At 37.5% G+C, this 121896-nt stretch overlaps 6 protein-coding genes across 15 annotated transcripts in view; 3 read left to right on the top strand and 3 right to left on the bottom strand.

The window, feature by feature from the left end:
• The first annotated feature begins 1149 nt into the window (after positions 1-1149).
• Positions 1150-21522, top strand: fbxl5 (F-box and leucine-rich repeat protein 5). 2 transcript variants are annotated; one of them, XM_051661420.1, is made up of 11 exons: positions 1150-1265; positions 4489-4704; positions 7517-7612; positions 7778-7973; positions 10971-11147; positions 11247-11372; positions 11459-11607; positions 11694-11776; positions 14108-14836; positions 16832-16980; positions 18460-21522. In XM_051661420.1, the coding sequence occupies exons 1-11, from the start codon at positions 1182-1184 to the stop codon at positions 18534-18536; spliced, it is 2082 nt and encodes a 693-aa protein (XP_051517380.1). In that variant the 5' UTR covers positions 1150-1181; the 3' UTR covers positions 18537-21522. The 2 variants fall into 2 exon arrangements, with proteins under 2 accessions (XP_051517380.1, XP_051517379.1); XM_051661419.1 differs by having other exon boundaries at positions 10968-11147.
• Positions 21523-23300: 1778 nt separating this feature from the next.
• ftr92 (finTRIM family, member 92) lies at positions 23301-30640 on the bottom strand. The gene is made up of 6 exons (XM_051661428.1): positions 30020-30640; positions 28673-28756; positions 26523-26756; positions 25690-25849; positions 24941-25000; positions 23301-24300 (listed from the first exon to the last, which is right to left on the bottom strand). Exons 1-6 carry the CDS (start codon positions 30506-30508, stop codon positions 23600-23602), a joined length of 1728 nt encoding a protein of 575 aa, XP_051517388.1. The 5' UTR covers positions 30509-30640; the 3' UTR covers positions 23301-23599.
• Positions 30641-30851: 211 nt separating this feature from the next.
• Positions 30852-58979, top strand: abcg2a (ATP-binding cassette, sub-family G (WHITE), member 2a). Of its 6 annotated transcripts, none has more exons than XM_051661425.1 (16): positions 30852-33753; positions 35475-35669; positions 42662-42721; positions 42826-42940; positions 43568-43720; positions 45205-45362; positions 45570-45721; positions 49894-49995; positions 50109-50356; positions 51370-51452; positions 51599-51688; positions 53828-53952; positions 54484-54638; positions 54869-54958; positions 55211-55275; positions 58385-58979. In XM_051661425.1, exons 2-16 carry the CDS (start codon positions 35485-35487, stop codon positions 58536-58538), a joined length of 1935 nt encoding a protein of 644 aa, XP_051517385.1. In that variant the 5' UTR covers positions 30852-33753; positions 35475-35484; the 3' UTR covers positions 58539-58979. The 6 variants fall into 6 exon arrangements, with proteins under 6 accessions (XP_051517385.1, XP_051517386.1, XP_051517383.1 ...); XM_051661426.1 differs by lacking the exon at positions 30852-33753 and adding an exon at positions 34997-35031; XM_051661423.1 differs by lacking the exon at positions 30852-33753 and adding an exon at positions 34997-35031 and having other exon boundaries at positions 35447-35669.
• Positions 58980-59112: 133 nt separating this feature from the next.
• On the bottom strand, positions 59113-79908 carry mcoln3b (mucolipin TRP cation channel 3b). 3 transcript variants are annotated; one of them, XM_051661429.1, is made up of 15 exons: positions 79761-79901; positions 79611-79661; positions 77004-77206; positions 74928-75095; positions 74570-74723; positions 74416-74494; positions 74248-74344; positions 72954-73053; positions 69647-69759; positions 68040-68189; positions 67808-67909; positions 65692-65814; positions 63203-63409; positions 60751-60881; positions 59113-59295 (listed from the first exon to the last, which is right to left on the bottom strand). In XM_051661429.1, exons 2-15 carry the CDS (start codon positions 79657-79659, stop codon positions 59262-59264), a joined length of 1710 nt encoding a protein of 569 aa, XP_051517389.1. In that variant the 5' UTR covers positions 79660-79661; positions 79761-79901; the 3' UTR covers positions 59113-59261. The 3 variants fall into 3 exon arrangements, with proteins under 3 accessions (XP_051517389.1, XP_051517390.1, XP_051517391.1); XM_051661430.1 differs by lacking the exon at positions 67808-67909; XM_051661431.1 differs by lacking the exons at positions 77004-77206; positions 79611-79661 and having other exon boundaries at positions 79761-79908.
• Positions 79909-80063: 155 nt separating this feature from the next.
• On the top strand, positions 80064-109598 carry dnai3 (dynein axonemal intermediate chain 3). The gene is made up of 23 exons (XM_051661418.1): positions 80064-80134; positions 83037-83090; positions 83300-83353; positions 86830-87014; positions 89380-89484; positions 89555-89701; positions 90026-90225; positions 90314-90430; positions 90640-90830; positions 91883-92007; positions 92190-92279; positions 92803-92883; positions 94974-95081; positions 95278-95351; positions 95447-95606; positions 95711-95795; positions 99525-99658; positions 100108-100171; positions 101967-102097; positions 103794-103998; positions 106050-106141; positions 106274-106390; positions 109201-109598. The coding sequence occupies exons 2-23, from the start codon at positions 83039-83041 to the stop codon at positions 109339-109341; spliced, it is 2658 nt and encodes an 885-aa protein (XP_051517378.1). The 5' UTR covers positions 80064-80134; positions 83037-83038; the 3' UTR covers positions 109342-109598.
• A 2430-nt stretch (positions 109599-112028) lies between these two features.
• The window catches only part of syde2 (synapse defective 1, Rho GTPase, homolog 2 (C. elegans)), a 47210-nt gene continuing 37342 nt past the window's right edge, over positions 112029-121896 (bottom strand). For both annotated transcript variants that reach the window (XM_051661415.1, XM_051661416.1), the window contains exons 5-7: positions 117783-117964; positions 117267-117498; positions 112029-116092 (exon numbers count right to left, since the gene is read on the bottom strand). In XM_051661415.1, coding sequence (XP_051517375.1) covers positions 115419-116092; positions 117267-117498; positions 117783-117964 — 1088 coding nt within the window. In that variant the 3' untranslated portion in view covers positions 112029-115418. The remainder of the gene's footprint in view (positions 116093-117266; positions 117499-117782; positions 117965-121896) is intronic.

Raw genomic sequence — 121896 nt, 5'->3', positions numbered from 1 at the left:
ATGCTCCCTTCAGAGTGCCCACATCAAGAGCTCTGTCCTTCATAGTGAGTAGGGCATAGGGATGATCACTTTCGATTAGTATTCGCCCCATGGTTTCTCCTCCTTGTACATGTCGCTGCGCACGTAGACGTGATGACGTCTTTTAGGTTGCCAGATCCATTTTGGCTCCAGTTAAATTACTTGTTTGACGGCTAAAAACATTTGAGTGTCGCTGTGTGCACGGTACACTGCAGGAAATATTACATTATATTCCCCATAGATGTATTTGATAAGCTGAAGGACAGGAATGATGTGTATTCTAGTAATAAAATAATAAATAATAATATTTTTTTGTTTGTTTTGTGCACTGTTGAGTTTTTGTATTTTATTTTTGTAGATGTTTTTATTTTGTGTGCTGTTGAGGAGCGTTATTATTTTATTTTATACAAAATTATTATTATTTTTTTTTAATTAATGTAGATGTTTTTATTTTGTGTGCTTTTGAGTAGGTTTTTTATTTATTTTATTTAATTTATTTTATGTTAGTAAATGTTTTTGTTTTCTATTCTGTTGAGGAGAATTTTATTTTGTTTTATTCAATTTAATTTTTTAAAAGTTAATTTTATATTCGTTTTTTTGTTCCCTGTTGAGGAGTGTTTTATTTTATTTTTGTAGATGTTTTTGTTTTGTGTGCTATTGAGGAACGTTATTATTTTACTTTATGCTATATAATAATAAATAAATAATAAATAATGATAATTAAAAATGTTGAACTTGTTTTTATTTTATTTTAACGTATTTTATAAATTTTTTGACAGGTGTTTTTTTTTTTTTTTTTTTTTGGAGGTGTTTTATTTTGTGCTGTTGAACTTGTTTTTATTTTATTTTAACTTTTTTTTTTCAGGTGTTTTTGTTTTGTGCACTGTTGAGGAGTTTTTATTATTATTAATATTATTTTATTTTTGTAGTTGTTTTTGTTTTGAGCGAAGTTGACGAGTTTTTTATTATTATTATTATTATTATTATTATTATTATTTTATTTTTGTAGTTGTTTTTGTTTTGAGTGCAGTTGACGAGTTTTTTTATTTTTATTATTATTATTATTTTATTTTTGTAGGCGTTTTTGTTTTGAGCGCAGTTGATGAGGGTTTTTGTACTGAGGATCTGGCGCCCGATGTGTTGTGGGAGCTGATGGAGGCGCGATGGCTCCGTTTCCCGATGAGGTGGATGTTTTTACCGGGCCGCACTGGCGCATGAAGCAGCTGGTGGGGCTCTACAGCGAAAAGGTTCGTGTCTCATCACTTATATGTGTAAATGTACCCCCCTGACGGGGTTTCTGAGGAGTAATTTGGTGTGTTTTATTTTGGGGGAGAGCTAATGTTAGCCACACGGCTAATAGACAGAGACTGGAGCGTAATGTCAATGTCTGAGAATGATCTGATCTCAGATCAGCACTGACACTTTATTGCAGCTTTATGTAATAGAACATAAACCTTTAAACCCATTCTAATCTGCGTGAACGAATGGATGGGGATTATGAGAGTTTAAGATGACTATCTGATCTCAGATCTGTTCTAAAAACAGACTGCATGCTTAATGTTTACTTAATATAATATAAACCCATTCTGATCCGATCCAATAAATAGAGACGACGAGTTTATTATAAATGTCTGTTCTCAGATCTGTACACTTTATTTTCTGTTTGTATTAAATGTAAACACTAAAACTCATGTAAGTTTTTAATATTGATGTCTGATATCTAATCTGTGTAAAAGTAATAAAATAAAGCCTTTTTAACAGTTTATTTATTATTATTTGTATTTAATATAAACAAGTTCTGATACATTTGAAGTGATATAAATATACCAGATCACCAATCACTGCCAACCATGTTAAAATAATATTATACATTATACATTTTGAATCTATGTACTGATTATCATTGTCCCATGTCTGTCAAACATGTTGAGTGACCCAAACATCATCTCCAGCCTGAAACTGAACTTTTGAGTGGATGTTAGGAGTGAATGTACTTCACTATAGAAAGCTATAGGATGCTCCCTTGCTCCCTATTTAGTGAATGACCTCCATTGTGCTGTCTGTCTGCACTGGTCTCAGAACAGTTCGAAATACACCTTATTTTTTTCCCTTTTTCTCCCCAATTTGGAATGCCCAATTCCCAATGCACTCTTAAGTCCTCGTGGTGGCGTAGTGACTCGCCTCAATCCGGGTGGTGGAGGACGAATCTCAGTTGCCTCCACGTCTGAGACGGTCAATCCGCGCATCTTATCACATGGCTTGTTGAGCGCGTTACTGCGGAGACGTAGTGCGTGTGGAGACTTCACGCTATTCTCCGTGGCATCCACGCACAACTCACCACACGCCCCACTGAGAGCGAGAACCACATTATAGCGACCACAAAGAGGTTACCCCATGTGACTCTACCCTCCCTAGCAACCTGGCCAGTTGGTTGCTTAGGAGACCAGGCTGGAGTCACTCAGTGTGGTAGTCAGCATCTTTACTCGCTGAGCTACCCAGGCCCCCACAGATGTGTTAATGTTGAAAGTTATTCAAAAGAACTAACATGTTTTTTGCTAACTTCAATTTTTGAGGGAATAATGCCCCAAAATCCACGTATGTGGACATCATCAGTGTGCTGATGCACGAAAAATGTATGCATTTTTTAAAAGCAGCATATCGAACGAAACTAGAGACGCTACTCTTCTGACCCAAACAGGTTTGAATGAAAAATTAAAGAGGTTTCTTACCAGAGGCACTGTTGTTGGCTCTGTGCCCGTAAAAGCACTTCAAGGAAATCAACGTAATCTTCAGTGCGCCAAACGTTTAATCCTTAAATGACAGTCTAGAGTCTTGTGAACAGTATTCAGTCTGTTTAAATTAATTTAAATTATGCATTGTGTATAGCGAAACCAAAATACAACGTCCACGCATGTGGACGGGGGGTTGCACGAGGTTAAAACTTTCTCGTGTCCCACTTTAATATGCAGTCAAATATAAGTAAGCCATTTGTTGGCTGATTCCACTGAATCATGTACATGGGGGCGAGTGTTGAATAAACCTGTTTGAAAGTAGTCATTGTGTTGGCTTGACAAAGCCAACATACTGTTATTCTTCAGACATGATTTAGGGTTTTTCCAGAATTTGTTAAGGTGACCTTTCAAGCTACAACCACCAAGCTTGTTACAGACCTTCAGACTGTTCTGGAATTGTTTGCTGTGTCTTTTCTAACTGATCAGATTTAAAATTTTTGTGTAAAAATCGTAAATTGTAGAGACTGTTGTGTGTGAAAATCCCAGGAGATCAGCAAATACAGAAATACTCAAACCAGCCCGTCTGGCACCAACAATCATGCCACGGTCCAAATCACTGAGATCACATTTTTTCCCCATTCTGATGGTTGATGTGAACATTAACTGAAGCTCCTGACCTGTATCTGCATGATTTTACACACTGCATTGTTGCACTGATTAGTTGGTGCCAGATGGGCTGGTTTGAGTATTTCTGGGATTTTCACACACAACAGTCTCTAGAATTTACTCCTAATGGTGCCAAAAACAAAAAACATCCAGTGAGCGGCAGTTCTGCAGATGGAAACACCTTGTTTATGAGAGAGGTCAACAGAGAATGGCCAGACTGGTCTGAACTGATAAAGTCTACGGTAACTCAGATAACCGCTCTGTACAATTGTGGTGAGAAGAATATCATCTCTGAATGCTGTTCTGAGATGCGGGTTGGCACTGTTTTGGCGGCACAAGGGTGACCTATACAATATTAGGCAGGTGGTTTTAATGTTGTGGCTGATTGGTGAATATTGACGGGACGTTAAAATGGGCCAAGACTCTTCAAACACATTTTTAAATGTAAACAAATTAGAGATAGACCTATATACTGGTTTTACCGATTAATCTGTGCCGATAGTTGCTTTTTGTAACTTTTTTTTATCGGCAAAAATATATGCCAATAGTTTTGTTTTTTTCCTTCTCTGTGGCTGGTGCTGGAGGATTTTGGCTTGATCGTAGTTAAAAGTCGTGGTTAAGCACCAAATCGTAATTTTTTTGGTTACTAATGGGATTTTGGGCTCTTGAGGTTTTTTTTGGATTCTTGTAGCCTCAATGTCTGTGCCTGTCATAGTATCTTGAAATCGATTAAAAAAAAAAAACAATTGGCCGATTAATTGGTTATCGGCCTTTTCCACCACCTTAGTTATCGGTATCGGCAAAATCCACTATCGATTGACCTCTACAACAAACCCAGGCCTTTGTTCTGCTTTAAGTTGCTCTCTCTCTCTCTTTCTCTCTCTCTCTCTCTCTCTCTCTCTCTCTCTCTCTCTCTCTCTCTCTGTCTGTCCATCTTTCTATCTTGGCTATTTCTTTCTAATCAATCTCTCTTTTCTGCCTTTCTTTCTTAGAAATGACACACTACTATTCAAATGTCCTGAATTATTATTGTACCCTATTTAATGAACCGTTTTTGTGTTTCCACTGACAGCTGTCGAACACCAACTTCTCCAACGACAGAGATTTCCGCTCGTTTCTGCAGTCGCTGCTCGCGACATTCAAGGAGTTCAAGATGCACGAGCAGATTGAGAACGAATGCATCATCGCACTGCTGCAGCAGCGCAGTCACATGGTGTACCACGTGCACGCCGACAACAAGCTCTCCGAGATGCTGTCACTCTTCGAGAAGGGACTCTGCAGTGTTAAGGTGCGTGATGAAATGAAATTCAACTTCAGACGTAGTTATAACGGAAATAACACGCTAAGAAAACACACAAACGCTTCAAGCTACACAAGCTCAATTTCATGCATCCTTGCATTAGGAAATGAGTCCAAACACAATTCATAAAGGAATGCATGTTCACGTCGAGTAAGCTTCTGTCTGTAAAGTGAGGTGATGTTTAGTTCAGAGTCACATTGCGGTGATCCAGACCGGAGCACTGGTAATTACTGAAGCTTTCATGGACTTTCTGTGGTCAGACCAAACGACTATTAGTCCTGATGTGACGCAGATCTAGTTGATGTCACTGCTGGTCGCTGATGTCTGACATAGTCTGTTTCTAAAGGCCTCATATCCCATGATAAACTGGATTTTTCTGTTGAAATATAGTTTGATGTACAGTGTGACATACTGTAACTTTCCAAACCCAAAACACTTCCAGTCCACCCAGACCATTTATTGAAACCAAACTACAAAAACTAATCGGTCAGATATAATTTTTATTAACAAATGACCGCTAGAGGTAGACCAGTATATTGGTTTTACCAATTAATCGGTGCCAATAGTTGTTTCTTGAAACTATTAGTTATCTGCAAAAACCCCTAACGATAGTTGCTGATTGTTTGTTTTTTTATTCCTCATCGATAAACCTCATCTTGTGAAATATATTTATACTTAATCTGTATGTGTAAAACTCTTCATCTGGTGAATATATAGGCTATAAAATCTTCATTTGGTAATTACTAACATATAGAGCATTGTTACGGAGCCAAGTCCCCAGTGTATTTCGTGCTTGTTTATAGTTAAAAGTCCAGTGTTTTTCACCAAATCTAAATTTTTCTGGTTATTATTGGGACTTTGGTTGCACACTAAACTGCTTTTGGGATTTTATTAATTTGTATCCTCAGTGTCTGTGCCAGTCATCGTAAGGAAAGACTAAGAAATGTTTCATCATTCTATAAATTGATAAAAAAAAACAACTATCGGCCGATTAATCGGTTATCGGCCTGTTCTACCACCTTGGTTATCGTATCGGCAGAATCCACTATCGGTCGACCTCTAATGACTGCTCTCATTTACACACCAACACCTATTTAGGATGAGCTATGCTGGTAACTGGTTCGCCAATCAAAACACATGTAATTTAAAAGTCAATTTAAAAAATGGCATGTTTACTGTAATTCTAAGGTCCAGAGAGAGGGTGAAAAGTAATCATGAAAAACTAAATTTTATGACTGTTTTATCTGCAAGAAAAAACATTATAAGTGCTCATCATACTGTAGGTTCTCTTCATGGGACAAAATATAATAATAAGGTATTTAAAGTGTACTTCAACTGTGCTCTTTTGAAGCACTGTATGTACCAATTCAGTTCAGTAGAAATTAAACTGAAAATGTTTTATCGTCAATAAACATATTGACCTGCCATTCCAAACATTGCAATTTTGGGAATTTTCCTCTTGATTATGCATCAAGGAATGGGAAAATCCTGCCCAAACATTGCACTGTAAACACTAATTTGTTGACTTTACTCAATTGAAATGAGTAATGGCATCTCCAAAATGTAAGTAATTAAAGTAATTATGTAAAGTAATGAACTTCACTTCACTTGGCTTTCTTCACACATTAGCCGCTTTTCCACTATCGGGTCAGTGTGAGCCAGGGCTGTCAACTGGCCAGCCGGGGCCAATAGCCTCAGACCTCGAGCTGCGAGACCGAAATTGATCTGCGTGCCCACCATTATGCCAATAGCCCCGCAGCGTTGCCCTAAAACATGTCACCCTGGTGCCAACCCATTTTACAAGCAAGAGGGAAGCTCAAGCTGAGGTAACATGTTATCTAGAATATCGAGTTCGTATCGTTTGTAAATATTAGCTAGCTAGCAAGATAAGTTAGCGTTGACATCTCACCGACTGTAACTGCCATGGTGTCCCGATTGGTCTCTCCACTAACAGCGGGACTATGTCCCAGCACACTGTCCATGATCTCGAACCATGGAAAGTTATTTCTTTGGGCACCACTTTGTCCATTGACTTGTACTATACCGTTGTGCGCTGGATACACATCCTAGTTCAGTGAAACTCTGCCTTTGACATTGACCCCGCCTTACTCACTAGTTGTCCTTCTTTGGCCCAAGGATAATCGGTGAGCCAAAGGCCAGTGGGAACGCAACTGGCCCTGGCACGCCCTAATTTGGCCCAGTAGTGGAAATGTGGCTATTCACTTTGAAGCGCACAGCACATGCAGACTACATATATATTTAGTTAAATCACAGCCTTTTGCAGTTTAATTATCACACTAAGACATATTGAGATTTTAATTCGATAAATTGTGCTTTCATTACATAATCTTAAATGTGTCAAATTCCTTCTTGTTTTATAGTAAATTCCATTTTTCAATGGATTGCGCAATTCCATACGTGTTTTCCGCATCGCGAAAATCACAAGGTCCAATTTTTTTTTTTAAACAGCCAATGGGCTTTAATTACGTTACAGCTATTAACCATGGGTTAAATAATGTTGCAGGTGATATTAGAGGTAGGGACATTGTCATTCTAGAGAGCCTTTGATTGGACAAAAATCTTGTAGTGCAGGGTGAGTCATCAATATTTTTGGCCCATTTTTGCAAAAGAGAAAGACTGTCAATTTTACTATATGATCAAATTGTTTAATGTTTTTACATATTATTGATACATGTTTTCCATTAGAATAATGAGCGCTGATGAATCATGTACAACAGGAGAATGTTAATAGTGTGAATTGAATTTTAATTTCATGTTCTCTCCCTCTTTGTGATGTCAGAGCGAGTATGAGCAGCTGAATTATGCGCAACAGCTGAAGGAGCGTTTAGAGGCGTTCACTCAGGATTTCCTTCCTCACATGAAGGAGGAAGAAGAGGTGAAAAGAACTTTTAAATGACATTGACATGAAAATGAAAGTTGACAGAATTGCAATGAAATGACAGAATTTTAATTTTGGGTGTGAACAAACACTTTCAGTTCTGAATAAATCAGGATATTCCTTTAAAACTCTGTAATGAATTGGTATTGTATTTGTTTTAAGGTTTATCAGCCGATGTTGATGGAGTATTTCACATATGAGGAGCTGAAAGACATTAAGAGGCAGGTAATACAGCAGCACTGCTGTAATCAGTCCTGGAGCTCTGCAGCTGATGTGTTGAAGGGATTGAACCTGTGGAGTCAAGCTGAGGAGCTGCACAAGGCCTTCAAATACTCCGACCACGAGAAGACTGAAGACGGTGAGACCACTAGAGTCAGAGCGTTCAGTGTTTTACTGGAGTTTCCTTTAAAACACAACATGAAACATCATTCACAACATATTTTAATTCCGTTATGTGAGATATTTCTGATTGAAACAATATTGAGTGGGAAATAATTTAAGGCGGGACTTGATTTTATCAATCAGGATTTGATTAGAGATGCAGATGATATTAGTGATTTTGTATTTATCGGTATCCTGCAAGATTGGATATTTATGTTTATATTAGGTAGAGCTGAAGCATGATGCTTCACTCTATAGAATTCAGTGCATTGGGAAACATTGACGTAAGTCATGTGAGAGGGCCTTTATTCTGAAACTCATAATGAGTACAGTCATCGAGTCATATTTAGAGAGTCTTCTTTGACTTTAAACACTCAGTACGGGCCATAAAGAACATTTTCTAAAGCTTAAATTAGTCTAAATAGAGGTCGACTGATATGAGTTTTTAATGGCCGTTGCCGATATCCAGAGAGCAGGGTGGCTGATAGGCCGATATAATGCTGATATATCACTCAATTCACTTTTGATTAGCATTATATTTATTAACTTTGTAAAAATAAAAATACGATTTTGTGTGGTTTAGTTGGTAGATTCAGTTTCTTCTGTTTCTTCGTCTTCCCATTTTAGTAATTGTTTCCACATAAAAAATTGTAATACATTAGGAAGAAGGAAGTAACAACAGTGAACACCGTATGTGTGCATTAGCAATCACATTTCTCACAAAAAGACCAAGTGAAACTAATTGTACATACAGTGCTCAGTGAGTATGACATTTGCATATAGTGCACGTGAAGCGCTTTTACTTTGAAGTTGCTCTCACATGCTAGTGCATATCCAGTGAAACCAGCAATCTACTGATCGCTTCCAGTTTACTCGGTCCACATCGCCTGCCTGGAGTGTCACGGACTGACCGTCATGCAACATTCATGAGTCAAAGGGAGTTTCTATAGAGACCGTTATAATATGCACTTCAGGGGAAGATATATGAGCGCTCCACAGGAAGAAATAACCGATAACCGATACTGATAAAAAAAAAAAAGAAAAATTATTGGCCTATTTATTGGCCTCTGCGATATATCGGTCGACCACTAGTCTACAATACATTGAATAGAAAATTCAATCTTCAATATTCAAGAATTGGAACTGTATTACATATGTACAAAGTAGAGGTAGACCGATATATCGTAATACCGATTAATCTGTGCCGTTAGTTGCTTTTTTGAATATTGGTTATCTACAAAAATCTGTGCCGATAGTTGAATTTTTAAAAATGTTTTCTAATCCTCTTATCGGCCTATTTATTGGCCACTGCGATATATCGGCCGACCACTAGTTTAAAATACGTTGAATAGGCAATTCAATATTCAAAGAATGGAACTGCACTACATAAGTACAAAGTAGAGGTAGACCGATATATCGGTTTTACCAATTAATCTGTGCCGATAGTCGCCTTTAATCCTCCTAAAGGCCTATTTATTGACCTCTGCTATATTGATCGACCACTAATCTAAAATACAATGAATAGAAAATTAAGTCTTCAGTATTCAAGAATTGGAACTGTACATATACAGAAAGTAGAGGTAGACCGATATATCTGTAATACCGATTAATCTGTGCTGATAGTTGCTTTTTTGAGTTATCGGTTATCTGCAAAAATCGATGCCGATAGTTGCCTTTTTGATTTTTCTCTATTACTCTTATCGGCCTGTACTACATATGTACAAAGTAGTGGTAGACCGATATATCGGTTTTACCAATTAATCTGTGCCGATAGTCACTTTTTGGAAATATCGGTTATCTGCAAAAATCTATGCCGATAGTTGCCTTTTTTTATTCCTCCGTGTTCCTCTGTGGTTGGTGCTGGAGGATTCTACAGTTAAAACGGCTTGGTTGTACAGTATAACAGCAACCTCTATAGGAAATAAAAGCAATCACTGATGCCTTTTTGGGGATTTGCTGTATCTAAATCCATAATCATTGACAATATTCATCCATATTTTTATCCTCACTTCAGTGCATATTTTGTTATTTTGATTAGATAATCAAGTGTTCTAAATTGAAGCGAAAGCATGCAAAGAAAACTGCGACTATATCGAAATGTTCTCTGTCAACGCAAACACTGTGTCTCTAACTTCATATCTTGTGAATAATAATATATTCATCTGGTGAAATATATATACAAAACCCTTCCATCTGGTGAATGTATATATCTAGGCTATAAAAGCTTAATTTGGTAAATGCCTATTTAACTATAGGGCATTATAACGGAGATAAGTCGCTGTCATTTCAAAATAAGAGTCCCCAGAGTACTTCAGGCTTGTTTATAGATAAAACCTGCATTATGCACCAAATCTGAATTTTTATCTGGTTATTATTAGGATTTCAGTTAAACGGTAAACTACATCTGGGATTTTTGTAGCCTCTATGTCTCTTTTTAACATTCTATAAATCAATTAAAAACATTATCGGCCGATTAATCGGTTATCAACCTTTTCCACCATCTTAGTTATCGGTTTTGGCAAAATCCACTATTGGTCGACCTCTTCTACAAAGTCTAAAATATGAGTTAAAACCAGAATTTTATTAGTGGTATTTTCTAAAGCATCACTATTACTTTTGTTCATATACCTCAAATCATACAGCTTTTTGAGGAGTGGTGTGTTATCGCTATTCTGAGTGATCAAACTTTTGATTTTTACAGTAAAACAAGCTAAAAATTTATAGACTTGCACTGAAGGAGAGACTTTAGCAGATGTTGCAGTTTCACGTTTTCACAGAATTTCTCAACATCCTGAAAGTGTTGTCGTATGACGCAAAACTGAAGTTTCCCCTGTGACAGGCCGTAGAGAGCATGACTTTTGACACATCCTCGTGTCCTGGCTCAACACGTCTAAGTTTCACTTTGACATCCAGCTGTCCAGTGTGTCCTTCATGTGTCTAACGTGTACGTGTTCCTGCTGTCTCTTCTCAGCAGAGCAGGACGGCGACCGCGTGTCCATCTCTGCGCTGCCTCAGGAGGTGCTGTTGAGGGTTTTTTGGTATCTGAGTCCAGTGGATCTGTGTCGATGTTGGCAGGTGTGCAGTATCTGGGCGCAGGTGGCCAAGACGGGCTCACTTTGGAGACATCTGTATCCTGTACGCTGGGCCAGATGTGAGCTAACGCTTTCTCTGTACCAGTTTAAAATCAGTTCTGTGAATAGGTATCATTATATATCCAGAATTGGTCTTTTTGTGCATCTTTGTTGTCTAGGTGACTATTACTGTGGTCCTCCGGGTGAGCTGGACCAGGAGCCGGATGAGGAATGGGTGAAGAGTCTCCAGAACGAAGGACGTGCCTATCAGGAGTGGGACGAAGATGCAGATGTGGACGAATCAGGTGAGGCTCCACTCCTCAACATTAAACTACATTTCCCATGATCCCCTGCGCTGTAGCTCATTAATTTGCTTGTGTTGTGTGTTCAGAGGAAGCATCAGAGGATTCTCCAGCCATCAGTGCGGTCCAAAGAGAAAAGAAACTGCTCAATGGAATAATCCAGAACCTTCTACCCACCGTTGGCCCGTCCGTGCGCTCTCTCAGCCTGGCATACAGCTCGGCCGTCTCCAGTAAGATGGTGCGTATTTGTCCTGCAAACTGAATATTTGTGTGCTGCAGTGTATGAGTGAAGGATGATAAAATTAACTGATTTTTTTCTCTCAGGTGCGACAGATCCTCAGTTTCTGCCCGAATCTGACTCACCTGGACCTCACGCAGACTGACGTCTGTGACTCCGCCTTTGACAGGTAAGCTCCTCCCCTCCTTGCATAGAATGATGAGGATGTTACAGTGTGTGTGCATTTGAAATAGCAGCTTGTAGGGCTGCACACTTAAATGATTATTAAACCACAAAAGGTTGCAATTTAATTAATTTGGGATGAGGACCACATTAAAAAGCTATTATCATCCACACAAACACACAAACTTAAGTCTTTCTTCAGTTTCTCGTGAAAATATTAGCTTGAGGGTTTAACCAGACTGTCTTGAATTCGTAGAAGTGAATAAGTTACAACAAAAATATATTACCATAATATAAAAATGACAATATTAGTGATATAGTGTAATTAATATAGTTTAATTTAAATTATACTGTGAAATAAATTATTATAATAATAATGTTAAATATATATTATATTTGTCAAAATAATACTTGCCTTAGTTACTTGCTTATTATTTAGTTTGTGGGCCCTTAATCTTACATTTATTTCCTTGCGTTTTATAATTGTTTCGCGATAAATTTACCATTTAATTAAATAAAAATGTAGTCTGCATTTGGAATGGGGAGCTTAAACTGTTATTATCTACACGTGCAAAAACTCAAAGATCTGGACAAAGTGGAAAAATTAAGGCTTGAGGGTTTAACTTGACTGCCTTGAAATGTGTAGAATATATATATATATATACTATATACAGTATAATTTATTATAACTATATATATATATATGAATAAATTCATTTATATACTGTGTGTGTGTGTATATATATTTACACTGATGACCAAAAGTTTGGAATAATGTACAGATTTTGCTGTTTCGGAAGGAAATTGGTTCTTTAATTCACCAAAGTGGCATTCAACTGATCATAAAGTATAGTCAGGACATTACTGATGTAAAAAACAGCACCATCACTATTTGAGAAAAGTCATTTTTGATCAAATCTAGACAGCAGCCATCACTCCAACACCTTATCCTTGAGTAATCATGATAAATTGCTAATTTGGTACTAGAAAATCACTTGCCTTTATATCAAACACAGCTGAAAACTATTTGGTTAAATGAAGCTTTAAGCTGAAGTCTTTGTGTTTGTTTTTGAGTTGCCACAGTATGCAATAGACTGGCATGTCTTAAGGTCAATATTACGTCAAAAATGTCAAAGAAACAGCTTTCTCTAGAAACTCGTCAGTCAATCATTGTTTTGAGGAATGAAGGCTATACAATGCTTGAAATTGCCAAAAATCTGAAGATTTTATACAAAGGTGTACACTACAGTCTTCAAAGACAAAGGACAACTGGCTCTAACAAGGACAGAAAGAGATGTGGAAGACCAGATGTACAACTAAACAAGAGGATAAGTACATCAGAGTCTCTAGTTTGAGAAATAGACGCCTCACATGTCCTCAGCTGACAGCTTCATTGAATTCTACCCGCTCAACACCAGTTTCATGTACAACAGTAAAGAGAAGACTCAGGGGTGCAGGCCTCATGGGAAGAATTGCAAAGAAAAAGCCACTTTTGAAACAGAAACAAAAAGAAAAGGTTAGAGTGGGCAAAGTAACACAGACATTGGACAACAGATAATTGGAAAAGAGTGTTATGGATCTTAACCCCATTGAGCTTTTGTGGGATCAGCTAGACTGTAAGGTGTGTGAGAAGTGCCCGACAAGACAGTCACATCTATGGCAAGTGCTACAGGAAGTGTGGGGTGAAATGTCACCTGAGTATCTGGACAAACTGACAGCTAGAATGCCAAGATCTGCAAAGCTGTCATTGCTGCACGTGGAGGATTTTTTAATGAGAACTCTTTGAAGTAGTTTAAGAAGTTCTGAATTATTTTTGCGAATTGTAATAGTAATTTTTCACGTTATTAATGTCCTGACTATACATTGTGATCAGTTGAATTCCACTTTGGTGAATTAAAGTACCAATTTCTTCCCATAAGAGCAAAATCTGTACATTATTCCAAACTTTTGGCCACGCGTGTGTGCGAGCGTGCGTGCATGTGTGTGGATGGTGTAGTGGGCTAAAGCACAGAACTAGTAATCATAAGGTTGCTGGTTCGATCCCCACAGCCATCACTAGTGTCCTTGAGCAAGGTATTTAACTCCAGGTTGCTCCGGGGGGATTGTCCCTGTAATGAGTACACTGTCGCTTTGGATAAAAGCATCTGCCAAATGCATAAATATACAGTAAAAAAAAAAATTATATATATATATTGATATCTAAACAACAGCAATAATAGATCTTAAATATACATTATATTTGTCATTTGACCAAATCATGCAGAAACTTGTTGATTGTTTAGTTTGCAACCACTGCTTGTCGATTTAATTTCAGTGTTTTTTGCTTCTGTTTTTCTAGTTGGGCGGAGTTTGGGATGTGTCGTTCTCTTGAGCACCTCGATCTGTCAGGCTGTGACAAAACCACCGACCGCACGCTGAAGTTACTGTCACTTGGTTTGGGCGATTTAACGGAATCCACATATTCTAAGAACAGCTCCGATCACAGATCCAGGCTGCTGAAATCCCTGCCCTCTCCAATCAAACTACAGAATGAGCATTCTCTTCCACCAATGGGACGCAGCTGCCAGGATCTTATTTTCAAGCGAAGGCCAGGTGGGCGTGGCTCAGGCTGTGGTCCCGCCCACGTGTGGGTTCTCGATCCCATTGAACTCGCCGACATTGAAGATGCAGCCGATTGGAGCAAGCGAGGGGGTGTGTCTGCTCAGGAAAGTGGGCGGGGTGTTTTTTTTGAGCTGCAGGAAGGTGGCGGATCTTGCTGCTGTAGGAGAAGCCGGAGGCGGGGCTTACGGACTGGTATTAGCTCCGCCCACTGGCAGTATGGCTCGATAGGAGATGCGCGCTGTGGTCACTCCACCTGCTGTACGTCGGATAAGGCGCTCTGGACTGTAAGAGAGGCGCAGTGTGACCTCCAGGCCACAGGGGGCAGTGTAGATTTTCGGACTAAATGCTCATTTGAGGGCAGCTCTTGCCCCGGGCATTACAACAGGACTGACCAATCAGGAGCCTGTAGGGCACTCAAGTTCCTCAGCCTGTCAGGATGCTATCAGGTCACGGATCTCGGCCTGAGGTACAGAACAAACACTCATTTTCTTATGTTAGCTTGTGTAGTAGGAACTACGTGATTTTGTGAGCATTTCTCAGTTTCTCAGTCAAACTTATTTAGGCCATTTTGAGATAATCGGCATCGGCTGATAATGTTTGTATGAGACTATATCACATAAATCACCATTATATTAGTTGTCTGCAGCCTACTCTGTTTATTGGCATCAGCCATTGAGAAATCTGTCTTGGTTGACGTTTACACTCATTTTTACCTCTCATATTTATTCCTCCCTGTAAGTCCCATTATTGTCATGTTTGATTCACCCAAACAATTTTTCCCGCCAAAAATCTTCACACTGAGTGCAGTACTGAAAGTTTGTGTACCTATTTATAAAATACACTCGTTCACGTTGTTCCATGATAACGCTTCACATGCTCCAATTCACAATGCAACCAATCTTTTAAATGTAATAGATATTTTTTAGTTTTGTTCGTTTGTCAATGCTATGACTTAAAGGTGCAGTCAGTAATTTTCACTCAGTCGTCTTTGACTTACACTGACACCTAGTGGCCTGGATGCTGTATCGTTGAAATGCAATAGTTTTCAGTTACCAATCCCATTGTAGAAATTCACTAATCACAATCAGACATAATGAAATGTAATCATTAGTGAAAGTGTCCAATACTGAGATTGAGTGAGTAGTATTTGGCTGGTCATGTGACTCTCACATGGCCGCCCCCCATGAGGGGACCCTCTCCATTTAGATTAAAACTGCTTTTATAAGGTTACTGATATGACTAGTCTTCATTTCATCTACCTATTTTTCAAAATTACAATTTATTTAGTGGTAAAACTTTTGTGGTAGAAATTGATAAAAAGGAATCGTTGAGTGCACCTTTAAGATGTTGTTTGTAAAAGGTGATATCTTACTGATCCATGAGGGTTTGTGGCATCAGAACTATTGAAAAAAATCTTTACAAAATGTTAGATCATCGCAGTATGAATATTCAGACTCTGTGTGAAAGGGATTCATAGGGATGTTATTTTTTTATTTTAAGATCTCGTTTTGCTGAAAATTCAACCTTGATTTGAATAGGATTTCAGTCACTCAAACTGAAGTTGCCAAACTAAGATTTAGTGAAGATAACACTAGGGCTGGGTATTGATACAGATTTCCAGATTCGATTCTATTCCGATTCACAAGCTTTCGATTCCGATTCGATGTTGATTCATATGGGTATATTTTAGTTAGAATGTCCCTTTTTGCAGACATATGAAAACAATGATCTCCCAGCTAATGCTGATAATTATACAGGGGAACTTCTAACTAGGTACATTATGAAAATATAAATTTTACAAATAATATTTTACTAGTTTTTCATCATTTTGGTCACATTTTAGTTTTTAAAAAATGAACAAATCCATGTATTTAATAAATATGATAATATACTTTTTTACGTTAATTATTTAATTGCATAATTTGTACTATTTAATGGTATTAACATTTGATTGGTTGAACGTGTGCTCAAAACCGGTACTGTCTCTTTAAGAAAACCAGCATTTCTGTAAACGGCGTCTGTAAATGAGCGCATGTTAACGAGAGACTCGATTGGCTTTATCTCATCTGTGCGATGCCTGATTTGAATGAAATGTTTATTTTTGTTGTTGTTTTTGATCAACAACTTACTGTAAATAACAGAAAGGTTATTAAAAGAGACATTATCCCATTTCTTGGGATTTAAAAATCAATATCGAGATTGTTCAAATGAAGATCGCGATGCATCGGGAAATCGATATTTTTATCCACCCCTAGTTTACATAGAATTACAGAGTTTCCTGGTTGTAATGTAGTTGGTGAAATTGGACTGTTTTACTTGCCGATTGTTATATTGAAATCACACACATACACTGTAGTTTCCCGTAATACACATAACTAACAATGTGGACAGACAATGCATAAAAAGTAGTTGTGTGAGTTTATATGCATAAGATAAATGACTACATTGATGTGTATTGCAGGTGTCTGTCTCGTCGTGGAGGGCTCCCCCTGCTGGAACATCTGAATCTGTCGGGCTGTCTGCTCATCACAGGGGCGGGGCTTAACGAGCTGGTGTCTGTTTGCCCCGCCCTCAACATCGAGCACTTTTACTACTGCGATAATATTAATGGTAACGCGCAAAATTGCGAAAATGTATTCATAAATAAGCAACAAGCCTTATTTTATGATAACACACTCCAACGTTTGTAGGATTGCTTAATTAATAAATAACACTAACAGACACAGGATTAACCCTTTAATTTTTATTTTTATTTTTTATATTTCCTGTTTCAGTGGCATATCCAAAATTAAAAGCTTATAACTTGACAAAAAGTGTTCGGTATCATTATAAATATTTTTTTTTTTTTAATGATATAGATTATTATACATTCTGAGACTTTCAGCCTAAGAAACTGCTGAAAAATCACAAAAATAAATTGAGCCAAACATTTGCTTTTTTTTTTTCTTATTTGACATGATGATATATCTCTGGGTGTAAATAAGGTGGCTCAGAAAAACAAATTTTGTGTTGATTCAACAAAGCAATCAAAAGTTATAGCATTAAAAAATAATTTATCCTAATGTATAAAAACGCCTCCATGTGTCTAAAAGCCAATTCAAACAAATAAAACAATAATTGTACATAAGAACTAATTACACATGCAAACACAACAATGACTAAAGGTTTGTATAGCATGCAGACATGATTTTAGTAATGAGATTTCACAGAATGAGTTTCATTCTGTGTCATTTGAGTCATCATTGAGTCTGTGTCATGTATTTGGCGCCATCTCCTGGTGGTCATATGTAACATTGTGCTTCATGTGGATTATCTAATGATCTATGCATCTGATTATCTTGTGTGTGGGCTCATTTGAAAGATAATTGCCTCCTCTAAGTAATAGTATGTGATATTTTATGTTCTATTCATTTTGTGTGAACTTGTAAGCAAAAATGTGGCATGTAAGCAACACCAGCATACTGGTAATTGTCAAAGACATACGTATACTTAGCTATTACTCACTATATTTTTTTCTGTGAGTAACAAATTGCAATAATATTTACGGTGCAGTTTTTTGTTTTATAAATTATTAAAATGGAACACTTCTAATTTGTCTGCAGATTTCAAAGCACTTGGTCATAATACCTACATGCATTGGAAAGTAGAGCTTCTGAGCTTTCAAACGATATCTATTTTGTGTTGGTCAAGACTGTAATTATTCATATTTTGATGATAATTGTTTTCTTCTCGCGGGCCCATCTGAGCTTAAAGGGTTAATCTTTGAATGTTGTGTGCTGTATATTACGTTATATGAATTTAATATGTGTTATATGTAACGTGTTGAACTGAAATGTCAAACCCAATTCAGTATGATGGCACATTGGTAAGTGTGGGCTCAGAGGATGTTGTTTTCATTCTGATATCTGTCTTATTTTATTAGCTTCTTTGAGCATGGACTTCAGAATTAAAAAAACATCTAGTTCAAATAAGTGTAACATCAGCTTTCTTCATTTGCACCTTAATTTCAGCTCATGAATCAAGAGGTTTGTTCATTCATTTAACTGTCCTTTATTTGTAACTTTATTCTCTCTCTCTCTCTCTCTGCAGGTCCTCATGCTGACACGGCCAGTGGATGTCAGAACCTACAGTGTGGCTTCAGAGTGTGTTGTCGATCTGGAGAGTGATGCCCTTTCCTCTTTATTTATCTCTATTTACTCTCCGTTCTCTCTCTGTCTGTCATAATGTGCACTTTAATCGAGAGGTCTGTTCAGGACGCTCTCTGATGCAACATTGTTTCCATAAAATTACAAACACTTCAAATAAAGCAAGAGAAATTCAGCTTTGTAAATGCACCACCTCCATTTCTGCCAGGTATTATTGTGAAGGAACAATACTTGTATGTATATTTGTAAATAATTCAGTTGCCTACAGGATGTCTGTTCATTCTCCTCTCATTTTTTGGAAATGCGAAGAGAGATGCTCTTAATCAAAGTTTCAGCGTGAAACCCGTCAAGAAGAATATGTCCAGGACATATTTCACCCTAGAATAAAAATAAAGAAATATTAAATGATATTGTGCATAAAGAAGATGCAGCCCGTTTTTAAAGGAATATTCCAGGTTCAATACAAGTTAATCTCAATCGACAGCATTTGCGTCATAATGTTGATTACCACAAAAAATAATTTTCGACTCATCGCTCCTTTAAAAAAAGCACAAATGTGTGTTCCAGTGAGTCACTAACAATGGAAGTCAATGGGGTCAATCTGTAAACATTAAAATACTCACTGTTTCAATAGTATAGACACAAGACGTAAACAATATGTGTGTTAATATGATTTTACTGTGGTGAAATCACTCACTAACCACATCTGTTTAAAGTCCAATTTTACAACTACGTTGACATGACAACGTAATGTCAACAAACCCTAAAATGACTATAAAAATGATGATTTAAACAACTTTACACAAGTTCTACAGAAGAATGAATGTAAGTGCTTTTATAAAATTATACACTTCACATTTCTGCCTTTAAACACTTTAAAAATTGGCCCCCATTGACTTCCATTGTAAGTGCCTCACTGGAACACAGATTTGTGATTTTTTTTTACATTTATTTTATTTTTAAAAGAAATAAAGAGACGAGTCGAAATAATTTTTTGTGATAATCAACATTGCCACAAATGCTGTCGATTGAGCTTAACTTTTATTAAACCCGTTCAAGATTTTTTGCATTGTGATGTCATTTTTATTTTTTATTTTTATCCCCTTTTCTCCCAATTCCCACTACTTAGTAGCTCCTCGTGGTGGCACGGTTACTCACCTCAATCCGGGTGGCGGAGGACAAGTCTCAGTTGCCTCCGCTTCTGAGACCATCAAGCCGCACATCTTATCACATGACTCGTTGTGCATGACACCGCGGAGACTCACAGCATGTGGAGGCTCATGCTACTCTCCGCGATCCACGCACAACTCACCACGCGCCCCATTGAGAGCGAGAACCACTAATCGTGACCATGAGGAGGTTACCCCATGTGACTCTACCCTCCCTAGCAACCAGGCCAATTTGGTTGCTTAGGAGACCTGGCTGGAGTCACTCAGCACACCCTGGATTCAAACTCATGACTCCAGGGGTGATAGTCAGCGTCAATACTCGCTGAGATACCCAGGCCCCATATTGTGATGTTATTTTGATGACAATTAAGCACTTGAAGTGTCATTCAAATTGCTGCAATGCGAAAACAGCAATGATATATTATTTAATACCGATAGTATTTGTTGTACTGGTTTTACATTTATGTGGATTTAAATGAAAGAATCATTGCACAGCTGTAATACACTACAAAATAACTTTATTATAGTAATGAGATTCTAATAAGAATCATTTGAAAATAATGTGAATTACAAATAAACCCCCTCGAATGTGTAAAACATCCGAATGCATTACAGTAATGAGAATTGGGGGGGAAATGTGCTTAATTGTCATGAAAATAATGTTACAATCTTTTATTGGTCTTTAAATAGGCATAACTTTCTTTGTGCTAAATGTTATATTTTTTCTTTGATTTTGATTTAAAATAAGACCCGGACATTCACCCTTTGAGTGCTTTAAGATGTTAAGAATCTCTTGTGAGGTGTTTTCTTTTTTTTCTTTCTTTAACCTGCAGAGTATTTTTCCCAGGCGTGTTTAGAGGTGGGAGTGGGTTATAAACTCCACAAGCATCTCACTATCAAGCTCCATCGTGACTGAATTGTTGCTTTGGGTTTGATGTTAATATCACCCGCTTTGCTTCCCCATGAGGACTAGTACTTACTTTAGATAAGTTAATAGGCTCTTAAGTTCATGAGCTTGTGAAGTTGTAACCGATGATTTGTCAGATAATGCAGTGTTTTGGAGAACTAATAACCAGAAACTGAATTAATCATGTTCATCTAGAGGTTTTACCTGACACTGAAATGACTGCATAGTTGCCAGATAATTAGTTACAGTTTTCCTCGCTAGCTTGAATGAACAAGAAGACATCAGTGATTAAAGGAATATTCCGGCTTCAGTACAAGTTGAGCTCAGTTAACAGCATTTGTGGCGTAAAATTGATCACCACCAAAAATTACCTTGATTCGCCCGTTTATTTTTTAAAAGGCTGTTACAATAGAAGTAAATGGGGCCAGTCCGTAAACATTAAATTACTTACTGTTTTAAAAGTTTAGCCACAAGACATGAACAACATAAGTGTTTACATGTCATAGCAATGAAGTTGTCAAATTGGATGTAACTTTACATTGATAAGGTTAGTAAGCGATTTTCAGACACTAAATGTATAATGTTTACGTTTACAGATTCATTTCCATTGTAAGTGCCTCACTGTAATGCATTTTTTGTGGCAGTCAACATTATGCCACAAAAGCAGTCGATTAAGCCTAACTTGTGTTGAACCCGGAATATTCCTTTAAACATCTGGCAACCAGGTCGGAGTGCGATTTGCTTTTGTTTGTCTTTTTGCACTGAATTCAAGTAAAACTCTGATTGGTTAAAAAAAGAGGTTGTTTGTGAACCTCAGTTAGTCCTGGATATATTTAACTCTTGAATTCTCCACACATTCTTCTGAGTTTTTAGATGCTGCATGATGTCTCTTGAGTTCAGTAGCTGACGATTAAAAAGCATCTTAAAATAACATTTACATGTGTCAAACTTTTTATTTTATTTACACTAATAAAAACTCAGATCTGAAAAAAACTATTGAATCATCACCCCATCATTTTATAATTCTGATTCATATGATTGTTATACGTTTATTTGTTCTTATGGCCAGGTCACGGCAGGCCGGAACTACCGGAATTACGAGTTTCTGAAGTTGTTCTAGTACAAAAACGTTCATGTCTTCGTCTTCTTACCTCATCAGGTATATTTTGCAAGGAAATATAGAGGTGAATTAATGTAGTGATTAAATATGTTGCTGTCATCCAGGGTTGTAGCTAATGGGGTGAAAGGTGGTAACGATTCTAGGGGCCCACAAGTCCAGGGGGGCCCCTCAAATTCTAAACGAAAACATTTTAATAGGAAAGGGGCCCAGAATACCTTGCTACAGCCCTGCTGTCATTAACAACAAAGCCGCCCGCACATGGATCCATTTTTCTGTTTTGAACATTGCCATAGAAACTAATAATTTCTGAGTGATACGGTGCAATCCACTCAAAATAGAATCTTTGATTTTGTAATTGCAGTAGCTTTGTCCCAAATGACACACTATACACTATGCACTTACAAAATGTACTATGAGTAGTGACACTGACTACCACCGCTGGAGTCGCGAGTTCGAATCCAGGGCGTGCTGAGTGACTCCAGCCAGGTCTCCTAAGCAACCAAATTGGCCCAGTTGCTAGGGAGGGTAGAGTCACATGGGGTAACCTCCTCGTGGTCACTAGAATGTGGTTCTCGCTCTCGGTGGGGCGCGTGGTGAATTTTGCGTGGATGCCGCGGAGAATAGCGTGAAGATTCGATACCCGCTACATCTCCACGGTAATGTGCTCAACAAGCCACGTGATAAGATGCGTGGATTGACGGGCTCAGACGTGAAGGCAACAGAGATTCGTCCTCCACCACCCAGATTGAGGCGAGTCACTACGCCACCACGAGGAATTAGAGCACATTGGGAATTGGACATTCCAAATTGAAAAAAAAAAAAAAAAGTGTAGTATCGTCCCAAATAAGTTTTTTTACTACACAGAAGCATTCGCTGTTTAACAGTTGATGGAAATGACGTTTCAAACGCACGTGATGTGTTGCCGCTAGCTTTAGCATTAGCCGACCTCAGTTCAACACTTGTATATTAAACAACGTACATATTCACACAGCTTGGGGTGATGGTGAAGCGTTCAACTCACATTTGTAACGTGCTGTCTATATGGAAGTTTTGCTAGCTGCTACATTATTTACAATTGTTTTGTCAGACCAGCAGCATAGCCAGGTAACTCCGCCCCTTTCCTCTATCTACGGCAAGCCATGTACGTTGAGTGCATGAAGTGTCCAACAATCCACACCCCGTTTTGATGGTTGAAAATGTATATCATCCGGGTACTTAAAGTACACTTCTTTTTGCTGCATTTTCAGTGTAAACTTGCTACTCGCGCTACAAAATGGCGTAGAATAGGGCAGAAGTGTGTGGTTTGGGACACACCTAGTAATCCTGGCATGACGTGAACGCGTAGTCTCATATGTGAAACTAAAGCATTTTTGTAAGTTGCTCTGGATAATTGTCTGTGAAATGTTTAACTTTTCGGTGTTAAAATATAATGCTTATGATGCAGAAACAATTAACTACAAGTAAGCTATAAGACGTTTAATGTCTTCAAACTGTAAACACGACGTCTCAGTGGGGCTATAAAAATCACTCTGTTTTGAGCGACCTATCCAGCCTGACATTGGATCAACGGGGACAGTGTTTGAAAAAGCTGTTTGAAAACAATGTTTATTTGGTGACGCTAGTGGCGCAGAAATTACAGAGTTCAGCTTTAAAACAAATGTAAATGAACATTTCTTCAAGCAGCTTAGTCATTGCCAAACATACCTTAAAAATAGATTCCCTAAAGTGTCACGTTAGCAGAAAAACTATTTACAGAGAACACATTTCCTGTTCTTTTATGGTTTAACTTTGGTTCAGTGCAGTTCTGACTTTTGATTGTAATTCTTCACCATCTTCAACTGTGAATCCTGTATTTTCCATGTTAGCCCTCCAAATGCCGTCATTTTCCCTATATTTTACGTTGTTTGCCTCTTGCCGCTGTTATTATTTTACTATCGTTTGGAGTAAAACAGATTTTTGTGACATTCTTGGTTTTCTGTGAATGTATTCGTCGTGTCTGTAAATGTAATTTCGATCTCTGTAGATATAAACGTCTCTCGGTTGCTTGTGTCGAGGCTTCTTTGTCCGGACCACAAAATTTCGCTGTCGAGCCCTGAAAGAGTCCGAATCCTGGATAAAGAGGTTGGGTGAACCTGGTCTGAGCTCTGTGCAGGAGGATCATGGAGTCGGAGACGCTGTAGAAGGACAGAAGTCCTGCTCTGTAGTCCAGATACACCCCGATCCGGTGGGACAAGGGTACAGCGATCTCAGTCTCCAAGTTATCGTGCACTAGTGCGTATCTGAATATGGAACAGTCCAAACTCCACGAGTGTCTGTTGAATCCAAACCCACTGGCATCGTCTTGCCCAGTTCTGTTGATGTCTTTGTAGGTGACTGCAATGTCGACACCATACTGACCGCTCCAAGTAGCCTCCCAGTAGTGGCGTCCAGTCAAACCCTCCTTGCTCAGCACCTGGGCCCACCATTCAAAACGGTCCGGATGTTCTGGGTATGGCTGAGGCTCATCACTGCAGGCCACTGCTTGGTTCTGCTCAGATAAGCAGAGGTTCCTGTGGGCCGTGTTTGGATCTAGACTCAACGGTACAAGAACTAATGGGAGAAAAGAAACAAGGTGATTCTGGAGTTCACTGATTACTTTATAAAATAAGCTTAACTCATTAAGTGGTCTCACCCAGATATCACATGTCCATCTCCAAGATTTCTAAGAGTGATTCAACTGGAAAGCATCTCATTCTAATTTTTGTGTACACACATCTGATAAACATCTTAAAAAGAGCAGATTTATGTACTCTCTAAATCATAAATGTCTCAAAGACATTACCTCTTAGATGTTCCTTGTGCCCCAACAGTTGGACATTGAAACGACCAAGGGGGACACCCCCAAGTCAGACGAAGATAGAACCTATTGCCCACCCTAAAGGTCAAAATGTCCCCCCAAAGATCACATCCTAGTACCAGCCCTGCTGATTACTATGTGAAACTGAATGTGAACCAAGAAAGAATTATCGAAAACCCAAGGTTGGGAATGGCTTGTGGTTTGATAACTGCATTTACATAAAAGTTCTTGCAAGGCTTTCCAAGGCAACTTAAAAGATTTGTTGTTAGCTAAAAACTAAGTACTAAGGCTAAACATCCAAATTATTTTTGTTGCAGTGGGTTCCCTTATTGTAGCTTTGGCTTTAATTGTAAAGTTTTGATGTGTTTCAATTCAAAAGATGGAATGACTCACATTGGAGGAAGTCCTCCCTCATCTTGGGTTCGGAGGGCAGTAAGATCTTCTCAGTTTTCACTAGACAAACAGAGGTGCAAGAGAGTAGGGTCAGTTGAATATGGCACACATGGAATATGCAGACCTTTTCCTCATTTGCTGTGTTGATTGTGCGGGAAAAAATATTCAGAATTCTTGGGGAATTCTTGACTTAATGGAGCTGAGAATATTGATAGCTGATAAACATTTGTTCAAAATACTCTGGAAATGACGGTCTTTAAATTTTGTGGGTGCAGATTCTGTACGGATGTAGTTATATCCTTGTTTCAGACACTTACAGTCCATCAACCAATTATCTGATGCATGATGTACATTAAGATGACGAGCTGATGAAGTCCACCAGTTTCAATATGGCTGCTATGCAACATTTTATTAGCTCACCAGGGAACAGAGATCGCAAAGGTACGTCCTTGTTAGATGGAAAAAAAAATTCCACAAGTTCTTCACATATTTTCACTACTTTCTTTTGTGTTATTTGTACAATCTTTCACAGCATAGGTGGGTCTAAAGGGGGCTGGGGGCATTGCCTATCTAGAGTTTCCTTGTGCCCCCCAGAAACTTCTGATGCCCCACAGCCCGGTCAGATTGCAAAGCCAGCTTTTTGTGCTCTTTAGTTTGGCGAGGACATCAGTGTGGTTTCCAGTGAGTAAAATTGGTTTGCCATCCATCATTTATGTAGACCAAATTAGTTCATCCGTCATAAATTTTACCTGCAGAGCATATCCTGCTTATCTCCAGTGTCCAAATGCCCTCTGTTTGTGCAGTTAGTGATAAGAGAGATTTGATGACTTCTCCAAAAGAGAACTGCGGATTAGCGGTCAGGATGGGGAAGTCTTCAGACTGAGAATTGGGCCAGCGAGACTGGACTTCCTGAAATCAAGAGAAGAATTGAGGAGCTACTTCTTTACAAAGATGATCATGACATCACTACAGATTAGTACAGCCAGATCTCATGAAAATTGCGTGACAACATGGGAACATTTTTGCAAAATGATATTACGTGGTTCCTTGCACATATCGATGCAAGTCCAAGGTACTACTCTAAACCTTAAATCTAAACCCCATAAAGTCATAAAACGCAAATGTGAGATGAAAAACGCAATTCACGTCATTTTGTGGTGCTTCTATGGCACTTTTGGCTACGTTTGGACTTGTGTGCTCTTCAGGACTCGTACCCCTTTACATCGCAAGTGCAATGCTCTGTCAGCAACCGTGCAATTTGATTGCACTTAAACAAGCTTGTAAATGTAGTTGGTTATGTAACACAAATGTTAAATGAGTCATGCACTACAGTAAATGTAGCATTGTGTGGCAAAAAGTACATGTTTATGAACTGACATTCTGCTGTTTTACTTGTGATTTGTGTGAAAGGGAATACAAGTCATTGTTGTAGCGCCTCTAGTGTTCATTTCACCAGGAAACTGCTGTGATACGTACAACGAGCCACTTTAAAATTGTGCAAAAATGTAAGTATAGTAACGTGATTCTTTTGATTTCCTCAAACTAGGTCTTTGTATGTCTTCCGCTCTGTCAGTACTGTTACCTGAAGGAAATGGATGTGATCGTCAGTGTGTGAAAGTTGCTCTTGCTCGGACTGTTTCCTCTTTAGCTTCGAGATCTCCTGTTCCAGACCTTCCATGTGTCCGTGGATTCGGTCCATCTCATTGGTCATCTGAGTTTGGATCAGCTCAATCATCTCTGTGTGGCTCCTCCGTATAAAGCTGAGAAGTTCGGTAAAGATCCTGTCACCTTCTTCCTCTGTCGCCTGACTCAGGTCCTGCACACATATAGGCAGATATACCAGGGCTAAATTGTTTAAAACATACTATGCAAACACATACAAAATTGGGTCCTAACCAGTGTTATGATCGCCAGACAAGTTGTTTTAAGGGGATGGAAGTCGGCTGGAGTGCCCCCATTTCAGGAGTGGTGCACAGAGATGGGGAGGGTGGCGGCTTCCGAAGAAGGGTCATCTAGAAGACTGGGGAATTTGGAGTTGTTTGTTGGGAATTATTTGGCGTTCTTGGAGGGCTCTCGGGGAGGGGCAGTGGAGAGAGGGGTATAGTTATTAATGTGTGTGATTATTATATATATATTTATTGTGTGTGTGTGTGTGTGTGTGTGTGTATACTAATGGGTGACCACAGGAATATTTGTTGAGGGTCAGGGTGGGGTTGGGGATTGGGAGGGGGAGAGGTAATAGTGGGGGTTAATGTTGATTCTGTGTATATAAGGTTTGCTTTTCTTTGTTTAATGTATGAATCAATAAAAAAAATGTTAATCAAAAAAAAAAAAAAAAAAAAAAAACACAATATGCATGTGTTGTTCTGGTTCTTTTTTGGCTTACAGGTGAATTGTGGAATTTCTGTACCACTACCGACACTAAACTGAATTGCCCAAATTTCAGTTGTTTCTAAATGTGTTACTTTACTACTCCTACCTAGGATTGCCAATTGTCCCATATTAGCCGGGATTTGGGACATCCAGTGATTTGTCCGAAATAATTAATTTCCCATATTTAAGTGGCATATTTTGCCCAATACGTCTATTGTCCCGTATTTAAGCTGGGTATTTTGTCAGAAATTAATATTGTCCCATTTTCAAATGGCACTGTTTAGCCAAAATTAATATTTTCATGTGCCATATTTAGGCTGAAATGAAGACTTTCACGTATTAAGGGGTGTATTTTGCCCAAAATAAATATTGTCCCGTATTAAGCAGTGTATTTTCATCTAAATAAATATTGTTCTGTGTTTAAACAGCGTATTTTGGCCCCCCAAAAAATATTGTCCCGTATTTAAGCGGTGTCCTTTGGATGAAATGAATATCATCCCATATTTAAACAATGTATTGTTCACCTAAGTAAAAACTGTCCCGTATTTAAGTGGCATATTTTGGCCAAAATGAATATTGGCCTCTATTTAAGCAGCATGTGGCTGAAATGAAAACTGTCTCATATTTAAGCATCATAATTTGGCTCAAATAAATATTGTCCCGTATTTAAGCAACATATTTTGGTCAACTTAAATATTGTCCAGTATTTAAGCAGTGTATTTTGGCCTGAATAAATATTGTCCCGTATTTAAGCGCCGTATTTTGGCTGACTTAAATATTGTCTCGTATTTAAGTGCCGTACTTAAGCCTAAATGAATATTGTCCCATATTTAAGCAACTTATTTTGGCTGACTTAAATATTGTTTTGTATTTAAGCAGTGTATTTTGGCTGAAATGAATATTTTCCATATTTAAGCAACATACTTAAATGTTGTCTCGTATTTAAGTGCCATATTTTAGCCTAAATGAATATTGTCCCATATTTAAGCTGCATATTTTGGCCAAAATAAATATTGTCCCGTATAAGTGTCAAAATGCCCGTATGGAAGTGACAAAGTGCTCAAACATCCCATATTTGTGTGGTGAAATGTTGGCAACCCTCCTCATACCACCACGAACACAGTCTTCCTTTCAGGTATTTTAATTAACAGTAAGTCCCACCCCAAACTCACACCATTGGTTGAGCCAGCAACAAAAAGAGCAATGTTTTGAAAAGTGTTTACACACTTTTCAGCCAGTCAACTAACCAATGAATTGCTTATAGTTGACTCTGAACATTAAAATGGTATAGGACAAAGTATTTTAACATAAGATTGAAGCTTAAATATGAAGTAATTTTATTTTAAGCCATAAACTTACCCGGAGGACATTTGCAACATTCTTCATTTCCTTCAACTCATTCTCTCGAGCCGTAAGCTTCTGTTTGGACTTTTCCAGCTGCCTCTGAAGTTGATTGGACAAAATCAGTCAAGATCTTTGACTTCACAGTACTTTTATACACTCAGCATAAATATGGTGACTGTAGACAACTGTTGTGGTATCTTAAGGGGTGTTCAGACTGACAGCAATTAACCAGAAGTGAATCATTTTCAATGAGAGTTGTCGATTGGATACTGTCGGCAATGCAACAGAGTTGAGCAGAGTTTATGAACTTTGCTGATTCAGCCGTTAGGGAAGAATGCCTACTCACGAGCAACAGTGCAGAAACTCGCCGACCTCCACAGATTTAATCGCCACCAGTGTAAATGCACATTTAGTCATGTTTTGTAGATGTGGAACTAGGGTTGTGGAACTTTTAAACAAAAAATGACCAGAACGGAATGACTTTCATGACGTTCGGTTCCGTTATTGGTTCTCGAACTTGCATTCTTCTGCCGATGCAGACTGGACACCGGACTTCGCGAACAAATGACTCAAGAGCCGGGTTCGTTTTAATCTATGAAGCGTACAGTATGACTAGCGTAGTCTGATTCCTGAACAAATGAAGGTCGGTTCTTTTGAATCTACGCCGCAAAACATCAAAACAAAAATGGCGCTTCCTAACGAACAAATGACCGAAAAACCAAAAGTAATTCATTTCGTCATGTCCGACTCGAAATGAACCAAGAATTAGAGTATTTACCGTATAGTTGTTGAAATTACAATACATAGTCAAAGATACATTTTAGAAAATTAATGAATGAAAACATATTTATTAAACATTCAGTGTAAACACCATTTGCAAGATTCCGTTCTGTTAAAATATTTAATGATCTCATCATTTGGTAACACTGCTGAGGGCAGGAAATCCAAGAGGAATTGCACTTCTTCTTTCCAAATGTTTCTTCAAAGAATCATTACTGAAACCGAATCAGAATTGGAACTGGAATTGTTAAATTCCTTTGTGGAATCTGATGTGTAAAGTGATTTAGGTGTGTCTTAGTTTAACTTGTTGTGGCTTGTGACCGTTTCTTCACCTTTAACTAGGCAAATAATTGTAAATTTCTCTATGTGTTTGTACTGTCATTGTCCACGTCTTCGTTCTGGAGGGTTTTTGAAGACCTTTTGAACAAACTTCAACAGGCTATTCTTAAAAATATTCACCAATTCGATTAACTGACTTTCTTTCAAACCTGTTAGAAACTTATTTTGGTGTGATATCATAAGGTTTATAAAACATGCATCAACCAAACCCCAAGCCACGCCCTTGCCCCGTCCCAACCTCACCTGTTTCTCTTCTCGCCCTATGGCAACCGAGACTACATCGTGACCTTTGTGGTCGTCCAGCATGCAGAGGTAACAAATACACTGCTGGTCAGTGCGGCATAAAACCTCCAGAAGTTTCTCATGTTTGGAGCACATCTTCCCCTGCAGATGTCCCGTGACTTCCACTAGACAGTGTGTCTTCCCTGCGTTCAGGTCATTGTGTATCCTGAGGTGAGTATCGCAGTAAGAGGCCAAACACACCAGACATGATTTAATGGCTTTCCCTCTATTCACAGTGCAGGAGTCACACTCCACATCTCCAGTTTCAGCTTGGACATCCACAGAGGTGTCTCTCTGAAGTCTCGTCCTCTCCAGACTCTCTGCAACCGATGCAATGGATTCATCCTGATCTGTCCCAGATGTGGAAGTCTGTTGACACTGAGGGCAGCTGTTTTCCTGCAGGTCCTGTAGGCAAACAGAGCATATGCGTGGGTCCTGCTGGTCTTCCATTTCCGTGGAGGAAAGTGTAAAAGGGACTCAGAGAAACAGAAGTACTTTAGTTTCGTTTCTACTGATTTCCTCATGCATCTGTGAGGGCAGGGCTCTGTTATGACACTCGAACAGTGTGTTTATGTGTGTGTGTGTGCGCGCGCGTGCGTGTGTGGGCAGGCCACAGATATAAAGAGACAACATTGAGTCATGCTCTATTGGGAAAAAGCAGAGAGACATGCGGTTGCTTGCCAGTGAGGGACTTACAATGGAAGTGAATGGGGCCAGTCAATTAATGCTAAAATACACATCCTTTCGAAAGTATATTCAAAAGATGTAAACATTATACATGTTAACATGATTTTAGTGTGATAAAATCACTCACTTACCTCGTATGTGTATAGTTATATCCAATACAGGGATTATGGGTTTCGTTGCCATGACAACAAAGTTGTAATATTGGCGATAGCTTCCACAGATGAGGTTATTATAACACTAAAATAATGTTAACGTACATAATGTTTACATCTTGTGGCTGTACTGTTGAAGCCATGTTTATTTTAATGTTTACTGACTGGCCCCATTCACTTCCACTGTAATGTTTTTTTTTATTTTATTTTTTTTTATAAAAACCTTTTAATCACTATGGACCCGCCGGCAGGGGGGGGCGCGCTATATCGCGAGAAAAGTTTCCGCTTAAAACATTAAAATATCCATATACTGTACATAAGTCAGACTTATGAGGTATAATTTGAAAATGTAGAATCTAAACTTTTCAGCGATAACCATCACTTCTGCATTTATGTTACATAAAATAACAAAATAAGACCTCAAAACATTCGCGTTGAAAATTAGCGCCCCCAAGAGGAAACGGGGTAGAAATATTTATATGAAATAAAAATCCCTCACTTAGCACCTAAATGGACAAGTCATTTATCATATAAAAGCTCTCATTCTCAGAAATGTGACTATATAGTTTATTTTGTTGCCCTAATACCACAGTTCAAAAGATTTTCAAAAGAATCACAAAGTGAAATATTATTTCTGTAAGTCATCAAATACAAATGTCTCTTTTATGCTCCAATAAATGCTGCTGTAAATTTATATCTGCTTTTCCTTAGGAAGTTCTCTTAAAAAAAAAAAAAAAAAAAAAAAGAGAAATTTTTTGCTTGGCTGAATACTCCAATGTTATATCTTAGATGTCCAGAACAAAATATGCCATCCAGAAGGAAAAGCATGCTAAACAAATCATCAGAAAATATGTTTTCGACTATTCATGAAAAAATCTCAGCTTTCTAATGACACCTAGATTGAGCTTTTAGTCCACTCAGAGGCCGAGATATTCAGTGAAACAACAAGGGTGGTGCTTTAACTGAAAATTAGACTGAATGTCTATGGACGAGCACATCTGTGAGGGCCAAAATGCATTAGAGCACCACCTACATTTAGATCTGTATATTGTGATGGAACGTGATAGAGAATAAACTCTCTCTTCTAGTGCTTACTGCCACCTAGTGGAATAAAATGAGACTTTTCAAAGTGATGTAGAGTCAACAGAACCAGAATATGTTTACAAAGTTAGGAAAACAAAAAAAAGATTTGATTATCATAATATTATAAACACAAATAATATTATTTATGAATAATTGGAGTCTTGGTTCTCAAAAATGAGAAAGTTTTTGCAATTATTCCACAATAGGTGTGAATGGTGAGCTTTTAAATTTGAGTGTGAAACCAATCAGAATCAAGCATTTAACAGATGTGTGGTATAAGGGGTTAATATTACCAGTATAACCAGTTAGTAAAAGGAATCCAAATGTTCTTAGTAAACTCATGCCTGACTGGTGTCAGTAAAGTCTGTTCCTCAGGGCATCCATTATTGTGTCTTTGCAAACAAGGTTACCTAACCACCTAACCTAAATCATTTGTTGTTTTGTAACAGTTTTTCATAAGTTTTTGTGTGTGTGTGGGTGTGTGTGTTTGATAAGGTTTATATACAGTAAGTGGGCAGAGTCCAGATGCTGGTACGTTTGTCAAACAGCAGGTTGTGTAACTTGTCAAGAGGGACAATAAAATACGGGATGAAGAGCCATTATATTGGCTGTTTCATAATTTAATAGACAGACAGTCCTATTCTAAACTCGTGTCTTTATAAAGGCTGGGATACGTATATACTGTATTATACACTGATGAGCCAAAACATTATGACCAGCTGCCTAATATGCTGTTGGTCCTCCTCGTGCAGCCAATAAAGCACTGACCTGTGGAGGCATGGACTCTAAAAGACCCCTGAAGGTGTCTTGTGGTATCTGGCATCAAGATGTTAGCAGCAAATCCTTCACGTCCTGTAAGTTGTGAGGTGGAGCTGCCATGGATCGGACTTGTTGGTCCAGCACATCTCACAGATGCTCAATCAGATTGAGATCTGAGTCATTTGGAGGCCAGGGCAACACCTTGAACTCTCCATCATGTTCCTCAAACCATTCCCGAACAATGTGTGCAGTGTGGTAGGGCGCATTATCCTGCTGAAAGAGGCCACTGCCATCAGGGAATACCATTGCCATGAAGGGGTGTACCTGGTCTGCAATGGTGTTTAGGTAGGTGGCACGTGTCAAATTGACATCCACATGAATGGACGGAGCCAGGGTTTCCCAGCAGAACATTGCCCAGAGCATCACACTCCCTCCACCAGCTTGTCGTCTTCCCACAGTGCATCCTGGTGCCATCACTTCCCCAGATGTAAAAGAAAACGGGACTCATCAGACCAGGCGACCTTCCACTGCTCCAAGGTCCAGTTCAGAAGCTCGCGTGCCCATTGTAGGCACTTTTGACGGTGGACAGGGTGCGACGCACTGTGTGTCGTGACACATTCCTCCCGTAACAATCATTAACATTTTCTGTGACTTTTGCCACAGTTGACCTTCTGTCGGTTGTGACCAGACAGGATAGCCTTCCTTGCCCTTGTGAATCGATGAGCCTTGGGCACCCAACTCCCTGTCGCCGGTTTGTGGTTTGTCCCTCCTCGGACCACTGTTGGTAGGTACTCACCACTCCTGACCGGGAGCACAGTTTCAGAGATGCTCTTACCCAGTCATCTGGCCATAACAATTTGGCCCTTGTCAAAGTCGCTCGGGTCTTTACTCCTGCCTATTTCTCCTGCATTCAACACGTTGACAACGAGAAGGGATTGTTCACTTATCATCTAATCTACCCAGACCTTGACATGTGACCTTCTTAGGAGATGATCAACATTATTTGCTTCACCTGTGAGTGGTCATAATGTTTTGGCTCATCGATGTATATTTACAGCAGATATACATATGCAAGTTATCTTAATGCTGGTCTTTTCATATATTAAAAGCACGTATATGCATATGTAGGTCATATATCTACAGTATAGCAGAAATAACTGATATTAAAGCCGGGTCTTAATATATTTAACGTACAAATTTATATATGGGCTATATAAGAACTGATAGTTACATATTCAGTGCAGATATGCAAGTTATCTGCTTATCTTCTAATATATTAAAGCACATATACACATATGTAGACTATATAAACGCTAATTCTGATGTTTAAATAGATATGTGGATGTCTAGGATTTCTAAAGCAAACGTAACTGATATTTAAAGCCTGGTCCATTGTCATAAGGGCAATAAAAAAATAATGCAGAATATGGTTATTATTAAGTGAAATATTTTATAGCACACACCAGTGTATGACGTAATGCCGAATGAGTCTGTAAGACTGAAATTAAGGTTATTGATCATCATTGGTGAATTGCTCCAACACCTGAAATATGATGAATTTTGATAAACACTAGAGGAAAATACCTGATAAAACTTCAAATACGTGGCCAGAATGTACTGACTGTTTTAGTGGAAGAAAGATATTTTTGACATTTACCATAGGATATCTTATTTATTATTTACTTGGCTATTGTATATAGGCCTGTACAGTATACAACATTATTGTATGTATATAAATCTGCAAAAAAGTACATTTGGTCTGTGTATAAGACTTTGAAAACCCCATGCCTATAATAGCTTTGTATTTAATGCAGATATGTAGGTCACGTGTTGATCTTCTTATATATTAAAGCAGATATATGTATGTGTAGGCTATGTATGAACACACAACTTATATATTTAAGTTGATGTGCTTATCTAGGATGTCTAAAGCAGAAATAACTAATAAAGACTGATCTTTATAAAGCAAATATGTGGACTATATAAGCACTGCATCTTATACTGTATATTTAATGCATATATGTCACTCTTGGAGGCTGATCTTCATATGTTTACAGCAGATATGCAGCATTACAAGGCAATAAAGCAAAAGTCATTACTAAAAATGCTGATCTTCATATATTTAATGCATATATGTGCATAAGCAGCTATAATGCTGGTATATTTAAAGCGGTTATGCATATGTAAAGCAGAAGTCAATCCGGTGAGTGTGACGTGCCTCGTGTTTTTATGAAACCTCATAACTACAAACACACACACACACCCCCATCATAAAACACACTGCTGCATCAGGTGAGTTTAAATGCCGCTTGACGCCAATCGCGCGTGAAATAATCGATATTCCTCCGATTTCACGACAGAGACAGAATCGGTTTGTTCTACTTTACCTTGATTTGTTCATTTTCCGTTGTGAAATCCTGCCAGCAGGCACTTTCTGATGGGATGTTTAACTTGTTTTGCATAATTATTTGTTTAGAAATAAACTAGAATTATTAGAAGTGACACTTAATCATTTTTCGGGGCTAATAAGAAGCAGCAAAACAGCTGTTTTGTCTTTATCTAGATTCAGTCTTAATTGATCAAGAAGATCCTCAAATGAAATCAGACTGGAACTCTAGATGTTTAACTCTGTTTTGAGTCATTTATGTTCTTGGCAGATCAACTTTTAAATGATCCTATTTTTAACTATATCAATGAATGCGATCAGACATCTCATTGGTGGTGATGGTCTCCAGGTGCGCAATAATGGCAGACACGGCCGTTCAAATGACCAGGTTTGAAGATAGGAGGAACACCGTGCCCACCAACTTCTCATCGTCCCGTAAAGGATCTACCGTGAGCTTCCACAAGATCCACTACAGTGTGAAGATGAAGAGTGGATTCCTCTGCAAGAGGAAAGTCACGCGTAAAGATATTCTCATCGACCTCAAGTGAGTCTTTTCACATCCATTCATTTCTCCATTCAGAAACTTTCTCGAAAGTCTCTCTTATCTTTCTTACCACCTACAGAAAAAGTACTATGGTGATTTTAGTGATGTGTCAGATGGAATACCTTAAAAATATTAACTTTGCATACGTGTACAAAAAGGCGGCACCATGGTTCAGTGTCGATATTTTAAAATATATCACGGTCCTGAATGATTACCATATTTATGTTTCTCTAATATGATACTTTGAAAGAATACAGTGGTATTACCATCATTAGTGTTCAAGAACTTTTTACCAGTGGCAGATTTAGGGATGGGTGACATGGGCAGCTGCCCAGGGTGGCATCTTGCGGGGGGGCGGCATGGGGTGCTTTCTAAAAACACTTTTCCGCTCAAACAAATCCAAAATGATGTCTATTTCTTTGTTCGTTGTTCCACACAAGTCATACACTCAGCACCTCACATTTCTTCTTCACAATGACTCTTTATGGGGCCATAATTAATGTATTCTACATAAATAATATATTAGAAATAAGCATAACCCTATTATGTACTTAATAGTAATTAAATTAATTGAAAGACAGTAACTGTAATCTGATTACAAGAATTTAAAATGTAATGCATTAGACTTTTTTTGACTAAAAAGTAATTGGATTACAGTAACTAATTACTTGGTAATTGGATTACACCCAACACGGGTGATCAAACATAGTTTAAATTTATAAAAGTGCTTTGGCGGTAATATAGTTGTATTTTGGTATACCACTTAACTGAATGATTACCATATTCATATATCTCTAAAATGATAATATGAAAGAATACCATGGCATTACCATCATAAATGGGAATAACTTAAACTAGATAGGTAAGGTTTGTCAAGACAAGCTTTGATGTTGGCTAAGACCACGTCTGAAATTTAAACTAGTTTTAAAAGTTTGAAGTTTGGTGGATATACAGACATTACAGTAAGACAAACTGCCAGCTACATAGATTGTCAGATAAACCATTAGATGGATGGATAGAAAGAGAGAGGGCAATCTAAAAGCAGATTAATGGTCGTGTGTGTGTTTACTTTTGAATTTGTGACATTTGGAGTTTGAATTAATGAGCATTCCGTTGGCCCATTTGAACATTCCGTCAATGTAAATTTTATTGGATTTTTCCCATTTTGATCGTCCGCTCAGCGAAAACCGTCAATCCAATATGTTAGAAAATAGACAGCACACTATTCCAGAATAGTCTGAAGGTCCGTACCAAGTTTGGTGGATGTAGCTTGAAAGCTCTTGGAGGAGTTAGTGTTAGAATTGTTGGTCTTGGTTTAGTGATTTAGAAAAAAGCCTAAACAAAGTTTGTAGAATAACAGTTTGCTGGCTTCGTCAGACCAACATAATAATGGGCAAAAAAAAAGTACTTTATGGGTGCCATGGTTCAGTAAGGGTATTTTGGTATAGCCCTATACCACGGAACCATTTAGTGACCATAATCATATCACATAGCATCACAGAATATTGTGTTTTCCCAAGGATACTACAATAGTGTCCAAAACGACATCTGTGGTGTCACCATGATTTTTCAATGCCCTATGCTGAATGTTTCTTCGTTCACTTCAGGAATGTCTTTCTTACTGAAATGTTCAAGGGTACCTTTAAATAATTCAGTTTACATTGCTGTACGTCAGGTAACCAGCAGGACAATACCATATCTCAAGTTTCGCCTCGGATTTCTTCTTATGTTTCCCACTGAAGAACACATTTAATGTACATTTTAGTTTGTAAGACTGCTTTTAATTTTAAATAAAAAATAATACATACTCAATTTATGTGTGTCTACAAAACTAAGTTAAAGCATTTAAGTAGAAGCCTTTAGATGAAAAGGTTTTTTAAACATAAATTCAGTCAAGCGTGTCCAAACGTTTGAGTGGTACTGTATGTGTGGACATGATGGGATGCTAATGTGTGTGTGATTGGGGAAACCACAAGGGAGGGTTTTTGTGAATTGAAGGAAGGAAGTTTGGAGATGTTTATACAAACTCCAGCGGTGACAGAGCGCCCTGCCTAAAAAAAAAAAAAAAAAAAATTACATTTGTCCTCAAAAACATTCATTTTTGTATGTGCTTTGCTAGGAACGGCATTACATAGACAAATAACAGTCTAATGCATTGTTTTACTTATACAATCATACAAACCCTTGTATCTATACACGTCTAGAGCACACATACACACTGTGTTATGTGTTATGCATGTACACACAAACGCATGCTTTCATAACCTGATTGCGGTTATGTATTCACACCCTGCTGTGTTAAGGTCATTGTCCAACATGAAAGTTACTTGGAAACAATAGTGCTGAAGTTTTCACATGGTGTGAGATGTGCGCATTTGAGAGAGAGCGGAACACACATGTGGAGGTGACATGCCACAAGGCATTTGAGGATACGGCCGCAGGATGAATGCGCTGACTTTAATTTGAGTGTTTGATTAAAGAGTTTGTTCTGGCCAACTGGGAAGTTTTGTTAAATGTCCTTGACTTTTGCCCTACAGTTAGATAAGAGTCTGGTTTGCTGACTCTCTCTAATAGACTCAGTCATGAAATATCACATTATGGTTCATGTAACAATGAGATCACATAACAGGACAATCATAGGTCAATCTTTAATAAATCTATCAGTCAGATCACTGGTCCTTCTCTTTAAACATCCAAACTGATTGGGCAAATCTTACAAAGAAATGTCCACCCCAAAATCAAAAGATAAAAAAAAATGAGAAATTATCATTGTATATTATATTTTACTTAAAGGTGCTATATGTAATATTTTGACTGTACTAAATCCTAAAATGACCATAATATGTCATTAGGAATTAGGAAACATTCTAAGTTGAAATACTGGCTTCTCCGATAACAATGCTACAGCCAGTATATTCTACTTTGAAGTTTCTATTCCGGGCAGAATTTCTGTTTATGTTTTGGCCTGTGTGATCCTGCCCACTGCCCACTCACCAATAGTATTTCAGCATCGCCGGGTTGCCAGATTTGGACAAGTTTGCAGGCAAACAACACTGTGTGCTGCAGCCATGTAAGCCAGCAAACGAACTGGATCAGAGATAACAGATTCCACCAGACCTAAAAAGCCTCACCATCCGTCTAAAAACCACCATGACCAGAGGTGTAGTAAAACAAGGATAAATACTGGAGATGCCTTTGGAAGGTGGAGACAGCTTAAAGCCCAGAAATCCTTTAAAACGGATGCTGAGTTGGCTAATTTGCATGTCAACATTCTGGCAACCCGCATGAGCTTCGAGTCTGGGACGGGGCAGACAACTCTCCAATATTTTTAATTTGGACCGCAGTACCCATTTCAAACGCTTGTTGTCAATCTTACATATAGCACCTTTAAACACCCTATGAAATGACTTGGCTAGTGCAGTTTCCTGTCTGTGTTGACATATTTTCCTTTGAAACAGGAAGTTTGGGTGGAGCATATCGAAGGACGCACCTCGATTTAGCTACGTCACAGCCATGAATGATGATTTGCAACATGCTAGTCTGTATTGGGGGGAGGGGCACACTCATTCTAGAGTATTTAATTGGACAACAGTCTGTGTAGTGCAAGATGAGTCATCAATATTTTAGGTAAATATTTCCGGAAGGGAAAGGCTTTTTAAGCACGTTTTAATGTAAAATTTTTAGTGCATATATCTGCCAAAAGTTACATTTGTCAACATTTAGAAGTACACTAGCATATAGATGATCTCAAAGCTAATCGACATGGATTAAAATCTATTAAAATTAAGCATATTTTAGATTTTGTTTTAGTTTAAACTTTTTATTTATAATTTTTATTTTTTGTTTTTCATTTAAATTCTCATTACTGTAATTGAGAAAAAAAAAACCTCTTTCTCATTACTGTAATACAATAATGACAACCATCCTGTTCAGACACAATGATTTTCTTTAATTAAAATCAGTATACATGAAGTGCAGTACCAGTACTACCATGATGTTTACTTACAATTGTAGTTGCAATGTTTTTTTTGCATGTATTGTTTGGTAGACATTTTTTTGCATTGCAGTAAGTTACTATTATTTATTCTTGGGCATTTCAAAAAGTACTAATATTCCATATCTCAATTAAAACAAGGTCAAAAACTACATGTTTAACAAATATGAAAATTTTTGTTTAAAATAGTTTGAGTTCTAGAAGTAAAGCATGTCACACTGCTGACCCTGCTTGTTGTGTTAATGTCATGTCAATGACCCTGATACTTATCTATAGTGTTTAAGTGTATGCGGATATGCCTCACGTGTGTCATTAGCATGTGTATTTGAGCCTGGTGGTCGTTGAAACTACTAGAAAACAGCTAAAGCATAATCATAAAACGATATGAGATATTATGAGAGGAGGCCAGCACACAAACACATGCCGAGTATGACGGCTTTCCATGAGAGAGAAAATGTGATTGGAGTTTGGAGTCGGTTCATGCGAGATTGTTTGTTGTGAGTAATCATTAACTTTTGTGTGTCTACCTGTGTGTTTTTAGGTGGGAAGAGATACAGAGAGAGAGAGAGAGTATTTGATTTTTGACTCTTGTATAATTGTACAATAAGATTAATTTCCTCTTCCAAGATTATGAAATTATTATATCTCGTAATCTGTATTAAATAGAAACATCGGCCTCAAGTTTTTACTAATGGCGCTCATCAGGGTATTCCATTACCAGGAGTGTGAGATAAAAGGAGGGGATGGGGGCACAATATAAAACTGATCAACTGTGCTCATTAATATTACTTAGGTGACACAACATTCAGCCAGTTAGACTCTGATTTGCTGAAAGGCAGGTAAATAGGCGCTAGTCATAGTAGGATGACCGTTAAGGGGGTCGCACATGGACGTGGACAACACAACATGTTCTAAAATTCTAAATAGTTGTTTTCTATGAGTGTATGAATACTGCTGCCACTGCTCGGTGTCTGTCGGCGGCGCCCAGCAATGACTCCGGAGGCTGCTCAAATTTCTGCAGTGCCACGGAGCTCAACTTGCATAGTTCTCCATTAAATTCGACCCAAATCATTATCAAAGTATAAAGATTATTTACTCTAGCCATCACTGGATGATATATTGTCTATATGTATCTTTCATATTCACCTTATGCTGCAGAGAAACTAGCACGCAGCCATCTTGAACATTTTGTCTTGGAACTTCCGGTCAGTGGTTCCTATATAGACATCTATGGTGTTGATGTCAAAGTAAAATTAGCTAGCGAAGTGGATTTACAGGATATAGAGATGTCAAAAGTCATCATGGGTATTTTAAAGTGTTCAGGGGATGTCATAACAACTAGAAACAACGGGGAGATTTCAAAACAAGAGTACTTCATTAATAAATCCACAAGATCCTACCTTCACACTGTGGACGGACTGATATGCCTCTCTGCTCATGAAACTCCAAGAGACAACACAAAGTTATTAAAAAAAACATCTCTTACCATCTTCCCTTGCCATTTAGCCATCATGTTATAGTTAAGGTGAGTAGATGTTTTTGAGTGTTAAACTAGGACGAGGGAAGGGGTGCTACTATATATACACACACATACATGTGAAAGTGCATGTTTTATTTTATATTCCATATACAACAATTTTAATCACATTTAAGCCTCTTAAAAATGTGGGGTGACAAATTAATTTTAAAAAGTACAATTGTAATCTTGTACCTTCTGTCACTTGAACCGCATTGACGTGTTCTGTGTTTGATACCTTTGCCGTGTCCTACCCGTGACACGCCGTGGTGCTTCTTGTCCTGTGTACGACCGTCATTAACCTCTTGCATGTTTGTTCACTCCTCTTGTCAGTGCTAGCGTTTGGCAGAGGCTTCTACTTGATCTTGAAGTTGCCGTTTTACATGGTTGGCTAAAATTGTCATTGCAGTCCATCAAAATGAAACACATCATAATATAATTATATTTGATATAATATAACAATAAAATATATTATAATTTCCTAAAGTGGGTAGGTTAACGTACTTTAACCAGCAGTAGTGGAGCGTTGTTTCGCAGCACTTCTCATGTCTCCTTAGAGTGAATCGCTTGTGCTGTAGCATTCCTTATTTTTTGTTGAAAATGCTTTGGATAAAAATGTTTGCATATGTAAATTCAGGATGTGTGTTTGTGTCTTATGTTGGTGGATAGCTGACATGACATACCTTGCAGTGTGATGTGCTATACTCCTTTTTACATCTAAAACTATTTTGAGCAACATTGGTCTAATTCTTGTGTAATTATTTTGGATGCATTTTGTATGACCATATACACTTCCAGTGCAAAGGTTTGACACACTTTATTGAAATTTAATGAAACCTTTTGATCTCAATACTTTTGCGTAAGGCAACAGCAATATGATAAAAGTAAATAAATATTTCGGCTGTAGGCTCTTAATATGTAGCAATATATCAACTTTAGGCGCATTCATATAAAATAATTGTTGTGCTGTTAGTCAATTACATTTGCGATTAATCACAAAATTTTTATAGTTAATCGCGATTAATCACAGATTTTGAAAGCTGAAATTTGACCATATATACTTTTCCTCTCAAAATGAACTTATTTCCTTAAGGCTAATTTATACTTACTGGGTGTACAGGCTTCGCTTAGTTCGCCTACAAATGATGACGAAATGCAGTGAAGCTTTAGTTCGTCCAGGAGAAAAAAAGTTTGGCTTCTTCCAAAGTATAAACCAGGCATAAGGGAAGAAAACAAAACAATATGTAACAATATAATGTTTTATTAACATTTTCCAAACAAAGCCTTAAACAGTATAAAGATAGAAATGCCCTAAAATATCACCTATTCAAGAAACATGACATTTTTCTTCATGCATATCACCACCTACTGGGCAGGGTGTTTGTTTTATAATTGTCAACATCCTGTGTGTGTTTGGCTGTATCTTGTGTCTTTATGGTGATATTGTTCATAAAATATTTTTTAATTGTATTTTCTCTCTAGCGGTCTCATGAAACCAGGACTGAACGCAATATTAGGAGCGACCGGGAGTGGAAAATCATCGTAAGAGCTCTTTAACGATCTCTCTTTCTCTTGAATCTATTCTCTGTATGTGCAACAATGCTGTAATGTTCGTATATTGTTGTTTGTGTTTTAATTGTGTTCAGTTTCCTGGATGTTCTGGCAGCCCGCAAGGATCCCGCGGGTCTTTCCGGGGAAGTTCTGATAGACGGAGCACCACAACCCCCAAACTTTAAATGTCTGTCTGGATATGTAGTACAGGTACAAACACTCTTACTTTAGATGTAGCTTGGGTCCCTCCTTTAATGTAAGTCTATGGGAATTTTTTTAGCCTGTTTTAACATCTGCCAGGCAAAAATTGTAAGTCTGATTGTTTAGAAAAGTAATATCACACCTCTTCTCAACAAGCCGCATGATTTGACGTATCATTCATGTCTGGAGCACAAACATCAAAGTTTAATACAGTTTAAGTCATGTTTCAAACTTGGCATAAGCATTTTAAAGGGGAAGTTCACTGTAATACTGATGTGTTTCTGTCAGCAGAACTCGTATCATGACTAAGGTAATTGTGTGATTGCTTACTAAGATTAATGCAATCTTGGTGTGTAACAGTTTGTCTGTAACTGTTGAGGATTGTGTTTTGCTTTCCTTCCATAAATATCTGTTCTGCTAAACAAGAAGAACGTGTCATCAGAAGGAGGATGGATTCCTCGAGCGATCGTTTAATTTAATCTAAAATCATGCCAGCTGTGTCATGAGACTGTTGCTGCCTTCCAGTTTACTGAAAATGTGTGTGTGTGCTTTTAAAAGTGCTTGATGTCAAGGCCTTGTTCTAGTGTTGTGTTCTCAAATTAAAAATGTGAAATGTTTGTGTGTGTTTGGCATTAGGATGATGTTGTCATGGGGACGCTGACTGTTCGAGAGAATCTGCGATTCTCAGCTGCACTGCGGCTCCCAAAATCAATCAGTCAACGCGAAAAAGATGAGAAAGTGGAGAGACTTATTCAAGAACTCGGCCTGAGCAAAGTAGCAAATTCACGGGTAAAACACACGTTTATAAATAAATTGAATTATAATTATATTTTTTAATTAAACATTTATATTAAAAACCTTAAACATTATATAATTGTATAATAATAATTCATCGTAAAATTATTTGGGGATTATTAATTATTATTAATTATATAATTGTAAATCATTTTGAAATTATACATTACTATATTAAATTACTATATTTTTTACTATATAGTAAATAATTGTAAAATAATTTTGTAATTATTTATTTTATATAATTGATAATTGAAATAATTATTAAATTACTATATTTGTTACTATATAACTATTAAATAATTTTGTAATTATTAATTTTATAGAATTGTAACTAATTTTGAAATTATACATGACTATTTTTTGTTACTATATAATAATTGTAAAATCATTTTGTAATGATTATTCATTTTATATAATTATAAATAATTAATACTAAATAATAATAATATTTTTAATAATATATAATAAATAATTGTAAAATTTCGTAATGATTAATTATAATTGTAAATTTTGAAATGATAAATTACTATAATTTTTTTTACTATATAATAACTAAAATAATTTTATAATTCATTAATTTTATATAATTGTACATTTGAAATACTATATAGTAAATAATTGTAAAATAATTTTGTAATTATTCATTATTTTATATAATTGTAAATAATTTTGAAATGACATTACTATATTTTTTAATACTATATAATAATTGTAAATAACTTTGTAATTATTCATTATTAATTTTATATAATTTTGAAATTATATATTACTGTGTTAAATTTACTATCATTTTAGTTACTATATAAAAATAATTATAAAATAATTTTGTAATTTATTTATAATAATTTATATTATTTTATGTACTTTTACAAATTATGTTTTAATTATACATCTGAATAAATTCTAAATTATAATAAAACTAACCCAAACCGTAAAATACTATTTGGCATTTTTAGAAGTGAATAAAGAAAATATTTAATGTCTCAAAAGTACAGATTAGTTAAAAAACAACAACACAAAAGTATATAATTTCTATAATATGTGTGTGTGTGTGTGTATATATACAGACTGACATAAAAGAGCATAAAACAAATGATTCACAGGTAACACACAAACACATCTAAATGCACACTCCCCATAGACTTCTATTATTTAAAAATGAAGCTAATTATCATTATTAAAGACTAACTGGAATCCTAAATTACAAATTTTGGCATTTTCAGAAGTGAATAAAGACATTATTTGCTCTCTTTATGGGAACATACCTAGAACGAGTTTTTTCAGCAGTTTTGTTCTCAAAAGTATTCAGTATCCAATAATATAAAATGAATGTACTAAATGCGCTACATTGACAGCCTTAAATATAATATGAATATATGCAGACAAATATAATAAATGAACATAAACATTATAAATGTTGGGTTTAGAGGGCGGAACTTTAATTCACAGCTGCTCTCTGATTGGCTGGTTTAAAGGTGGGCACGCAGCTGATTCGTGGGATTTCGGGTGGAGAGAGGAAAAGGACGAATATCGGTATGGAGCTGATCATTGATCCGTCGGTTCTCTTCCTCGATGAACCCACCACAGGACTGGACGCCAGCACGGCAAACTCTGTGCTCATGCTGCTGAAACGGTATGATTTTGTACATAATCGCACACACACGACAATTAATCCCCTTAATTCTCATTTCTGCAATGCAAAAAATAATATAAAATATTTTTACATCACAATGGTATTTGTTGTACTTGACTTCACTGAAATGCAATGTTTTTACTGTAGCTTCATTTCCTTTATACCAAATATAATTTAGTTTGTGTGTTTAAATTGTCTTTTGTTTAGGATGGCAAACAACGGCCGCACCATCATTCTGTCCATCCACCAGCCGCGGTACTCCATCTACCGTCTGTTCGACAGTCTCACACTGCTGGTGGGAGGCAGACAGGTGTATCACGGACCCGCTCAGAACGCCCTGGACTACTTCAGTGAGATCGGTGAGAAAACACACACACACACACACACACACACACACACACACTTTAGATCTGTTCTTTTATATATGGGTCAGCAGGGTTACTTATTTAAAGTACTAAATATAAGTAGCTGTATTCCACTACAGTTACAATTTAAATCATTAGTAATTAGAATACAGTTACATTCAAAAAGTATTTTGATTACTGAAGAGATTACTTTGCATTTTATTGTCATTTGTTTCATTTAATGTTTATTCAGCTGGAAAACATTTATCCGTATAAATGATGCGATCCGAGGAGCTTTTAAACAGCGGTGAAACACTTTCTTATAATGTGTTACATTCATACGAGCGCTTTTACACTCTTGATATGACGTCACTGAGTAACTTCCCTTGGGAGTTTAGGCCTTGTCCACACTAATACGTTTTTCGTTTGAAAACAGATCTTTGTCTCTCCGTTTTGGCCTTCCGTCCACACGGAGACGGCGTTTTTGTCCGCGAAAACTGAGCTTTTTGAAAACGCACTCCAAAATTGATACATTTGAAAACGCTGTTTTCGCGTTGAAGTGCGGACTGTGAAAACGGATGCTTTCGAAAACGATGACGCATTTTTAGTCATGTGACGCAGTCATGTGACCTATTCAGTCCAAAACAAGATGGTGGACGACGTAGTATCGCAGTTGTTTTGGCTACTCTCCAGTTTGATTGCGTTGTTAAAGATTAATGTCGGTTTGTACATCAGCTTACATTTCTTCAAAGGAGACGGGATGTTTACTCGCAGTTGTTGTTCAGCGGCGGAACGCGAGGACAGTTGCGTTTCAGACCGTACATTGCCGCGACGTTTCAAAGAGGCGGAGAGTAAATAAACACCTGACGGAAATGACACATGTCGAAGCGTCTTACGTTTTACTCATGCGCAGTACAGGGACGTAAGCGTTTGCAGACGTTTCAGTGTGGATGAGCAACTTTTGGAAAATGCTTGAAAATGCTAGTGTGGACGGAGAGCGTTTTGAAACGAAAACACCGTTTTCAAATGTATCCGGATGAATGTAGACGTAGCCTTAATAGTGTAGTTACATGGTGTTTCTACAGCTAAACTAAAACGGTTAGAAACGCTTGATGAAACATAAATCCAATAAATATACGATTACATGCCTTGTCAATGTTTTTAATGCGGTCAGGGTATTTTTACAAGAAGTGCTAACCAATGTAGCCTTTAACACTGTGTAGAAAGCTACAAATAATATATTTTCTATGAACAGAATCCACATGCGATCAGAAAAGGATGTCGTTGTGTACTGTCTGTGGGGTTTTGAAGTTTGGAGCAGCAAAAATAGTTAACTTTGTGTAAATTGTCACGAGAACATTTAGCTTTATGCTAAGCTAAAATGCTATTTCTTGCCTTTTACATGCATCCGTTACCAGGCGCGATTTATATTTTATGATATCAGGGCAAAGATGTACTGCCAAAATGTTATTTTTAATGAGGATTTAAATATTGTTTTTCTGTCAAAATATCTAAAAATCCTTAAAACAAGATAAATTAGTTTAGGAAAACTGCATTAGATATTTAGGCTTTTTTCAGAGAATGTATTTTTACAGTAAAGTGTATTTTCTTACTTTACTTGTTTATAGTCAAACAAGTGAAAAAATCTACCAGTGCTGAAGAAGTAATCCAAAGTATTTAGATTACATTACTGAGCTCGAATAATCTGACAGAATACATTACAAATGACATTTTACAGCATGTATTCTGTAATCTGTAGTGGAAAACATTTCAAAAGTAACCCTGCGGGTCAGTGGGAGACATGGGTGTCTGAGATAATGAAAAGGATGTCATTTAAAACATGTGCCCAATAAATATATTTAGAAATATAACATTTGTATTAATTATGTTGACTCGACAAAGCCAGTCATTTTTGACCGGAAGGTTTAGATGTGTAACCCTTTTTTATGATGATGATACCATTTCTTCCCTGAAGTAAGAACAATACAATTATGCATTTCTTTTGGGATTTTATGCTATTTTGATCTGATGTACATTTCTAAATTTTACCATTAATTTGCATATACAAATAAGCTCATATTTGGGAAAAAAATAAGAAATTCAGAAACTACTTTTCTAGAAGTTGAAACATGAAAGAAATATGAGAATGTGATATAAATTGGAGGCAGATTGCTGCCATCTGATGAACAAAATATAAATAACATGACCTGAAAAACATGTCATGCCAGTAACAGCCAGTAGATGACTGTAGACACATACTGTGTAGTCTAATGACTTGTTGAAACCTAATTTTATATTTTATCATGAGATATACATTTGGATATATATATATATATTTATACATTGACAAATAATAGTTTGATAAAGTTTAGCATTTTAAAATTGTTTTTGCAGTTTATGTCATTATGTTTGCGATCAAACCTGACCATGGTGTTACAAAGAGAAGACACAGAATAAGCATTTTACAACCATTAATTTATTTCAGAAATAAACATTTCACTCAAATAAATGTGTAATAGTGTCAAGAAAACAAACATCAAGAAACAGAAATGAAATGCAAAATTCAGAAAATTCAATTAGAGTATAAAACAGAAGAATCAGAGAAAACATTTTGCAATTTCAAACTTTCTATAGTAAAAATGTATTTTGCAAACGTGTGTGTGTGTGTGTGAGTGTCAGATTGCTGTCATCAGCTGGAAAACAACAGATGACTTGTAAAGCCAACAATGACCAAAAGATGTCTGTAGAGCTCCACTTATTGATGCCCTGATTCTGTGTGTGTGTGTGTGTGTGTGTGTGTGTGTGTTCTGCATTGTGAGTGTGTTATCGTCTCACCCATTCATTTCTGAGTGTGTGTGTTTATCATTGTGACATAATGTTTTTTTTTTTTTTTTTTTTTGACAAATGTAAACAAAAAGCTCTGTGTTATAGTGTCACCAGTTCATTTTTGTGTGTTTGTGTGTGAGTGGGTGTGTATGTTTTGCACTGAGGATGTTTTAGAGTCTCACCCTGTAATTTCTGTCTGTTTTTTTTTTCTGCACTGTCAGATACAATCAATAAATCATCCACAGATAAAAAAAACATTGCTTCATTTTCAATGGTCGGTCAATTTTGACCGTGAACACCAAAGGTGATGCTTTTTTTTTTTTTTTTTTTTTTTTTTTACACGACCACTTAGACTTATCGAATCAAGCCCAATTTTTTTTTTGGTATGCTCAGATGGCAAATGGAGGAAAAGTCACCAAGTCTTGTACTGCTCAGATAAAAGAAACCATTTCTATTAAATGAGGAAAATTTGTGTGCTGAGTGACTCCAGTCAGGTCTCCTAAGCAACCATATTGGCCCGGTTGCTAGGGAGGGTAGAGTCACATGGGGTAACCTCCTCGTGGTCGCTATAATGTGGTTCTCGCTCTCAATGGGGTGTGTTGTGAGTTGTGTGTGGATGCCACAGAGAATAGCATGAAGCCTCCACATGCGCTACATCTCCACGGTAACGAGCTCAACAAGCCACGTGATAAGATGCATGGATTGACGGTCTCAGACGTGGAGGCAACTGAGATTCATCCTCCGCCACCTGGATTGAGGCGAGTCACTACACCACCACGAGGACTTAGAGCACATTGGGAATTGGGCATTCCAAATTGGGGAGAAAAAGGAGAGAAAACCAAAAAAATAGAAAATGTATTTCGGTTAAAAATGACCGAATACCATAACTGCTTTAACTGTCTCTCTCTCTTTCATCTAGTTTTGGTTTCACATAGTTAGGAAGAAACTTTTATACCATTTTCAGGTTTTGATTTGATAATCCAAATTGTAAAAGTAAAAAGTAATCTTGAATAAATTTTTTTTTTTTTTTTTTTAAATGCACTTTTTAAGGAAATTTTATTTATTTATTTATTTATTTATTTATTTGAAATCTCAAATGTTTAATTCACAAATAAGTTTTGGGGCATTTATACATTATGCACTCAAAAAATCTAAATTTTAATTCAGAAATTGAAAACATTGTTATGATAGAAGTCATTGTATTTTAGTATTTGAATTGCATTTATGTATTTTTGAATAAATGTAATAGATCTGGATAAACAAATGAGAGTGATGTCATTGGCCTATAAACACATGCACATAAACCGATCATATCGTCCATATTGCTCATGGATGTACTCTGTCTTTTGTTTATGTATCAGGATACACCTGTGAAGCCCATAATAATCCTGCTGATTTCTTCCTGGATGTGATTAACGGAGACTCTACGGCTGTCGCTCTCAACAGATTAAACCACTACGAAGGTACAACACACAAACACACACAGTTTCCCTTCTTTATGTCTGGAGACATGCTTTTAAATCATTATAGACTATCAGTTTGGACGTACATGTAAACGTGTGTGTTTGTGTGTCAGAAGTGGACCAGGAGCATAGTTCGTCTCTAAAGGGAATTGAGGATCGTTTAGTGGAGGAATACAAGAAAAGCCCCGCCTACAAACAGACCCAGAACGAGCTGGAGAGAATCATTCAGGGTCAAGATTACAGCACACGGCCCAAATCCAGAACCATCACGTACAACACGTCCTTCTGCCATCAGTTCAAATGGGTTCTGAAGAGAACCTTCCGGAACCTGATGCTCAATCCACAGACCTCGTTTGCTCAGGTGAGCCATTTAATCGTCCAGTCGTCCAGTTTAATAGGAATACCATTGGATGTGGAGGACTCAGCAATTGAATAGTCACTGTTTATTTGCAGTGAATATTAAGCAACAGCATGAACATTTTGATGATTTTGATGCACTTTTGATTTGGCCATTAAAGGGATAGTTCACTCAAAAATGTAAATTCTCTCATCATTTACTCACCCTCATGCCATCCCAGATGTGTATGACTTTCTTTCTTCTGCAGAGCACAAATGAAGGTTTTTGGTCCATACAATGCAAGTGAATGGTGACTAGAACTTTGAAGCTCCAAAAAGCACATAAAGGCAGCATAAAAGTAATCCACATGACTCCAGTGGTGTAATCCATGTCTTCAGAAGCGATATGATAGGTGTCGGTGAGAACCTTTTTTTTTTTTTTTTTTTACTATAAATTCTCCTCCCTGCCCTGTAGGTGGCGATATGCACAAAGAATGTGAAAGCAAAAGTGGAGATTTAGAGTAAAAAGGATTTAAATATTGATCTGTTTTTCACCCACGCCTATCATATTGCTTCTGAAGACGTGGATTAAACCACTGGAGTCATTGGATTACTTTGAAGCTCCAAAAAGCACACAAAGGCAGCATAAAAGCTTTAAATTTTGGGTGAACTATACCTTTTAAGTTTCCTGTAGACTGCGTCATTAGACTAGTTCCACAATTCTTATGAAAAATTAAAAAAAGGAGAAAGAAAAAGTCTTAGTCGCAGTCACCATTCACTTTCATTGTATGGAAAGAAAAAAAAAAGTGGAAAGTCATAAGGTTTGAGCTGAATAAATGTTTTAAAAGTGTCTCTGATTTAAATTTAATTTGAATCAGTCTCAGTTCAAATTCTCCACTTTCAATGAATAGATTCAAACCTCTGATTAAATGATTATTTTTCCTCATCACTCGAACATGTCTCAAACACAGTACTTGTTTTCGATTCTTTAGATTCAGGTTGATATTTGTAGATTCATTCTGATCATTCTCTCATCAGATCGGGGTGATGATATTTCTGGCTCTGATTGTTGGAGCGATATTTTTTGGAGTGCAACCAAATTCAAGCGGCATTCAGAACAGGTATAAAAACACACGACACGCATTAATCCAGCTGATATACTGCAGTCCTGTCACGATTTCTTTAACATCTAATTTCACATCCGGTTGTTATTCCACTTGAGATAAAGTAGTTCTGGTTTAATTAATTGATTGGTTGATTATTTCAGGATGGGTGCTCTGTTCTTCATCACCACTAATCAGTGCTTCAGTTCGGTTTCTTCAGCTGAACTTTTCATCACGGAGAGGAAACTGTTCGTGTGAGTATAGACACACAAACATACATTTACTGGCTATCTAAATCATGACATATTATTGACTTGTATTGGTTTTATATAAAGCTATGTACAGTGACTTAAGGTAAACCCAAACCTAACCCTAAAAATAATTGTTTGCATTTTTAAAATGTACAAAATTAATTAATTTATTAATCATTTTCCAGTTAGGATTTTTTATAATTTCATAAACTATATTTTAAAATATATAAAGATGTTACAATGTGTGTGTGTGTGTGTGTGTGTGTATATATATATATATATATATATACACACACACACAGTAAATAGTATTTTATATATACAATTTTACTGTGTGTATATACAGTATATTAATACTATTTACTGCGTGTGTGTATGTGTGTGTGTGTGTATGTGTGTATATATATATATACAGGTGCATCTCAATAAATTAGAATGTCGTGGAAAAGTTCATTTATTTCAGTAATTCAACTCAAATTGTGAAACTCGTGTATTAAATAAATTCAGTGCACACAGACTGAAGTAGTTTAAGTCTTTGGTTCTTTTAATTGTGATGATTTTGGCTCACATTTAACAAAAACCCACCAATTCACAAAAATCTCAAAAAATTAGAATATGGTGACATGCCAATCAACTAATCAACTCAAAACACCTGCAAAGGTTTCCTGAGCCTTCAAAATGGTCTCTCAGTTTGGTTCACTAGGCTACACAATCATGGGGAAGACTGCTGATCTGACAGTTGTCCAGAAGACAATCATTGACACCCTTCACAAGGAGGGTAAGCCACAAACATTCATTGCCAAAGAAGCTGGCTGTTCACAGAGTGCTGTATCCAAGCATGTTAACAGAAAGTTGAGTGGAAGGAAAAAGTGTGGAAGAAAAAGATGCACAACCAACCGAGAGAACCGCAGCCTTATGATTGTCCAGCAAAATCGATTCAAGAATTTGGGTGAACTTCACAAGGAATGGACTGAGGCTGGGGTCAAGGCATCAAGAGCCACCACACACAGACATGTCAAGGAATTTGGCTGCAGTTGTCGTATTCCTCTTGTTAAGCCACTCCTGAACCACAGACAACGTCAGAGGCGTCTTACCTGGGCTAAGGAGAAGAAGAACTGGACTGTTGCCCAGTGGTCCAAAGTCCTCTTTTCAGATGAGAGCAAGTTTTGTATTTCATTTGGAAACCAAGGTCCTAGAGTCTGGAGGAAGGGTGGAGAAGCTCATAGCCCAAGTTGCTTGAAGTCCAGTGTTAAGTTTCCACAGTCTGTGATGATTTGGGGTGCAATGTCATCTGCTGGTGTTGGTCCATTGTGTTTTTTGAAAACCAAAGTCACTGCACCCGTTTACCAAGAAATTTTGGAGCACTTCATGCTTCCTTCTGCTGACCAGCTTTTTAAAGATGCTGATTTCATTTTCCAGCACTATTTGGCACCTGCCCACACTGCCAAAAGCACCAAAAGTTGGTTAAATGACCATGGTGTTGGTGTGCTTGACTGGCCAGCAAACTCACCAGACCTGAACCCCATAGAGAATCTATGGGGTATCGTCAAGAGGAAAATGAGAAACAAGAGACCAAAAAATGCAGATGAGCTGAAGGCCACTGTCAAAGAAACCTGGGCTTCCATACCACCTCAGCAGTGCCACAAACTGATCACCTCCATGCCACGCCGAATTGAGGCAGTAATTAAAGCAAAAGGAGCCCCTACCAAGTATTGAGTATATATACAGTAAATGAACATACTTTCCAGAAGGCCAACAATTCACTAAAAATGTTTTTTTTTTTTATTGGTCTTATGATGTATTCTAATTTTTTGAGATAGTGAATTGGTGGGTTTTTGTTAAATGTGAGCCAAAATCATCACAATTAAAAGAACCAAAGACTTAAACTACTTCAGTCTGTGTGCATTGAATTTATTTAATACACGAGTTTCACAATTTGAGTTGAATTACTGAAATAAATGAACTTTTCCACGACATTCTAATTTATTGAGATGCACCTGTATATATGAAATACTATTTACTGTGTGTGTGTGTGTATAGAAATAATATATATATATACACAATATATATATTTTTTAATGTTACATTGTGAAGTTGTGCTCTGTGTTGTTCTCATTGTTCATATTAATCTGGTATGTTCAGGCACGAATACATCAGTGGATATTACAGAGTTTCTGTTTACTTCCTGTCTAAAATCCTGTCGGACATTCTGACTCTGCGTACAATCCCCGCCATCATCTTCAGCTGTGTGGCGTACTGGATGATAGGTCACACACACCTCATTAACTTTAACACACATTTCTGATGTTATTGTGAATGATTCATCAGTGTACTGTTTGTCTTCTTAATCTTTCATTAAAATGTAATAACGTGTTTTGCCTCTGAAACCACTTTCCTTTTCAGCTGATATCGTCAGAACGTCTTGTTTTTTGACTCCTTTCACCATCCAATCAGTTTCTGATGGATAAAATTGAGTCCCACCCTACACTTATTTTTTTCATTGAATTTTCTCAACTTTTATTTGTATAGCACTTTTTACAATGGATGTGTTCCAGAGAAAATAGAGAAATAGAAAAACAGTGCATCACAAAAAAGTGAGTAATTCAAAGACTACAGTGGCCAGAAAAACACTAAGATCTTTTAAAGATAAGGAGGGCATTTTTTTTTTCTACCTCTGGCTGGTACATTATTTATGCAAACATATAAAAATATATGTGTGCACAACTATAAAGCGTCCCATTACAGAAGGGAAATAGTTTGGATGGTTTAATCACATCTTGTTATATTTCTCATTACAGGACTGAAAGCGACGGCAGAAGCGTTCTTCATCTTTCTGTTCTCCATTATTTTGGTGTCGTACACGGCGACGTCCATGACTCTGGCCATCTCCGCCGATCAGACTGTGGTGGCCATCGCAAACATCTTCATGACCATCAGCTTTGTCTTTATGATGGTGAATAAACACACACACATTTATGCAAACAGGTATTAAACCAGATTATAAAGTCAATACTGTATGAAGCGTCATGCATCATTCGCCGGCCACAAACATTAGCCTTACTAATATAGTGCATTTATATAGGATTCATAGATACTGGATATTTGATCAAATGTAATTGTTGTTTAAATACAGTAAACATGTTTACTCTATGTCTGTGTGTGTGTGTGTGTGTGTGTGTTCAGATCTTCTCTGGGCTGCTGGTGAATCTGCCGAGTGTTGCGGGGTGGTTAAACTGGTTGAAGTATTTCAGTATTCCTCGCTACGGTCTCGCTGTGAGTCGCCAGTCAGATTCATTCTGTTAAAGGGGTCATATTCTACACTTTTAAAGCATTTTATTTTTTCCCCCTGAAATCCACTGAAAGGCTTCAAGGTTGTTTTTTTGCACCAAAAACAGTCAAAATGTACAGTTAAATCAACCCAAACACAAAACTAAATTACGAATCATTAAACCGGTTGTTTAACTGTTAGAAGTTTGAATGAAGATCAGTCAGAGTGTTGATTTATGGTTGTATTGATACTCACAGGCTCTGCAGATTAACGAGTTTACTGGACTGACATTCTGTGACAACAGGAACACAAGCACCTCTGTGTAAGTATGAAACACACACACACACACACACACACACACACTCATTCTTTCTCTGATACAATGACACAAACTGAACACTAGAACTGTATCAATAAACTCATCTATCCGTATATTACAATTAAAAATATTGCAGAATGAAATAGTTTGCATAAACTCACATTTATATGCCACTTCAGATGCAACTTCTGTGTATGTATATGTAAATTGCATTGTATATATTATACTGAGTGATAGTATAGTATGTATTATGTATATAAATATTGTATTTATCTCAATATGTACAGCTCTGAAAAAATTGAGAGACTGGAAAATGATCATTTTCTCTGGATTTACTATTTATAGATACAGTATGTGTTTGAGTAAAATGAACATTTTTGTTTTATTCTATAAAGTACTGACAACATTTCTCCCAAATAAAAATATTGTCATTTAGAGCATTTATTTGCAGAAAATGACAACTGGTCAAAATAACAAAAGAGATGCAGTGTTTTCAGACCTTGAATAATGCAAAGATAAGTTTATATTCATTTTATAATCAACGCAATACTAATGTTTTAACTTAGGAAGAGTTCAGAAATCAGTATTTGGTGGAATAACCCTGATTTTCAATCACAGCTTTAATGCGTCTTGGCATGCTCTCTACCAGTCTTTCACATTGCTGTTGGGTGACTTTATGCCACTCCTGGTGCAAAAATTCAAGCAGCTCGGCTTTGTTTGATGGCTTGTGGCCATGCATTTTCCTCTTGATCACATTCCAGAGGTTTACAATGGGGTTCAGGTCTGGAGATTGGGCTGACCATGATAGGGTCTTGATCCGGTGCTCCTCCATCATCACCTTGATTGACCTGGCTGTGTGGCATGGAGCATTGTCCTGCTGGAAAAACCAATCCTCATAGTTGGGGAACATTGTCAGAGCAGATGGAAGCAAGTTTTCTTCCAGGATATCTGTAGAGCCGAGGAGGGCGGGAATGAGACGCACCCGGTCCCCAATCAGCCTGATGGGGCGCGCGAGGGATAAAGGCGGCCGGGGACGACAGTTCGAGAGAGAGAGAATTGCAGGCAGCTGTGCTGTGTGCTTTTGGTTGTGTGTTTTGTTATTTATTAATATTATTTAAGTTGTCAAGCCGGTTCTCGCCTCCTTTCCACTGAACCCCCTTACAATATCCTTGTACGTGGCTTGATTAATGCGTCCTTCACAAAGATGAATCTGCCTGATTCCAGCCTTGCTGAAGCACCCCCAGATCATCACCGATCCTCCACCAAATTTCACAGTAGGTGCGAGACACTGTGGCTTTTAAGCCTTTCCGGATCTCAAATCTAACCATTAGACGACCAGGTGGACGATCGCCAATGATCTGGGGGTGCTTCAGCCCAATCTCCAGGCCTGTATTAGCAATGTGAAAGACTGGTAGAGAGCATACCAAGACACATGAAAGCTCTGATTGAAAATCAGGGTTATTCCACCAATACGGAGAGGCGGAGCTGAGCGCTCGCAGGAAAACAGAGCAACACACTTCCAGTACATCGATGGCAAATGCCATCTGTAGCGGTAAAGCTTGTTGAATTTGCCAAACAACAGTGTCATGTCCTGGTGCTACATACATAAAATATGTCGTTTTATTTACGCCGACATCACCGCGCAAATCGGTGGATTTCTGAGACGGAAACAGCAGCAGTACGTTAAACAGACAGACACTCTTATGTTATGAGTCATAACTATCAAAAAACCAACAATGTAAGAAACCTGTGATTATATGAGACTTATAATTATCTGCTCTTGACTTTGAAATGTAAACACCTTTGAGGACAACACTTGTGAACATGTTATAAGCCGGTAATAACATCAGTAAAGTTTACAAGCAAACTGAAACAGGGAATAGGGCAAAAACAAATTACGTGTGCCGATCGGTTTTTTCTCAAGCCACTAAATAATATTGGAGTATGTACATGTATCGTAAAACCAGAGGTCAGGTTCCTCTCAAGTTTTTTTTTTTTCCACCACTAAATAACATTGAAAGGAGTTTTTTCCTTGTTACAGTCACTTCAGTTTGTTCACAGGGAGCTTTCAGACTACAAGACGTGATTTTCTAGAAAGCTGCTTTGAAACGGTGTATTATGAAAAGTGCTATATAAATGACTAGAGTGTAGACAAACTTATTTTCTCAAGAAAAACATGAAAATTGTGATTTATTTCGTATTCCGGTTGGCTAGCGGAAATGCGATTGGCTGGCGTTTTGTGTGTTGCTTCTGCTTGCTTGCGTGTCATGCGGTTACATTCTTGCTTTTTAAATGTTGTAAGATGTCTTTAAAATTCCTCGGACAATGTGTGCAGTTAATGATTGTCCTAATAATCAAGCGAAAGTAACGTTTCATCTAAAACCGCAATGTTATAATCAGAAACCACTCGCAAAGCGCTCCAGTCCCAGATGCTGCTGCTGCTTCCATCGGCTGCCTACAGAAGGATTGACTTAGAAACATCTGTTTGACAAAGCTTGGAATAATTTGTGCGTGCGCTCTTTTCACTTTATTGGTAAGAAGTCAAGAGCGAGGATTACTTATTTTGTCCACCGTTACAGTCCGGCTACGATAGACTGTAATTACTGTGCAATGAATTACATAAACGATAGCATTATTGTGCTAACAGATGTGTGAACATATGTATCATATATAAATAAATATGACATATTGAGTGATATATTGTGGCATGGGGGGGATGGTTATGTGTGGGTCTGCGGGAGAGAGCGGTAAGGATCATCACCTGGGTAATGATGACTCGAACCAGAGCGCACGACAGCCTAAACTAAGACTGTGAAGGATCTAAGTTTGTGGGCAATGGAGGAGTCAAGAGATAAACTTCAGTCTTAGTTTAGGCTGTCGTGCGCTCTGGTTACTCCTCTCTCCCCACTCGGATGCTCTGGTGTGCCTTTTCAGGTCTCCCTCTGCCATCACTATAATTAGAGACAGGTGTTCGAGTCATCATTACCCAGGTGACGATCCTTACCGCTCTCTCCCGCAGACCCACACATATATAAATACTATACATCACTCACACCATTAGCTGACAATATAAAATGGTGAAATGGAGCTCTGTGTTTTGTCTCTGGTTTAGTAGTTGTTCTACAGGTGAGGACTTCCTGCAGGATCAGGGCATTGATCACTCAGCGTGGGGTTTGTGGCAGAATAATTTGGCTCTGGGAATCATGACCTTCATTTTCCTGGCTATTGCTTATTTGAAACTTCGCTTCATCAAGAAATTCACATAAACGCCTGATCAAACTCTTCCACACACACTCCCTCTGTTGTAATATCTGCTAACAATTTCATATTATTGTAGTTTAGATGAAGAATTTGAGAGATTATAAATGCACCAATCATCCTGTAGAGAAACTAAAGCAAATACAGCCATTCAGAGGAAAGGTTTGTAGCAAGACAGTATATTGGTTTATGTTTAAATAGATCTTTTTACAGTCATCACAGCAGTCTGTTATTAAGTTAAAGTTGGTTCCGATGTCGTTCTGTAATAGTCTGTGCACACAGTAAATAAAAGAGTTGCCAATATGGAGTCACTCCAGTTTTATTTCCTGTAAAGTTTCATTTTCATATTTTGATAACTACTTTGTTTAATACCTAAATTGTATGTCTGTTTTGCAATTTTATATGAGACCCAAATCTAATAAAAACAAATGTTTGGTTTCTTTGTTTCAGTCATTTTGAGAGAGACTTTTTGGCACAATGTTCCCATGATTCTCATCAAACACACATTTCAATGGTTTTATTAGTAACATACCACAATAGTTATTTTAGCTACAAAATATTGATGTGCTCCAGCAAAAAAAGTGCTTTTAAGAACAACTGTACATGTGATTCTGTTTCTATAATCTTTACCTCATCTGAAGATTCACAATTCATACATATCTTTGAACATTTGTTAAGCCTAATACACATCTGCTCAACCACACATCCAGACTCGTGGTGAATCCTGTGATCTAACAGTCCGCTTTCTCCTTGGAACGATGTGTCCTGTATTACAAACACATTTCAACTGCGTTTCAGACACGGAGCGTTGAATTTCTGTCTTACGTAAATTAAAGGCTGTAACGACATGTTTGTACTCAGTGTAACTTGATAGCAAATCTGTCGCCCAATTAATTGCATGTTTTCAAAACGACAACTGAAACTCTTGCTTTTCATAATGCAATGTAATTTTGTTTTTACTATTATAGCTTAGATTTCAATTTTATACATATTTAATAATTAGTCTTTTGAGATGTGGTGAATAAACTCTATTAAATGGCAAACACAGAACTTCATTAAACAAGAGTTTAAAGCTGCACCAAGTAGGACAGAACAATTAATCAAAATAAAATCACCAAATAACCCAGTGCAATCATCAAATAATTAATAATTCAATAATAATAATAAATACTAATTAGTAATAAAATAGTAACAAGCAACATGCAAGTGATAATACTAATTACTTAGCAATACAACCGTAATAATAAAAATATTAAGTAATAATTAGTTATAAAATAGTAATAATAATAGAAGTATTAGTGCTAATTAATGAAATAGTAATAATAAAAACAATAGTAATTAGTTATAAAATGGTAATAAAAGTATTAGTACTAATTAGTAATGAAATAGTAATAAAAATATTAACAAGTAATATTAATTAGTTATAAAATAGTAATAAAAGTATTAGTACAATTAGTAATAATAAAAACATTAATAGTAATTAGTTATAACACAGTAATAATAATAAAAGTATTAGTACTAATTAGTAATGAAATAATAATAAAAATTAACAAGTAACAATAATTAGTTATAAAATAGTAATAATAATAATAGAAGTATTAGTGCTAATTAATGAAATAGTAATACAAATATTAACAAGTAATAGTAATTAGTACTAATACTTTTTATTAGTAATGAATAGTAATAAAAATATTAAGTAATATTATAGTTATAAAATAGTAATAAAAGTATTAGTACTAATTAGTAATTAAATAGTAATAATAAAAATTAACAAGTAATAGTAATTAGTTATAAAAAGTATTAGTACTAATTAGTAATGAATAGTAATAAAAATATTAACAAGTAATATTAGTTATAAAATAGTAATAAAAGTATTAGTACAATTAGTAATTAAATAGTAATAATAAACATTAATAGTAATTAGTTAACACAGTAATAATAAGTTAATAATAATTACTAATTAGTAATGAAATAGTAAAAGATTAACAAGTAATAGTAATTAGTTATAAAATAGTAATAATAGTTATAATAATTAACCCATATGTAGAATAAATATGTAGATAAAACCAAAATGTCTTTTTAAACATATTTGTGAAAAGTACTATTCACTTCTTTAGGTGTAAAACTAAGGGGAAAAATTATGGCGTGCACCTTTAAAATTAAAGCAATAAAATCTGTGGCCAGCATATGTGTGTGTGTGTGTGTTGTGTGTTTTCTCACCTCTGTAAACAGCAGATGATGCAGGTGTGTTTGGTGTCGTCCACACTGAAGCAGCCCGACTCGGGAGAATCTTTACACTGCATGATGAACGCATGAAGATCAGAGACGGGTTCACCTTTTAACTGCTGATGCTGAAATATTAACACATCAATAAACACCAACAACTCACATCAAATACTCAAGAGTTTAAAAATGGCAGCTTTTTAAAAGGATTTACTTCTTGACTAACATAATGTGGACCAAATGAAAACTAACACACTAATCGAAAATAAAAATTAAAACACACAACTGGAGGTGTCACTGACAAATAAAGTTCTGCACTACTAACTACTCTTTAACTGTCTTTGCACCACATGACATATTTTTATTCAATCCCCAGAAAGAAAAAAAAATATCATAATGACTTTGAACTGCAGTAATTGGTGTATTTTTGTAACCGTTTTGTGGGAATTGCATTTTTAGGTGTTTAGCAGAATAAATTAACAGGTACTTAATTAATCTAGTCCGGACTGCATTCAGACTGGCACGATAATGCATGGAGCTGGTGCGTGCAACGTAAAGAGACCTTGTCCAAAAATAACGATACTTAGCATTGATTGGTTATTGTGATTGGACAGCTAATAATTAACGTCAGAGAAATGCAGCCTCTTATGAATACATTAACCTGGAGATATTAACATGATACGACAATAGAGGTCACTGTTGCCCCAAACATTGCACCAAAAAAAAAAAAAAAAAAAAAAAAAAACACAATTATCCTCAAGAGGCAACATGAGAATGTTTTTCTTGCTAGCTAACAGTTAGCATACCAACCTTGGCCAGCAGGTGCCACTATCAGTAAGCATGACAAGGTCTGTGGTACTGAAAAAACATTTCAGAGAAAAACAAATAATTCAGAGAATTTTTTCTTTCTTTTTTTTTTTGCCTGAGAAAAAAATGAAATGGTTGGATATAGGCTCAGGAATACGACGTCATAATAGTGCCACTTTAAAAAAAAATAAAGTTGTAATATTTAGAGAATAAAAAAAAATAAATTAAATAAAATCACAATATTAAACAGCGAGTCTATCACAAATATAGGACGCCAAGCCAGCAGCTTCGTTAAAGCAAAATATGGATGTGGAAGATTTAGTTAAATCATACTTTAGGATATTATTTAGCAATAAAGAAATCATTGGTCTTTTGGTGCATCAGCATAAAAGTTATTATTAGCATCCGGACACTGAAGCGGTTATGAAATGTAATTTATTCAGGAGAAAGAACCAGACAGACATTCACACCGTCCCGCTCGACTCATGCTTAGTCTGCTTTTTTCTTGGTTTTTGCTGTTGAAACAATACTAGAACTGAGGGGATGTTACCACATACAATATTTAGAAATGGACCTACATTAAGCAGTTCGAGTAATTTTTCGCTTCACTTGAGTGTAAACCTTTATCTCGCATCTCCCTTGACAGGCGCCCACAGGTTGAAAACTCATACTAATGTACACCTCATTCATGAACAGAGAACTCGCAAAAACTTCCCACAGATTCAGCTCGGCTAACTTGACAAAAAAAGTTGCATAGCCAATGTTATCTCGTTAGTGATGTTTACTGTATGTAAAGACCCAGAGGCTCCACTTTTCTGTTGTCCAGCACGTTACTTTCCTTATGACTTATTCTCAAAAACTGCAACTTTATTCTCATAATTTCGACTTAATTCACTAAATATTACAACTTTATTATCAAAATCATATTTTTTTTAACATGGCACTAAAACACCGTCATACAGGGAGGCGCCAAGTATAATTTCACCTTGTGAATTTTTTTCCACCTTGCGGTTCAGGACTTCCATTTACGATTAAAAAAAAATAATAATAATATATTTAATAACAAGACAATACAGGTAATTTTATGCTAAAATATGTTTTGACCATTTAATTAACGGTAAAAAATTATTTAATGTTTAACAAGAGAATACATGTACTTTTTACAGTAAACTATTGTAAAAATTATGGTGAAAAACAGTAATTGGCCGTTTCCAGAAGTCCCTGCATGACCAATCACAAGTTCATTAAATTTTCTGGGTATAGTTATGTTTCTTCTTATTTTTAATATCGGTTATGTACATTGGGCTGTTATATTTTATGTTATTTAGGTAATGTCCGTTGCATTATTTTAGTGACATGTGTTTCCCTGATGGTGTTTTGTGTTTGTGTCTCTACATGTGTATTAATTATTGATGAAATCAAAGTCATCATGTGGCCTTTTGTAGTTATTACAGTGATTAACAACAGATTTTAAAGTGAAATGTTACTTTCAGAGCTCAACTTGTATTGAACCCGGAAACAGCCCTAAAATAGTAAAACTAAAGTAAAAACTAAATATTCGGAAACACAAACACTTTATATAAAACTAAAAAAAACATATAGACAGTTATAGTGAAACTTAAAGTAAAAAGGACAATAATACCTTGATGGTGTCGTATGTGTCTGTGATGAGGGTGATGAAGAGACTGAGCACCATATAGATGAACAAAGACACAAACGTGTAAAGATACAGACGACTGAAGAGCCACACCATGTAACTCTTTTGCTGCATGTTCTTAAAGGTGGCGAACATGTCGTCACCGTTTATGAGCGAAAACAAACTCTCAGATACCACATTCAGAGTCCGGAACTGAGAGAGACAAAAAAAAAAAAAAACAGGATAAAATGAGAGAAAGAAATAATGTGTGTGTGACAGACATAAGCAAGATGTCATTAAAAAAATATACAAATAAAATAACTACTTCGGTGTATGTGAATTAAGCACACACACACACACCTTAAGTATGACAATTTATCATCATGTTCACAATATGTATGTCAATTTATTGATAGCCAAATGTCATAATCGTGAATGCCATGGGGTCGGAGTTCTCCCCAATGTGGAATGCCCAATTCCCAATGTGCTCTAAGTCCTCGTGGTGGCGTAGTGACTCGCCTCAATCTGGGTGGCGGAGGACGAATCTCAGTTGCCTCCACGTCTGAGACTGTCAATCCGCGCATCTTTTCACGTGGCTTGTTGAGCGCGTTACCGCGGAGATGTAGCGCATGTGGAGGCTTCACGCTATTCTCCACGGCATCCATGCACAACTCACCACACGCCCCACCGAGAGTGAACCACATTATAGCGACCACAAGGAGGTTACCCCATGTGACTCTACCCTCCCTAGCAACCGGGCCAATTTGGTTGCTTAGGAGACCTGGCTGGAGTCACTCAGCACACCCTGGATTTGAATTCATGACTCCAGGTGTAGTATCCAGGGGTCGGAGTTCTTAAGGAGTTGTGGTGTGAACAAAAAAGGGTCCGAGATCACATCAAAGCAAAGAGGACCAAAAAAGAAACTGGGTCCTCTTTTAAGTCCACTTACATTGTGAGCACAAAAAGCACTGAGGTCATTTGCAGCTGGTTCCCTTTTTGGTCCACTTTAACTGAACTGGGTTTGGTTAATTTAAAACTGACTATATGTAAAACCACCCCAAGACCCACTCACTTCAAAAACTGACAATGCAAAAACTGTTAATTGAGAAACATTATTGCAATTTCAAAGCATTAAACGCCCTTGTGATATTATAAGGGAAAGGATGTCTTCCCTTGTGAGTTTGTCAACTATGTTACGGACAAACTGCATGCCATTACAGACACTGATTAAATGCTACACACATAATTAAGGGTTGTGCAGTAATTCTTTTGAAATAATTGTAAGAACTGTACGCTTTTGCAGATATTCATGTGATATTTTCAGCATGGTCACTAGTGACTACCATGTATTACATTTGCATTTATGCATTTGGCAGATGCTTTTATCCAAAGTGACTTTCAGTGCACTTATTATTTGGACAATCCCCCCGGAGCAACCTGGAGTTAAGTGCCTTGCTCAAGGACACAATGGTGGTGGCTGTGGGGAGCGAACTGGCAACCTTCTGCTTACCAGTTCTGTGTTTTAGTCCACTACACCACCCCCACTCCATTTTTTAAATAATAAATCTGCCTTAAATATAATTTTGGTAGTTAAAATATCAAATATACCTTAAAGGATATCAGAAGCAGCATTCTTGTTGTTTGAAAAGTATCATAGTTGACGTAAGTAACATAGTTGACCGGACAAATTGTTAACAATCAGCACAGCTTTTATGACGTCAAATGATGCTGGTCAGATGGTTTTGGGATACACCATTTTTCTGCTGCAGGGGGGTGTTTGGTTAGTAACATAGTTGACAGAACTTTTGTGGACATAAGATATTTTCTTTATTAAAATGTCAAACTCAATCTAAAAAAAATACTATTTTTCCTGAAGTGTTTATCTATACTTTATTTATTTTGAAATTCTAATATTGACTTTAACATTTTGCATTTATTATTTTGAACTTAAGACCCACTCACTTCAAAAACGGACAATGCAAAAACTGTTAACTAAGAAACATCATGGCAATTTCAAGCAAAATGAAACATGGGGTGCACAAAATGTGCATGTGATATTATTACATGCTTTCCCTAAATGGATAAAATGGGATATTTCTGAAGAAAATGGTTAGAAAATATATAATTATCATCAATGGACATTAAATGTACCCTAAATTATAGAATGAGCCTCATGTTAACTATTGTGTTAACAAATGTTAACGAATAGAAACTTATTGTAAAGTGTTACCGTTTCATGCATCTATGCATCACTTTTTCTTTGACTAAAATTCAGAAAGCTTCTCACAATGTTTGAATGAGATTTTATTATTAATTATAATCGCCTTTCAAGGTCGCTTTACAACTATAGCATCATCTACTGACAGTACAAACAATTAAAGATTACAACAAGATTAAAAACATTAATAATTTTTTACAGTAATAAAAATAACTGTAGTGTTTTAGTATTTTTAATGCTATTTAAGAGTGGTAAGAGTGTAAAGTGCATAACTTGCCTTCCTGTGGTAGGGTCCCAGAACAATCCATCCACAGAAACAGTAGCCCAAATAAATCATAGCAGCACAGCAGGTGAAACGAATGACGTTTGGTAACGCCGCTCTCAGAGTGATGATGAGAATCTGACCGGAAACAAAATACAAGAGTTACAGCTCACAACCGCGGTTGCAAAAGCAACAGGCTGCTAAGGGCAGTAAATTTATCTCAGTTATTTGTAATATAAGAATAACAATTAGTCAGAGGGATTTTAATATAGTGTTAACTTTAAATTAATACATTTACACAATCTTAAAACCCTTAACTAATAGTAACAGTCAGCCAAATCTACTTGACTATGATAAGTAAGATGATATTTGACGGTAAACTGAGGTGAGAATGTATGCAGCGTCTGAAAGGACAAGGCGGGAATTATTTATCTGAAATAGTTTTGCGTTTCCTTGCAATAAATGTACAATGTTTTTAATACAGTTACCGTATTTTAACCATGATATCTGTAGTGAAACCACAGTAATACAGGGTAACGGAAACTATGGTAATCGAAATCAATTTTGTGGGTATCATGTTTTTACTATGTAAATACCATAATTTAACTATAATTTTACTATAGTAATATTGTGGTAACACTTTAAAATAAGGTTACATTTGTTAACATTAGTAAACTTTAGTTATCATGAACTTACAATGAATAATTCACTTTTACAGCATTTATTAATCTTCATTGATGTCAATTTCAACATATGATTTTTAAAATTAATAGTTGTATGTTAACATTAATAACTGTACTATTAACTAACATAAATTATTGCGAAAGAAAGCAAAACCCGCCGCGAGGGCACGCAAAACCCACTGCGAGGGCACGCAAAACCCACCGCGAGGGCACGCAAAATGTATTGCGAGGGAACGCAAAACCCACCACGAGGGAACGCAAAATGTATTGCGAGGGAACGCAAAACCCACCGCGAGGGAACGCAAAATGTATTGCGAGGGAACGCAAAATGTATTGCGAGGGCACGCAAAACCCACCGCGAGGGAACGCAAAATGTATTGCGAGGGCACGCAAAACCCACCGCGAGGGAACGCAAAATGTATTGCGAGGGAACGCAAAACCCACCGCGAGGGAACGCAAAACCCACCGCGAGGGAATGCAAAATGTATTGCGAGGGAACGCAAAACCCACCGCGAGGGAACGCAAAACCCACCGCGAGGGAACGCAAAACCCACCGCGAGGGAACGCAAAATGTATTGCGAGGGAACGCAAAACCCACCGCGAGGGCACGCAAAATGTATTGCGAGGGAACGCAAAACCCACCGCGAGGGAACGCAAAACCCACCGCGAGGGAACGCAAAACCCACCGCGAGGGAATGCAAAATGTATTGCGAGGGAACGCAAAACCCACCGCGAGGGCACGCAAAATGTATTGCGAGGGCACGCAAAACCCACCGCGAGGGAACGCAAAATGTATTGCGAGGGCACGCAAAACCCACCGCGAGGGAACGCAAAATGTATTGCGAGGGAACGCAAAACCCACCGCGAGGGCACGCAAAATGTATTGCGAGGGCACGCAAAACCCACCGCGAGGGCACGCAAAACCCACCGCGAGGGCACGCAAAATGTATTGGGAGGGCACGCGAAACCCACCGCGAGGGAACGCAAAATGTATTGCGAGGGCACGCGAAACCCATTGCGAGGGCACGCAAAATATATTGGGAGGGCACGCGAAACCCACCGCGAGGGCACGCAAAATATATTGGGAGGGCACGCGAAACCCACCGCGAGGGCACGCAAAACTTACTATAGTAATATTGTGGTAACACTTTAAAATAAGGTTACATTTGTTAACATTAGTAAACTTTAGTTATGAACTTACAATGAATAATTTTCAATGAAAAACTTTTACAGCATTTATTAATCTTGGTTGATGTCAATTTCAACATATGATTTTTCAAATCAAAAGTAGTATGTTAACATTAATAATTGTACTATTAACTAACATTAACAATGAAAGGTTATTATTAACGAACATTGATTATTGTGAGGGCACGCAAAACTATTACAGAAAAAAAATGTCCTGCCCTGTCCTCTCAGGGGATCCGTATTGAATGAGTAAGTCGTACATTGTATTTTTTGAAGTATCCCATGTAGCGTAAAACTCCGATCCACACCATCATGGTGCCGGTACCCAGCAGAATACTGCACAAATCATAACTCGCCACAGCCTGAGACACAAACATCAGAAACATAGCAACCTAAAAACAACACTTATGTTCTAAAACATCTACATTTATTCCTTTTGCCCTTACAGATGATAATTAGATGACTGCAGTTTGTGATTGGACGAGTGCTCACCTTCAGTTGGATGATGATTTTCAGCACAGAACCCGTGATGGTCAGCACATCACTGACAACGATGACAATACACCAGCCGTTAATGAACTCCATACGCTCAGATAATGACACACGTTTACCATAACGACTGGAGAAGAACTCTGTGTACTCCTGCAGAACAAATGATATTACCTTGAAAAAGGGCTGTCAATCGATTAAAATATTTTATCAAATTAATTACATGATATGCTGATTAATCAAATTAAACTGCATACAGTAAATATTTGTTGAGAAAGGCCCACAAATAACAATAATTCAATGTATAATGATTAAATAATTATAAATAGTTATATTTAAATAATTATGAATCTAATATTATAAATATAATAATGCAGATAATTACAATGCATTTACATTAGTGGCAGACAAATAAAGCACTGATAACACAATAGAAAAATTAGCTTTAGAAGGCAATATACTGTTTATTTAATTGGCCTACAGTCCACATTAATCCATTTTGCAATTGAATTTGTCAAACTGTCTGAGATAGATTTATTCGAAGTATACATACGGTAAACTTGCGTCGTGTCATAAACATTGCGTTTAAGTTAATCGTAGTTTGAAACTTAGAAAAACACATCGAGATCCCTGCATTCAGAATATTAGGCTGCGTCCAGCTGTGTTTGAACGCAAGAACGTGTTCTCATCTTGTGCTGTCGCTAGTGTCAAACTAGCATGAGTTTCATTTGTTGTCTGTAGAGATGCACGTTGTCTAAACAGCTGGAGTTTCACTTACTGCCCCCTGCTGAAAACAGGTGGTACTTCAAGCTTGAATTGCTCCAATGGTACTGTAGGAATGTTCCTCATTACAGTCCGGGGACATAAATTTATTTTTTCTCCCCTTTGCTCCCCAGTTTGGAATGTCCAATTCCCAATGCGCTCCAAGTCCTCGTGGTGGCGTAGTGACTCGCCTCAATCTGGGTGGTGGAGGACGAATCTCAGTTGCCTCCGCGTCTGGGACCGTCAATCCGCGCATCTTATCACGTGGCTTGTTGAGCATGTTACCGCAGAGACGTAGCGTGTGTGGAGGCTTCATGCTATTCTCCGCGGCATCCACGCACAACTCACCACGCGCCCCACCGAGAGCGAGAACCACATTATAGCGACCACAAGGAGGTTACCCCATGTGACTCTACCCTCCCTAGCAACCGGGCCAATTTGGTTGCTTAGGAGACCTGGCTGGAGTCACTCAGCACAACCCTGGATTCGAACTCGCGACTCCAGAGGTGGTAGTCAGCGTCAATACTCGCCGAGATACTCAGGCCCCTATCCAGGGACATAATTAATTTGCGTAAATATTTTTAACACGTTATTTTTTTGTACATTTAATCACACTGATTTAACGTTTTAAAATTTACAACCCTACATCTGAATTTTAATAACGAGGTTTCACTTTTATTTTCCTGAAAATCAACAACTAAAGTATGTACTTCTTAGCTAGTCCATCCAGGCCCATATTCTACCAAAACAAGTTATTTTTTTCCTCATCCAGTCATTTACTGTCAGTCGGAAACATCACAGTGCAAAACGTAATCACATAAAAACCACATCACAACACTGAGACTCACAAACATCAGAAGGACTCCAGCTTTCACTGAGCGCGTGCAGAGAACCAGAGACGCCACAAGGGTGAGAATGATCATGATGTCGAACACCACCGTCATGTACAGGTTTCTGGGTGCTACAGAGAAAAACGTTCATTAAAATGAGACCGAATGAGACTACATATTTTCAGTCACTATTCCAGTCTTTTTCTACAGTCAGTTTTCTATTTCAGGTATTATGCACAATATACCTTATTCAGAGTAGTCAACGTATTTATATTTTTTGACGGGTAGGTAAATAAGTCTGTGAGGGATGGAAGTACAGTCTTTTCAATGGGTTGTACTGTTGTTTAAATTTGTGTTGATCATTTAGCTGACAAAACACAGAAAAAAAAAATTGACAAACTCCAGAAAACACAAGTTGTGAAAATTAGATGTGTCCCAAATGACACACTATACACTTACAATATACACTCGGCCATAATGAATGAATTTCCAAAAGTGTAGTATCGTCCCAAATGGAGCAATAATGCTTTTTTACTACACGGAAGCATTTGCTGTTTTTCAGCTGATGGTGACGTTTCAGACACATGCTAACTTTAGCATGTTAGCCAAACTCAGTCCAACTCATATCTCAAATAAAGCTGTCAAAGTAAATTAATGCGATTAATTAAAAAAAGTTTAAGATGTTCATTTTTCTTAATCGTGACACTGGTCGGAGTAGGGCGGAACCTTTGCGATGTTTCCGCCAGGAGCATTTACACTGACGCACACAACACAAACCCACGCTCTTAATGCTATTTGTTGTCCAAAACAAGCCAGATGAGACTTGTGATAGAAATCAAGTACAATGCAGCCTCTGTAATGCACAATTTAATTACCAAAGAAGCACGTCAAGTCTTATGGAAATGCAGAACGAGACGCTTGCATCCACTTTTCATGTGGAGTTTAAAGTGACGCTGGCGTTGACGCCCTGATGCAAATAATGAACGTGGCTTCACGATTGCTGTAGCAAAGCAGATAGCCACAGTCTGTGGAGGAAGAAGTTTAAGAGATTTAATGCGCATTGCAATGAATATGCAACCTATGTGGGGACTAGTTCTTTCAATTAGTCAACTTTCCATTTAGACTTTGGGAAACATTTGTTACTTAATTTGGTGCTATTTTAGTGCATTTCTATCTTTAGATTGTGGAAGGCTTTGTTTGGAAAATGTTTAAAAAAAGAGCATTATATTGTTTTGTTTTTTTGTTTTGTTTTCTAAAAAAAGGAAATAAACACATTTTGACAGGAAAAGTATATAATTTCAGCACTTTCAAAATCTGCGATTAATTGCGATTAACTATGAAAATGTATGTGATTATTTGCCTAAAATATTAATAAAGCATTGTTACATATTGTTTTGTTTTCTTTCCTTAAAAAGGAAATAAATATATTTTGACAAGAAAAGTAGTACAGAGTAAAATTTCAGCACTTTCAAAATCTGATTAATCGCGATTAACTAAAAAAAAATATTTAGATTATTTGCGTAAATTGTTAATAAAGCATTGTTACATATTGTTTGTTTTCTTTCCTAAAATAGGAATTAAATGTATTTTTACAAGAAATGAAGTACAGAGTAAAATTTCAACACTTTCAAAATCTGCAATTAAATCGCGATTTACTATGAAAAATTATGCAATTATTTGCGTAAAATATTAAAACGTTATATTGTTACATATTGTTTGTTTTCTTTCCCAAAAAAGAAACTAAATGTACTTTGACAAGAATAGTAGAGTAAAATTTCAGCACTTTCAAAATCTGCGATTAATCAAGATTGCAAATTTTAATCGACTAACAGCACTCATCTAAAATAATGAACATATTCACGCAGCATGGGGTGATAGTAAACCATTCAACTCACATTTGTAATGTGCTGTCTTCACTGAAGTTTCATAGTTGCTACATTCTCTATTATTTAAATTGCTTTTTCAGAACAGCATCGTGACCTTGTAACTCCGCCCCTTCTGTTACCTATGGCAAACCGCGAGCACTGAGTGTGTGAAGCGAACATTCCACGCTCCCTTTTTTCAGTTGAAGTACATTATCCGAGTCCTCATAGTACACTCTTTTTGTTGCATTTTTATTGTTAACATACTACTCATTCAACTTACACTTGTTTTCACATCCGTCAAAAATCAAATATTGCACCACTCTGTATAAGGTCTATGAGACCGTATGCTTGAAATGCATTGGCCAATACTTTCTGTCCGCATTTACATACTTCTGAAGAATAAGTCACTGGTCTGAAGCTGAATCCCAGTTTCCCATATTATCCATTGCATACTATGCCTGGATAGTGTACAATTTTGAGTGCATTTTTTAAGTTTGCATCCATGCATGAACCTTTGCACTATGAGGAATAGTATTTATTGATTTGGCAGATGCTTTTATCCAAAGTGACTCATTTTATCAGTATACTGTATGTGTTCTCTGGGAATCGAACCCATGAACCCTTTAAGCTCTGAAGGTGTTTTTAAAGATTTCCCGTTTCATTGGCATACCCAAAATTAAAGGCTTATAACGGATGGTCAAGTGTTTGGTATCTTTATAAAGAAAATTTTCCGATTTTTTTAATGGTATAGAGGAGAATACATTCTGAGACTCTCAGCTTAAGAAACTGCTGAAAAAAAAAAACTAAGCCATAAATGTACTTTTTTCGTATTTGACATTATATATATCTGGGTGTAAATAAGGTGGCTCAGAAAAAAACTGCCTTTGTTTTGTTCCCAATCATGTCAACTGTTTCTGAGAAAAAGAATTGTGTTGACACGACAAAGCAATCAAAAGTTATAACATTACAAAAATAATTTACATAGTGTCCAAAAACTTCTCCATTTGTCCAAATCAAATAAAACATAATAATTGCACTTAATTTGCTAGCATCATGCTCTACCAGCTAAGCTACAGGAACTATGTGATGGTTCTCTTGCAACACTTTATTTTAGTTATAGAAAAATGGCAAACTATGGTCCATAGCCTTTTTTAAACAAATGTACCTGAATGCGAAGTAATAGTGAATTAAGGAATTTAACTAGATGCTAATGCTTACAAATCTTGTATATAGTATTCATTTGCAATTGTATGACATGGTAGTTTTGTAATTTTTCATACTCAAAAGTATGTACTTTCCCCTCATCAGTGTAGTGTATATTTTAATCCATAAAAATAGCATACAATTTGAGATTGAGACTTCAGTAGTGACCACTGCACAACAGACTGCACAATAGGCTCTAGAAATGTGATAATTTGTAGAGCAGTTATATGATGCCTACAGTAATCATAGTGACTCACATGCACCAATGACGCTCCAGTTTCTGCATTCATTAATATTCACATCGTAGTCCAGATCAATCTTGATTTCACCACTGTGAGGCTTGTTGTCAAAGGTGATCTGCTCAAGAAACAAGACAAACGTTTACACCTTGGCCCTAAAAAGCCCTGTTTGAATGTCACAGCATTAGATAAGAAAATATCAAAACCACGTGTTATTAATTTTTCATAGTTAATGTTCTGAACACCTGTGTGAACTTAAGGGGAAAGTTAGGGGTTAGGAACCAGTTGATTAGAAGTCTTTGAGCTATAATAGTCGTGTTTCCACTATCAGGCCAAACAAGGGCGTGCTAGTGCATGCCAGGGCCAGTTGCGTTCCCACGGTCACTTCCGGGGCTTCATTGTGCCTCCTTGGGGCTTTCTCAGGGCCAACGGCCAATGGCCTTTTGCCCACCGATTACCCTAGGCCCAAACAAGGCTAACCGGGGATTGAGGCGGGTTCAATGTCAAAGGCGGAGTTTCACCCAACTTCCCAGGTTGTATATCCAGCGCACAACGATACAGGTTCGGAGGGGAAAAAATAAAAAATATGCGGGCACAGTACAAATCTGTTAAAATGCCCAATGGACAAAGCGATGCTCAAAGAAATTACTTTCCATGGTTCGGTGAACTTTCATAGACGGTGTGCTGGGACATTGTCCAGCTGTTAGTGGAGAGACCATTCGGGACATCATGGCAGTTACAGTTGGCGAGTTGTCAACGCTAACTTATCTTGCTGTTCACATTCGATATAAACTCGATATTCTAGATAACTAGATAACATGAATCATCCCTCTTGCTTGTGAATTAGGCGGGGTGTTTGACGCTGGCACCGGGGTGGTGTATTAAGGGTGGGTTTTGGGGAACTGATAGTGGGAATGCAGATTGATTTTGGTCTTGCGTCTCGTGGTCCAAGGCTATTGGCCCCAGCTGGCCATTTGATTGCCCTGGCCCGATAGTGGAAAAGCGGCTAATGACAAAACTTGACTTTAGTTCTGAGAGAAGCTTGAGCAGCATTTGAGCACAGAAGACACTTAATTTCACATTTTGTTGCTTCAGTTTGTAGTAAAAAAGACTCAGACATTTTTAAGTGACCAAATAAATTTTGAGGTCACTGTAGCTCTTCGACTTACATGAGAAAATTTGGATCTCAAAAAAAAGAACGGAGTACTTTATTTAAAGCGTCATAACAGGATGATGATCATTAGTTCACAGCCATGGAAAAACCACTCATGAATTTATAAATGTTGGAGGATATTAGAGTCATGTGACATACCATAATGTTGAATTTGTAACAGTCTGGGAGCTCATGATACTGAACTGTCTGCAGGTTAATAGCTTTCAGAGTGAACTTTATAGTCACAATCAACAACCTGACAAACACAAAAAACTGTTAGCAACCATACAAACAAACAAACACATAAAGAAGAGATGGAAGAGATACCTTTCAAAGTGCAGAGTTAAGTTTAGTGGATTTGCCTTCAATGTTTTGAAGGGTTGCATTGGGTAAATCTGAGAACACTCTGAAAGAGACAGACATCAGATCAGATTGGAGCTGCAGAACTATGCTTCTACAATCACAAACACATGCATTTTACCTTCATCCACCTGAACGTCAATACTAAAGGTTTCGTTGGCTGGGGAGATGCTTCCATTGCGGTAAAACTGTTGGCAGATGTCGAGCGGAGCGTAAACTCCACCTACACTCTCATACTCATGATTGCCCAGCGTTATGTTTGGCAACATCAGGAACTGGAAAGAGAACAAACATGTGACCACATAAACCAAAGGCCAAAATGAACATGTATTTTTAATATTATTGGTGCAATTTTAAATTCAGCTGCTTTAAATTCAGTTATTCTAGTTACATATGGTGTGCAATTTAAAATTGATGATGTGTGCAAATGATACATGTGTATTTTATGTGTACTATCTACCAGTAAACTGAGGACTCACCTGCTGTACAGCATACTTGATGTGTGTGTAGACGTCACGCTGTGTGTAAACGGAGTAGGTATCTGAGCGGACATCATCGAAGTTCATCAGGAACAGATGTCTGAAGGTCATGAGGTTCTCCTCCTTAAACTGAACCACCATCTGATTACTGAGACCAAACCACACCAGCTATACACACACACACACACACACACACACACACACACACACACACACACACACACACACACACACACACACACACAATGAGAGACATCTGTATTCTATCTTACCTTGTGTTCTTTTTAGTTAGTTTTTGTTCATCTTAGAACAAATTTTCTGACTGTATCAAGCTATATCCACAGAATTTAGCACAGACCTTCAGACAATTCTGATCACACTTATTGATTTCCTGTAGTGGACAAGCAAATATCCCACAAATCTCATAAACCTATTTTAATGGAATGTTTGTAAATTCACACTGCAACTGTCAAACAGTCCATCCATCCATTAAAGCCCTTGCAACCACCCAGAACACCCTACCAATTGCCTAGCAACCACCCAGAACACCCTAAAAACTCCTAGCAAGACCCCAGCATCCAGACAGAACACCCAGAAACCACTCAGAACACCCTAACAACTACCAATAACACCCTAGCAACTGCCTAGCAAGGCCCTAGCAACCAGACAGAACACACAGAAACTACTCAGAACACCCTAACAACCACCCAGAACACCCTAGCAACCAGCTAGAACCCCCTAGCAACCACTCGGGACACCCTAGTAACCAGCAAGAACACCCTTGCAGCTGCCTTGCAACCACGCAGAACACCCTATCAACCACCTTGCAACCAGCTAGAACTCCTAGCAACAACACTCTAGTAAGCACCTAACAACCACAGAGAACACCCTAGTAACCAGCTAGAACCCAGCAACCACTCAGGACAGCCTAGCAACCAGCCAGAACGCCGCAACCACTCAGGACACCCTAGCAACCAGCTAGAACCCCATAGCAACCACTCAGGACACCCTAGCAACCAGCCAGAACACCCTAGCAGATGCATAACAACAATGCAGAACACCCTAGCAACCGCCTTGCAACCAGCTAGAACACCCTAGCAACAACACCCTAGTAGGCTAGGTGCCTAGCAACCAGCCAGAACACCCAAGCAACCACCAGTGCAAAGAAATAAGGCATTAAAATGAAAAGAAAAAGAAAAATTGCGAAGTAATTTGCGAAGTGCATTTTTCAGTTTAGTTTTAGGAAGAGAATAGAAACTATCCTGAGATAGAAACTGCAGAATATATCTGGTCGGTTTCGCTGCCCTAGCAACCACACAAAACCATACCCTAGCACCTGCCTAGCAAGACCCTAGCAACCAGCTAGAGCACCCTAGCAACAACACCCTAATAACCACCTAACAGCCACCCAGAACACCCCATCAACTGCCAAGCAACCACTCAGAACACCCTAGAAAGACCCTAGCAACCATCCTGAAAACCATAGCAACCACTCAGAACACCCTAACAACCGCATAGCAACCACCTAGAACACCCTAACAACTGCCTAGCAACCACTCAGAACACCCTAGCAACCAGCCAGAACACCCTTTCAACCTACAATGCAAGTGCAAAGAAAAAAGGCATTAAAACAAAATTAAAAAACAGCATTTTTCAATGTAGTTTTAGGAAGACTATAGAAACTAACCTGAGAAAAAACTACAGAATATATCTGGTTGGTTTTGCCTATCAGCACTCAGAACACTCTAGCAACCCTCTAAAAGAATCCTAGCAATGCCCATGCAACCATACAATACACCCTAGCAACTGGCTAGCAACCACCCAGAACACCTTAGCAACAATATAGTAACACTCTAGCAACCTAACATTGCCCTAGATACCACTTAGTAACAGTAAGAATGCGAACTGCGTAAGGCCCAAACTTCAAGATCTTTAAAGTTTTTATGCAAAAGTAAGGCTTCATCGAGCTAACATTCAAAGTTTGTCTTGATGAACTTTCCTTTCAAGTTTAATATGAATCTTTTTCTCAGATACTTGCTCCTTCTCATCATTATGTCTAGTGGACACTCTTCACACCTGCATGGTGATAACTGCGATTTTGATGATTTGCAGCATCAGTTTCCAAGGTTTCCGGCCGCGAGCCTTGAACTTGTCACAGGGGCTCATGAAGAAATATTTCAGCTTCCTCCTGAAGTTCTCCACTTCCTGCTCAGTGTGGACTGAACTGTTACCGTTGGAATCATTCACACGTAAATAGGCCTCGCTGCAGTCATCAAAGTCTGATGAAACAAACAAAATTTTGAGGTGGATTAAGACCATCATTTACATTTCTTTGTTTGGAACTCTCAATAAAATGGGTGAAAAATCCCATAGACTTACATTAAAAGAGGGCCAGAGACATATCTAGAGATCAGAATAACATAGACACTTGGGCTAATAAGTTAACACCTAGAAACCATTCAGAACACCCAGGCAACTGCATAGCAACGCCCTGACAACCACCCACAAAACTCTAGTATTATGGCATATTATATCTAGTATTATGAGACTTTTGGATAGGCAAACGCAACGCACATCTTCTTTAGAAATGTACAAATTTAGTCTATTTACATTTATTCAGTTTCACTAATGTTTTTTATGCAAAATGTACTTATTTTACAAAAGATAGATAATTCATACAGAAACCATAACATCTGCAATTTAATTTGCTACAATAAAAAGTTCCAAAACTGGCCAGAAAAGTACAAACTATTATGCAAGTGCAAAGAAAGTAGTGGTGAAAAAAACATTTTTTTTATTTGCATTATCTATATACACTGATCAGCCACAACATTAAAACCACCTGCTTAATATTGTGTAGGTCCCCCGCGTGCCACCAAAACAGCGCCAACCCGCATCTCAGAAAGCATTCGGAGATGATATTCTTCTCACCACAATTATACAGAGTGGTTATCTGAGTTACAGTAGACTTTGCCAGTTCAAACCAGTCTGGCCATTCTCCGCTGACCTCTCTCATCAACAAGACATTTACATCCACAGAACTGCCACTCACTGGATGTTTTTTGTTTTTGGCACCATTCTGAGTAAACTCTAGAGACTGTTGTGTGTGAAAATCCCAGGAGATCAGCAGTTACAGAAATAGTCAAACCAGCCCATCTGGCACCAACAATCACCCATGCGATTATCTAATCAGCCAATCGTGTGGCAGCAGTGCAGTGCTTAAAATCACACATATATGGGTCAGGAGCTTCAGTTAATGTTCACATCAACCATCAGAATGGGGAAAAAATGTGATCTCAGTGATTTGGACCATGGCGTGATAGCTGATGCCAGATGTATCTAATGTATATTTAGTGAAAATGTTCACTGACCGTTGATCTCCTGTGTGTGTTCATGATAGGACACGAGAGCAACAGTTCACGCTGCCGCCTCCCGTGAAGCGAAAACTCATTTTGTTTATCTAAAAACAGGACCTCCACAGCGATAGTAACAACAGAAGACAAGATAGCCGCACACAAATCAGAGAACAGAACTTACTAAACATGTCTGAAGAGTTTGTAGTTGAAGAATTGATGCATTTCTATGCCCAGCCTTATTTTTTGGAACGTTTTTGGACCGGTGCCAGTTCACACCAGACGGAGTTACCCGCATGATGCTGAAAATAGAAAACAAGCAATCGATAGAATGTACCGTCGCTCGTAACGGCTGGTTAGGACAAAAAAACTCTGATTACAATAGAAAATATTTCAGAGTACTCCGTTCAAAAAAAATAAGGCTGGGCATAGAAATGCATCAATTGTTCGACTACGAACTCTTCAGACATGTTTAGTAAGTTCTGTTCTCTGTTTTGTGTGCAGCTGTGTTGTGTTCTGTTGTCACTATCACTGTTTTTAGATAAACAAAACGAGTTTTCGCTTGAAGGCCCCAATGTCGTGAGGGGGCTGTGTGAACTGTTGCTCTCGTGCCCTATCATGAACACACACAGGACATCAACGGTCAGTGAACATTTTCACTAAATAATACATTAGATTTCAGTTCATTTCTCATCAAACCTCATCGTATGCATTCATAACAATCATGAGTCTCATGAATAATTTATTGGACTTCTGAATTATACTTCAGTGTTCTTTTAAAGCTTGAAGAGGTGGTCACCATAAACTGACATTGTATGACATCACTGAGCACAACATTTCTTCACAATTTCTCCCTTTGTGTTCAGAAAAAGAAAGAAAGTCATATAATGTTACAACAACACAGGGGTGAGTAAACAATGACTGAATTTACATTTTTGGATGAACTATCCCTTTAATTTAATACTGTAACTAGCTCAACACTATTCAAATAAGTAAGTGCAGGTCATTTCTCTGAAGAGAGAAGTTAAATAGACTATAAATAGAGATATAACAAAGACGTGCAGTAATGTGGCCTTTCCACTTTTCATAAGCTGATGAATTGGATTCAGTCTAGTGAGATGTGAACTTTCTTCATGATTAATAGATCCACATTCCTCACCTTCTTTTTCCTCTGTCAGTCATATGACACTCATGTGACAACATAATATCTCTGTCATCATAAACTAAAACTACAACGCTTTAATATCGAAGAAGCCAGTTTCTAATGTTAAAACACAGTGTATAAAATTAAATACAACATTTAAGGATAGTTGTATGTGAAGTGTTTTACCTGAGTTTAAATTACAGCAGTGATGCATCTCTCCATTACACGACTCCATAACTGCACATTTCAAAACGAATGCAACATCATTTAACCGTAACAGCCCAAATAAATCATGACAACATTAATAACAAAAACTTGATTTCATCAATAACTCACCAACTGGTAATTAAGTATATTTCTTAAAGGCCTAATCCGGAAGTTAAGATTGTTAAACTGATGTCTTTATTTCGTGGTCAGCTGCAAAAATCCACCTAATAAAACTGAACTCAATCCGGATTGAATTCCATTTCAACAGGTGAACTCGATGTAACGCGCCTCTGTGATAGTGAACAGGTGAATGGAGGGCGGGGCTACAGCGAGGATGACGCGAGCTCTCAGCCAATGAAATGAATCCCCGCCCCTTTTACCACTAGCAACCGGTTTTGATGCCGGAAGTATTCTTGGACGTTCAGCGGACACTTTTCGAGCTGTTTACTAGGATTAAAGATTATAATCTTATAAAATATATAGATTCAACTCTTAATTGAGAGGTGAGGCATTTAAAGTATGATTTCAATGCATGATATTGGAATTATGAAAACTGGTGCTTGTGGAAAATCTTATTTGAAAGATGTTATTATTGTATATCGCAGTTTGTCGTACTTCATTATATATAATATCCCAAAGATCAGAATAGCTTGTATTTTCACTAACAAAAAGTACTCAAATATGGGTTGTTTGTACATTTATTATGGCAATATAATTATTTACATGTGTACCGTGGCACATTATCAACACACCACGGCTGTTTTAAGACATGTAGCGCCGTTTCTTTACATTTACCATGGTAAAACCATGTCTGCTTATAGATATATATATATATATATATATATATATATATATATATATATATATATATATATACACCATGATAATACAATTTATTTTACATTTTTTTTTTTTACATATTACATATTTTACAAACCATGTTTATATATATATATATATATATATATATATATATATATATATATATATATATATATATATATAAACCATGTACACCATGACCAGAATACCAGAATACACCATGATAATAGAATTATAATTTTTTTTTTTTTTACATTTACCATGGTAAAACCATGTTGTTTATATATATATATATATATATATATATATATATATATATATATATATATATATATACATACATACACACCATGATAATACAAATATGTTTTACATTTACCATGTTAAAACCATGTTGTTTATATATATATATATATATATATATATATATATATATATATATATATATATATATATATATATATATACATACATACACACCATGATAATACAAATATGTTTTACATTTACCATGGTAAAACCATGTTGTTTATATATATATATATATATATATATATATATATATATATATATATATATATATATATATATACATACATACACACCATGATAATACAAATATGTTTTACATTTACCATGGTAAAACCATGTTGTTTATATATATATATATATATATATATATATATATATATATATATATATATATATATATATATATATACATACATACACACCATGATAATACAAATATGTTTTACATTTACCATGGTAAAACCATGTTTTATATATATATATATATATATACACACACACCATGATAATAGAATTATTTTTTTTTTTTACATTTACCATGGTAAAACCATGTTTATATATATATATATATATATATATATATATATATATATATATATATATACACCATGATAATAGCATTTTTTTATTATTATTTTTTTACATTTACCATGGTAAAACCATTTAAAAAAAGATATATATATATATATACACACACCATGATAATAACATTTTTTTTTACATTTACCATGGTAAAACCATGTTTATTTATTTATTTATTTTTTACATTTACCATGGTTATACCATGTTTTTGGACATGGCACCATCGTAGTGCCATGTTGTTGTTTGAAGTGCCTTGGATATGAATATTCATGCTATATGTTTTATTGCAACTTGTCCCATATTTAGCTGAGAATGCAATTATTGACATGTTTCAATCGGGCTTCAGGACTCTTCATAGCACAGAATCTGCATCACTCAAGGTTTTTAATGATATATTGTTGGCGGTTGACTCAGGGAAGGTGCTAGTCCTTATTTTGTTTGATCTAACGGCTGTCTTTGACACCAGTGATCATGGTATTTTTTACGGCGACTGGAAGATGAGGTGGGCGTTAAGGGTACAGCCTTGGACTGGTTTAAATCGTATTTAAAGGATAGATCTTTTTCAGTTTGTGTTGGTAATATGTTTTCTTCATCAGCTTCACTAAACAGTGGCGTACCGCAGGGATCCATTCTTGGGCCAATTTTATTTTCATTGTATATGTGTCCATTAGGCTAAATATTTCACAAATACAACATCTCTTATCATTTAGATGCTGATGATATGCAATTATATATTCCACTTGATCCAAGTGGCTCTCAATCTCTTTGCTCCTTAACACATTGATTAGAGCCTGGTTGGCTAGCATTTTTCTCCACCTTAATACTAATAAGACTGAGTGAATTGTCTTTGGATCTCCCTCTACCACAAAGGAGACTATAAGTAAGCTAGCCACTATTTCACTAAGCGTTTCTGATCAAGTAATTAAATAATTTGGGTGTTGTTTTGGACTCCGCATTAACACTTACCAGTGTCGTTAAAGCAGGTTTCTGTCAACTAAGAGTGATCTCTAAACTGAAGTCGATCCTTTCCATTAAAGACTTGGAAACCGTTATTCATGCATTTGTATCTTCATGCATTGACTACTGTATTTCGTTATATACTGGCATCTCTCAGTGCCAATTATCCCGTCTTTAGGATTTAGGATTCAATTTAAAATTGTTCACATTGTTTAATTTAATCTATTGGAAAGCATTTTGGTCAACTGCTGTTGATTTAAATGTGCTATAGAAATAAAATGTGTATTGTATTGTATATGAATATGGTAATCATTCAGTACCATGGTATTACCATTTGTTACCATCAATGTACCATTGTACTACCACAGTAGAGTAGCATTAAATTACAAACAACACGAATGTTGCATTTAGATCGTAGTTCAATTCTAAATTAAAAACTTTTGGCTGTTAAAGTGATTTTTGTGACATTTAAAGCAGATGTAAAGATGATCACATCATAATCTGAGACTTTTCTCCAAGTTTATTCCAAATAAATAACTCAAAAACCCACTAAATGAATGAATGAATGAATGGATAATTAAGATGATAAAGTTACATTTTGAAACACTGATCCTAAAAAAATGACCAGCAGGTGTCACACTTATATTTGTTTTTGTTCTGTTTGAGCCAATGAGTTTTTTCATAAGCCATGTATGATTTCAATAAATCTCATATTTTCCTCTCTACAAGCAGACATGAGTTCAAAACGACCCAAGAGCAGAGTGAGCAATAAAGTCAAGGAAAAGGGTAAGAAGAATATTCTGTCCAAATACAGAAACAGTAGTGAAACATGTCAAATGATCCTTTATTATAAGTCATAAGACAGATGTGTCACTGGACAGACCTTACATAGAGATCATAACTGAAAAGTACAAACTCTATGCATGCTATCTCTATTTATGGATGTAATCCCGAATTTAAGTCCAATGCATCTCCCTCTTAAATTTCATTTGCAGATAAAAAGAATGACAATGATTTTCCCTCCCCAGACGAGAGTGCACCAGAGTCTGGTAAGTGTCTTATAGTGTTCTGATCTGATTCAGGATATTAGTTATTTCAACTGAAGAAAAGAGATACGAATAACCTGGAATCAAGAAACTGTTGCTAATGAAATTAGATTAGATTAAAAAGCTTAAAATAGGCATATTAGGGCTCCAGTTAGACGTGATATCAGAAGAAAACATTTTTAAGTTCCTAAAATAATTTTTTATTTTCCAGTTTTTTCAAAAACCGCCATTGGTATGGTCCTATTAATGTCAAGCGTAATTTTTTGGATACTAAAATACTTTCCTGTATTTTGTGCATGGTTTTTGAGGACGAAGTCATGTCACACAACCTGTCCATGTTGGCTAGTTTCTACCAAGTGACAGATGAATTTGCACCAAAAATACCTTTCGCCTGAAACACCTGTTGTTGGATTGACATCAACAACAACAAAATGTTTCTGCTATTCTAATGATGCACAATTATAGTGGCAAGAAAAAGTATGTGAACCCACTGGGATTAGCTGGTTGCATTAATTAGTCATAAAATGTGATCTCATCTTCATCAAAATCACAAGTGTGCTTAAGATAACAACAAACAATTATAATCTTTCATGTCTTTATTGAACACATCCTATTAAACATTCAAAGTGCTGTGGAAAAAGTAAGTGAACCCCTGGATTTAATAACCAGTCAATCCTCCTTTGACATCAATAACCTCAAACAAGTGTTTCCGGTAGCTGCGGATTACACCTGCACAACGTTCAGAAGGAATTTTGGAGCATTCTTCTTTACAGAACTGCTTCAGTTCAGAAATATTCTTAGGATGTCCAGTGTGAACGGCTCTCTTAAGGGCTCATTCCACAACATCTCTATTGGGTTAAGATCTGGGCTCTGATTGGGACACTCCAAAAGATGGATTTTCATTTATTGAAGCCATTCTGTAGTGGATTTACTACGATGTTTACAGTCATTGACCTGCTGCATCACCCAACTTCTACTGAGCTTCAGCTGGCACACAGCCACCCTGACATTATCCTGTAGGATATCTTAATAAACTTGGGAATTCATTTTGCCCTCAATGTTGGCAAGCGGTCCAGGCCCCGATGCAGCAAAACAGCCCCAAATCATGATGCTCCCTCCACCGTACTTCACTGTTGGGATGATGTTTTTATGTTGGTATGTGGTGCCCTTTAACATCATACGTAGTTCTGCGTGTTCTTCCCAAACAATTCAACCTTAGTTTCATCAGACCACAAAACATTTTCCCAGTAGCATTGTGGAGTGTCAAGATGGTCTTTGGCAAACATCAGGAGCACAGCAATGTTTTTGTTGGAACGAAGCGGCTTCCTTCATGGTGTCCTGCCATGGACACCATACCTATTTTAATCTTTTCCATATAGTAGACTTGTGACCAGAGATGTTAACCAGTTCCAATGATTCCTTCAAGTCTTTATCTGTCACTCTAGGGTTCTTTTTTACCTCATTGAGCATTCTGCAGTGTGTCCTTTGAGTCATCTTGGCTGGACGGCCACTTCTAGAGAGAGTACCCATAGTACTAAACCATCTCCATTTATAGACTATTTGTCTAACTGTGGACAGGTGAATATCTCAGGTTAACTTTGTAACCTTTTCCAGCTTTATGCAAAGCAACAACATTTTTGATCATAGGTCTTCTGAGATCTCACTTTAGTGAGGCATAGTCCACATCAGTAGATGCTTCTTGTGAATAGCAAACTCAAAGTGTTTGAGTGATTTTTATAAGTCAAAGTAGCTCTAACCCACACCTCCAATCTCATTGGAGATGTTTGCCAACTCCTGACTCTAATTAGCTTTTGTTGACATCATTAGCCTAAGGGTTCAAATACTTTTTTCAGCCTGCACTGTGAATGTTTGAATGATGTATTCAATATGTACAAGGACGATACAATAATTTGTGTTATTAGTTAAAACAGATTGTTTTTGTTCATTATTGTAACTTAGATGAAGATCAAACCAGGTTTTATGACAAATTTATATATAAATGCAGGTAATTCCAAAGAGTTCACATACTTTTTTTTTTGCCATTGTATACTGTATGGTTATTTGAATTGTATTATTTGCAATTGGCATTGTTTTCTTTCAGTGGCCCCATCAAAACAGACCTGCAACATATTTTTGTGTCACATCCCACCAGTTGAAAACTACTAATCTGGCTCTTTTCAGCATGAATCTACTTTTTATTTTCCATTCATCCAGGAGTTGTGATCAGATATACTGAGACACAAACATCACGTCTGGAGGCACGTAGTCAGACATCCTTTTTTCCAGTCTTTTGTCCTCAGACATCCAGATCGGATCTCTTTAGATGACATACATTGATATGGCCAGGTCTAAGGGGGGCTAGGGGGGCATTGCCACACACAGTATCACAGTATGCACATTTCAACATACTTTTAAAGAAACAGCTCACCCAAAAATGCAACTTATTCCATTATTTACTCACCCTCATGTCGTTCCAAACCCGTTTGACTCTCTTCTGTGGAACACATAAGGTGTTCTTGGTCATACAATGAAAGTGAATGGGGACTGGGATGGGGAGCTCCAACACTGACAAAAGTTCCCCATAAAAGTATCATAGTAGATCATTTGATTTGATTTGTATTTTATCCGGTCATGCGGCAGAACAGAAAACCTGCTTACTTACATGAAGTTGCTTGTAAACACATGTTCCTGTTCTGAGGGACTCTGTCTGGCCTTTGAAGAGGCAAACAGCTTCACACACTATGTTATTAAGTTAAACTATGTTTACTGACGTTCACTGATCTTGGATCTGGTAAAATGGACTTCAGATAGAGCTGTTATCTGTGGATTTACTGCAGTACAGTATGTGACACAGGTCTGCTTTGATCTCAGATCAGTAGCTGTGACTGTTATCAAGATAAAACAAGATTTGTCTGAAATTTTCTGTTGTAATAAAAGAGTTTGATGTACTGTGTGACACACTGAAACTTACAGAACTCATTTACTTATAGAGGCCTTAAAGGTACAGTAGCAAAAATTAAAAGGGGTCAGAGAATGTGTGAAAAATAGTATGAAAAACTAAATTATGACTGTTTTTAGTGTAAGAATCCATGACTAACATTACAAGTAGAGGCAGATCGATAGCGGATTTTGCCGATACCGATAACTAAGGCCGATAACTGACTAATCTGCCAATATTTTTAATAATCGATTTATAGAATGCAACAACAAACAAACAAACAAACAAAAAAAATTCTTAGTCTTTCAATTAGTCTTTTTTTTTTTTTTTTACTATCAGCAACTATTCCAAAAAGCAACTATTGGCACTGATTAATCGGTAAAACCGATATATCAATCTAGAAAATTTTAGAATATGGCCCAAATGCTATATTCTTTTGAAATGGCTAAAAATGTATCCTTGATAGAAAGACCATATTTTCTTAACAAAGTTTTTTATAATATTAGTTATTTTATGAAAGTGTGACTCTTCCCCCCCATAGCTCCCCCCGACTATATCTTCCCTCTGGTCCTGACTTCCGCTACACAGGAGCTATTCGGTTGTCGGACAGATGAGGATGTAACCGGGGAAAACCCTTACAAGTTGTTAAAGAAAGAAGACATCATACAGGACCTGAAGACTCGAGCGGCCGTGTCTGACTTCAGTCCTGTTAAACACACAGTGCTGGTGAGATTCTGAAACTGATCTGGTGTAGTTTAGTGGTTAAAGATCTGTTCTAGTAACTCTTAATCATTGACATCAAATTACTCCATATTACAATGTAATTTAACATGTGTTAACATGCTCTATTTTTATTCTGTTTCTTTATTCTGCTCTGTTCTATTTTGCTATGTTCAATTCTATTCTGCTTCTATTCTATCCTGCTCTGTTCTGTTCATTTCTATTCTGCTGTTCTATTCTGTTCTGCTCTATTCTATTCTGCTCTGTTCAATTCTATTCTGCTCTATTCTATTCTATTCAGCTCTATTCTATTCTGCTCCATTCTATTCTATTAAATTCTGTGCTGAACTATTGTATTCTACTGTTCTATTCTATTCTGCTTTGTTCTATTCTATAGTATTCTGCTCTGTTAAATTCTATTCAGCTTTGAACTATTCTATTCTGCTGTTCTTTTCTATTCTGCTCTGTTCTATTTTGCCCTTCTATTCTGTTCAATTCTGTTCAGCTCTATTCTATTCTGCTCTGTTCAATTCTATTCTGCTCTGTTCTATTCTAAAGTATTCTGCTCTGTTCAATTCTATTCTGCTCTGTTCTATTCTAAAGTATTCTGCTCTGTTCAATTCTATTCTGCTTTGAACTATTCTGTTCTGCGTTGGTCAATTCTGTTCAGCTCTATTCTATTCTGCTCCATTCTATTCTATTAAATTATGTGCTGTACTATTGTATTCTACTATTCAATTCTATTCTGCTCTGTTCTATTCTATAGTATTCTGCTCTGTTCAGTTCTATTTTGCTTTGAACTATTATATTCTGCTTTGGTCAATTCTATTCTGCTCTGTTCTATTTTGCCCTTCTATTCTGTTCGGCTCTATTCTATTCTGCTCTGTTCAATTCTATATTATTCTGCTCTGTTCAATTCTATTCAGCTCTATTCTATTCTGCTCCATTCTATTCTATTAAATTATGTGCTGTACTATTGTATTCTACTATTCAATTCTATTCTGCTCTGTTCTATTCTATAGTATTCTGCTCTGTTCAATTCTATTCTGCTTTGAACTATTCTATTCTGCTGTTCTTTTCTATTCTGCTCTGTTCTATTTTGCCCTTCTATTCTGTTTGGCTCTATTCTATTCTGCTCTGTTCAATTCTATTCTGCTCTGTTCTATTCTATATTATTCTGCTGTGTTCAATTCTATTCAGCTCTATTCTATTCTGCTCCATTCTATTCTATTAAATTCTGTGATGTACTATTGTATTCTACTGTTCTATTCTATTCTGCTCTGTTCTATTCTATAGTATTCTGCTGTTCAGTTCTATTCTGATTTGAACTATTCTATTCCACTTTGGTCAATTCTATTCTGCTGTTCTATTCTGTTCTTCTATATTCTATTCTTCTCTGTCAGTTATATTCTGCTCTGTTCTATTTTGTCCTTCTATTCTGTTCAACTCTATTCTTATTTGTACTATTCTATTCTGTTCAATTCTATTCAGCTCTATTCTATTCTGCTCTGTTCAATTCTATTCAGCTCTATTCTATTCTGCTCTGTTCAATTCTATTCTGCTCTGTTCTATTCTATAGTATTCTGCTCTGTTCAGTTCTATTCAGCTCTATTCTATTCTGCTCTGTTCAATTCTATTCTGCTCTGTTCTATTCTATAGTATTCTGCTCTGTTCAGTTCTATTCAGCTCTATTCTATTCTGCTCCATTCTGTTCTATTAAATTCTGTGCTGAACTATTGTATTCTACTGTTCTATTCTATTATATTCTGCTCTGTTCTATTCGATAGTATTCTGATCTGTTCAATTCTATTCTATTCTGCTCTATTCTATTCTATTGTATTCTGTTCTATTCTATTTTTCTCTGTACTATTCAGTTCTATTTAATACTGAATGTTATGGTATAAAGTTGTGGTACTGTTATATTCTCTACAGAGTAGTATAGTTTTGATAAAGTCTGTACTACTCTGTTCTATTCTGCTCGATACTAATCTGTTTTATCCTGCTGTTCTATTCTGTTATGTTTAATTCTATTCTGCTTTGTACTATTCTATTCTGCTCTGTTCTATACTATTCTGTTTCTCTCTTCTTTTGTTCTGTTCAATTATATTCTAATTTGTAATATTCTATTCTACAATTCTATTTTATTCTGCTGTGTACTACTTTATTCTTTCATTATATTCTATTCTGCTCTGTCCTATTCTGTTTAATTATCTTCTGCTCTATTCTGTTCTATTCTGTATTATTTTCTACTCTGACCAACATCATCTGCACAACTCACAGTGTTGCACACAGAAGTCATTATGCACCACACGCAGATCTCCACACAGTGTTTGTTGTTAGTGTGATGATTAAACCTGTCTGTTTCCTGCAGGAATATCCTGAAGATGAACTTCTGCTGGTGTTTGACAGAGACTTCACATACGGCCAGAGCTTCTACCTGGTGCTCACAGCAGAGGCCAAAGAGAACATACTGAAGGTGAGGACACGTCACAACACACACAGACAGACAGATCGATTTGTTTAACAGTGTACAACTGTGTTCGTAGCCATCAGTACAAGGTGATGATGAGGTGGTGATGGAGGATGAAGAGGAGGAGGAGATAATGCCAAAAACTCCAGAGTCTCATCCGTGGATTTCTCTGGGAAGTGAGCAGGAGATCGAGGAAGAGTCGCTCACAGATTCCAGACCCAAAGTAAGAGAAAAACACATTAATATTAAAAACTGAAGTGTGTCATTTCTGCACCACCAAACTGAATTACATTAATTTTCAAACAGCTTTCCCAAACATTACTCTCATCTTCCTTTAGTTGAACAAACAAATTGTTCAACCCCTTAACTCACTCTATTGGTTGAGTCAATGTTGCTCAAACAGAGGAATATTTTGATAGCACCACAGAGACACAGTGTTCATATTCACCAGCCTCAGTGGTTCGTTTTGTTTTGAGTTTTTTGTTCTATAAATGTGTCATGTTTGAGATTACAGGGCATTACTGTACCTGTCTCTCTCTCTGTCCAGCTCAGATATAAGATCTCTCGTCTGCTGCGAGACTTCGGCGCTCCGGTGCGTTTCTCTGATTGCAGCGCTCTGGACGGGAAGGAAGGATTTGTGGAGTGCCCATCATACCAGGACAAGAGCTTCAGTATCAGAGAGCTGCAGAGACACACGAGCGTTCAGGCCACCAGCAACATCAAACACTCCTCCACACAGACACTGTGGTATATTTCAACAAATAAAATGGTGTGTACAGTGATACAACCCAACCCTTCATACCTTGATGCACTGAGAGATGGTCATGTGTTACAGGAAGTACCCAAAGAACATGTGTACTCAGTATGAGCCCAGAGAATTCAGCGCTGACGAGAAAGAAAATCACCTGCAATCTGAAAATCTGAAGAATTTCATCAAATCTGTTGTGATAAGGTACAACACACAACATTTTTTCAAAGTAAGTTGGAATCACATTGACTTGTGGCTTCCACTAAACTATCTATAATCACTTAACCTCTTAAGATGATCTGTCTGTTAAGGTTTCTACATTATTGTTACATATCAGATTCTTTATAGAGGAAATGAATGGTATTTTTACTTCTGGAACCGTGTGTTGAGCTCCACTCTCTGGTGTGTGTCAGGTTTGAAATGGCCCTGCAGCAGAATCACATCATGAATGTGTTTTGTGATGACTGGGTGGCGCTGTGTGAAGACGAGAGCACACTGACGGGAAAAACAGAAACACAGCTGAAGGAATATCAGTCGTTCACTGACCTCCACTACAGCAGAGAGAAGACCATCAGTCACATCCAATGGCATCCTACCATCAGCGGTCAGAAACACTGTCCATCTGTATTGCTAAATTGTTTGTAGTTTAGCTGCGGACATTAAAAATAATGCAAAATAAGTAAAATGAAGTAAAAAACAAAACTGCAACTGAAGTAAACATATAAAAGTAACAAATAAAAAACGTATAGTGCAAAACAAAACAGCAAACACAGTAAAAACCGAAAGCAAAACTAAAAAAGCCAATCATTAACAAACAAGCATGTGCAAAACAAAAGCAAAGCAAAAAACAAACAAACAAACAAACAAAAAACAACACAAAAGCATTAAAAAGCAAAGCAAAACAAAAAGCAAAAAAAATAATAAAAATAAATAAAAGCATAAAACCCTTATGCAAACTAAAGCAAAGCAAAAAAGTAATAAAAAAACAAACAAGCTGAAGTAGAACAAAAATCAAGTCTAAACAAAAGAAAAAGAAAAAAGAAAAAACTAAGCAAAACAAAAATAAAACAAAAGCAAAGCAATCCAAAACAAACCAAAACAAAGGCAAAGCAAAGAAAGCAAAAGCAAAGCTAAACAAAATCCAAAAGCAAAACAAAAGCAAAACAAAAACCAAAAGCAAAGCAAAACTAAAGCAAAAGGAAAAGCAAAGCAAAGGTAAAGCATTAAAAATCAAAGCATAAAAAACTTATGCAAAACAAAAGCAAAACAAGTAAAACAAAAAACAAAAGCAAAGCAAAATAGTTAAAAAAGCAAAGCAGAACAAAAAACAAAAGTTAAACAAAAGCAAAGCAAAAGAAAAGAAAAGCAAAAACAAAACAAAACAAAACAAAAAACAAAAGTTAAACAAAAAAGCAGAGCAGAACAATGCAAAACAAACCAAAAAAAGAAAAACATTTTTTCAATTAAAATGAGCAAAATATTATTTAGTGTAAACTAATAAAGTACCACTAAGAAAAATGAATTAATGAAGTTAATTAATTAATGTAATCAAACATAATTAACAAGGGTACAGAAAACCAGAAAAATGCAATATACCAATATCTGTAATGTTGTTGTACATTAATTCTGCATAATAAATGTGTGTGTTCGTGTCAGGTGCAATTGCAGTGGCCATGACAGAGAGAATGTCTTTTGAGGAACGGATTGATAACTCCACTAAACTCATGTTAAACCCATCTTACATTCTCTTCTGGAGCTTCAGTGACCCCATAAACCCACAGGTAACCTTCATCATCATCACAGATTGAGGTTCAGCAAGTTTCAATATTTCAGCTGATGATTTTATAACACAGTATAAGGGTCCAGTAAAGTTGATGTGATGTATTGAGTGTAATAAGAGCAGCTTTGAAATCAAACCGTTCACAGCTCGTTCTTTGTTTTATTTAGTGTTTATTTCTTGCAGCTGAAGTTGGAATCTCCTGATGATGTTCTGAGCTTCCAGTTCTGTCCGTCAGACCCAAATATCATCGCTGGCGGCTGCTTGAACGGACAGGTGCTCTCTTACTTTATCCTAATTCTCACTGTCTCCTTCTTTTGTCTATCTTTAACTCTCCATCATATGATATGCTTCATATCAGCTGAAATTACTTATTTCTAATCTTTCGATTCTTTCCTTTGATGGTAAAAAAAAAATGGCTTCCAATGGCTTTGACAAAACAAAGTCCCGTTTAATAAAACCACAGCTGATTCAAACAAAATACATTATGTTTTGATTATAATAATGACCAGAATGTTCCAGGTTCCATTTAAGTTAAGCTATATGTCCAGCATCTTTAACATGCTGTCAATTAACACAGAAAATAATTTGAACTCATCCCTCATGTTGAAAAAACAAATATTGTGTTTACAGTTATGCACTTACAATGGAAGTCTATGGGGGGCAGGAAATTGCACCTAATAACAAACAGTTTGTAATGGAAGAATTGAGTCTAAGTCTTATTATTTTCAACAGCACGCCACAAAAACTGTCCATACTGTATGTAATGTAAATGTAAATGTATAACTTGTGTTTACAGGTAGTATTATGGGATATCTCTGCACACATAGAGAGACTGCAGGGCACCCGTAGTGGTGACAAAAACACCATAAACACACTAGTAAGTTACACATACAAATGAAATACACTAAATACATTAAATATACATACACACACACACACACACACACACACACACAAACATCTCTTATGTAACTTGACACTCACTGTCACAATGAACCATATGGTGTCATTAGATCACCTGTGTGTGAGTGTGTATGTGTGTGTGTGTGTGTATGTGTGTGTGTAAACAGCCGTAATTCAGAGACTCTCTCTAGCTGTCATTCACAGTAGGTCATGTAACCTCTGAGTTCACCTGTTTATAGCTAATTTAATTAACTGAAGCTTAACTGATCCCTATAAACACAATTACACAATCACTGAAAATTAGATTGGTGGATATTAACACTTTTAGCTGCACGAGAAAAAAAATACTTTAGTATTTTAAACTAAGGTCATTACCAACACAAAATAGGTGTCGTTTGAAAGCTTAGAAGCGTTACTACACAATGCATGTAGACATTATGACCAAAACTGAACAAGTGCTTTGAAATCTGCAGACAAATCAGAAGAGTTCAGTTTTGATATTTTCTAAAAACAGTTGCACTGTACATATTATTGCATTCAGTAAAAACATCAAACTGATCAAATAGTCATGTGTCATATGTTGTTGGAAAGCTCTCAAAGAGTAGAATACAACCAGCCTATTTGTGTTACTCACAATACACAAAAATATAGCGAGTAATAGCTAAATATATGTCTTTGATAATTATGTTGGTGTTGCTTATATGCCACTTTTTTGATTATAAATTCACAAAAAATAAACGGAACATAAAATATCACAACATTATTTAGAGGATGTGATTATCTTTCAAACGAGTCCACACACAAGATAAACAGATGCATAGATCATTAGATAATCCACATGAAGCACAATGTTACATATGGCCACCAGCAGATAGCGTCAAATACATGACACAGACTCAATGATGACTCAAATGACACAGAATGAAACTCATTCTGTGAAATCTCATTACTAAAATCATGTCTGCATGCTGTGCAAACCTTTAGTCATTGTTGTGTTTGCATGTGTAACTTGACACTCACTGTCACAATGAACCATATGGTGTCATCAGATCACCTGTGTGTGAGTGTGTGTGTGTGTGTGTGTGTGTGTAAACAGCCGTAATTCAGAGACTCTCTCTAGCTGTCGTTCACAGTAGGTCATGTAACCATAGCTAATTTAATTAACTGAAGCTTAACTGATCCCTATAAACACAATTACACAATCACTGAAGATTAGATCGGCAGATATTAAAGGTGTGTGTTTATTTAGCTATACTTAATGTACAAAATTGTACCCAGAACTGAGCTAAATCTGACAAAATGGCAAATTTGGGGAAATTTGGGATGTCCTCATTTGGAGAAAAAAAAATAATAATAATGATTTTCTTTGTATTATTTTAAAAATGTTAAACGTTTTCCTTTTGCGTTAGAGTTGGTTTGCAGTCATTGGGGTGTTTCTTCAACTTGGAGCATTTTTAGCACTGTGGACTTCAAAAAAGTCTTGTTAAAACATTTTTCACACTCTCACTAATTGATTTAATTAGTCTACTAACAATGTCCAACAGTGTCTGTACATGCATCACAGGAGATTTATGTCATTTGTCGTGTCATTTCCAGCATATCTCAAATTCTGTATTGTATATAATAGAATTCTGTGTTGGAAATGACGCCACGCCTGTGGGACGGTCGTAATTTTTGAAAAACTGATTGAAATGATTTTGAAATGGTTTGTTATTTATCATCATTATACTCTTAAAAATGTAATAACTTGTATATTTATAATGTATTTTCATAGCTCAATATTAAACTGGGTCTGGGACTAAAACAGTAAAATCTATACATAAAAGACATTTAAAAAGTACCTAAAATAAATGATGAAGGCCTGGTAAAACATTTCCAAGTCAGTTTTAATGTGACCCTCATATAACAAATAAGACAATAGTTAAAATCTGTTTGTTTTAATAAAAGAAAATCAACCCCTGGGACATGAAAGCGCTCAAAGTTGAAGAAACATCCTTTCAATAGTTCTATATAAAAACAATAGATAATATTCCCCATATTGTGTGAGTGTGTTTGTGACTGCAGGACAAATCGAATGATCCTCCAGTGGTGCGGTATTGTGCTGTGTCTGGAATAGAGAATGGACACAAAGCTCCGATCACAGATATCCAGTGGCTGCCGGAAACTTTTGAGGTACACGCGGGCGGTCAACTACTGAATACTGTCCTCTACATAGAATTACAACAGATGGCTTGATGAAGCATGCACAATAAGGCCAGGAACATTTATTAAGATCAATTGTGATTTCATCTTGACTTTAGGCAGCTAGATTTAGTGATGGCACATTTCTTTTTCAATTTTTTGTTCTCTCTCTCTCTCTCTGTCTCAGGTGTCCAGATTAGGGATTCCAGAGGAAAACACAAGTCAAATCAGCGTTCAGATTGTCACATGTGCTCCTGACTGGTGCTGTAACATAAATCTACTCTACACCGCACAGATACATTCATTTTTTTTTAATTCTAGTGTCATATCAAACTGTCTCATTGTGTGTGTTTTAGCTGTGTGATGTTCTGGGATCTACGGGCTCCACACGTCACGTCTCAGTCTCTGACGGAAACGAGAAATCAAAGGAAAACAGAGGAAAGGCCTCTAGAAAACCCTCACGGCGTTCCGAATACATTCAAACACCTCAACCTGACCTGGAAACCTTTTATACGAGTACATAATACACACATATTGAGTTAACGGTCTAATAGCAAATTAGTTTTGAATAAACATTGCATCTCTGTTCGGTTAAATGGTGTTCTCTCTGTCTGCTGTAGGTCTCGTTACCAAAGATAGGCACTAGTGGTGAATACAGTCCTCTTAAATTCAGTTTGAGAGATAATACTGTCGACTACCCTATAGGTGAGATAACATCTTATCCTGTTCTCTCCTATCTGTCTGATCAGATAGTATATCCTATCAGGTACAAGGGTTTTATCAGTTGCTTCATGCCTAAAAGGTTGAGAGGCAAAATAGTTTATAATGAGGCTTGTTTTCAGAGAATATATCTTGAATAAAGTCAGCAAATGGTGTTTTCTTGTTTTAAGCATAAATCTTACCATATTAAGTAAGGTTTATGCTTGAAACAAGACTTAATTCAATATTTATTCATTGAAAAAAGATGTTTAGATTTTTTTTTTAATGCAAAGCAAGACAATTACTAGTTAAAGGGATAGTTCACCAAAAATAAAAATTCTGTCATCATTTACTCACCATGTTGTTCCAAACCTGTATGATATTCTTCTGAAGAACATATATGTAGAATCAGAATGAGCTTTATTGCCAAGTGTTCTCGTGCACATAAGGAATTCCTTTTTGGTGGTAGGACAAACGAGTGCACACAGAACATTACAGTGAGACACAGAATATAAAACAATGTTAGAGTATAAACAGACATACAAATAATAATAGGACATGTAACAGAATGGCATATGTACATGTGCAAGTGGTAATGTATATGCAAGGTAGGTGTATGTACAGTTATTGAATTAAGTCTGAGTGGGTTTACATATGTACATGAGATATGTATTTACATTATTGCACTATGGGGGAGTCCTGAGGCAGTTTAATTTTTCATGTGGAAAATGGCCTGAGGGTAAAAACTGTTCTTGTGCCTGGGTGTTCTGGTGCTGAGTGCTCTGTAGCGCCAGCTAGAGGGCAACAGTTCAAATAGGGAGTGGGCAGGGTGCGTGGGGTCCAGAGTGATTCTACCTGCCACTTTGGTGAATTAAAGTACCAATTTCCTTCCGAAACAGCAAAATTTGTACATTATTCCAAACTTTTGGCCGCCAGTGTAGCTTCTTTTAACCACTCTGATTTCCTTAGTCAGTGTGTTTCTGGCCTGGTTTTACAAGATTTGATCCCTGCTTCTGTAAGCATTCAGAGTTTTCCTGTAAACCATGGTTTATCATTATTGAATGATAAAAATGTCCTAGTAGGAATGCACATATCCTCACAGAAACTGATATATGATGTCACAGTATCTGTGAGCTCATCCAGATCTGTGGCTGCAGCTTCAAAAACACTCCAATCAGTGCAGTCAAAGCAGGCTTGTAGTTCCAGCTCTGCTTCATTGGTCAACTCTTTACAGTGCTTACTACAGGTTTAGCAGATTTTAGTTTCTGCTTGTAGGTTGGGAGAAGATGAACCAGACAGTAATCAGAGACTCCTAAAGCTGCACATGGGACAGAGCGATATGCATCCTTTACAGTGGTGTAGCAGTGGTCCAGTATATTTCTGTCTCTGGTGGGGCGTGTGATGTATTGTTTGTATTTTGGCAGTTCACGGGTGAGGTTAGCTTCTCAGAATCTCCCAGAATAATAATAAGTAAGTCCAGGTGTTTTTGCTCCATGTCTGTGATGTGATCAGCCAGCTTTTGCAACGCTGTGTTTACGCGCGCTTGTGGCGGGATATAAACACTCACCAGAATAAACAAGAAAAACTCCTGCGGTGAGTAGAAAGGCTTACAGTTGATGAAGAGCACTTCTAAATTAGGACAGCACATCTTCTTCAACGCTGTTACATCTGTACACCAACTTTCGTTGATGTAAAATCATGTTCCACCGCCTCTCATTTTCCCCGATGATTCCGCAACGCAATCTGTTCTGAGCAGCAGGAAGCCCAGCAGATGAAATGCGCTGTCCAGGATGGCTTCAGGTTTCTGTGAAGCACAGAGCTGCGGAGTTAGAAAAGTCCTTATTTGTTTGAATGAGCAGAAGCAGTTTGTCCGTTTTGTTGGCGAGGGAGCGGACATTTGCCAGATGAATACTTGACAGCGAAGTCCTAAAGCCACGTTGACGAAGCGCGTTCACAAGCGTGCCGGCTCTCCTCCCTCGCATGCATCTTTTGGATGCTGTGAACTCCGAATAATCAAACACCGGCAAGAAATGATCAGGTATGCTCTGCCGAATATTCAGCAGTTCATCCCTGGTAAAACTGATCCGGAAAGAGTGACGAAAAAACATGACAATAAAACAAAAGCAACAAAAACGCTAGAGAACTCCACACCGAAGCAGCCATCTGCGATGCCATATTTTCATAGACATCTTTTTATAAAAGGAGATTTTATAGGAAGTGTTAGCCTCAGATACAATACAAGTGAATGGTGAGGGAGCCTGGGTAGCTCAGCGAGTATTGACGCTGACTACCACCCCTGGAGCCGCGAGTTCGAATCCAGGATGTGCTGAGTGACTCCAGACAGGTCTCCTAAGCAACCAAATTGGCCCGGTTGCTAGGGAGGGTAGAGTCACATGGGGTAACCTCCTTGTGGTCTCTATAATGTGGTTCTCGCTTTCAGTGGGGCGCATGGTGAGTTGTGCATGGATGCCACGGGGAATAGCGTGAAGCCTCCACGTGCGCTACATCTCCGCGGAAACACACTCAACAAGCCACATGATAAGATGCACGGATTGACGGTCTCATTGATTTTCCCATTAAAATCACAGTTAGGTTTAGGTTTGGGGTTAAACTTAAACTTGTTGGCTCATTTATTTTTCTCTGTGGGAGTAAAAGTCATATGTTTTGGTTAATGGTTTGAAGACTTTAACTCATATCAGACGGTGAAATGTAATATGTTTGGGAACAGTAGTTGGATGTAGAGTGAGTTTCCGATAAAAGTTATTATACAGAAAGGCGTCTGACCTACAAAGCATGTGCTTCTCGACCAGCTCTCTCTTAAATAAGCAGACCCACCCAAAGCCCCTGACCCAACACAAGCTCTAGTGTTTGTAACAACATTGTGCAGCCGCTCTCACACCTCTAAATCACAGCAGGGCTCCAGACGGACAGATTCAGTCGAGCGCTGCCACTGCTGCTGTGTTTTATAGAGTGTTTATCTGCTGAGATAATGAGTTCAAATCATCCTAATGAAGAGTTTCAAATCAGTTAACTTATTATATTTCTTTCAGAATTTACAGTATGTTAGAACCAGTCCAAAATTAACTTTGAAATAAAATAATTTAAATACATTACATTACAATTATTAACTGTGATAATGTAACAAGAATACTGTATTAAAGTATGAGAATTACAAATAAATGAAAGTAAAATGTAAGTAAAATTAAAAATTAAAAGTAAAATGTCCAGACACATTACATTATTAAGAATTTAGTGGAAAAATGTGCTTAATTGTTATGAAAATTATGCCAAAAAATCACAATAGGCTTCACTGTCTTCAATAAAAATATTTTTTATTTTATTTTGGGGTGAAATGTAACATGTTGTGAGATTCCCCTATATATATATATATATATATTACTAGCCATAAAATTATCTATGTGTGACAATTCATGTGAACACATTCACTTATGGAGTTCTGACAATAAACTAGGTATATTTTTGTCTTTGTAGATAAATATTACATAGTAAATAATCTTTCGGCTATAATTTATTAGGAGACAAACTACACTCATTGATCTTTTTGTTGGAAGACCGTTTGTACCTTTTTGGTTTGATTAACTCACAAAGAAAACAAAAACAGAATTTGATTCAAACCAGTTCCTAAAAACGTCTGAATAAAACTAAAGACAATTTTTACTTACATATGATGCATGGCGAGTGTTCATTTAGGATTCTGGTCTCATCTCTCTTTAGTCACTACAGCAGATAAACCTCCACAGAACTCTGAGCGTGAAGATGGTTCTGGTTTCGGGCAGCTGCGGGTGCCATCAGCCAAAGAGCAGAAACCTTTAGAACACATCAGCACTAAACTGTATGTGGGCACAGAGGTGAGTCCCCAAAACTAATCTGTGTGCTTGAATTAGTCGATTTGTTCTACAAAACATATATTAGAAAACTGATTCCAGCTCTGAAATCTGATTGGATGAGCCACATTCAAAGCCGTCACACATTTGTGATCATACATCATTTGAACATTTACATTAATGTGTTGTTTGAATTCTATATTAATTTGCTTTGTATCCATAAACTGCCTTCAGTTATGCTTCTGAACTAGATTTACTTGGTGGCAGAATTGTTTATTGTGATTATTGTGACAAACATTGGTGTATTTTATTAATCTTTTTATCAATTTGTTATGGGGATTTTAGGCACTCAGAAATCTGTCTTGTTGCTCTTTGTGGCTTTATTTTATTGTACAATAACGTAGCTACAATAAAATATCCCTTAAAATCAGGTTTTATCTAAAAACTAAAGTGTGTTGTTGTCCCTCTCTCAGGACGGAGAACTCGTTTACACCGACTGGAAAATGGAGAAAGACAACGACTCTGGACGACTGTACAGTAAGATAAACCAGAACATATTCGAACACCACATATACAAAAACACACATATAGATGGACGGAGTCATTGGTGGTTGAGGATTTGGGATGGTAAATGAAAGATTTAAGCCCTGTAAGAGAGAGTTGTTGAGTTTGCTTATCAACATTACACTCTTGATCAAGAACCTGAACCTCCAGCTGGTCCAGGGGGTCCCGGTAGAAAGTGAAAAGCAAGTCACTTTGGATAAAAAGATTCTGCTATCTGCAACTTAAACACATTAAAGGAATTTATAATCCTTTCAGTTAACAACAGTACCTCACTATTGGGATATTCCATGTCAAATCAACCAAATTTCTGCTGAAATTTTTGATTTTGTTGATACTTTTTCTGAGGAAAGATAAACAGAAATGATGATGAAAGTCAAAATATTAAACGCTATGGATCAATATTTACTGAGCAATCCATTATTTTGTAGAGGGGGATCAAAATGACAATTTTCGCCTATGACTTTGGAGCAAAACTACAGGTCAAAAAACACCTTTAGAAAATTGTCATTGTCATTATTTTATTTTTACACAGAGATAAGTAGGTCTATTACTAAAATCAGTTGACTTCAGCACCCCTTGTTGCATTATATGCCAATGGTATGAGTCCAAAAATGGAAAAAAAGCTCTGTTTTGTGTTGTTTTTCCAAAGTTGGAGTGCCTATAACTCTAGAAGTATTAAAGATATCTTAAAATACTTTTAGATTCTGGTTCAGAACAAACTTTCCTTTTTGAATCTTAATTTTTAAGGCCCCATATTGTTAAATCACAGAGATATGGGGCTCTCAAAGTGTCTCCACCATACATAAATTGTTCAATTTCGCCCATTTTCACTGGTCAAAAACCAAATGTGGGTCACATGTTATGAATCGTTTTTTCTTGTCCAACCAAACCAAGATCTGAAGTACAAATAATGTTGAAACTAGAAATGCACCTTTATTTATTCACACAAAAACAGTTAAGTCAAAATCTCGATTTTCGAGAGTCCAAAAATACACAATTATTAAGAATAAGCAACGCATGTGGCTCTTCATTTAAACCAGTACAATAATAAGCCGTGGACTTCTGATTGATGTGACACAGAATGACCCTAATGCTTCAACACAAAAATGCACAAATACAATCAGATTCACTGACATAAAACTGAAATAGCCGAAGATTTCCTTGATCAACTTTAGATGACCAAAACAATGTTAAACTCCTTCACGATTAATGAGGAAACCACATGTCAGGTCTTAGACGATGATGAATGTTCAATGAGTCAATTAAACAGACCTCACGCTGTCCAAACATCAAATCAGTCTCTTTGAATGTTAATGAAAGTCATTGTGGTTTCTCACAGACAGGTTATCTCGTGGTTTTTTCTCATCATGAAGGGTTCTGGCAGAGATCAAACCTAATTCGGCCAAACCGCCATCTTGAGCCTGTAACCCGTGGCAATTACATTAAAGTAATTTCCATGATTGTTGTAATAGGATATAGTGTTTCATTATTGCTGTGGGGAAAGAAGCTACATGTCAGTACAGCACAGGTCATTTACTGTGAATGCTCGATCGTAATGAAGCTCGCTGTTGTTATTTGGAGACACATTTTCACTCTTTAAACTCCAGTGAGCTGCCTAAGATTGTTAGTAGACCAATTACATCAACTAGTGAGAGTGTGGAAAGTGTTTTAACAAGACTTCAGAGTATGTTTTGGACATTATATTTTATTTTTGATATGACTGGGATGTTCTTTGTAAAGCTCAGATTTCCTCTGTCTTATCTCTCAGGTGCCAAACCCACCCACCGGTTCATCTTACACGACACTCTGGTGAACACTGTGAGTCGCTCTCCATTTTTCAGGGACATTATTCTGACGGTTGGCAGCTGGAGTTTTGCCATCTGGAAGGAAGGGGTCATGGTGAGGTCACATCAGAATCATATCATATACAATCAGACTCAAATCAGTTGCATTCAAGTCTGTATTCGACAACTATTTACCCTTTAATTCCAGAGTTGGGGTTTGTCCACAACAGGGTCAGGATTGTAAATCCTCATACAAAAATTTAAAGTTCTAGCACTAAAACCTAACTGGGAGATACACACACCTGTGACCTAGTGATGTGCAAAAGTAACCGATTATAATTATATATCACACATATACAGTGAAATTCTTTTTTTCACATATCCCAGCTAAGCTGGGGTTAGAGTGCAGAGTCAGTCATGATACAGCACCCCTGGAGCAGATAGGGTCAAGGGCCTTGCTCAAGGGCCCAACAGTGGCATCTTGGCAGTGCTGGGGCTTGAACCCCTGACCTTCTGATCAGTAACCCAGAGCCTTAACCACCGAGCCACCACTTCATCACAGTGCTTGTTTGTTCAGTCGTTTATCTGCGCTCTATGTTTGCCAACAGCAGACTTTGCTCTTTTATTATAATGATTGCAGCAGTTTATAGAGATATAAACACCTGAATAAAACTTCCTCTATACACTGTAAATATTTGACCAACCCCTGTTAACATAAAGAGCCTCTTTATAATTGTCACGATTTAATAACCCCATGAATTGGTTTGACAAATGCAATTCTTTCCTGTGTTGACATATTTTTTCATTAAAACAGTAAGTTTGGAAGGGACTTATCAAAAGGATTTGCCTTTTTTTTTTAATAGCCAACAGCCTTTAATTTATGTCACATCCTTGAAAAAACATCAACATGATTTTCTACTTGCTATTGCTAGCTAGAGCGCAACAGTCTGATTGCGGAAGTAAAAATCCCATTCATTTTTTCCATAGGCGAATTAATTTTTAACGATAACTTATAAAGACAGACCTAATGGATATGCTTCTGTTGAAGCCATCAGTCCACATTATTTCATCCACATTATTTCATTATTTCAGCGAAATTCCTGATGAAGAACTACACTACCCATGATCCTGAGGGGAAAAATCCACCAATCAGAGAATCAAAGCAAACAAAGTGCACCAAAAGAGCTCTGCAGCGATCGCCCACTCCCATGAGGCACCTCGATAGACCTAGTTATAGTTTTATAGTCATTTTTAATTCAATTACATCATTCGCAATGCTTCAGGGGATTGTAGTTCATTCCCCTATTAAAGATTTGTCTTTTTGTCCAATTTTCAAATACTTTTTTGCTTTGAATCTAAGTTTGTGATGTTGTGATTCACCTCTTAGCTGGTTGGTTTGGTTCATGGCTCAAAAGTTTTTTGTGATGAATTTTATGAAATCCCAATGGAAAAAAACGAATGGGAAAAATACTTCCGGAACCATGGCGGCTGAAAAAGTGGGCGGGCACTGATGCGCTCTATTAGGGTGAAGGCCAATCTCATTCTAGAGAGTATTTGATTGGGAAAAAAATGATATACAACCCTCAGTGCAAGATGAGTCATTAATCATTTTTGGTCCATTTTTCCCTGAAGAGGAAGACTAAAAAGTACATTTAGTACATTTTAAATGTGTCTGTAACTTTTTGTATATCTGCTAAAAGTTTGATTTCACAATTTCATAGGCTCTTAAAATACATTTTATATCTTTGAAAGTGCATCATGATTCTGTCTTGCCTTTTCCGTTCAAAGAGTTTTCTTCCATGACGTTTTAGAACGGACCGATCGTCATGTCGTCTTGCTCACAGAAGATGTATACGGCCGGTCAGTGGTCCCTGTCACGGCCGGCGGTCTTCTTCATCGGGAAAGAAGACGGAAGCATCGAAGTTTGGGACCTGCTGGAGAAAACACATGAACCGTCACAAACCCAGAACATCAGCATCACCCCCATTACCTGCATCAAAGCCAGGAGCATTTCCTGTAAGCCACATACACACACTTCCTGATAGGGCTTGCACGACTACCCATTTACTTTAGCAGACTAGTTGACTAGTGGGAGTGAGTGGTTAATGTTTACCTTTTATTATGACCCCCTGTACGCTATACAGCATCGACAACAGGGGTTGTATGATCTACAATGCGAGTGAATCACCAAATTTCCTGGTATGTAACTAAAAATATCTGGTAAATGTTTCCGATTTCACCCGCCGGTGATTGAGTAGTTCAGCAGCGAGATCCTTTCATTGCATGTTGAGAGTAAAAGTTTGCTTTGACTCGTTCCGTGTAATGTGTGTCCGAAGACAAGATCCACACAATCCATTTGTAATTTAATAATGTCTATTTTAATATCCTTTCTGTACTTTACAGTCAGTTGTTGATCAAAAACAAAAACAAATTAAACATTTAATTCTAATCATGCATGAAAAAGCTATTGGACTCCACTCTCATTAATATACGCTCAACCGAAACATTTCTGTGAGACACTCGCTGAACTGCCCCTATTCTTAAAGAGACAGAGACAGTGCCAGTTTTTAGCACGTTTCTACATATCAATGTAAATGATGCATATAAATCATAAATATGTTGTATATATGCAATATAATATGCAATTATATATATTATGGCTGTTAATTTAGTGTGATTACTTATATATAAAATAACGCATAAAACTTTTTACGCAATTAATCATGCCCACTGATGCGTACGTAATTTCTGTAAGACAAGTACGTATTTTCCGACCATACGAGCAATTCAAGCTTGAAGTACATCTGTTTTTACGAGCCGCGTCAATAGGTGGCAGTGCACCTCAACAAATTTGATTAATTAATCAGCATATCATGTAATTAATTCGATTTAAGATTTTAATGGATTGACAGCCCTAATATTTATTAATGGAATACATGGAATTTGTACATTTTTAAAGAGCTAAAATCTGACCGAAATGACGAAAAACGAATGATAAAATAAAATCTGTAGAGTTAAGGCCCCGATATACTTCCGGAGAAGCTCTTCTTCATTCAGAGGTAAAAAGAAGTTCGAAACAGCTGTGCAACGGTATACTGTTTGCGAACATTCAGACACCCACCACACCGCTGTTGGAGGCGTTTAGAGGAGCATTTAAATACAAAAACCTAAACTAATGTGACATTAAAATGTGATATCATTCTATGCATAGAATTCACATGAGGTCGGTAAAAGAAGGTGTTTTAACCAATCAATAACGATTTAAAATAATATATATGCAGTAGAAAATGTTTATTTGTCTTGTTTACATTCTGAATTCATAACGGTAATACGTTAACATGCTATACGTGGCCATAATATGCACCGATTACACTCTGTTATTGTGATTTATGATGACACTGATACTACTGCAAAGATGGGTGTATAAAAGAGTGTTAATGGGCAGAATAAAGACAACAGAATGATGATAAGCTTATCTTACTTTGGGCAGATGTGTGATTGGCTTTTGCTGCAGGTGGCACATGAGTGAATGGGCACTTAAGAGTATTTGAGTAGATATGATTGCTTTTGCAGACTAGTTAAACAAAAAAAATCGCATGACATGGTCTTGGAAAATGTCTCTACGTGAACAAACGTACAGATCTAGGTATGTCTGCACCAGCTTGTTAATAACTCAACACGCCGGTGTGTTCATGTTGACTGAACAATGTAAACTAAATTAGCTGTTGGCCTCTAGGTAGGTGGAGCTCCAGGTCACACCTACCGATGACGTGGACCAGTGGCAGTGAGAAGGTGTTTAGCAGCCAGTAAGAAATTTTCCTAAAAGTTCGCCCCATCAAGCTGTTACGAACCAATGAAACGAACGCAAAAACACCTTCTTTTTGGCTAGATTTTGTTCGAAATGACGTCACACCTGTTCGTTCTTCAACCCATACTTCCTTACAGGACACTTGAGAGATTCCTTTGGGAACTGTGAAGTTCATATTGTGATTTAACATTATTTGTAGTCAGTGACTAGAATCAAGTGTAGCTGTAAGATATTAATGTGTAATGTTACACTCATGTAGCCAAGCAGCATCTTCTGGCGGTATCAGACGGTCTCGGCATCCTTCACATCCTTGAAATCCCCTGGACCCTGCGCAGATCCTCCAACAATGAGGTGAGAACGTCACTTTACAGTCACCCCATAGAAAATCCTTGAGTTAAATGAACTGAATGAAGCTCAATACTTCTGAATACTCAACACTGATAGTACACAGAGTTAGTTTACAGTGATGTATTTTCCCTGCAGAGGAAGAATGTGTGGAAATACTTTGAGAAGGAAGAGGAACGGCTGCTGTACTTTGACCAACGTAAAATCAAACACGAGAAAGAGAAGGAGATGGAAGCTGAAGAACAGAGGAAAATGGTGAGAGAGAAAACAAAAGAATATTCATATCAAATACTCACCTCATGTTTTTCCAAACTTTTATGGAACACAAACTGAGATATTTTGAAGAATGTCTAAGCTGCTCTTTCCCAATGAAAGCATACAATAAATAGGGGCTGTCAAGCTCCATGAACGAGTAAATGAAGACAGTATGGGTGAACTATCCCTTTAAGAAACACAATACAGCTGTGTGTGTGTGTGTGTGTATACCCTCACTGCTAACACACTTCAGTAGTTCAGGTGGAATGTGTGTTTGAGTGATTCCAGATTCGTTCAGACTTGCAGAAGATATTTACCAAATATGAAAGTATGCCGCTCATCTGTCAGACGGCCTAAAATTGTTTGTCTTTCACACACTCACTCAAACTCCATTGAAGTGCTGGCTACATATTTCTGGAGGGTTCTTTGGAGGAATTTCGAGACAAACACTAAATATTTGTGGTTTTAAATGTTCATATCAGTGTGTGTGTTTTGTGTGTTCCATTGTAATACACTGCTAAGCTTTGATTTAGCAAAAAAGGACAAAAAACAATTCACTTTCCTTTCTTTTGTATACTGAAAAAAATTATTTTGTGGTTAATTAAATATAGCAGAAAATATTTAAGTACTTTCTACGTTGAATAAGTTAGTTTAACTGTAAACTTGAAAATATTAAGTAAATTCTACATTTGCACACAATTCTAAAACATGTAATGATCATATTTACAATGTACTCAATTATTTATTTTTTATCCTCTTTTCTCCCAATTTGGAATGCCCAATTCCCACTACTTAGTAGCTCCTCGTGGTGGCGCGGTTACTCACCTCAATCCGGGTGGTGGAGGACAAGTCTCAGTTGCCTCCGCTTCTGAGACCGTCAATCCGCGCATCTTATCATGTGACTCGTTGTGCATGACACCGCGGAGACTCACAGCATGTGGAGACTCATGCTACTCTCCATGATCCACGCACAAATTACCACGCGCCCCATTGAGAGCAAGAACCACTAATCACGACCACGAGGAGGTTACCCCATGTGACTCTACCCTCCCTAGCAACCAGGCCAATTTGGTTGCTTAGGAGACCTGGCTGGAGTCACTCAGCACACCCTGGATTCAAACTCATGACTCCAGGGGTGGTAGATTAAACATTTTTAATCACATAAATGAAAGGAATTGCATCACTGGCTTGGATTCATGTGTATGTGTAATATTATTATTATTATACATTATTTTATGTTATATATGCGTGTGTATTTAGAGGTCATGTTTAAATGTTTACAACTGTAGCAAGCTTACAACTCAGGAGGAGAAGACGCCAAAAACTGCGATCCGATTACAAATGTACAAGCGAGACTTCACCGTTACACCTGGTCGTCTCTTTTGACCACTTTTGTTCAGATTTCGAGGAGAGAGTCTCTCACATACATTGATCATTATGAATGTGCTAAAAACTGGGACCCTAACCGTAGCCCTAAAATTAAGCTAACTAAATTAATTCACAAACTTGCGCAGTTTATTCTTGATAACATGTCAGTAAACATTAAAGAATGAATCACGCCCATTTTCGCACTTATTCGCGCTTAGAAAAAAGGAAAAACAGCTGAAAACAATAAAGACAGCGGTAGGGAGATGTGGGTGATGTATTTATTTTTGTCTAATTATTTTGTGTCTCCTGCGTCCCAATGCCTTGCTCTCCTCCTGTATTTCATTGGCTGTGGCTCATTGTCGGTCTCTCGCTCATCAGGACAGTGCCCACACCTGACGAAAAGACGCGTAGATATTAAGCTGTTTTAAAATCCCTAGACTCGGGATGTCGCAGGAGTGCGCACACTATTTTCACCGCCTTTTCACTGTCTCCGACATTCACATACGACTGTCGTGTTTCTCCCCCTAGTGCAGAAATTCACAGATGTCATTTAAAATAAGTAGGTTTTGCATGTGCAGAAATAAATGGCACCTGTACACGTTGAATCGCACATTTACTGTAATAACAAAAGATTTTTAACGTAAACAATCATTTCTGACTTCTACATTCATAATTGCTCAAAATACAGAAGTAACAGGCATTCAGAACAACGTTTAGGACAAAATCTGATGATTTTTCTCACTTCGCGCTGATAGTTTTAAATACAACACATCTGATCGGAACGGTCGCATACGGTCTAGTCGCTCAAGTTGAAATATTTCAATGCAGCCGAAGCTCAAATCGGATCCGAAAATGTTGCATCCAGAGATGGTTGCCTCCACGTAGCCCCGCATTGGAAATGAACGACTTCCGGTCTGTCATCTGACGTTTGTCGGATGCAGCGAAAAGGCGGCTTGAGGCCGTTTGCCGTGAGATCTGAGACTTCTCGGCGTGGACCAGTCGCTGACTCAGAACATCAAAAGAGAAGGGCTGGTGTCATGTAGTGTGCACTTAACAGCACTTGTGTCTTTTTTCACTAAGCGGCATTAATTTATTCTATTGAAAATCTCTGCATTGTTTGTCCATTTACGTTAAACCTTTTCCATTCATCTTGAAAATGTGCGACAGTCAAACTAATTATGTGTCATCAATTGCAGTCCACTTACACAAATTAGTCCGGATTGCTTTTTATACCTCATGTCCCATACTCCAGGGAACAAATGTGTGATTTCATCTTGGTGCACACCTGAGATGAGAAAACAGCTTTCACACCAACCAATCGAACCAAATTCTGAATTCAAATGGATTTGGGATCGTATCAAAAGCTCTAGTCTAGAGTGAAAACACCCAAATGAAATTGATTTCTTTGTGTTTGGTTACTTGTGTTATGTGTTATCTGTCAGGAGCCAGTGCTGCCACAGAAACAGGACGAGGAGCTGCAGGCAGAAGCTCTGAAGGAATATGAACAGTATTTGAGTCTGGAGAAGCTCATTCTGAAAGACACAAACCTGCTGATGGGAACAGAAGACACGTCAGACCTGTAACACACTCAAAAACATCATCATACTCTAGAACCACCAAACTAGAAGAATCTGGAGAACATCGAGTTAACCAATAACACTGATGAGTTAATAATCGGTAATGAAGACCACAAACCTCAAATTCAGTGTTAAACTTGCTTGTCGTAAATAGCTAAACACAGTTTTACTCAAAGTTGAGAGTTGTTTTTTTTTTACTTTATATGAATGTTTATTGCAATTTTATGAATGTAAAACTAAACGAAAACACATTAAAAGTTGTATTTTGTGGGGAAATTGATTTTCTCTTCGTTCAGTGTCTGGTTTCTCCTCTGAGTGCGTCTTCACTTCCCCTCCACGTCGAAATCAAATACGCTGTTAATTCGCTGACGTTCGCTCTAAAAGATAATCCATAAGAGATTACTTGGTTTCATATGGACACGTTCATATGAATGTACAATACTGATCAAGTTCAGCTCGAATCATATCGATTAACGCAGTAAAACAGCACAACAGACCCTCTCAGGACAGACATATACGTTTTTAAGATTTAGTCAATGTTTTTAACCTTTGATTTTTTTTTTACTCTTCAGTGAAATATAGTTGAATGTTGAAATATAAGGATTAAATCATAAATGAATGATTAAAATAGTTTATAATATATTAATAATTAAAATATATATAGTCTTGAGTAAACATGTCATGTCTATGTCTGCAGCGTTTCCACAGTCATGGGAAAAAAATGGAAATATCAGGGAATTTTAAAACTGTGACTTTTCCAAGCCTATATAATCTTAAATCCATAATAATAATAATAAAAATGGTGACTTCTTAATTGTTTTCTAGTTACGCACATGTGAACTACTAAATGTGATCCACTGAACTGGGTTCAGCCCACAAAAGCTGACCTCAGAGCAACGCAACAGCTCTCGAATGTGTTGATATAAACCGCACACAGGTGACTTCACACTTTCACATTGATGTGATCGGCCTAACAGAAAGCCCCCTAACCGTAACTAATGGTGACAGAGGAAGTGCAAACGATTCACTGAACTGGAAACACAAACAAATCAAACACACACACGCTCCTCTGAATTTGCTTTGCAAAATGTTAATAAGCTGTTTAATAAAATCTTAGTTTACTGTTTGGCCGTAATGACCATCGTTTTGTTTGGAGGAAAAAGGGTGAGGCTTGCAAGCCGAAGAACACCATCCCAACCGTGAATCATGGGGGTGGCAGCATCATGTTGTGGGGGTGCTTTGCTGCAGGAGGGACTGGTACACTTCACAAAATAGATGGCATCATGAGCAAGGACAATTATGTGGATGTATTAAAGCAACATCTCAAGACATCAGCCAGGAAGTTAAAGCTCGGTCGGAAATGGGTCTTCCAAATGGACAATGACCCCAAGCATACCTCCAAAGTTGTGGCAATATGGCTTAAGGACAGCAAAGTCAAGGTACTGGAGTGGCCATCACAAAGCCCTGACCACAGTCCGATAGTGTTTCAAAGCTTGTACGAGCAAGGAGGCCTACAAACCTGACTCAGTTACACCAGTTCTGTCCAGAGGAATGGGCCAAAATTCCTGAAACTTATTGTAAGAAGTTTGTGGAAGACTACCCAAAACATTTGACCCAAGTTAAACAATTTAAAGACAATGCTAAGTCTTCAGAACTATAAAAGAATAACCTAAGAGCAAAAACGTTCCTATTTGCGAGCTTTTGGTTGGAAAGAAATATATTTAAAAAGTCTGAGGCCACATTAAAAATCTAGTATACATTTTTTTTTTTATTATTATTTAACTTATAATAAAAATAAAGTTTAAAGGTGCTGTAAGTGATTTTTTTCATGGAAAGGTCTGCAAAAAATTGTCCCCTTAAGATATTACTGAAATAAGTGTCGTAAGATATCTCACTGGTCTCCGTGACAGCTCTAGACCCTGTAAACAGAAAACAAAAATGTGTCCTTAGTCTCTGACGCTTTCGACCTGCCAATAATTTTGTGCATTCTCATTGTATTGTAGTTTCAGCCAATTATTGTGGCTTACTGCCATATTTATGCCATGTTGTTCATAACAGTTGTCAGATGAGGGCGCTATTTTGCTGCTGTTGTTTTTATCAACGATTCTGCTTGATGTCGGCCTCAATAACTAATTAGGTATCTTTGGATTGCGGCATTTGGAAATGGGGGCGTGGCTAATTCAATGGCGCAGTCTCATGGATGTAGAATGGCTAAAATCGTTTACAGCACCTTTAAGCATTTTAAAAATTACAAAATGAGAATAATTTCAGATTCTACACTATTTCTTGGCCACTAATCAAGTATAAGCAAATTTTCTGATATTGATCATGTTAACTCCTTTGTACAGATGGTCGGATTTCCATTGAATCACGCAAAACTCTCTGCTTATTGGAACATTCTCAAATTATGCTGGAAAACATGATCATCAGGTTTTGTGGGTGAACTCGAGTGCATGCACCCCACTGTATGACATAGACTCACCTGATATATCAGACTGGTGTTGATTCATCAGCCATCTGTGTGACATGAAATCACATGAACTGAGCTGATATGACAGATCGTCCGGTGCAGTATAGGATTCATTCTGTGACTCATTCTGGCTGGTGAAAAATTCACATTTGCCTTCACATCTGCTAAACATTTCATTTCAAAAGCATTTCAAAAAGAACATTCGAGTCGGCAGGGCTACATGAAACATAAACTTTAATGTCACCATATACTTCTCAATATCAGTACAAAGAATATCTGCTTTAGTCAAACTTTCATCAAGCAAACAAAGAGGGGAATGTTTTCTCAATAAGCAGCTCACATCTTTATATCCATCGTAAGAAGTTTCCTTCTAACTGATCGTGGATCAGTCCTGTCCCTGATCTCTATACGACAGAGGTCAGACGTGTAGTGAGGGTATCTGATCCCAAATCAGACTTTTAAAGAAACTTTCATCAAATACTCTTAATGATGCGGTCACACTAGACTTTGTGTCATTTCGTTATTACTATACAACAAACTAAGTTTGTTGAACTCTGACCTTTGAATTTGACATAGCAAAAACATATTTGACCAGTAGATCAGTGGTTCTCAAATGGTGGGTTATGACTTAAAATCTGTCTCTTGTGTGTTTAAATAAAATGCAACCATCTAATCGTGCATACAGCATATCAAAAAGGCTTAACTTTTAAAACAGAGAAAACCTGATGTCCAATTTATTATCTGAAAGACTCATTTTGGTGGTTTCACATCAGTTCTGTTTTAAAAGAATGCAAAGTTCAGATAAGAAAAGACACTGCATGTTTTGCATTGTCATGGAAAACTGGATTAAATGCATATTTTAACATTCTGAATTTAATATTATTAATTATTCATAATTTGTTTAAAACAGAAGCCCTGGAGAGTAACCTCATATCGTGTTGCCCATATGCATTCTAGTGTGACTGCCCCTTTAAGACTGACGAAACTGAGACCATGGTAAACAAAACAAACCTGTAGTCGACCAGTTTTATCAGTGTGGGAAAAATACTGAGAAAACAATTTCGTTTTTCCATTTTAACCCAAGTTAGTTATTAAGTTTAAGCTGTTACAGCTGTAATAAATCCTCAAAAATCTTTATTTAGACCTTTTAAGATGAGATTGTAGTCCATATTTCTTTATTATAGCTGTGGTGATTATCATCAGGCTAAAAACACAATCAGAAACTGGACAGCTTATGTAAAGACTCATAGTCTTATATTCACAAGTACCGTAACTGCAAATTTACAACCATGCCATAAATGTGAGCAGCTGCCAAATGGAAAAAATAACCAACTTTAAAATAATCTCTATCTACAAGCATAAATACATCCTGCATTAGGAGACACTGAGAAACACTTTTGTTTTGACCATAAAGCTTTTGACCGTGCAATCCTCAATGCACTTTCGTGACCATAAATTGACCCAAAATCCCCTCGTTCTGTGACTGTGGGTTATATTATTACATAGATTGAATTTATATATATATGTATATTTTTTGTTCAATCTATGTAATAATATAACAGGCTGATCTACAGGCCAAATACTACTAAGTTAGCTATGCATAAATATGCACAAACTGAAGTGTACGAATTGAAATACAACATATTCTGACTATATTCATACATACATACGTGTGTCTGTCAAATACTGATTAGTTTGTATCCCCGGACTGCTGAAAAATGATGCACTTACAAATTTAATGATCAAAAGAGGGACATTACTGTTAGCATGGTATCTGTTGCTAGGATGCATAACAATGCTTGGTATCTTAAGGCCAAAGTATATCAGTTTTCCGCGTGCCGCTAAGTCTCACGCAAAGTGCGCATGCTGCAAACTTCCTCATTAGACTGTCCACAAGCAGCTCAGTTTTTCTAGGCATGCGGAAGGTACACGTCTGCGTGCATTGTCTGGAAATGCGCCTGCCGTTGACTGTGTTAAAAGTGTGTCACAAAGCAGTTTAGTGTGCATGCGGCAAATACATCCATAAGCCCGAACGTGTCTGTGCGCGGTCAAAAGAGTATACTTTGAAAGGCTGAAGCAAACGGCATGCGGAAAAGTATACCCCAGCCTTTAGACTATTGATGTTGTTGTTCATTTATGTCCTTTCCGAGACAGGCGTGTTTGTGTTTGGTGGAGCGCTTTCAAGAGCCAAATAAGCTTAATTGATTTTACTTTTTTTTTTTTTTTTAATTCCTTAATCTTTAAAAAAATTTTAAAGCGCTGCTTAACTATTATTAAATTTGTCCTTTACAAATTACTACATTATTACAAGAATATTTATATTCACCTGTCCATAGCTTGTTTAGGGGGAAGTTTGAAGCATTTTTCAAAGGAACTCATATTTTCTCTGTTTTAATCTCATTAAACCACATTCTCATTCCATCCTATAGACCAGCAGCACGAGTTGCTCCCTGAGGGAAAGGGTGTAGGGTTTAGGGGTTAAGGTAGGGCAAGGATTAGGGTAAAGGTTAGGGTCTAGGGTTAACACCCTGCTACACTCTGAACCTGGAGCAACCCTACACCTTGCTCCAGGTTCAGAATGTAGGTGTAGGGTTTAGGTTGTTACATGTAGGGTTTAGGTTGTTACATGTAGGGTTTAGGGCGTAGAGCGTAGAATGTGGGGTAGGAGTACTTAACTCTACTCCTGGTGATGTATCTTCAAGCAGAATCTAGTTCAAACTCTGTTCAACTTTCAAGTGAACCCAAAGACCTTTACTAGTTTGAACTCAATTCTGCAAAAATCTAGATCCCCAAGAACAGGTCTGAGCACCCTCTGGTAGGGTGTAGATTGCAGAGATCAAAGTTTGGGTTTAGGGTATAGGGTTCTGCGTGTAGGGAGTTGGACATAGTGTGTAGGACATTAAGGGTTTAGGCCATAAATGGCAGAATTTATGGTTTAGGGCATAGAGTTTAGGGTAGGAGTGCTCAGTTCTTCTCCTGGTGATGTCTCTTCAAGCAATATGTAGTTCAAACACTGCTCAACTTTGAAGTGAACCCCAACACCTTGATTAGTTTAATTTCAATTCTACAAGAATCTAGACCTTCAGGAACCGTTTTGAATAGCTTCTGAAAAGGTGTAGGTTCAGGACCTAGAATGCATGTGTAGTACCTAGTTCACCCCCAGTAAGGCTTCACACCTGTTTGTACCTGAACTCCCAGCCATGCCTCTGACAACAGGCCTCGTAAGTGCATTGGTTTACATCGTAACAAATTGTACCAATGTAGAAATTAAAAAGCTCTCAATGCCGTCAGCACCACCTTAACACAATGAAGGCACCTGTTGCACCCCTCAAGGGTTCAATGGGTTCTTCTAACAAGAAGAAATACAATGAGATCAACAAAATGGAGACCAGGAGACAAATGAAAACAATCAGAATTAAGGAATGTCTTGGTGAATGTCTACAGTGATAGACCATAGCACTCATTTCTCCAAGGAAACACCATATTTCCACTATTTCGACTGTCTGGTAAAGAGCTTGTTCTTGTTGAGTTCCCTTCCCAGGTTACCAGAGAGCATCTTGATGCCCTCCTGCAGATCTTTCAGGCTGAGCCGGACTAGTTAAGTTGCCCAATGTCAGTACCCAACGTTTAGCTTGTTCTTGTTGAGTTCTCTCTCTAGGTTGCCGATGAGAGTGTCAATGCTCTCCTGCAGGTCCCGCAGGTTGACCCTGTTGCTCAGTACCGGGCTGATCTCCTGGATTTTCATGTAGGCTTGGTAGGTATGCTCTTTCAGTCGATGCTCTTCGTGATCTGGTAGGATCTGATCACACCTGCTGATGGGGAGGGGTTCCTCTACTTGTAGCCTGTCCAAACCTCCTCCCTCCTCTCCTTCGCTCTCTTCCTCCTCCTCTTCCTCCTCTATCTGCATTTTCTCAAATACCTCCGTTACCTCGTTCACCTCAGGCAGCTCTTGTTGAGAGACCACATCTTCATTACCCTTCGACAAGTCCTCCTTTCCTGAATTCGGAGGCTCTTCACTGGGAACATCATCATAGTCAGCCTCCTCCGGGCAGCTCAGTTGGAGGTATGGCTCCCGGCAGCCGCTCCAGTCGCCGGCGTAGCGGTTACTGGGACTGTCCAGGCGCCCGGTTCTAGGTCGTAAAACTCCAACCATTTCTGCATCAGTTAGATTCAGAACCTGTGGGCGCTCCTTCCTTCGTCTCATGGCAGCCGTCACCACTGGGAACACTGGGAGCGACTCCACTGGGGCAGGTGATGGAGATGAAGACTTATCCTGAGCATCCACAACTACAATAAAGAGAAAACAAAAGGTTTAATACTTTGAGTACAATTTGATGCAACATTGCAGATAATGAGAGAATATATTCAAAGTTTGCAAAATACTCAAAGTATGCAGTACAAACTGAGATACATGCCTAAAACCCCCCAAAAAGCACAAACCGCCTAACCACTTAACTTTACTTAGCCTAACTTAATGTTTGAGCTAAACCTCAAACACTTATTTTTTACTTCAAACTCTAAAACTTTACAACACCTTCTACTAAACTTTCCACAAAGGTCATACTAATCCAAAGACCAGGTGAATGACAGGAATGAGCAACAACTGTGACAAGCTAGAACTGTGTTTAGCTTGTATTTGAAAAAGACTGCATGTTAGCAAGATAGCTAGCGGAGGACACGCAAAGCACACCAGTTTAATCCAGTTTACCTGTCCCAATCTGCCCTCTAAACCCTCTGCTGATATTTGATGTGGCCAAACAAATAAAGCAACAAAATAAACAAAAATAGATATATTACAGCAGGCACACACAGGTTTAACTGGTTATCTTCTCAAACAAACAAACAAACTGTTAAGATAAGTTAAAACAAGTTGATGGGCTCAGATGGTAATACCAGGGTACTCTGATGTAAACCATGGTTCAGAAAGATTACCATATTTATGTACAATGGTATTTACTTTTCAACTCCAATTTACTTCAAAAATTACTACTATACCAAAAACCATGGTATTATCATGGTACATGTCCAAAAATACACGGTATTATATCCGGTCACACCGCAGGACGAGTGTAGCTGGCCTCATGCACATTCTCCACGCCTGACGGAGGCTCTTTTTCAGAGAGAGGCCCCTCAACACAGGGCGATTGTTCTGCAGGGCGGGCGAGGGGGCGGGTCGGCCACAGTTGAAGGTTAAGACAGGAATGTGTGTAATTATAGACTGAGTTTAGTGTACTGCTCCTTCATACTCAAAGAAGTCACGCATACAGCAGGAGTAGAACAGAAGAGAGGGGTACAGTACATAGAATCTATAAATTACATTTTTGTCTTGCAGCACAAATCTGATTGGATCAGTTGAATGTGAAACCAGCCTAATCAGGGATTCCTTAAGACTGATTAGCTGTCTACTCGAAATGTGTAGTTGTGCACATCCCTAGTTTATTTGTCATGAATCTGTTCTTACCTGGCCAGAGCTGCAGCAGGTAATGAAGCACCTCGATGTGTTTTTTGAAGTGTAGAGCACTGGCCAGCTCCTCTGAGTCAATAAACACCCGGTTCCCATGAGAGGACGCATCCTGTCGCTGACTGAGCAGAACTGGACCAAAACACACCGCAAGGTTCTGACACGTCATTTTATTCACCTCATGATGAGACGCCACACGTTTCAGATGATCCAGAAGCTTCCGTAAGGTCACCTGACACAGGAAGACACACATTTATATTTATGCATTTGGCAGACACTTTTATCCAAAGCGACTTACAGTGCCCTGATTACAGGGACAATCCCCCTGGAGCAACCTGGAGTTAAGTGCCTTGCTCAAGGACACAAGGGTGGTGGCTGTGGGGATTGAACCAACAACCTTCCACTTACCAGTTCAGTGCTTTAGTCCACTACACCACCATAAAGTGGTTATGTAATATTTTGTTTGCTCTCTGTTGAATTTTCTGGGGCTAAATATCTTCCAGAACATTCTGGTACCTTCTCAACCTCGGGCAGAATCTCCAGCAAGCTGACGGCGTGTTTAGAGTCGGCCAGGTCGTTCTCACAGCCGGCGGTTCCGATCTGCAGTGGCCTTTTTGCCATGGAATCCAGAACCGACTCGTAAAGCTCTTTAGTAATGAGTGGATGAGGAAGCTCTCGGAGATAGTCCTTCAACACACCTACAGAGAGAGAGAGAGAGAGAGCGAGAGAGATTGACTGATTAATCAGCTGATATTTAATCATTGTAATGTAGTCCATTTTCCCAATGCACATTAAACTGGAATAAGTGAGCATCCAATATATTACCTTGCCTTTAACATAACTATTAATTTGTCACTTTGTGTACACTGTCTTAAAGTTTGACAACTAGTTTTCTAACTTTCCTGGAGATATGAGCCAACTCTCAGTCTAAAAATAGCTGATGTTCATTTCATTCACAGATAAATGTGCCTTGCAGGCAAGATTAAACGGCTGACAAATAAAAGAAACTATCACAGACAGTCATTATTGCATCTCTTGAGGGCTTTGTGCACTGGAGTCTCACTGGATCAGTGTGCTGAGAGTCAGAGGAAGCCCCATTGTTGTGGAGCATTTTTTTTACAGAGGTGTTGGAATTTGTCCCGGAATGTCGGGGTGAGGAACAATACTAGGCTGGTCACGTTCCAGAGGCAGGTTTCACACCTGAACAATTATAGTCTGAATGGGTGACATTAAACAAGAGCCAGAGCTGATGTCACAATAGTATCAGTGATGAAGGACCCAAATGCAGATATGGAAAACAAAAATGAGCTTTATTTAACAAAAGGCAAAATACAAACAAAACTCTCTTGATGGAGAAAAAGGTGAACTAAAAACAGAACTAGTATAATACTAGAACCGACTGAGGGCTATAAGCCTTACCAACCGAATTAGGGGAGCAGACCAACTGAGACACTCGCTAACAAACAAAATAATTCAGCAAAGACAAGAAACACGAGGGGGGTTCAAATAAGGAGGTAAATAATGAGGGACAGGTGCCGTCGGTCCGCTGATGAGCTGAGCAATCAGTGTTCCCATGGAAACGCATATCATCGAAGAACTGAGCGCTCAGCGTTCCCATGGAAATGCCAATCACCCACCGGCGGCACCTGAAACACATGAGGGGAAACACTGACACACACAGATATGGCACACACAGACATGACACTCAGACAAGACAGACAGATAGTCAGGCCCGACTGTGACAGTACCCCTCCCCTGACGGACGCTTCCTGGCGTCCACAACAGATACACCAATACAAGAGGGACTGATGAGGGAGGGAGGGTGGGAAGGAAAATAAGATATGGAGTATGAGTGTCTGGATCCCGACACCAGACCCAAAAAACACAAAACTGACCGAAGAGCGCACGGCAGGGAAACCAAAACCCAAAGCCATGCACTCACACAGAGACCAGAGACCAAAAACAGGCATAGGTAGAGCACATGGTCAAGAGAGAACCCCTGAGCCATGCGCTCAACACAGACACAGAATAAGAGTGTCAGGATCCCGTCACCACAAAAACCCAGACTGACAGAATGACATGATCCTGACACTACCCCCTCTTAAACGGACGCCTCCTGGCATCCCAAAAGAGGAACATCAAACACCAGACAAGACAAACAGAATAGGCACTAACACAGAACAGAAAGAACAAAAGAAAGGGAGAGAAACCAGGGAGGAACCAGCAAGGCAGTCCAAGGTGGAACCAGTGGGAGGAACCAGGGAGGAGGTTTAAGGAAGGGAGCGGGGTCCGGCGGCCTGGGAGGAGGCTTCAGGGAGGGGACTGGGTCCGGTGGCCTTGGAAGGGGCCTCAGGAAAGGGACAGGGTCTGGCAGCCAGGGATATGGATCCAGGTAGGGGGCGGGGTCCGGAGGCTAGGGAGGAGGTTTTAGGTAGGGAACGAGGAAAGAGAGGAGGGTGGTAAGGACAGGAAGGGCAGCAGACTGGGTGGCGCCGCTGGACAGGGGTCTGACTGGACATGGACGATCACTGGGCATGGGTCAGACTGGACTTGGGCAGCTGCTGGGCAGGGGTCAGACGACTGGGCAGTGGCCACTTGGGACTGAACAGATTGGACGGCAGCCACGGGGAACTAGACAGGCTTGTTGAAAACCTCAGGGAACTGGACAGACTTGATGACCACAGGGAACTGGACTGGCTCGGGGATGCCTCAAGGAACTGGACAGATTTGTCGATGATCACAAGGAACAGGACAAGCTCATCACTGGCCTCAGGAAACTGGACAGACTTGATGACAACAGGGAACTGGACAGGCTCTTCAATGGCCTGAGGGAACTGAACAGACTTGATGACCACAGGGAACTGGACAGGCTCGTCGACGGCCGCCATGGTCAGGAGCGCTGGCAGTGCCTGGGGAACAGCCTCCGTGGCTGTGAACGCTGACAGCGGCAGGGGAGTAGCCTCCATGGCCATGGACACTAATAGCGGCAGGGGAACAGCCTCTGTGACCGTGGACGCTTGCAGCGGGAGGGGAACGGCCTCCATGACCATGGAAGCTGGCAGAGGCAAGGGAGTGGCCTCCGTGGTAATGAGTGCTGGCAGCAGCAGGGGAACAGAGGAGGAGAAGGGAACCAACGCTTCCAGGTTGTCTACCACAGTGGGCTCAGCCAATGGGAAGGGCTTCTTCCTTCTCCTCTTCCTCATCTGAGGCGTGGAGGCAGTGGCTGAGGTCCTAGGAGGCACAGGCTGTGATGAATGCATCCCATTTCATGGCCAGCCTGATGGTCTCAAGAAGACTCCTACCCTCACCCCGATCTGGGATACATGATTTAATAGACATGGACATGGTATTCTCATAGTACATGTCCAAAAATACATGGTATTACCATGGTAAATGTCCCAAAACATGCTATTACCATAGTAAATGTTCAAAAAACATAGTATTATCATAGTTCATGTAAAAAAGCATGGTATTACCATGGTAAATATCCAACAATATGGTTTTACCATGGTAAATGTACAAAAAACATGATATTATCATAGTACATGTCCAAAAAGCATTGTATTACCATGGTAAATGTCCAAAAATATGGTATTGCCATGGTAAATGTCCAAAAGACATGGTATCATCATAGTACATGTCCAAAAAACATGGTATTACCGTGGTAAATGACCAAAAACATGGTATTACATGGTAAATGACCAAAAACATGGTATTGCCATAGTAAATGTCCAAAAAACATGATATTAGCATATTGCATGTCCAAAAAGCATGGTATCATCGTAGTAAATGTCCAAAAACATGGTATTACATGGTAAATGACCAAAAACATGGTATTGCCATAGTAAATGTCCAAAAAACATGGTATTAGCATATTGCATGTCCAAAAAGCATGGTATCATCGTAGTAAATGTCCAAAAATATGGTATTGCCATAATAAATGTCCAAAAAACATGGTATTAACATATTGCATGTCCAAAAAGCATGGTATCATCATAGTAAATGTCCAAAAACATGGTATTGCCATGGTAAATGTCCAAAAAACATGGTATTATCATAATGCATGTCCAAAAACATGGTATTATGTGGTAAATGACCAAAAACATGGTATTTCCGTAGTAAATGTCCAAAAAACATGATATTATCATAGTGCAAGTCCAAAAAACATGGTATTACCATGGTAAATGACCAAAAATATGGTATTGCTGTGGTAAATGTCCAAAAAACATGGTACTATCATAGTGCATGTCCCAAAAACATGGTATTACCATGGTAAATGTCCAAAAAAAAAACAAAACATGGTATTACTGTGGTAAATGTCCAAAAACATGGTATTTCCATAGCAAATGTCCAAAAAAATAGTATTATCACAGTACATGTCAAAAAAGCATGGTAAATGTCCAAAAATGTGGTATTGTCATGGTAAATGTCCAAAACACATGGCATTATCGTAGCGCATGTCCAAAAAAACATGGTATTACCATGGTAAATTTCCAAAAACATGGTGTTATTCTAGTACATGTATAGTACATCTACAAAATATGAAAAGTGGAGAATAAACCTTTTTAATCCTGATATATTCCATGTGATTAAAGGCACTATGATGTCATCTGACCTCATAATCTCTCTT

The sequence above is a fragment of the Myxocyprinus asiaticus genome, chromosome 29, assembly GCF_019703515.2.
Source record: "Myxocyprinus asiaticus isolate MX2 ecotype Aquarium Trade chromosome 29, UBuf_Myxa_2, whole genome shotgun sequence".
Lineage (NCBI taxonomy): Eukaryota > Metazoa > Chordata > Actinopteri > Cypriniformes > Catostomidae > Myxocyprinus > Myxocyprinus asiaticus.
This window is presented reverse-complemented; position numbering and strand designations above follow the sequence as displayed.

What these genes read in the sequence shown, in the direction of transcription:
- fbxl5 (XM_051661419.1), top strand. Translation starts at nt 1,182, where the DNA reads ATGGCTCCGTTTCCCGATGAGGTGGATGTTTTTACCGGGCCGCACTGG. An exon ending in ACATGAAGGAGGAAGAAGAG is followed by an intron (nt 7,613 to 7,777) that starts GTGAAAAGAACT and finishes ATTTGTTTTAAG; the next exon opens with GTTTATCAGCCGATGTTGAT. An exon ending in CTACTGCGATAATATTAATG is followed by an intron (nt 16,981 to 18,459) that starts GTAACGCGCAAA and finishes CTCTCTCTGCAG; the next exon opens with GTCCTCATGCTGACACGGCC.
- ftr92 (XM_051661428.1), bottom strand. Translation starts at nt 30,508, where the DNA reads ATGGAAGACCAGCAGGACCCACGCATATGCTCTGTTTGCCTACAGGAC. An exon ending in ATGTTGCAAATGTCCTCCGG is followed by an intron (nt 26,757 to 28,672) that starts GTAAGTTTATGG and finishes ATATGTGTGCAG; the next exon opens with GACCTGAGTCAGGCGACAGA. An exon ending in ATCACATCCATTTCCTTCAG is followed by an intron (nt 25,850 to 26,522) that starts GTAACAGTACTG and finishes TCTTGATTTCAG; the next exon opens with GAAGTCCAGTCTCGCTGGCC.
- dnai3 (XM_051661418.1), top strand. Translation starts at nt 83,039, where the DNA reads ATGAGTTCAAAACGACCCAAGAGCAGAGTGAGCAATAAAGTCAAGGAA. An exon ending in GTCACATGTGCTCCTGACTG is followed by an intron (nt 95,352 to 95,446) that starts GTGCTGTAACAT and finishes TGTGTGTTTTAG; the next exon opens with CTGTGTGATGTTCTGGGATC. An exon ending in AACTGTATGTGGGCACAGAG is followed by an intron (nt 99,659 to 100,107) that starts GTGAGTCCCCAA and finishes TCCCTCTCTCAG; the next exon opens with GACGGAGAACTCGTTTACAC.
- abcg2a (XM_051661421.1), top strand. Translation starts at nt 35,437, where the DNA reads ATGCGATCAGACATCTCATTGGTGGTGATGGTCTCCAGGTGCGCAATA. An exon ending in TGTGGCGTACTGGATGATAG is followed by an intron (nt 53,953 to 54,483) that starts GTCACACACACC and finishes TTCTCATTACAG; the next exon opens with GACTGAAAGCGACGGCAGAA. An exon ending in AGGAACACAAGCACCTCTGT is followed by an intron (nt 55,276 to 58,384) that starts GTAAGTATGAAA and finishes TCTCTGGTTTAG; the next exon opens with TAGTTGTTCTACAGGTGAGG.
- mcoln3b (XM_051661429.1), bottom strand. Translation starts at nt 79,659, where the DNA reads ATGGAGTCGTGTAATGGAGAGATGCATCACTGCTGTAATTTAAACTCA. An exon ending in TTAACTCTGCACTTTGAAAG is followed by an intron (nt 74,345 to 74,415) that starts GTATCTCTTCCA and finishes TGTGTTTGTCAG; the next exon opens with GTTGTTGATTGTGACTATAA. An exon ending in GATACTTCAAAAAATACAAT is followed by an intron (nt 65,815 to 67,807) that starts GTACGACTTACT and finishes GTTTCCGGTCAG; the next exon opens with ATTCTCATCATCACTCTGAG.